Source organism: Ooceraea biroi, chromosome 1 (genome assembly GCF_003672135.1).
Source record: "Ooceraea biroi isolate clonal line C1 chromosome 1, Obir_v5.4, whole genome shotgun sequence".
Taxonomy (NCBI): domain Eukaryota; kingdom Metazoa; phylum Arthropoda; class Insecta; order Hymenoptera; family Formicidae; genus Ooceraea; species Ooceraea biroi.
Window position 1 is genome coordinate 19,831,984 of NC_039506.1, and position 119,999 is coordinate 19,951,982.

Below are 119,999 nucleotides of genomic sequence, written 5' to 3' on the forward strand. Positions count from 1 at the left end.
GGTGATTCCGATTGATTCTCGCAACAGATGCGACCGCAATTATTCCTCCTTTATGCGTCGCCTTCGTGTTGAAATACTGGATGCTGCGTTCGTGCACGCGAACTTAAATCTCCGTGGTACTCACAGGGTGACGTGGTTAATTTCGAGAAAATCAGATCGATGCAGATGTACCGAAGTTTCAAAAAAATAACGAAAAATAGGAAGAAATAAAATCTACTAAATTATCGATTTCGTTTAGCCTAATTTCAGCTAAGGACCGATGTAATGCGACCCGAAGAGCATCTGATATTCATGGGATCGACTAACGCTGTTTTATAGCGATGCAATTTTCAAGTTCTTTCCAGCTTTGTTGAACGGAAGATCTTCAAAACTGGATTCTTTCCCGATTGCTTTTCCCGAATGAGGAGGAAGACATAGTGACTTCCGCTCTACGGGTAGAGAAGAGGGTCACAACTTAATTCAATCTTCATAAAATCGCCTGACTGAACCCGGCGCGGTTTATGATAATAGTAGCGGCCTCGCGATTTCTTCCTGCATGGATATCTGACGTAGCAAAATTTTTTCCTCCGCCCGATTCTTTACTCGAATAATCCGCGTCACGGCTGTCACAAATGCCGGAAAAAGGCTTCTCCTTTTTTTTCCTCTCGAATATATCAAGCAGATACGAGTCATCGATTCTCCGCGGCTGTGCATAATTCGCGAAACGTTATTTTTCGTGGCGTGAGAGACAATCAGCACTTTCGCCAATGACGACGTGCACAAATGTCGGAACGTGAGTTAATTGGAATATCACACGGTATGCGCGTCTCGTCTTGGAAAACGCGGCTCCCGCAAGAGCCCCGTTACGTAGACCAAACTCGAGATGTAGGTCAGAACATATAATTTACACGAAGCCTGGAAGCAGGTGGATTTGGCGGCGCAGATGTACTTTCTTTTTTTGAAAGTATAACGATGCAAGTGCTGCGACGTCTACGGTCACGACTCATCAAAGAAACGGCAATGCGGGAAAGAAGGAATAAAAGAGGAAAACGAGGACGCGCGCGTATTTCGCCTCGAAATCAGAGTCGTATTTATGATACTTGTGGACCACGATCTGGCAAACAATTTTTCAAAAGCGCAATATCGAGAATAACAAAATTTAAGATACAAATTTTCCATCGTAAAACAAGCATAAATAACAAGCAAATTTTCATCTCGATTAACGAGAATAAAATTCGAAATACATGACAAGAAGAATTCAAATCGTCGAAGCAGAAGTCAAATCCAAAGCGTAGAAGCCTTATAACATTGATAAAAAAATAAAAGTATAAAAAATTGAATAGGTATTTTTTCGCAGCGGTACTATCGGCACCAAAATTGAAAAGAGCAGCGGAACCAGCATGCGCCTGGAAGGGCGGTAAGGGATTCAACTCCATCCCTGGTGGAAATGTTTCCCGGCTCTGTGTCCATGGATGTATACCTCCTTCTGCCGCGTTCATCCGACAGCGAAGTCTGCCTCGAATATGTTTTAAATATGAAACGTCACTGGAGAGCTCGCGGCTATGCGGACCACCGCACCGAAACTCCAGCTCGTCGTGTCGTGACGTCTCTTCCAGCCAGTTTGCGAGCGCAGAAAACACCGGAGTCCAAACGATAGTTTGAATTGCTAAAGGCAACTTCCTCCGGCGCTCGTTGTGCCAACCAGCAAGTGTTTTCTTATTATCATTCGGAATATGAGTCGGCTGTTGCTAGAACCGATGATTCTGACCGTCTGATAACCGCATGCGATTCGAGCGGCGTCGGGATTCGCGACTTTCATCAATCCTCTTATCAATCCTCTCCGACCGAGACGTCTGCCGATCGAAAGAGATTTACCGCATCCTTAATGCACTTCCGCGAATCTCATTATTAAGAGAGAGGATAGTACAGAGGATAGTACAGAGTATAATCACCGTCAGTTGTGCAGTACTGAGAAATATTAATCGCAAATTCTTTTGCGCATTCTTTTGCGCGCGCTATAGTAGAAACTAAACCCGAGGAGGATCCCGCGAATATGATGGTTTTAAATTGGAGCGATATGTAATCTGGAGAATTCAAGATTTATGTTAAGACTGAAATATTTCCGCGGGTGACGTCCCCCGTCCCATTCTCGCCGTCACTGGAGAAGACTGCGGTTTCACGATGCGATATATCAAACTGACACGCGGAAACGCGGCGAAACTGACACGCTTTGCAATACCTGACCCCATAATGGAATTAGAATAACGGCGGCGGATCGCGGAAGATGGTGCTGGTCATCCAGCATTCTCGTTCGTGCGCGCGGTTATGCGCGCGAAGGAAGAAAGGGTGCATACGTATCGCCCGAACGTGCGGAATTAAAGAGTCGTTTCGTCGCGGTGTCCCGTCGCATTGCCTCCATCACCGCACCACCGGTCGCGTACCAGCTCCGCGGAGAACGCTACAAGGCGCGTTACGAACAAACGAATGGGCCAACTCTCGAGGAAACAAAGAGTTCGTACGTGCGCTAAATATAATATGGGGGGCCGCCACCGCGCCGCGGGCACTTAAAGTGCCTCTCCTGTCCTCTTTCTCGCCCTCTCCCGTCTTCTACTTCGGTGGGAAACGCAGGAAGGGTGAAACCTCCTCTTCTGTTTCCTACCCTATCTCTTAAGCGCGCTGTTTGACAATTTTATCTCACCGAGAGAGTCCCCCGCGCGCGCATCCTCTCTCACGAGCCTCGAGGGTAGAGAAGAGCGATTGCAATGGTTCGTGAAGAAATATATGTATACCCTCGCGCACAGCGCCCGTCCGGACTTCCCTTCTTAATTAAAACACCGTCAGCCGGTCCAGCACCCGCAGGCGAAATATGCCTCTAATTCCGATGCGACGTTACAAAGTCGACGGCACGCTACGCGCCGTCGAGCCGAGTGACGACGGCGGGCACGGGCGAAACGTCGCGCAACCCCGCACGATTCCGTAACGACGACGACGGGCCCGGAATTACTCGCGGCAAAAGTAGCGAGGGGGATTACCCAGGCGACAAATGTAATTTTTCTTAAATTGGCTTTTTAAAACTGCCGTAATTACTACTTTTGCGAAAATTAATTAAAACTTGTATGATTAAAATCTGACTTCTTTTCAGCAATCATAATGTTACATATAATGTTTAAAAAATTTCACAAGAAAAGAATCATTCCTTTTCACGATATTTATGAATTAATTCTAGAATGGACAAGTCGCGAAGAGAGTCGGACAATACCAGTTCTATATCTCAGCCTCTCGAAATTCATTTTAAAGGATCAACGAGTAAAAATCCAGGGCTGACGGTTAAGACCGCTCAAATTTTAGCTGATGAAAAGTTTTTACGATGTCGGCAGTCGTATGCGGAACGAAACTGCACCTTCGCACAACGTCCATCTGCACTTGGTACGAATTGCTGACAATATTTCGTGCGGGTTATGGCGTACCTTTCTTTTTTCTCTCGATACTATGCTGCGAAAGAAAGGACGCGCACTTTTCCGCGACGAAGTAGTAAAGAAAGCGCCGCATGAATGACTCCAGCAATACAATCAAATCTTTTTCCTCGCACCGCGTCGGAAAGTTTATTCGCCTCCGACAATCCGAGAAACAAACGCGTAACATGAGACGAATAAAATTTTTATGAAAGTCAGCATGAGCCACGGAAGAAAACATCGCTGCCGTATAGATAAACGAAATAGCCACGATATTTCGATAACAAGCGCGCGATAATTATGTAAAATGAAGATATAATGAATGTATAATGAAGACTCGATGCTGGGAACATCGCCTAACGTTGAAGCAGATGAGAGAACAAATTTCGTTTGCTAAAAATATTCTATATATGCATAGTATCATGTACAGTACCACGCAAACGTAGCATTCGGAGAATAAATAGTGCGTGCCGTTATCGCTCAAACATTCCTATGTAACCATGAGTTAGAGACGCTCGAGAACCACTGTTACAGGAGGCATTGCATTGCAACCCTCCGCAAACAAAAGAAAACATAATAGACAGCGGACAATCCCATAAATCTCGCGCGCGAGAGAGACGCACTTCTATTTCTCGCAGCGGTAACTCATTTTGAAAAATGCTTGCGAAAGCCAACTCGGATTTTGTAAAGCTCGGACGTCGCGATACAACCGGATCCTTCTTCTTACCCTCAACATCTCGGACGCACTGAAGAGACGGACTGACTGGTCCTAATCGAGGATCTACCGTTATTGGTACCGTTGGCTTGGTTCGCGAAGAAACGTCGGATCGTTAAAGCATCGTCAGCGCGCGATGGCGGCTAACTAAAACCACCCCGGGACAAAACCCCGACGGGCGTGCATCGCGTTTTACCCAGCGTCTCCTTTCTTGCTGGAGAAAGATCCGGAAAATCGACGCCGGACGCTCTTTCAACCGCGCGCTCGCGTGCACCGATCGCTTCTTCTTCACCGACGAGGGCTATGCAAGGAGAAAATGCAGTGGTAGTGTGCTGTAACGACCAACTATGTATCCCAAGATACGATCGAGAGTAACGAGGAAGAGCTGTACGCCATCCGTAACGATTCGCGGTCGGTCTTCGTTGACGAAGGAGGATCGTTACGTGCCCGCGAAACAAGAGGAGTCTCCGCACAAAATGTCCCGGGCGCATTTTCCCCCATTTTCACCATCGTCCGCTTCATTCCTTCTCTCTCCTCCGGTTGGATTTCGAAAAATTGTAAGAGATACCTCATGAGCACGTAGTGCGCCAAGTGCTCGGCGTTCGCGAACTCTCGTGTTTCTGCACCGCCAACGAAAATAATGAAAATAGCATGGGAACGGATGTAAAAGCAGTCGCGAGTCGATATCACACACGTGTTTTCGAATACATCGTTTTCGAAAATATTATTTCACACCGTGGCACTACGATCCATCGCGGAGAATCGTGCAGCTTCTTCTTTTTTAAAGTTAAGAATATCTTTTATAAATATATCGAAGACGCTGCTCTCTCCGCCTCCCCTGAGTATATAAATAAGATATCGGTGCAAGATCATTGCACATGTACGTAAGAAGCATAAGAAATCGTTATTATTTTATTCAACATGCTTTTCAAAACGCGCTTTCGAGCGCGGAATAACACCGAGCGCGAAAGACCGGCACGAATATACGGAAATACTTTCAGGAAATAACTCGATTTACTGCATCCTAGAAAAATTGAATTGAGAAGCGCGATCGAGCGAGATCCCGGCGAGATCGGAAAAGCTTTAAAAAGTTCTTGTCAACAACGAAGCTCGCGTATAAAAAACAGCTTCTTCCGATGAAAGGGCGGTTATAAAGCGCAAGAGCCGTAACAATGGTACATACGTCATAAACGAGCACATTCTCCACCCTCTGTATAGATGCATTGCGTGCGCGTCGCTCCAATTGTTGTACGGATAAAGGTACGTATTTATATAATGGACATTTAACGCTACGCGCGGCCGTTCAATTCTGCATTTGTAAAGCATTAGTATCATGTATTTGACGTTGCAAAACAAACCATCAAGGACCTCTTTTATGCTTCATAAGAACAATCACAAAGTACACATTTCACGTTGATTTAATGTTTATTAATTAGTAGGCGGCGAAGAGAAATCCCGATAAAATTGCATGCCGTAAAAATCACGCGGCCACGAATGCAGCTCCTTAATGAACCTTCCTGCTACAAAACAACGCGCGATCCGCCCATCGAACTTTCGCTCGCTCGATTAGTCGCACGCTCCATCGCGAGTAATCCCCGTCTTTTTCCTGAGAGCGATCAAATCGGCGGAATCGCTCGTGATCCGCGCGGAAAAACCTCGCGTCCCGGAAATTGCGCGGCAAGGCCAAGTTTTCAGGTCAAGCGCGGCTGTACTTTTTTCTCGTTTTAATCGGAACTTACGATAAGGAGATTGCATCGACCGCGTTTCAAGTTACCGTCACGGCTGAGAGTGGACTTTACTATAAACGATTAAACTAACTTCCTCGCTTGTGCACATGTGTGCATGAAAATTGAATCAAACGTACGTAGCAAGTAGGCAAACTTAACTATTAATAAAATTATAACATTGCACTGATACAGATACATCAATATTGTATATCATTATTCTTATAACTCGGAAGTTATCTCTAAGAAAAACATAACAAGAATTTTGACTTTGATTCTTTTTTTTAAAGGACAGATGAAATATCTTTAAGTACAACCACGTTCAGAGTGAATAGAAAAACATAGAAAATACATTGACTTGACAGATGATACGTGTGTCGTTGTCAGTTGTCGTGGATCTTTTATGTATTTCAAGATTGATACGTTATCCTGCAACATGTATGCATTGCACGCACTGCATCAAATAAATTGTATCTCTTAATTTCATTATTCAGACTCTCCTGACGTTTCTAGTTTGACATTTGCTAGGAATGGACGCATATTACGATAAGATCGTACGATACTCCATGATGAAACGCTTGTCGCCTTATCTGTGCATTTGCTGGCTCGTATTCGTGACGTTTCATGGCCAGCAAGTTTGTGTCGCTTATCAAAGTACGCATTTTCTATATAATTTCGATACATAATAAATAATCTATATAATTTCGATATATGATAAATAATTCTATATAATCTCTGTGCTTTTACAATTAATCCACTCACATATATTTTCCAAAATTCCGATGAGAATCACTTTAGCCTTGTTATTAAAGTTCCAGACTTGAAATTAAATCAAAACCAACAGTTAATCATTCCGCACGATGAATCTTTAATCGCTCGTTATTATTTCTTCTAAAGCGACAGTATTTATGCATGAAAATTTGCATTGGAAAACATATCAAAATGTATTATCAATTTTCAGAGAATATCGATACAAATATTAAAATGTTAAAAACGAACGGATAATATATTAATCAAAAAGACATGCATATATAATTCCATTAATATAAATTGAGATATGCATTTTTTCCGAACAAAATTTTCACGTCAGTTCCTTTCAGAGAGAAAGAGAAAAAGAGGAAGGGAAGAGAGAGGGAGCGAGCTTTTCCGCACCCTATCAGCCTGTCCTATTTTGAGAAAGTCATTGCCATCTATCAGAGCAGAGCTTTCCTCTTGTCGAGCACAGCGCGCACGCGAGAGCTATTTTTCGCGGTTTCGCGAGCACCGGAGAGAGGAGTGGTGGGTCGCGGCACGAGAAGATGACCCATTGTACATCACATCTCTCTGCGCTACTACCCCTCCTTGTCTGCATTGCGGGTGTAGCTCGTCGAACGTCGAAAACGAAAACACCCTTCCTTTTCGTTACGGACTCGATTTAAGCGAGACGGTTTTTGGACGCTGCGACATGATGATGACACGGCATCTTTTAACCCCGTCATTCATCCTACTCGTCTCTCGAAAAATAATATTCTACTATCTCGATAAGATCGTAACGTATATTACAGGGCGGAGGAGCTGGAAAGCATGTTCATTTTGTTACGGAATATCGAATATTTTCTCGGCGACCGGACGGCCACATTAAAACAGTTAATCAATCACGTTGATCGAGCGGTTATTAATTAAATGCTTGGTAATCGGAGATATGAGGTGAATAATTTTCTTTAAGGGGGAAACGCGCGCTGCGTGTGCGAGTGACATTTCTCCGTGATATAGCACCGCCAAGCGGGAAAACTGCTGCGCTTATACCGCGAAATGATGATCCATTGTACGTGCTTGCCGTGCGGCTTACTTCTTTTCTCTCTCCCTTTCCCTTTGCCATCTTCTCTGTTCTATCGTGCTCCGCTGTGCAACGACAAAATTGATACCTGATATCGAGAGACCTCGCCTTCTGTTACATTTTCACCTACACGGGAGAACTATTTCCTGTGTTCCGACAACGGAAGGAACTTCCTCCGGAAAGATACAAGGCGACGGAAAAACCAATACGTCGCTGGAAATATTCTCAGCTCTGCAATAATACCGGCATCCGTTCGATCTTGTTCGGTCTCTCAGATCAATGGGCCTTTTACGGGTCACTCGATCCCTGGTATCTGTTTTTTTAAAGTTGTAGAGAGGACTGCATATACGCGAATTTTCGAATTTGATGCATGAATCTATCATGTAACTCTCGATCGCTGTGTAATTATACATAAAATATTGGCCGGCGCGCTTGTATTATTGAGAGTTAAAATTTGAATAGATATTTCGCGTGATATTATGCGGCAACATTATTGCCAATATGTCACAGTTAAATAACAGAGCGAATGGGTTAATGATGAAATATTATCGGCGATACACTCAAGCATGCATAATTATTATTTAGAAACGTTTCTCTGATTTATTAAATTCTCCCACGAATTTCCCGTGGAAATAGAAACACGCGTAACAATATCATAACAAAGTAAAACGCGTAATGCGCGCTCTGCTGATGAAAGGCATGCTTGGAAATTAGACCATAATATTCGAACAATACATTACACGATAAATTTGCAATCATAGATAATCGAGAACCTAATAAAGTTTACCGGGAGCAAATGTCGTGTTGACATCAAAACGGACATTAAGTTTGCCTTTATTTAATTGCAAACAATGCGGCAATTGTGTAATTATCGTAACATTCGTGGCTTCTATTGTCTACGGGATCTGCTCGTCACATTTAAACGCAACTATATAGAGAAACGTTTTATGTATTTAGAATATTCCGTTTCCATGACCATACTCAGATTTCATTTCTCTTTAAGGTTATCATACGCCCGCCGCTGATCTACCGGATGATCGCCAACTCGTGATACCACGGAGGGTCAGATCGGATGGAAGTTTCGTTTCTCATCAGATACCGCATTACTTTGAGCGCACCTCTCACCGAAATCAGACGGCATCCGACAATTTCGTCCACTACCGTCTGCATATTGATCATGAGGAATATCATATTGAACTCTATCCGAATGATCAGCTGATCGGGCCCGGTGCGGTGGTTGAGGAACGTCGAGACTCGCAGAAGTTTTTAGATAGCATGCGGCTGAAGCGATTACACGATATGCAATGCCATTATCGGGCCCGTGTACGCAATCAAACGGGAAACAGCGCTCTATCCACCTGTTACGGACTTGTTAGTTGTTATTAAGCGTTGATCTGGCTTGATTGATGCGAAATAAAGTATGATTATGTGACTATGATGCATAATAGGTTTGATTGATTAAATAGCTCCGCCAACACTTCTGGCGCAACGCGAGCTTTTCCATTTATTTAAATGCAGAGTGCAAGCGATCAAATTTACATACGCGATAGAACTCCTCGCTCGCTTCTTGATAAAGTATGAACAAGAAATTATGTTCGCAGAGTTGTATAATTTATACTTCCTGTCGTAATAATTTTTCATAATTACTTCTACACGTCCTTTTACTTATATTTATTCCACAGCATTTTATGCAATGTACGCGCGTTTAAGATTGCGCAATATTTAGTTGAATATATTACGAATTTTGAGGAGCCTCTCCTTATTCAAGATTCCGGTCTTTCAGGTCGGATATATTAAAACGAAGCATGCGTGGTACATGATCGAGCCGGTAGCGGGACATAATCTTACGAAGAAAACGGAGCAACCGCATATCGTGTACAAGAGGAGCCCGGACGAGTTTCAGACCTCCGAGATCGCGCGGGATCTCTGCAACGTCGTGGACGATACGTCCAGGATCATTGCCAAGCGTGCTTTGAATCCACGGAAGAGGGTGTTCGCGAAACGAAATGAGAGCAAACCGTACACGGTGGAATTGCTAGTAGTATTGGACAAGACTCTGTTGAATCATCACCGAGAATTCGATATCGAGAATTACGTTCTGACACTCTTTAATATAGTGAGTCTCACGCAAAAATTCACAAGCTCGTTTTTGAATGGAGATTTTAAGAAAGCTCTTTCCTCAGGCAGCAGGACTGTTTCACGATGCTAGTTTAGGTATGCACGTACAGCTAACCATCGTGCGGATTATACGATTAGAGGTGGAGGAAGACGAGGTAATCGGCTAAAATTTTTCACATCTTGGCTAAAGTCTCCCTTCATCTCGAGAAAAGTACGCGACAAAATTCATGCATTTCTCATAATCAGGATTCCACCGGTGAAAAGCTATATATATTTGCGAGATGTTTCATAATTCATAATCTCATTACGCTATTCCCATTTACGATTTCAAGCTTCATATAATAATTATGTATGGTAATCATTTGATAATTACATTTTAATAATATAAAGCGTTGAATCACGCGCCGAATTGCAGATGAATTTATCGATAAATCGGGACGCGGATACAACGCTGAGGCATTTCCAGGAGTGGCAGCGGACCATGAATCCCGGCGATGATACCCATCCAAATCACCACGACTGCGCGATTCTCATTAGCAAGTACGCGTCACAGGCAACTCTCTGTCGGAACTTCAATCCGATCCCGAGATCACGGGGTGCTCACCCTTTTGACGACCCGGCTTGACTTGCCAGGTTGGATATCTGCGTCTCGCGTAGTCTCTGCGGCTTCACCGGTACATCCACGATCGCTGGTACGTGTGATCCTTTGAGGGGCGCGGTCATTGTGAGAGACGCCGGTCTGCCAACCGGTTATCATATAGCTCATCAGATAGGCCACACGTAAGCGTGTAATTAATTTCATCCGCTTTGCGACCCGATTAAGCGCGACGGAAAAAATTTCGAGTAATTACGCCATGTCGCGAGCGAAAAAGGCAAAGCATGACGCAAACATCCGTGATTCCGGCGTACACGTACCATCGTCAATCTCGTACAAATATAAGCTCCTAGCGAACAACAAAACTAGTTTCGTGACGTTAACGCGACGCTCCGGCGTGCTGCACGTGCATGTACAACGTCGACGTGGCAAAACAGTTTCCATTGCAGCACGACATTACAGTGAACGTTACCCTTATTTTTTCTCGTTCAGAAAAGCATTCAGAACGGATATTTCGCTTTCTCCCTCCCTCTCTCTCTCTCTTCCTCCCGATTTCCCCTGCGGTTGATTACGCCATCGACTGCTCCGCTTTTATAGTCGGTGGAGAGGGGAAATGTAGGAGGGAAAAAATCTCCAGAAATAAATTCCTAAAGACTGCTTCTTTGGCCGAAAGTGGAAATAATGGTATGCCGCGACGTCGTCGTAAATAAGTCACGGTCGAGTTAAATGTTTAATGTATGAAGCAGTTCCTTGTCGCCCGTGCAACTTCGAAGAGAAAGAGAGCAAGCAAGATCTCTCAAGATCGGGGGAAGTCCGGGCGACGAGAGTTGCGCACGTGCTCCAATAAATATTCCACTCTAAAAAGCTGATTTTCTTTCTCTCATTACACAGCTTGGGTATGTCCCACGACGTGGCGCGGGAAAACGGCTGCCCCGGTATAGTTCATCACGGGGACGAATACGTGGAGGTCACCGTTATGCACCCCGGCGACATGTACATCACGAAAAAATGGTCCGAGTGCTCGCGGCGCTACCTGAGCTCGTACATCGAGTGAGCTTAACGCTTGTTGCTCTTTTCGCGGCGGGCTGGGACTTTATTAAAGTCCCGCCGGCGACAAAGCTGCTCTCCTCATCTACTCCACCGGATACCGGGCGAGAGATAGCGGACCGCGTCTGATCTACGGCCGTAAATTTCAAATTAAATTAAGAACGGCGTCTCGGCCATTGCCAGTCGGAGAGCTTGACGTTGATGCGCCGTATGAAGACGCGAACGCTGACAAGATTACATCCCCGGAAATATATTCCCGTCTCGCTCGCGCGGATCAGGAGTTGTCGGCTTTGCAGCGTGACGCGTCAAGTGAGTTCGAATTTCAGGACTAAGGATCTTGATCATTCATTTCAGGCAGGGTCTGGCGTTCTGTTTGGAGGACGAACCCCAGGATCATCACTTCCCAGCCATCGAGATGCTGCCGGGCGTGATGTACAACGGCGACGATCAATGTCGTTTACGGTATCGGCCAGATGCTCGACAATGTGACATGGGAATCGTAAGTCAGTTGATCAACCGCGTTAGATTGTGAACGCGATGATCACTAAAGAGTAGCCGACGCGTTGCGCTGGTTTTTCACGCCGGCAGCGAGAACGCTCGAGCGCGATTGACGCTGTATTAACGGATCCGATAACGCTATCACGCGCGTTATCGTATCGGCGGCTTTGCGGGCGCACATCGACTGTAAAGAGGCACCATCTGCCGCTAGCATCTACAAGCCGGGTACCTCTCTCTGCGGCCTACCTTATCCGTTTAGGAAAATACGTTCTCCGCGCGATAAGAGGAGGAACCGCCGCGGATATCGCGCCGAGATATCGCGATCGGCACGCGCACCTGACCTAACTAAGACTAGACGAACTCTTCGCTCTCCGCTCCATTCTTCCAGACCTGTGAAGCTCTAAGGTGCGCTATTCCAGGCCGCGGTTGCGTGTCCGAGAGGAAGCCACCTGCGGAGGGCACCCCGTGCGGCGAAAAGAGGGTAAATTATCGCTTATGAATAAAGAGCGTAAAGCGAGGCGCAGGGGAGAATGATCTACGACCGGCGCGGCGTTACGAGAGCGATAAGATGCGAAAATAACGATGCCCCGTTTTTTCGGAACGATTTTCCTCGTAACAGCGACGAGATAATTACTGGATTATTTCAAGATATTTTTTAATGAATTTTAATTTGATTTTGATTGCGAGAGATGTGAATATTCTTTCGGAGATTCGTTTTCGTTGGAAAAGATCTAACTAAAAAGATTTAACCTAATATCTTCCTAAGTAATAAATAAACGACGTGTCGATCTCGAAATCACGAAGAATTCGTGATAATTAGACACGATGTTTTTGCTGTGACCTTTTAGTTAACGTGCAATTCGTACATCGGGATATATCTTCGTCTTTGAATATAACAGATGAGTGAGTTCTTACTCATCTTCGAAAGTCTTACAGACGTGTCGGGGCGCAGATTCGAAGAAAAACTACATATTGGTCAATTAATCAAGGTTTCCCCAAAGGTCTGAAAGACCTTTCACCGAGGGGCCATTACGACGGAACGATTTAAGTATCTCGTGAAAGAGATACGACGCGGGAGCGTATAGCAGAAAGATAAAGAAAAGAAAAGCGTTATCTGAATCCGCCATCGATCGTGAGTCACGCGTCCTTTTAGAATATTTAAACCAGTTTTGGCCATCAGCCGAGCTTCATTGGCCCTTGAGGCGATGAGATATGCCAATGTTTAAAAATTGCGTACAGAAAGTACATATTCATTCACTAGCACACATCGGACTTTAATAATAATAATATCCAGCGAATTCTTAATGATACTCTCGTAAAATTGCAAACTTTACGCAGCTGCTTCTTATTATTTTCTTGCTTAATAAACAAAACTTGTTACGAGAAATAATGCATCTTGCTTAATACATCTCGAAGGTACCTCATAAAATTGCTTCGTTTATTAAGTACTTAATGAGAAAAGAAGAAGAAAAAGAAGAAAGCATCGTATAGATAATTGGCGGAAAGCTTTTTCCAGGAAAATGACAAACTATACGCTCCAAATATTTACCAGAATAATTTTAAGAAATCTCTGCACTCTCACACATTTTTAGTGAAACATTCAGCCTTACCAAATTTTCCAAAAAATTCTATTGCACGAAAAAGGATGCACGGTGTGACCTGTCATACGTAAAACTTCGCCAGATGAAACGCGCTTTGCGAAACGAGTCACAGGCGCTTCGGAAATCGAAACGAGGCGGAAATATTTTTTGCGGTTGGCCAAGCATGCACGGCTACGTGACATTATAAAAGATATCCGGCTGAATGTACGTACATGATGGGACCTGCTGGAACGCGTGACAGTGATGACAAAGTGGCGAACGATATTCAAATATCAGTAATCGGAGAAATATCAGATTTGGTTGACAATGCTAATAACTACGCCGGAGAGTGCTGAAGCGTCAAAGCGTGCAGACGAAAATCATTAGAGTCAATCCAAGTGACTGAAATCGTTTTGCGACATTGCATATCGAGAAATTTGAACATTGAGAAATAACGCTTGTCGTACATTCGGACGACAAGCAATCTCTAATTGCTCGAATAAAATGAGCTTCAAGCGAAATTGAATGGCAAAAGTCAGATCAAGTCGAAGTGAGTGACGATCCTCATCATCGTTGCAGATCTTTCAGATAAATCTATCAATCATGCGAAAGAAATTTATTTCCAAAAAATAAGAATTTTTACAAATTGCATAAAGATTAATTTAGGTATCAAAGTATTTTCTTGGGGTGTCTTGGGAAGATGAATGGAGCCCAGGCGTATCCCTTTAAAGCGTGCGGTTCATCCGGATCATTTAAAAAGGGAGATAACGTCTGATATCTCGTTTAAATAACCTGACATAAACTGAGAGACGAATTTCCGTCCGATAAAATTTAGTGAGTGGAATTGAACGACGTGTGTAGGGGATTGCGCAGTTTAAAAAATTGAAATCCGAATGGATAACATCGAGCGCAACACAAAAATAGATTGATCCACCTACGTAGAAATTCGGTCTGTTTGTTTGTCGTGCCCGTTTAACAACGGCCGACGCAATCATCACGATGAAATAGACAAATAGATTCGCGATTGTAGTACACGGATCGAGCAGCAATTATTTCGTCGCCGGCCGAGAGTGAATTCGGTGCATTCGCGTGTTATCGCAGACGTTCCAAATAGAAAAATGAGGTAACTGAATTTAAAGTAACTGCTTCAACGAAACTATACGAACTTCAACTTCAACTTCAACGAAATTATAAAATAACAAGCCCATCAAATTGGAGCACATTTCGTGCAGACGCGTGAATTTTAACGTTTCATATGTGCACGTATCAAACGTTAAATGCACCCGCGTATTAACATGATTACGCGGTGAGAATAGGGCCTGTATGAGGAAAATAATTAGTATTCATGGTTCGTTAAGTAAAGGGTAATGCGTGAACATAATAACCATTTTTGAAGTTTGCGCGCGACGGGAAGTGAAAGGTGGAAATATTCCGCTCCCGGAGCAAACGCTCGAGCGGCGCATTAAACGCGCTTAAAATCTACAGGAGTCGTAAAAGGGACTCGATAATTATTCGCGCCGGGAAATGGCTGTTAGTGATTCTAATGAGAACAAGATGTCTCGACGCGAGAATGTCTTCTCTCGTGCACACGGCATAAGAAATCTCCACGTCGCTCTTTCGCGCGAACATGGATGTCGTTTCCACAGTTTCCTACAGTTTCCTTCATAATACATTAATCCGGGTCATTCTCCTTCGTGTCTCTTCTCTGTTCCCGACATAATGCAAGTCGGGAAGTGACGTATGTGAGTCAAGGAGCAAGGCGAATCACTCTCGCTGAGTCGGTATCGTTATTAAATTAGAATTATATGACTGTTGTAGTGGTGCTACCAAATGAAGTGTCTGATGATAGGAGAACGACCTGGAGTCATCGACGGCGGTTGGGGCACTTGGTCACCCTGGAGCAGATGTTCTCGGACCTGCGGTTCCGGTGTGGCTTATGCTATAAGAAGATGCGACCGACCATCCCCTTCCGGAGGCGGCGTTTATTGCATCGGCGAACGGAAACGTCACAAGATCTGCGCCACGAATGTGAGTTCTGAGAGTGCTCGTAAACGGCTTCTCGGCACAATGTCCAACTGGATGTAACGATTGCGTCTCTCGCGAGATTGTCATCCAGCTCGAAGATGTATTCTTGGTATAGAAAAACTGTTGTTGAGTGAACGCGAAGCATGACGAATGTTCGCGCGCGCTGAGCGAAGAGAAGCGCGGCGTAACGTCATGCTGATGTAAAAGCTTGATGCAAAGCAAAGACTCTGCGAACGCGCTGTGCCGATGAGGAGCCGTTAAAAATGCGACGCTTTCAATAAACGTCAAACAGATACTTGAACGTCGAACGATTTTTCGCAGCCCTGTGAAATCAGCGCGTCCTCGTTTCGTGACGTGCAATGTGCTGAATTCAATGACTGGGTGTTCCCGGAGGACGGAAAGGTTCATCGCTGGATGGCATATAATCTACCGGAGGGTAAAGCTATCTTCGGTAAAGCGATCTGCGGTTTCGCATCGACTTCGTGACTTATCTTTCCTAGATTTGAGAACGTCCGAAAACCCCTGCGCGCTTTACTGCGTAAGCGAGACTAACCTGGTGACTTCTCTGAGACCAAAGGTGGTAGACGGTACCACGTGCTACAGAGGTATACGTGATATTTGCGTCGGGGGTGTGTGCCGAGAGATACCCTGCGATCTGAATATGGAGTCCAATGCCGTCGAAGACGTTTGCGGCGTTTGCCGAGGCGATAGCACGTCATGCATGTTGAAGCAAGGAACAGCATCGTTTTCAGTCCAACACTGTAAGAAGAAACACAGCATCTCGTCGTTAGAACAAATAATAATCAGTTACTTATACATAGTTCTTGATATCTAAAGATTTTATCCTGCTTAATTCCGGATGTTGAAATTGTATTTTCGCCATACTTCAAAAATCTAAATATCAAAGCGAGAATTTTCTATATTATTAAAACGCTTCCATGTGAAGTATTTAGGAGACTTCAAAGATGACGGTCAATATTTTCTGCAAAGATTCCGGATTTCTTGAATTTTTTATAATAAATTCTATCTTGATGTATGACTGCTTAATATTCAATGCCGAACGAATTCGCGACTTGACAAAAATGAACTTCACGAGCGTTATCGACGCGGCAGGATGAGTAAGGAAGTACGGGGTACGGGAATTTTCGTGAATTAAAATTCCGTGAGTGCGGGAAGTATATATGTGTGTTCGTTCTTGCTCTCCCGGCGGAGTTTCCGAGTGCGGCGCTTTGAGTAACGTGACAGTCGAATAAATCTTTCCGCGCTGTGCAGCAGCGCGCGACGCTGCGCCAAAATTGGAATCTCGAGTAATACCGCGAGGTAGAGCTTGCAATAATCTCCCGAGCGAATTTTCGCGTTAAGGGCTCAGGAAAGTGACGGACGTGCCGGCCGGCTCCAGGAATATCCGTGTCGAGGAAACGGAACCGACCAAATCAAGAATCGTGGTGCGCACCAAGAGCACGAAAACCGTGCTGATTGACGGGTAAATCGCTTTTATTATTATATGAAGATAAAGAAACAATTTATTAATGATATTCAATTCCGAAATTTTAATTTCGGCATGTTAATCACACTGCATTTGCATTATTAATTTGTATGCTGTCAACTGTGTGCCTCAAGTTCTTATCTGCCTCATTTATATTAATAAATGTTCTCTTCATCCTTTTAACACACACTCATCTACGTGACACGAGAAAACACACATACGCTAGGCTATCTTTAGCGTTTGATCAAACATCGCCGGTAACATATAATCCAAAGTGCTTTTCTGAAAATTGTTTTTGATCCATCTTGACGTATGGAGAGCTCGTGACACGACGTGCGAATGGCGATACTGGTCTTACTCCGCAATTAACACTACGGCACGCGGATTATTTCAGTAACCGTCTAGGAATGTTCGACGTGCCAGGCTCCAAGGCGTGGCTGGGAATGATAAGGCCGAGGCAGGAAGCTTTGAACATACCGGGACCCGTCACCGAAGACTTGGTTATATTGGTGAATATAATGAATGCATTGCGCTAATTAGTCGCGCTCCTCTCAACGAATCGATAACGTAATCACCAACAGAGTGTTTGAACTTGGACACACGTTATCGGAACGTTGTCAAGAAGAAACGTGGTCCCTCAAAAAATCACCCCCGTAATCGTAATACTGCTAATAATAATCAGTCGCTATAATTATCGCGAAGGACGTGTGATTCTTAAATCGAGTTTTCTCTTGAGCGTGTACCTTCCAACACTCGCAAACGTAATAAAATTTATAACGAGGACGATCGGAGATTAATGTTTCATTTCCGAGGAAGCGTTCCGTTTTCTTTTTGTGCGACATTTATTTTCCTGTTTTCATGTCGTCATAACGACCGAGCTATTTTAGAAATTGCATCAAGGAGAAATCTAGTTACATCCTTTCACGGTGTGCTCCGTTGACGTCTAGTTAATCTGACAGGTCTTGCCAAAGGAGAACGTCACGTTGAAATACTCGTTAGGATTGAAGCAACGGACGCCGCGCAGATCCGTGTTCCTCTGGGACTTCATCGACTGGGAGAAATGCTCGGCCGGTTGCGGCCCGGGAGAGCAGACATCGAAACCACATTGCATCGAGAAAATCGGCGGACTCGTGGACGATAAATTCTGCAGAAACATCAGCAAGCCAGATGCAAAGGTCAGACCGTGCAATCAGGCTCCCTGCATACCGAGGTGAGTTCACACGAGTCTTCGCGATTTTCCACACTTGAGATATTTATGGACACGTTAAATCACGTGAAAAAAAGTCAGTTATGATCTTTGACTTTATGGTAACTGCTTCGGTGTATGGAGATCGCAACGCAAGATCGCGTATCAACTTTATTCTTGCGAGCAATAATAGTAATGTTTGGAACTCTTATTTCGTACCGTCAGCGCACATCTCGATCGTGATCACGCGTACCGAACCGAATCGTCGGCTTTCATCGTCGGAAAGTAACGAACGGACGTCGAGACACCGAGATGCGATAATCAACGTCGCCCCGGTCTCCCCGACTAATTAAGACCTCGCTCTTATCTTAGCCGTGCGATTCCAGGTGGATCATTGGCGACTGGCAAGGTTGTGCGCCGTGCACGCCCGGCTGCGAGAGGACACGCGCTGTCAAATGTGTGCGACCCGTCGGCCGTGGCGAGCAGGATGTCGACGTGATCGAGGACAGCCATTGCCAAGGACCGAAGCCGAGGGAGACGGAGCCCTGCGAGGTCGCACGACGAAGACGGGAGGACGGGAGTGGTGGCAAACGACGGCATATATTTTCTGCCTCCGCTCGCTCGAGCGCTCTAACACGACAAAACGACTTCATCGAGGCGGCTGGTGGGTCTGTTAAGATGGCTTTAAACAGCGACGGCGATGTCGCGGAGGATCGACGTTCGAGCTCCCGTCTCTCGCGAGCAAGACGTATCGGAGACGTATGCGATTCCTCCAATTCGATCAACACCGGTGACGTGAATGCGCTTCCGAATGTGACGGTGAACTTAATTCCGCCGGATGGCTCGACTCGTGATTCCTATGAGATTCGTCGCAGCGACCGTTCTCAGATGGATAAGAGATCGAACGATGGGAGTGACAATCGGCAAAATGACAGGCGGGTAGAAAGGACTGATAGGATCAAGAAAGGCGAGCTGGTGATCGATAAGGAGGGCACTCGCAATCTGACGCTCACGATTATTCTAGAGCGCGACGAGAGGAATGCCGTCGTGAATTTTCCGAGAGATTTTCAACCCCGGCCGCCGGAAAACGGCACGGAATTCACGCTAATCGGCATGGACGCGCTTCGGTACATACAGAGAATTCAGGAAGAGGCACGTGGAGCCTTTCGCGAGCGACGCGTTTGATGAACGGAGGATCGACAACAACAAATAATCAAGAGAGAAGATTCAGAGACAAGCGGAAAAGAATAATAAAGAATTAATTTTCGCACGTGAAACGTATGCGAATGTCGTTTTACTCTCGTTTGCAAAGTATTTCCTTTTCGCCGAACATCGCGTCCTCGGCACGATCGGATGAGAAACGCTCTGAAAAAGACGAATTCACATCGATTCGAACGATGGTTACGCGATCCATCAGAGGAACTTTTACGAGTCGTTGAATAAAACGACGGGTATCAGGCTTTGTTGGGGCCCGATACGATGCGGCTTGCCGGGATGCTCGAGGCGATAAAAACAATCGTTACGTTATACGACCGAATTATACTTACGGCGCACGCTTTTATATCGCGCGTAGATCGGATTTTAACGATCGGATCATAGAAACGGGTCCGCGCGTGTAGGACGACGATTGTAGAGAGGCCGCGAGATGCAAGATGAATCGTCCGATTAAATCAGTTACGGTGTTTAAGTCCGACTAACACGGATGGTAATTGACGGTAAAGCGCCGATAGATCCGCTGGAAGAGCCGAAGATAATCTCTCAATATGCGGCCGGTATATGCGCAGCGTACGCGAACAACCGGCGATATAAATTATACCTGAAACGACGGCGCGCCGGGGAGGGCGATTTTCCCTCGCGACCCACTAACGAGTCCCGCCGCTAAGCATTGATCTTTCAAGATTCACCATTTGCAAGTTATTATGACGGGAGCGATACTTTGTAACGATCCAAGATTGCAGACGTTCTGCCCTCTTCCCTTAATGTCCTCAGTGTCCCATTATATCGTTGGGGAACGTCTGGCGCGCGACATTTTCTCGTCCTAATAAAGATCAAGCAGCAAAAAAAGAATACGCAGAGTCATCAATCTTAAGTCTGTATTTGTTCCACGTGCGTTCCGTAATATGAACGTCGTCGTCCGTCTGCTGAATGTTGCGAAACGATAATGGTATCGCGTGTCGTTCAATGATATTCTACCGTTCGTTGCACGCGCGCGATTTTTCGTGTCACGTTGTTACAGCTTTTATTAGGCAGTCTTCTTTCAATTACATCGTGAGATGAGACGAAGAGACGATTCAGCAAAACAGCGTCTCATAAATAAAGTACAATGGGATGTACAAAATCCTAATATTAACTCTACAATTCATATGTGAATATTCATATTCTTTACACTTAAACGCACGTCTAAAAATTTATATATTTCCGAAACTTATGCATAGATGATAACTGAATGCAAAGGTAACAAGTTATGACGTTGACGTTTCATTCCTCATTCTCGTTCAACGTCTCCTTTCTAATGTGGTTTCCACCGACGAGTTAAGCTTCTCAGTCCCTTTGCTGGAAATGGCGCGCGGCTTCGTGGTCAGATTATGATGGGCCAGTTGTTCCATAAGCCGAATCGCCTGAACCCCCTTGTAGACCTTCTGCTGGCTAGTATCGATACCGACGCCGACGAGATCGCCGGCTTCCTGGAACGCCTTGTCCGACAGATTAGCCTGGAGGGACTCGTCCATGTACGGCGCCTGGAGCAGTACTATGTTCTGGATGGGTATCGAATCCTTGATGACGGATCCCGGCTTCAGCGTGGTGAATCGCTCCCCTGCCTCGCAGGTGCGCTTACGCTTGTCCTCGTTTGTCATCGTCGAGTCGTAAAGGAGTTGCCGGAAGTCCCGGGCTGTGCTGGTATCTTCAAGCTCGCGCGACCTGTCGCGGCTCTTATCCAGATAACGTGCCAGACCAAGATCGACGAATCTGTCAATCATCCTCCGCTGATCGTCCGGAGATAAGCTGATCACCCTCTCGTTTGCATCCGCGAGTTCCTGGTCATCGGACTTTCGGGTTCTCTTGGGACACATCATTCGACAGGGTCTAGTACCTGATACGAGTACATCGTGAACATTTTTCGTCTTTGTGAATCATCAACTATTGAAGGCTATTTATCGATTCGTGGGTATTTTACGTTTTTATATTTATGAGATTTATGATGATTTTTATATTTATACAATAACAAACTGCATTGTCTATCCATGGATATCAAATGATGATCGCCGATAGGATAGCTAATCCAGATTACGTCGGAAATGCTAAAAACGTGGATCGTCAGCAGTGTACCTATGCATTCCTCCTTCTGCTTCGGCACGCGGCCTCTGCATGCATCCAGATTCGCCTGCACATCGTCCTCGCCTGGTCGTGCACTTGATCGTATGCACTGGACCTTGCGGTACTTCGTGCCCTTCTTGCCGTCACAGGCGTTGCATTTACTCCACTGGCTTACTCGCCATCTACGATCGATCGACCGACGACATGGATTTATTTGTTTTACGTCGTTGCGCGGACATTAATGTACGCGTGAAACGGCAGAGTGATGTTTATGCGACGCTGAGTTAACATCTTATTTATCGACGAACGTATGAGGCCATAGAGGTGCGCACAACTACGTCATCGTTAAAGAAGGAACTAAGATCGATCGAAGAGCGACGAAAGCCGACGGCGTTGAGGGATTTTTATCGCCGCTATTTCAGTCGTTCGGCACAACAGACTCTTATTTCTCTATCAATGCGAAATAAAAGACGTTCTGCAAATTCTTGTTACGTGACACTAACCGGAAAGGTTGCGAATTTGTACGATAAAATATTATGATAAAATTGCATGATGTGCACGTCTTACTTGATCACTAACTTAAACGTTACCGTTCCGACCAAATTATTTTACCGCGCGAAATAACGTCGCATTGTCTACACTTCGACGTCCGATATTCCGCGGGAACTTGCGACGTCTGGAACTTGCGACTCACTTTGCGGGACAAGGGGCCTGATTGCAGATGCGGCTCTTCGCTTCCGGACGTGGTATCCCGTCGCAGAAGTTGGGCGTCACTCGGCCGCCCTGCTGCTCGATGCAGGACGCTTCGGATATCTGTGCAAACCGATGACACGTCCGTCGCATAAAAGCGGTCACATTCGCGGTCGCGTTAAACTCGCGCGCGTGTAACGTTGTCACATAAATTACCATCGTGCCACCGTCGCACTTAGCGCTGCACTCTGACCACTCGATAAAGTCCCACATGTACTTGGGTACGTACGACACATTGGTCGATTCTACGTAGTATTTGTAGTGTATCCCAGGATTGTCTTGAGGATTGAAGAATGCGTACTGAAATATTCACAGTCGTTGGATGGACAAATGCAATCAATAAAATGGTATAATAAACACTTGCTACTCGAGCGAGGAATGCGATGTTAAAATTAATGAATGTTATAGAATGTTAATTAAACAATAACTCGAGCGACACGTAATCTTCCTTCGTCTGTTATTCGAGTATCAATAACGCCGTTCTTTTATCGTTAATAAAAGTATCGATTAAAGAATGCGAAAGTGAAATAAAATGCTCGCGCGATTGTACGGGGAGATATAATAAATAAATCCACTGCAGAAACGAGAGAGTGCACGAGAGACGGAGTAAAAAGGCACATTAGCAATATCGGGTTTCTGCACGGTAGATTATTCGCGCAAAACCAATAATTGCATCGCGCGCGATATTATATCGAGGTACTCGGTGAGAAAAGCGAACGGCGACGTACTTGTATCTCGATATCCTCGGATATCGGACCCTTCATTTCCACCACTTCCTTGTCCGGCTCCGGATGCGTGTAGATAATCATCGTTCCAGCGCACTCGTAATCTCCGCTCCTATACTCTTGGCTGCACGTACACACGACAACGAGCGTCGTCGTAAAATCGTCGTAAAAATGCGCCACGTTTTTATCATCGTTACGAATGTATGTCCGCGCGTATCAATTTTTCCCGGGACGTTCGCGTCGCTATCGACGCTGGAAAACGATGGAGGAAGGGAAACGGAAAACAGACCAGAGAACCAGAAAAGAGGAAACGGGCCGCGCGGAATTTGCGAAAGCTCACTTGTCATCATTGAGGCAGTACGTTTTATCTTTCTCGAGGCTCACGGCCAGCATGTTCTCACTGGATTTCCTCTCGGATACATGGATGCTGCGAGCTCCCTTCGAAATTGTCACGATCTTCACATACGCTGTAAAGAGAGACGTATGTCGGTGTATCGCAGCGGAGTAAGGAACTACCCGTTTCGCGGGTCGTGGGCGTAATCCACTAAAATTTTACCACTCTTTGTCACCGTGTCAGTGTACTCGCCCTCCACTGGACTGCACCTCGTCCCGTCACCCTTGCAGACGCCGCACTTATCCTCGATCGCATCCGAGTCGATCACCCAGTCGCATCCGACTTTCTGCAGTGCGAAGAACAACTCGTTTGAACCGGTGGAGATACTTGGTATAACGAGAATCATAAATGCCATATTCGTTTCACGCGCGAAACAACTATGCCGGATTCGTTCTGTTAAAACGACTTTGCGAAAGCTGATGTTTCCTTTAAGAGCTCTTCGTAAGCAGAGTACTTTCCTTTGTACTTCTCGAACGAGACATACAAATTATTTAGGGGGAAAGATATCGTCCATTGTAAATTTTATTCATAGCGCTCGCTGTCTCTTTTATGCGTCAAGTCTTTCGTTATACGAGTAATGCATTACATGCGCTTCTCCGGCAAATTTATATCGTTAATTAACGGTAGATTACGGTAACCACGAACGAAGTAATTACAACCGCGCCCATTAATACGAAGAGCCTTACCACCAAATTCAATTGTTGGCCGGACCGACTAACGCGAAGCTAGTCACCAACGAGCAAGTATTTAACATGCGTCCTATTAATTATCACCAGTCCATTGCTAATTTCATTACGTCCACATTTGTGCTTTATGTTGTAAATATATGATATTCGTGAACATACTTTTAGGCAAATAAGAATTTCGAACTTCTTGAGGTATTCCTACATTCTGAGATTTTCTGTGTTAAAATATCTTGCAAAATAATTATGATCTTAAAAATTTTTCTAATTTCTACATCTTTGTTAATAAATCCGTCAATATATCATAGATATGAGCGTCTCGAGCAGGAGATGAACGTGCGAGGCAAATCGATAGGACATGACGACTGAGAATAATTTATCAGAACAGCGATCCTAGCGCGAGTATCTAGGATAGATTTTTGGCAAGTAGATTTCAAAAAAGTTACGATTTCGCACCCTGCACGTTCCGGAGAGGCACATGTAGTTGGTCCCGGGCTTGCAGGGTGTCGAGTCGTTCGCCGTGGGCGAGATCTTCACGTAGGTGTGCTGCTCGTTGATGCAGTAGAGCGCGCAGGTTTCTAATTTCGGGTCCATGTACGGCTTCCATTGATGAAGCCCGTCCGTCAGGATCTCCTCGTTGTCGTGTTCCGAGCACTGCACCGCGCGGTACGGCGGTTTCGTCGGGTCGCAGGGCTGCACAATTTAGCACGAAACGCCGTTACGTGGCGAGCGTTAAGCGACGAAATTCCGCGCGGGTATACCGGGGCGGGAAAATTGCGACAGCGCGGAGGGTCGTCGCGCGACCAAAAAGAATTAAAACGTTCGAGAGCGAGCTGCGTCACCGGAGAAAGCTCGGCGATGACAAAGTCTCTTGCTCTCGTGCTCTCGAACTGAATTTGCGGCGGTACTGCGTTCTCCCATTACCATGTATTATCTCGGTGTATTATCTCACTGTCCAGAAGTGGAAAAATCGCACGATGACGCGACGCTGTCGGCCCGCTGCGATAATGAGAATAAAATAGAGAGTACGTACGTGTACAGCGTGGAACGCGTTATTCGCTCACTGACACGAAAAGCTACCGTCGAAATAGCTATTACAAGTGATTACGCGAAGCGTCGTGGCAAAACGGAACTCGCGATTGTTAAAGCTCGCTCGCGCAGAGTAGCTTTTGCGGCTTACGACGAGAGCAACGAAAGACCGCGATTTACCATAGTGTTGCAAGTGAAGATTTTCTTTCTCTCGCCGATGCAGTATCTACCACCGTTTGCCGGTGTCGGCTGGTCGCATTCTCTCTCAGAGTACTTGACGCCGCCGCCGCAGGTCCTGCTGCACTCTCCTACGGGGCCCCATGCGCCCCATCCACCGTCTCGTGCGGCCGGTCGAGTGCCCACGTCCACGCATTTCTTATGGATGCACCACTAAATAGTGCACATGGACACGCAACAACGTGCTTTATATTACCTTTGTCCCGCGGGTTAGAAGAATGCAATATGTCTCTCGCGGGCTACTCTCCTCTCACGCCCTCGCGCGAATACCAATTTCCAGCGCGCGCGCGCGCGGAGGGTGGCTCGTTCGCTCGCGCGCGCTAGAAGTTTCCTGACACTTCAATTTATTTCCACGGCGCGATTAAATCTACGTCCGCCGTTGCTCGCGAGCGCGCCGAAGGCGACGAAATCTACATTTCGCAAGGAACGACGCGCGAGGAAAACGCGTCGTTTAATAAATCTCTCGCTGCGCGCGGCGAGAGGGGAGAGGAATGAGAGAAGGAGAAGAGGCAGAGATGCCCTTTTATTCCGCTACATTTCCGACGGCGTTCCGGGACGCGAGCCGCGCCTCGCAAATAACTTTCGATGCGAGCGCAATTCGCGCGATTTGAACGTTCGTACGCACGATAATTAATGCCACCTTGCAGCGACGTCATTATTTACGCCGCCGGATCTGCATATCTGCGGATGCATAAACAACAACACTTAGCGGCCGTTAAATAATCCGCGCTGGGGATATATCTCGCCGTTAGGAACAGGTTCCCGGCCGGCGCACACCTTGTTCTCGCCACACTTGGTTCCGTCGGCCTTAGGCGCCCCCAAGGAGTAGCAGCTCGTGTTGGTCAAACACCATAGGGTCTCGCAGCCGCTCGCCTGAAATATAGACGCGGTCGTCGCGAGCAGCCTGGGTCTAATCAGATTAGCGTTCCGAGGAGTCGAAGCGCGAGGGTGTGCACAATCTCCGAGCGGTATCGAACTGTCGCTTTGTTAAACGGCGCCGCGCAACTCCGAAAGCCAACTAATGCCGACAGAGACAAACGTTCGCGCGACCGTACGTAATGTCCCGCCCGATGATTTATTCGGTACGCGAGTATCCCCCGACACTGCGACCAGAAGTGCGAAGGATAATCAAGCATAAACCTCGTCCGGGCAAACGACAAGCGATTAATAAAGGCCGCTTCGCATTTCCAGCGCGAGTGATTGACGGACGAAACGCGCAGATGGATGACACCGTTATATAAAATGATCGATTTCAATGAAGAACGTGATCTCGCTAAATGGTAGATTGCGTTAATTGCACTGGGAAGATTCGAAAATGCGATTATAATTCAGAAGAAAATTTTACTTGAGGCTGCGGGCACGATTTTGAGCCAGGAAATGTCAGGTCGCATTGGAAGTCGGCGTCGTACATCGCACCTGGCAACATCTTCGGGTACTTTAGTTTCTCCGGAGGATTTCTCGGATTGTCGTTCAAACAATCGCCCAGCCCGCTCCTTGTCCATGGAGAGATTTCATAAAATAAATTGTAAGTGATATATTTCGATTTGTTTGTTTCAAAATTAAAATATTGTTCCAAGGTAATCCTCTTTGTCTAGGTACATAATGACCGTTTTTGTAAATAAACTTCAGTGATCAGTTTTCGATGGACGTTCTGATTAATAATTTAATTCACGATACACGTTGAGCGAAGTCTTTTAATGCTTTATCATTACAAATTTATTCAACGGATTATAGATTCAAGATTAATTCTACCGTACGTGCAATTGGACGATAGTGTCACGAGGTAATTAGTCGATGAAATCGACGATAAATATAAAAGTATCCCGTGGCGGGAATTAATATTGACCAATTAAACATAAATCCCCCATATATTTATGATGGAATAATATTTTCACAGAAGTACGTTGAACGTGCCATGCATTTGCATAAAGCTGTGCATCATTGCATAATCAAAAACGGCCATTACTTATGCGCGCCCCAACTCAATTTACTCGAGAAAAGCTGTTATAAATCTCCTGCTGCAGCTCGACCATCTGATGGTGTATAAGAAGACGATAGGGGACATAATAAAGTAGCTATCATCCGTGTCCTGCGATGGGCATCCGCTAGTCTCGGGCTCGTCGTGCGAACAGCCCATCCTATAAAGCAACGTTTTCATAGCCGCTATTCTTTGATTAGACAGTTTCATGTGAAAATATGAGATGCTGAAATCTCGCGTCGCGTTATCGCGTCGCGAGAACTGCCCGTGGGATGTCCGTAGGAATTAATGCATGAGTAGTATCATTGCAAGAACAAAGTACTTCCTCTCAAACGGAAAGTCTACTTCTATCTGCTAACATTTTTTTTCATCTTTACAGACACGCGGTTTTATAGTTTAGCACTCGTGCTATTTCCTGAGGACGTCGCACGTGCAAACGCATACGTAATTCTGATTGAAACGCATGGACAGTACACGTGACCAACTTCGTGGGCAATCACGATGCCGAGCAAGAGTCCACTGTCTTCGTTAATGCAAGCGGCCTTTGCCGAGTCGCAGGCCGCGGCGACGTGAGCCAGGCCCATCAGATCGCAATTGACCTCCTCCGAGCAAATGTCGTACCTGCAGGCACACGGGCGAGTTACAGACACGCGAGTCTTTGCGACAATCAGTGGTCGACGTAGGAAAATTACCGCGTAACCAACACGCCGATATCAAAATGATTCGGATGCGTGTCATCCTTCGGATTCATCTTCTCCGCCCACTTCGCGAAACTCTCCAACGTGTTCTCGGCTGCCGGGCTAATGAGTAAGTCTATCTACGAGCACGCATCGAGTTTCGATAACCTCATACTTGACTTTTGTTTATTAACTGGATTTATGCAGCAATTTTTGTAAGGCGTCTGCATTTTCCACACGTTACCTCCTCCTTCTCTTTCTCCAGGTATATCACGCGCACCAGAACGACGTCTATTTGATTCCCGACGGAGTTGTCGTGATAAAAGTCCGCCACCATGTTCATGACTGTCAGGAGGTACTGCTCGTAATCGCTGCTGTTGTGGAAGTCGAGGAACCGGCGATCAGCGATCAGTCCGATCTCAATGTACCGATGTATGCTGTGCGTGCCCGCGAATATTTCGGCATCGCGTCTCGTGGCCAGAGAATCATTTTCCATTAGTCGCATCTGCCTTTTAGCCAGCTGCTCTGCCCAGGCCGACTCCCAGTTGTCTGTTAAGGCGGGAATGAGCTTCCGCAAACTACGCGCCACTATTTGTCACTTGCCCGTAACTATGCGAAATCCTCTCGCGTTACGCTGCATAATAAATGTCCACGCGACACCGGCTGGGAGCTGCGCCGCCTCGAGTTAAAGTGAAACGTTAAAGTGACAAACGATGGGATATTAACAACTCCCAGTTTCGTTCGGAATTACTCTATTAGGTACAAACGAGAAATCTTGGCGTAACACGTAAGCAATAATTCCTCACCTTTATGGACCGCATAATTATTAAAGAAAAGAATAGTGTCTTTTGGACTGACCGCTGGTCCCGCAGTGTCTCTTCGATACGGCATCGGTTCGACTATTCTTCTCGTGTGGCGCTTCCCGCTTGTAAACTATGTGAACGTGCTGGCCGTCCGCCTCAGGTTCCGCCTGATACACTGGCTCGATGAAGTACCGTCCATGATCAGTCTGCACGTAACCGGCCTGTGCACGAGAGGTGTGTCACACGTTGCCGCGATAATAATGGCGATAGGAAATAAAATATCGGCACGCAATTCGCAATATGGCGTATTAGTACGCGGCTGATGTAAAGCTTCGTGAGATCGCGAGATTCTCCGATCGCATACATTAAAGAACGATTCTCATTATGATCAACGCATGAAGTTCCATACATCGAGACGCTACTATATATCGTAAACGCAGTTCCTTTCTCGTACGCCGAGGAATGGAGGACTATATTAATGGAGGCTTCTTCGCCTGATCGGATTATTAGATTTCAATCTTTCAATCGTGAGTTATGTCAGACGTGGAATTTTGCGCAGAGACAGGGAAAGATGCGCTCAATGTGATATAAATACAAATTATAATACATCGAAAATGTCATAGAGAGATTGATAGAGCTGCTCGCCGGCGTCGTGCACGTCAGAAAAGGCCAGACTTCTCACATTTTACGTGACATTTCAGTCGAAACCGTGTTTCGCTCAGAAACGTTCAGCGATTCTCTAACGTCACAGAAATTCCGACTTTCTAATGCAATTGAAAGATTTACTTTGTGGGACTAAGGACCGTTGCCGCGCTTGCAGTTGTCGCTCGATTTGTGCAACCGCTCGTTCTATGCTGCCGCTATCCGGGAAAAGCCGTTGCGCGATCAAACCGGCAATGCAATCCGACCAAAGTGCAGTGCCATAGCCACAATGAACACTGCGTCGTTGTTGCGCCGATCGAGTGTCGACGCATTACGCGCGCGCGTGTTTCGCAGCGTACTTGCAGGTCGCACTCGAGGCTGACCGAGTCTCTTATTACGCACTTAGGAACATGCATATTGATTTAATTGCATTTGCATGTGAATTGCCTGGCAATGGTCGTGTTGATCGTAAATTTCGGATTGAAAGGACGAAGGCGGCACCACACCCATCTACTCTAGAATCTTGTTTATAACAATTTTAAATAAGTAATTAGTCAAAGTTGATTTACGCACCTGTGAGAGTACCTGTACGTATTTTCGTTGTGACTGCGAAGTAAGCTGAGAATGCAAACGGTATAAAACATGATTAAAATTTGCCATTAAGGAAAATTAATATTTGCAGAGTTTCTGATGATGATGTGAATATAAGAAACTGTTGCGATGCTCATGTCGATTCCGCGATTTCGATAGACTGCATAAATGTACCGGCGCACAACTCTTGTGCAATATCCGTTTGACTGCACCCTCGATTCTCTTCTCGCTTCGTTAACGCTAACGTCCCGAAGGAATCCACGGAACGCATTATGCGCACCAGGCACGCTCGCAGCCACTTCGAAATTCTGCTCTACCTCCAGCGGCAAATACTCGTCAAAATTAACAATAATCCACGCGAAACGTGCGGATGAAGATTAAAAACCGCGATCCGAAACACGTTATCTAACGATCCATAAATGTGATTGAACTCTAATCAACTCGATACATTATTAATAATTGATGTAATCGATAAGCGTGATACTGATACTCATACTTCAAGTCAACACTGACTAATTACTTTATCTCGCGAAGAAACGCATAAGCACATTGATAATGTCAATTCCGTCAATTCCGTCAATTCAGACATATTGTGCACATCTAGAGCTTTTACTGAACTACTCAAAACGTTGATGCATTTTTCCGAGTTCGATCCCTAAGCGGATTCCCATAACATATATATATATAGTCTAAAAGGGATACCGTGATGTACCAACCACGCCGTTACACAAAGACAAAGCCGCCCTGGAGTGATGATGGCCCCGAACGTGGCCGCGATAGTGACACTGCTGATCGGATGCCCTTCTGAATCTCAAGCCCTCATTCAGATCAGTGGAGATCCCAGCGCCCCGTGTTTCCACCACCATGTCGGGCGAGATGAATTCATGGTACGGGCTAAGCTCCACATGGTGATCGATTCCGTTGAAGGGTAGCACCAGGTGCAATTTATCGACGGCCGACCCAGGGGATCGCTTGCCGCGCTCGCCGATCTCACGGTGGTTATAGAAATTTGGCAGAGAATACGTGCTGAAGCTACCGTCCTCGAGCACCCGCCTCGGTATCAGGAGTTCTGATCCATGAACGTCTCGCGTGTATCTGAATGATTCGTTCAAGTTAATTGTCATCGATAGTGGCAACGATGACGACGACGAAGGACGAAATTGCGACGCGTATTACAAAATTTTCCACGATTGCTATATCGTTATACAGGTATGTCTCATTTTATTCTTGTATTTTATACGGTATTTATAATTATCTTTCTCTCAAGTCAGTGAATACGCACCGTTTTCCGTTTCTGTCACTTTGAAAAATGTATGAATCTAATTCATTGCTCATCTCCGTCGTAGTTAGTCAAAAGTCTGACACGAGGATTCAGTTTCACGAAACATGGCGGAAAATATGCGAGTGCACTCACCTACCGTGATACACGTTCCCGGGCGCGTTGGCGTATTTTTCGAGCAGGCCACCATCAACAGCCGCCACCACAAAAAACATCAAAATTGTCAGCAATACGGTCATTACGGTCATTACGCGCAGAATACATATTACATGCTTGAAATTGCCAAATAAACAGCAGAAGAACAAATCTCTTTTCGAGCGAGCGTAAACGTACGCTCGTTGTTGCCACGTTCACCAGAAACGAATAATTATTCACGCATCGATTTGACGAATTATATCTATAATCTAATTAAAATTATAATGACAACTCCAAAATTATTATTAATTCAATAATAAATTAATATTCTGATAGGACATCGCCGCGTACATAACAGTTATTGCGATGAGATAATCCAAGAGAGAGAGAGAAAGAGTATCACACGATACCTAATGAGATATTAATTTAAACTGAAAATATGGTTCGTCATCCGATCTGACCCCTATTTCCTCTCATGGGCAAAAAGATATATTACAATATTATGATTCGCATTATTTTACACGAGTCAACCTTACTGTGTAACAAATATCGTATAAAATTAAAATGATTGTATAAAATCATATTAAAATAACATTATAAAATAGGATTAAAATACTGTATTAAAATTAATAATAATCTCATAGTTAATTTAATTAAAGTAATGAATACAAGTTAAGGAACATGCGAAAATTGCATTCATTCGAGCGAGCGATTCTTAAACGAGCATCAGCCGAAAACGACCTTCGGTTTTCCGGTACGATATTCGATATCGTGTGCTCGTTATGTTACCTATCCGATCCTAATTTGGCACACTATCTCGAACACGAGACCGCGTTATCGGAAAAACGGTGCGTGCGGCAACGGACAAATTGAAATCTGAAAATTCTCATGGATGATTTCGTAGTAACAGCATTCAGATTTTTCACGGAAAAAAGGATAGTCGCATTTTATGTAAGGCATAATATCACTTGTTGCATCTAATTTAGCGTATTAATCATGAAAAAAAGAAACAAGAATATTGCCAGTATCAAGAAAAGCTTCAAGACGTTTTTAACTGTTTCAAGGCTCTCGGATGCACCCGTGCAGTGTCTGTGTACGGCAATGCCCGAACCGGACCAAATATGGACCGAGTCGGTCCCCGAGAGAGACCCAATAGTTTGATCTTAGTTGATTTTTTCGGCCACGTCAAACGAGCAAGAACAATCGGTGCCTTGTTATCCGTTCAAGCTCTCGAAGCAGACAGTAAATCAGAACGCATCCACCATCAGACGCCGCTCCGTTACCTGCGCGAGAATCGGTAAAAGAACGATGCATGGGTAATCGATGATTCTGCATATAAAAACCATAATAATACCGTCGTAAATTTCCAGGCCGGGGAAAGGGAGAGAAAGAGAGCGCGAGGTCGATGAATAAATTAAACGATGCGACCGGCCAGCTCGAATCAGCGGCGCCATCGATCAACAATTGCAACAGCTATCCGGTGAGGACAATGAATAAATTACGGAGGATGGTATCGTATAATCGGCGAGAGTCCATAAACGTGGACGTTAAAAATTCTCAGGTCCACTGATCGCTCGCAAAGCAATCACACGTCAGAGCGGCAACAGCAGCGGCGGTCTGTCTGCTTTTGCATTGCACTAAAATGCACCGCGATAAGCTCTCATCACTATCCGCGTCTGTAATTTACTCTTTATCTCGAGGATACCTCGATGCGCCGATACAAGAGCCACATTGTACGAGAGTTACGTGAGACCACGTGCATAATATCGGGCTTTTATCCGTTCATTCCTAATCATTGGAGGCTACCTCCTGCAATATCTTCTCTCCGTCTATTTTTCGTTATTATCGGGTATGTGCGCGTACGGCGCGTACACGTTTTATCCTCCCGACTACGTTGCACGCTCTATGAGCCGCCCAATGCACGTAAATACATAGTATTCACCTCTGTCCTCCGCCTCTCTCACCCGTTACTCTCTACGTGGACTTTCGCGCTGCGAAGTCAACCCCGCGGATATGGTGTACTCGCCCACTCGGATGAAACGGCGCGGATGGGAGGCTGCGGGTGGTCCACTCGCGCTCATCACTCCGGCTGTCGATGACAACCGGTCGTTGGCCGGTCGGATAATTAAGGACCTACCTGCGAGCGAAGAGCGCCACAGGGGAGAAAAAAGAACGTGCTAAATTGCCGGGGCCCGGCATCTAGGGATGACGCCCGTGACCACGGCGCCGTGGTGCCTCGAGGCGGCGCCGGTCGGGCCCCGTCGTCGGGACGTCGCCGGCGCCGGCGATAGCCGGACGGAAAGCGCGCGATGGCACGTCAAAGTGTCGGGAGTCACGGCCACGAGATTACGTATTCGTTTTGTACAGGCTTACGAGTCGTCCTCGTATCGGCGACGTTAAACGACCGACGACAAGCGCGTTTGTCGCGTCGAACGAACGTTGCGCGCTCGGCAGTCGGCCGTTATTTACGGTCGTAACTCGCAGGTTTTGCATAAGCGAGTTGTCCAGCGGAGAAGTGAAGAGATTCTCTAATCTCTACTCTCTAGTATCCTGACGAGCTTCCTCCCCCCGCAGGAATCCTGCCTAATTCCTGTTTATATGACACCGGGGCGCGGCCGCGCGCGACATGGAATGAGAGTCACGGACTCTAGTCTCTAGAGACACGGAGTCTAGTCTCTTCCGTGGGCGATTTAAATGGTGCTCGTGGCCAAGCAACAATGTTGCTTCTACTTTGCTACCTTGACGAATTACGACGACAGTCACGAAGCGAAGAAAGAAGGCGCATACCGCGAGTGAAACTCGAATTGGTTCACTCGACCAATGTTCTGACTTGGTTGTTTGCGTTGGCGATTGCTGATTGTGGTACTCTGGCTCATCAGCTCCGGAGATTGTTTCACGACCGTTCGTGAACGTCTTCAGCGTTCCTCGCCAAATCGCCAAATCGAAATTAGTACTGTCACGTGACCGCCCACGTAGCACTGTACACGTCCGTTGAATACCGAATGCTCGGTGCACATGAATGGAGACTCGATGCATCTTGGCGGATACGCTCCGGTAGGCTTAATCAAACGCGCACCGACCGGTCGGTAGAGTTAATTCAACGTTACGGCCGATCGTTTGTCATACACGAAGGACAGACACGGTCTCGGAGCGCGCGCGGACGGTCAAGTTTTGCCTGGACAGCACAAAAACGACATCCGCCGCGAATAGAGTGGGTGGTCCCCGCGTCTCTCGGTGCTCTCGGTACTCGCAAACGACATCGAGACATCGTCGTCGCTTTGCCGGAGATGGTAACCATCAGCAATAATATCGGTACCGCGGAGCACGGCACACGGCTCTTCCTCTGTAACCTCATGAATAATACGATGAAGCCGCGATACCATCGAGCCACCGGGTATAAGCGCCGTGCAAATCGCGAGGCACAGAAGGCCAGTGTTAAGAGATCTTCGTGCAGCAACCGGACTTATCGCTCATCCGCGAAGCTAAATTATCCGCTTCGCTCGCTGATCGATCTCGCGACTTCGACCGTACGACTCGTCTTGCCCGTATTCGCGCGTTAAGGTAAAGCCGCCGCGATTCGAATCTCGGCTAAATCCGACATGATTACTGAAAATCCGTGACACGATTCCGCGACGACGACGGATCCACAGGAGCTTCATGCGTCTGCGACGATACCGGACGGAGAATTAATTGTCTGCGGAAGATATACGGCTTCAACGACTTTCTTGATAATAAGCAGGTAGCTATTCGCACGTCCTACGAGTGCCGAGTCGCGTGGGTTGCCTGTCCACTCGTGGATTTTCAAATCCATCGCCACGCGGCCTTCGGCTACAGACCGGCAGCTGCGCCGGACAAGATCAGGTGGCGCGGCGATAATACAGTATCTGTGCGCGTAAATTGATAAATCGCGTATCACGCGATCGCGCATAGAAGCGCAGTTAAAAGCAGTAAAAGTACTTTCTATCCGCGTGTCTTGCGCTCGCATCAAACGACTTCAAAGTAAACGATAAGAATTCTCGAGAGCGATATGTCCGCGATATCCTAGACGTGCGAGCTCTCTACATCTTCTCCTCCTCGTCCTCCTTTTATATAAATACGTATACTGTGCTACGTCGATTACTCGCGAGATATCTCCCTGATGTTCGCGTTTAATCGATTAACATAAAACATACGCACGCGGCTTCGATAATAGACGCTGCACGGATTTTTTTTCATTCGTTATACGCACGGATGCGTTTCATCGAACCGAGGACTTGATTCTCCGACGCGGCACCAGCATCGTCGTGCACGTCCACCTCTCGTTTAATGCTCGTAAAAAGAACTATCTTCCCGAAGGCAGCAAGGCAGAGCAAAGTTTGCCGCGCGTTTCGGCTGCCTTAGCGGGAGATCTCACTCCTCTCGCTTTCGTATATAATCCCGCCGACATCTTCGGCCTCTCCGCGATGCTGTACACGTGCGATCCCACCTCACTTCCCATTTCGGCGTTACACGTCGGAGCTCCTTTGCGCGTGGGATGCCGATGGGCTCGATTTCGGTCGAGCGAACTCAATGAGGAGAGATACAATCCGTCGGAGATCGCCGGCGAGTACCTTGGGACCGCTTGCGAAATCGGAGCGGATCCCTCCGTGAGAATAAGACGGGAGTATGAAGAGGGGCGGGGGGGGGAAGGGAGCGAGCGGATTAAGAATGAACGTAACGATAAATTTATCACTGTCTGAGGAAGAAAGAAATAGCCGACGCCGCATGCATATTGGAGTATCGGGTCCCGGAGTGGAAACGCGTGTCAGGCAAGATAGACGCGATCCTGCGATATCACGCCTCGTCTGCCCTTTCTTCGTGCTCCGCTCCAATCTCGATTCACAGATTAAATATACACGGGACGTAAGAACGAAATTGAATAAGGGGAGCGAAAGAGAATCTTACATGGAGCACGTTACGCAAACAGTAACGTGAAAAAGGGAAGAAAAATAGGAATACAATTCTCTGCCGGCGTTTGAACATCTCCTCACGAATATTGCTTATCTGTGTTACAAGTTTCCCTCCTCTCTGATCCGTTCATCCTTACGTTAAACCGACTTTGGCCTGAACAGAAGAAAAAACATTAATCCATAGATTTTTCTTCCGGGAAAAAAACGAAAGAGAGCAACGAAAACAAAGTTGGACTTAGCGACGTGACGGTGAAATTAATTTCGCTGAGATCTCTATATCTCCCACAGACGCGTACTCCTGGCCCTGCTGCTGCTGCTACGAGATTTTTTTATTGCCGTTGTCTGGAAAAAGTATTACCGGCTGTATCGGCTTAATGGTCCCGCCGAGAGGATAAAACGGATATCGCGCAATTAATCCGAAAGGATCGGCGGAGCGTGTCATAAGAGCTCGTAAACTCACGTAGCATCCTCTTGCGTGTCCTCTGACGTAAGAAGGGACAGAACGTCGTGCCAATAAAGGAGACACTCGCGACGGAATCGCGAGGAAACTGCTAGTTCGAACTGCCCGTCGAACATGCCAAGCATCAAGACGCATGCAAATTTCCTATTCGAGCGATGACGAAGCGGAGGCGCGCGCGAGCGTCGCGGAATTACGCTCTCGGAAATGATGAATGAAGGCGTTTTAGCTGAACGTTGCAATTCACTCTTTCCTCGTTGTCTCCACGATGACTGCCGAAGGCAGCGAGCGCGTCCCCCGTCCGCGCGGTCCGTCCCGCAGAATCCGAGATGCGGCGAGTTGGAAGCGAGAACGCGCCGTTCTCCGTAGGTGCTCGTCAAATCAGGAAGAATCCTCTCGGAGGCGTGCGAGAGGAGTTCTGAGAGACGGAGAAGGAAGGAGCCGCCAAGAACGAGCGGCTAATATAAGTAGAGGGAGACGGCGAGGCGGACGGTCGGTCGGCCGGTCGGATGGACAGATGGACCGACGAACGGACGATGACGATGAGAGAGAAAGAGAGAGAGAGAGAGATCGAAGGAAAAAGAGAGGCGCACAGAAAACGGGTCCACGGCTGGGTGGAGGAACTAGTCTCACCTAGTAGATCGCCCTGTCGCGGTGCGCGCTTTCGCGGGCGGCCGCGAGAGAGACGCGAACGAGAGTAGGAGGAGGGAACGCGAGTTGTCGTTCCCTTCTACGCAACGCGAGAGAGGAGGCGGAAAAAGAAAAAAAAGGGGGAAAAAACGGAAAAAAGAGAGGCGAGAGAGCACGCACACGCACGAACGCGTGCGTATGCAGGAGTGCGAGTGTGTATGCCGTAAGCGTATGCGTGCGTGCTGCACGCGCGCAAGTTGCAACGGTGTGGTGCACACCGGGAGGAAACGCGGCGTGTACGGTGCAGAAGGAGTCCGCGAGAGAGCTAGGGGGAAGGACAGAGACGGCGAGAGGGAGAAAGAGAGAAGCGAGGGAGACAGGGAGACGGACCGTGTGTATGTACCACCAGAAGAGTGTACCAGGCCACTAGTGTTGTGACGGCGATCGTGCCCACGACTTCTCGAACGCGGGCCGGCATCCGCGTTCTATCCGCTTATCCTCTCCTCCTCTCCGTTGCGCCCTTTTCCGATCCCCGGCGTCACCGTCGGATTCCCTTCGCGCCTCCTCGCCCTCAATACCCCTGGGAACCCGCCCCGCTCCTCGCCGTAGACGGTCCCTTTTTCGTCCCGTTCTCTTTCCTCTGTTCATGCGGAATTTGTGGAGTCTTCTTTGCTTTTCTTTATTGCATTTTGCTCTCTTTCCGTCTCTCTCGGTTCTTTTCCCTCCTCCAGCCCTGGTGTGATTCCGTGACACTGTGATCTCTACTTCCGCCGGAAAAGTGAACTCTTGGATGACAAGCCACTGGCAGACGAGCCAGTGCAGCATCCGCCGCTCCGGCTGGAAATACATATCGGGGGTGTCGTGGTAAAGAAGTGCGCGCGCATCTTCCAGGTGTCCAAAGCGTGTGCAAGCGCAGGTGCTCCGGAAAACGTGCCGCCACGTGCCGTGCCGCGGAGGTCGCCACTGATGGGTACGTATCCGGTTTACGTCGCGATTTCCCGTGCATTTACGAGCGAGAGTGCCGCCGGCTCGACATCGCGTCATGTAGCACATTATCCGGACCTTACGACTTCCATGGAGGCCTGACCAGAGTTACAGCCCGGCCACGTGCTTCGCACTGCATTCGGCTCGCGCACTTGAATCTTTGACTCTAACTCGAAGACGAACAAATCGCATTCGGGACGCGCGCTGGATGCTCGTTGCTCCAACGCCAATTGTCCGCAAAAACGCTGCATCAGGTCTGATTGACGTCTGAAGTGACTCTGAAGCAGCCGCACGTTCTCCGATGCATCTCTGCGTGCATTCTTTCAATTCTATCGATTGATCGGAGAGCCTAGGTAGATTTTTGCTTTCGAAAATATTAGTTCTGCTGTTGATACAACCTTTCTATGTTTTGACCAATGCAGATCAATATCACGAACTTTGAAGCGTAGCATCATCCTTATCACGACGATCTCTCAAGTGACCAATTAACATTTCGTGTCGACTACGTGGCGTCGCGAGGACATTCTTCTGAATCATTTTCACGCGTGGCGAGAAAATGATTCACGCTCTTTCGCTGCTGAAGAAAGCGAATGCAATTAAAAGATTCGGTAACGCTTAACTGCGGCGCGGACGACTGAGCGGATCCATTTTCGCAGCGTAACAAGTTCCAGGGCCACTTAAGCGTAAAGATTTTTACGCGTGTGCGATCGCCTGATTCGCTATGTGGAAAATTGTCGGACGCCGTCAACAACGGCCTGGTTCGCGTCTCATTGTCGGACGAGAGGATAAAAATCGCACGGCGCCTCCAATCGGGCCGAGAGGCTCTTCGGAGCCGCCGCGCGTTTTCTCGTCGTCGGCGCGCCAAAGTGCCTCGCGAAAAGGAATGATAACGACGCCTCGCGCCGTCCATAAATCTCGACGGTGGCGGATTACGTAAACGACGATGTCCGACGTTGCCTCCTCGCACGCCGCTCGTAATAAGCGCTCGTGAATTTTCCGACGGGGGGATCCGCGACGGGCGAATCGCGCCTGGCCGGAGCAGGCCTTCCATTACGACGACGGCTCGAACGCTGATTTATTTACGATACGCGCCTTCAGCTTGCGCGAAACGTGCACGGAAATCACAGACACCGGCGTTACTGTGCGAGCCGCGATCCACTCGAGTGATCCTCGAGCGAGCTCGTAACGCTTTATTAGCCCGATAACGCGTAACGTCGTCCCCGTGACCGTATTTCACGGAAAATAGCAGATGCTATTGGAGGCCGAGTTACGAGATCGGACGGTAATTAGTAATCGTGCGTAATCGAGTCGTCGCGGTTCGCGGATCTGCGAGAGCTGCCAGGCGATTCTCCTGACGTTGCATCTAATCCGACCTGCGTGCCCTATCTGGCCTTCCATCGGGGTAATTTTTCATCAGGCTAATAACTTTCCGCGAACGATGACGACCATGATGATGACGAGGAGGACGATCGAGAGATTTGTATCGGCCGGCTATATTCTCCCGAAGTCGCCCGACTTGTTTTTCTGCACGACAGAAAGCGTAGCCCGAGGAAATGTATCGCGCGTCACGGATCATCTGCGATCTTACATTGACACGTAAGAGCTTAATGGAACAGACGCCATGCGTTTTCATCGAACAGCACGCCTGTGCACCGGATAATCGTGCAATCTCATCGAATCGGCCGCGGCTAAAAGTCATCGGCGTGGCGGAACGCTCTGAATGATGAAGAGCAGATGAATTTCTCGGGATTTGACGTGATCTGCGAACATCCGAAAATATTTCCGGCGTGCGTATCAGACGTCTGAAGAAAGATCGCCGCTGTTTTTGAACGATGCAATTTTGCGAGGTGTTTTTCGAGACCGCAGCTATCACCGAGAGTTCCAATTTACTGTGCTCGCATGTGCGTAATTCTTAATCGGTCGGCTGATGCGGCTGCGATTGCGCATTAATTAATCAAAATGGGTCAGCATTATTTGCCGAATGAAAACCGGCCATTTGCGCATCGCGTACCTTTCGCGTAAAGTGCCGGATGCAGAAAAATGGACTCGCTCTCTTACGTCATTATGTTGTTACACGTATCACGATAATGATAACCCGACGACGCGGCGCGGTACGTCAGCGTGCTCGTGGAGTTGCATATCAAATCGAAAGTCAACAAATTACGCTGCAGTTAATGAGAGACTCGTTTCGACTCTCCGAAGAGAGCCACGTAATTATTAAATCGTTAAGGTGGGCCATACACGAACAAGTACATCGCTCTTTGCAAATCGCGCGCAAAGAGAGAAAAACGGGAGAAAGAGAGACGCGTGCATCACGCACGATTCTGTAATATTTAAATCGTTAACCTTCGGGGTAAGACATGGTAGTTTGTCATCGATGAAAATGACAATGATCCTTCGATGACAATGGCTATTTTGTGACACGCACGCTTTAAAACGAAATTTCGTAGTCTTGGCAATGCTAAACGAGTGATAAATGTTCAATTAAAATTAAACAATTATCTCGGAGTACATTATATATCTTGCATCGGATTGCATCGGATATTAACAAGACAGCTATGCTTCATTAAAACTATAAAGGAAAACTATGCGTTTTTGCTCTACGATACGCCAAGCGATAATTAAAGTCGCGAAAATATTTCCATCATTGTAGCATAAATGGATAAAAGAAATAAACCATATCCCTTGCGTAAGCGAGAGCCTCTCATAACAATGAATAATGTACGAATAAACGTAATAATTATTCCATTTTAATTCAATTATTTAATTTAGGAGAGAGAGAGAAGCGCAAGTACTGTAAAAATTTCTGACATCTCGTTTAAATAAACTAATGTAAAGTTACCGTACCATGAATTTTTTGCATTTCCTGCCATATCCACTCTTTTTTTACCGCCGCCATTTAATTTGCGCTCTTAATTAAGAGTCACGTGCATATTAATTTCAGCCTAACAATTATGCCGTTTATCATCCGAGCGCATTTCTCATTCTCATAATTTACATGTGAACGATTGCGTTTCGTAAGTATTTAAAAGCAAACACGAAAATTTCTTTTCTCGTGCTGCAGCAACTAAACATTTTATTCTATGAATTAATATTATACGAGCAAGAATCCTGTAGACAGAATCGAATATAAAGTGCGCATGCTTTTATTACTTATTTTACAATTATGATAATATAATATCCGTGTAATATCCAAATATTTTTTGATTCTGATTCGAATCCTTTTTAAAGGATTGTTAATGTTGACTATTGTTACTGTCGAAGATTGACAGCTGACCCTTAGCAGTAACAACAATCAAATGGTCAATTCAATTATTCTAAATAATGCAATTATTATTATTACATATTCGAAAGCGTACCTAACGCTGAAATATCCGATTTCTCTACTTTTTTGCTAATTTGAGGCTGCAGTCACGTTTTTTTCGCCAAAAGCGATAACGTCGCGATTGTCCACGAGGGAATAATGAATAATTCCGATGTGATTAATTTCAAAGAATCAATAATCTTTTTATATCAATTCAATTCATCATCCGGCTAACAATGAACGCATCCCGGTGTCGGCGCCTCGGCTGTTTCATTCTTCTTGAGATCAAGCCGCGAATCATACATATTTACGTGTTGACAATAAATTCAATAATCCGTTCTTGCGCATCAACGTGCATTATTAGAAATTCCTAATCACATAAATCGGAGCGTAATCGCACTTGTGCGAAATCGCAGCAGTGCCGCGTGTATAAATATCTACGTGCGCATTCTTATTCTGTAAAATACGAGTAAAATATCGTAATGCGAAACATACACGATAGCTGTCGCGCGGATAGAAATTTATTATGCGGTCGTTTAATTTATCACCCGAGGGCTGCTCGTATGCATGTATGCGTGCGTGCGTGTGCTCGCCGCGAGGCTTACGGAAAAAAAACGCGTTACGGATTTAATAACTTGATAACTCGGAGCACCTACGTGCAATCGATGCGATGTTTGTAATTACGAGCGAGATCTTTTTCTAACAACCGATTTGCGAAATCATGCATCGTGTATGGCATTATCGCACATGCACGTAATCTACGAGTCAGCGAGCGTCTACCAAAAACCGCGAGGAATTTAATAGATAGTGTAGGCAACGGCACTTTTTTTGCAGAGAACGATGAAAATTCGCTGTCGATGTCGGAGGAAGCATTTGCACGCGCTCGCGTAACAATCGTGCGGTTGCTCGGTTTCGCGTGTTGCGTCACTCTGTTGCCGCTCGCTCCTCGGCTGAGTTGTCATATTAATTATGTCAACGTTTAACGATTCGACGGCAGTGAGCATCGATATGCCTGTAGGAATTAATCCCGCTCGAGCAACTTGAGGATTTATTCATTCTCTCTGTCTCTCTCTTTTTCTCTCTCCTCTTGATCTGTGCCTTTTCGCGAGCCTCGATATTTTTGCGTGATCACGTACAGGTCCCCACGTTACACCGGAACGCATTTCCGGTGTCTCTCACTTCGCGCCGTCTATTTTCTTGATTAAGTTCTTTCCTCGCTTTTTCCACGAAGAGATAAATATTTGCTTAACGTGCAAGAGCGAGACCGCCCACTTCCGGCCGGACAATCAATTAGAAACGCATGCAGGGGCTGGCGCCCGGAATGCGTGTTGGCTCGTCGTAGATCGTCGTCGTCATCATCCTCTAATGACGCTTGTGTTGGTTAATTTACACCGGTGTCCGGGATCCCGCGCGTGGTGCATCACAAGCGCGACAACTCAATCGGGACGAGGCGCGTGGATCGTTTTAAAACCTACACCCCGCTTATTAATATTCCGTGGTTGCGCCGCAAGTGGTTACGTCCATTACTGACACGGCATACAATCGAGTACGAGAACGGCAATGCTTATTTTGATAATAGTTTGCGCGTCGCAATGCTTTCTTCGAGAATAAGGGCAGATCCGAGGCGGCGTTAATTAGGATCTTAAATGCCACGCTAAACTCCAAAAAGCAACTTAATAATATCGTTTATGCGGCGTGTAATGTCTCTGTTTGACGTAATATTACGACCGCTTTCTGGAACGACGACGTTAAGATGTTGTCGCGCGCAATAATGAAACTTTGGTCCTTTGCTCTTCGTGCCGTAAAAAGTGTCGCGATAAGAAAACTTGGATTTCAAAGTGAAACGGGTTCAAACATGAACCAGTTTTTCCTTTCACCTTTTCACCCATTTTTGTCGAACATATTTCGAAACTTTGTTACAGAAAAAGCTGCAATATTCTCATCTCACACAATGTCGATGGATTTTAAATAGTATGAGAGAATGAAGTCAACGAATGGTCGATGAACAGCAACTCGTGCGTTCGGAAGCGCAAAGTTTGCTTGCGTTCTGTTTGACAGATATTTCCGCGGGGCTAATTACTAATTTCACGTTGCATTAATGAACTTGCTTTAACTTTTCCCCCACCCGACTCATCGTCCCGGTTGCGGATCTTCGTTGCGCTCTCGTGAGCTGCATTGGACTCGGCTGCTGCGCGCTGGAAGCGCCTGAGAAGAAGACAAGCTACTCGTGCGGATTAAAACGGCATGCAGCTTAGGCTATAAGACACGAGATGCCACATATACGCACACATACATCTCCAACATACATGAATTAATTACGAAGTCGGGATCGATATTAATTAACCAGTTATCGAAAAGCCATGCTGCGGATGATTACGAGCTGTCCTTGCCGCGCGCGGGATGACCGCCCCGTACGCGTCATAATCGAGCGCGAGGCCAATTAAAAATTTAAATGACGCTGACGTTAGTCACTACGTTTGACCGCGCGCGGATCATTCAGCGGGAATACAGTTGCGACGCATACGAATCCGCGAGTCGGCCTCTCCGAATTTGGTGAACGAGATCGCGCAATTTTGAGCGCCTTAGCATAATTCCCTGGAGTCTTCGATCGGCAATCGGATCGCGTCATCGTTCGCTCGCATTTCCGATGAGAGCAACGTGTAGCCGCGAGCTACCACTCCATTGTCCACGGCAAATACGAGAGTCACGTTGCGAGCGGAACTCCGGCAGAAGAATCCAGTGGCTTGTCGGATCCGATCATCGGCGCGGTATGGTTGAACAAATTCCAATTATTGTAACCACGGAGCATCGGCACGGAACGATCCTGAAGTAGCCTCAGCACCATCGAGAAAATCGACGTGCGACACGCGTATAGTCAGACATGAGTCTCACGCAGAAAATATGAGACGAGGCCGAATACCCATCCTATCCTTTCATCGAAACTTTCCGTTCGAAGGGACAGATAGCGTGAATAAAAATGTTCTATCTTCCTCCAGTTTTACGAAAAGAGAGATATAAATTCCCCATTCCAGTTTCTTTTCGACTATGAGAATCTCCGCGATCAAAGGCAGCCGTAATTAAGCCTTTTTTGCAAATTAGCTCGCTATTTCGTGGTCGGCCAGGCAACCTTTAAGCTTAACAGAGCTTTAAACACATTTAAATAGCGGTAGCGATCCATCTACTATTGCGACGCAGGGATTTAACAGGAAATTCACGCTGCAGTTACGACATGTGTTCCAGAGTGAAGAGGACGAATATCAGGGAGATCGCGTTTCGTTAGCAAGAAAAGCGTTCGATTCAGTGTCAATCATGTGGTGTCTATTGATGCTTCAGATACTAATCGCCGCGGTGCAGCCCAATCTCGAAGCTCGGCAGCACTTATCTAGCGTCAGAGGTGAGTTTCATGCGAGCATGTATCTTTGTTTGATCTCACTTGTCCATCACATCAACAACTTATTCGACACCTTACTTTAGCCTTCTACCTTTCTTTGTAGCTTTGTTTGTTCATCTTGATTTAACGATGTATAGAAACAATTCGGAGCTCGGTAATATATATTTTTCATATTGACAATGAGGTTCCATTATTCGAATCCAGCAGAAAATCTGCGGATACAACTGAATCGTGCGGGTTCGATTCGCATGTCACTTTCTCGACTCCGACAAGAACTGACTGCGGCCGCCAGTTCTCCAAGGAGAAGCCTTACCTTTTGTGGAAGAAGCACCTATTAAGAGCACGAGAATAGAGAACGAACGATACGTTTGGATACGGTGCGGCGGATTTTGCGATTGCGGCGATTAAGAGGGAGAAAAGGTGAGAGAGGAATCGCTGAGAAAGAATCGGTTCGTGCGCGGTTCCTCCGGATGACCATCCGACTGTATGTGTATACGTATGTATGTATGTATGCCGTAAAATGCTAATTCGCGACTTATTTATACGTCGGGATACCTTAATGGCTGTTAAAGGCTCATGCTGATTTTTAATTATGCCGATAAATATTTCGTGTGTGTCGCGCGGTAGTGGCGCAGACCGTCACTCGGCCATCCACGTAATTGATTGTCATCCGGTAGTACGAGCGCGGTGAATATTGTGCCCGGTTTCGACGTTGCTATTCGCGATTCCGCTGATCTTATCGGCGGGATCGTATCGGCCGACGCGAAGCCGTCGGCTGGCATACGGCCAATCGACATAACTTTCAGCGCTGCTTCTGACGTGCCGTGCTGTGCGCAAGAGATGCTGATTCCGCAAAAGCTGCAACGTCGATGCTCGCGAAGACCACGGATCTTGCGGCAACTTGAAAACTGATAAACTATATCCGCGAAGATCGGGTGTGATACCGTGCGATTGGCTCCAAGGGAATCTCCGCGCGCGAAGCATCGAAAATGCGCCAGAATCCTCGAACCCGGTCAGAGAAATCCATGGCCTTCTTTTTCTTCTTCTACTTCTTCTTGAAACGTCTTAAGCGCCATTTACGCGAGCATACTTGCATCGAATCGTTTGTCAAGCGCGACAAGTCGGAGTGATGGATGCGTCTTTCTTTTCTCGACTTTGCTCGTCTCGAACGTAACGTCGTTCGTCCGACCGGTGTCGGAGAAAACCCTTTTGAGCCACTTCGTTAACATCGCGAGCGGACTTATTCGGAAACAAAAGTCGTAATGTGCATGCAAGCATAAAATCTACGTAGAACGAACCGACTGTGAAATGCGGAGGAAGAAATTTCTCATGAAACGATGCAATGAAATCAGAAGACAAATATTCAATAATTAATACATAAAATTGATGAATTACAAGAATTCGACAATAATCTCGATGTTACAACAAGAAGATCGACATGCATTGAAAATTCGCGAGTGGGGGGATGCATGTTCTTTTCAATGTAGATCGGTAGCGTCTCCTAATGAGTTCGATTGCATGTACATATGCTGATTCTGTGTGGGCGAAGAAAACAATGCGCGAGACGTCGGCATTACGGGACCGTCAGCGAGAGACGTGAGCACCGGACTTGCCGTTCAAAATTACCCTCTCTCGTTACGAGGGGGTAGTTATTATGATCAGAGAAAATTGCACACCGTACGCGCGTGCGGGGGACTTGTTTACCGAACGTCATAGCTGGAGGTACTTCGGCCCGGATAACTGGCACCGGGTAATTTGTCCGGTTTCGCGATAATCATCCGGCGTCTCTCTTTGGCGATTGCAGAATTATTAAGTCGCCGGCGGTAACGTAATGACGAGACATTAGCGCGGTTTGCGCCTCATCGCGTCGATTCGGAAATTAACTGACCATGAAAGAAATCGACGAGAAGGAAAAAAACGAAATTAACTGTCCCGTTCATGAGCACGTTTTCGATGAGAAGGCCGGAGTTGACGAAAGGGTGAAGTTTGTCGAAACGGGGTGAACCGCGGAACACATATGTCACCGCAATAAAGCGGGAAAGCGACGTTTCACCCGAGCGAGCAGCCCGTAATCAAACTGAAAGCGCTTTGTCCAGGTGTCCCGATCATGTTTACTGAGAAACCCACAAAGATCGTTCGCGACAGTGACACGTGTCTTCGTCGCTTCTGTCTTTGCCTGTACACGTCAAGTCGCGGCCGCCGGATGCAATCAATTTTTCGATTGAAAACATATCTGGTCCCGCTATCCCTATCCCCCGAGTTAGACTATCATGGGCCGCCGTTCGAAATTGGTTTCCTCGGGATTGAATCGGGATCGCAAAATCGTTCGGACGGGCCGATTGGAATACGTATAATTGTACGAAATGACCCAATTTAAACGTCAGCCACGCTCGTTACAAACCGCAGCCAGTATTTTCGGCGCTGACGGGGAAATACGCGTACGCGGATCCGTGGTGCATCAAGAAAAAAATATGAAGCAACTTGAGGCGCACACGCAATATCTTGACCAAGCAAATTATTGACAAGTGAAATGGGAAGATAAATACACGTGCAAAGATACGAGGCATCTTCCGGATCGTCCCGACACGTAAAACAAAACGCCTGGTAGACCGAGAAGGCGAAATATCGTAATCCCGAGACACACACCGCACGGTCATCAAGAACCCCTCGTACCCTTTTTATCTTCCGGCGGGAATCTGGTGGACCCAAACGACGGCGCCAAACGTCCGCAAAATCGACGACGAGGAGCAACGAGAACGAGAACAGGAGAAAAAGAGAGAGAGAGAAAGAGACAGAGAGAATGGAAGAGACGAGACGAGCTGGTGGGAGCGCGAAGCCGTGCGCTCGTGCTTTAAAACCGACCACGGCGGAGGCACCCATTCATGGCGCGAACACGCTGAAAAATCGCCCGTTCGTTCGCCGCATAAATGCGCACGCGGACCGACCGATGCGGCGTGGGCGACGCGCGTATATATATCGTCGTGGCGGCGTATTACATTTGTACGAGTGCAACTCGCAACGCATCCGCACGCATGCACCTGCACAGAAAGAAAAAGATAGAGAGAGAAAGAGATCGCGGAGAGATCGCACATGCGGGCGTCTCGCGCGTGGGTAAATGCTGTCAATGGACCCCGGACGTGCTCTTTCTCTCGCGCGAGAGATGAGAGGATTTCGCTCCATCCTCTTTCCTCTGGCCGTCACTCGCCTCTGCTCGCGCGACGTTTTTGAACCCAGGCCGAGTGCCAATGCCGCAGCCGTGAGAAATATTGAAATGGTAACCCAGGCGTGGGTACCTGGCGAGGAAACGCGCGCAAAATCCGAGAACGTCGCAAAGTAAGTCAGGTCGCGTCGCGTCGCACCGCGTAGGCATATCGCCGATGACGGCGATCTACGATGTCGGGGATATCGTCGCGATTTGTCTTCAGCCTCCTCGAGTCGAGTGCCGCGACGTTATCCGATCTGGTTGTCCGGGCGTCCTGGATGTCTTTAATAGCCGATCGCGGATTTGCATAATTTGCGTCGAAGAAGAAGTATGGTAATACACGATGATATAAATTTCAAATAAAAAAAAAGGTGAATGTAGGTGAATGGAGAGGAGGAAACGACGAGGGAGGAGGAGGAAGAGAGGGGGGAGAGAGAGAGAGAAAGAGATATATACGTGGAAATATGAAAATATCGTATCTTTTATCAGGCTTATGATAATGAGTGTTTTTGGTCCAATGCAGATGTGTAAAACCGAGGCCACGCGAGGAGTTCCCGTCGTGTATCGAGAAACGCAAGATAAAAATAGTAAAATCACCTGATTAACATTGAATTAAGATTGAAAGGTCAGCGCAACGAGCATGTTTTTGAACCATAATTTCGCGACCAGTTCTCCCTATTCTCATTGCCGGTTTCACGCGCACTCTATTACAAATAAAATGCACGAGAAAGGTCAACCGTGTCGAATCTCTACTCCGCTGTAATGCTCCGCGCGTAATGCTCCCTTTTATCCCTGTTAAACGTGCGCGATATAAATCATATAAGAATCGTGGCGTGTGCACGTACACACCAAGAGAAAGAGGAGATTCAATGGGCGATACGTAAAGTAACATCGCCTCGTGGCCATTGTGACAGGTACAGCGACGATCCCCGCGCTTGCGACTTAACGCGATATTGTGCCCGGATGTGCGTTACGATGTATCTATCTCACGGCGAGATAATAAATTGCGAACATAACCAGCCATTTACTTGGGCGCACTTATTCCCCGCGGCCGCACGCTACATGGACATGGTGCCGTCTTATCTCGGTAACCGTTCCAGCGGAACACAAGAACTCCAGGGATATTTCTCTCAGGAAACGTCGGCCCCCCCGATACAGCGGCGACCGAGAGTCCAGATATTTTCTGTAACCTGTCGCGCGTATTTGTTGCCCTTTATCTAAATCCATGAGCCACCACAGCGACAGCGCGATAACCGGAGATCCGCTTTACGGTAGGGTAAAATTTTTATGCGCTGGTTAAGGTCGTGGCAAGCGCCGATTTACGATTCGCTCAGGGCGCAGAATCCACTCCCGCGGGATTTCACGTTCCCATAAATAGAAGCGAAAATGATTGAATGGGAAGCATTGTGCGAGCGTTGAATCGATCGTTTTGCTCCTGGCGTTACATTCAGCACAATGTTTCGAGTCCCAAATTAAAGTCGTCATCGCGCCGTACAATCACACCATTCACGGGGAAACGTGGTCCATTAATTCATCTCTTCGCAAGAAGTGGATAAACTAGGCGACGATTCAGTTTACGTTATCGTCAGGCGGAACCGCGCCGTGGAAAGTCTACTCCCCGAGGAACGCGGACATCGTCGTCGTTGTTGGCGAGTAAACTTGGGCGGCGCCTTCGGCACGTGAGAAATTTACCCGCGTCGCCCGACTCGACGTCGCCGTCACTTATCGAACGCGTAAACTACCTGCCACCTGTGTCTTCCGGCCGGGACAGTGCAATAACGGACTTCACCGATTTCCCTGGGGCCACCGAGTTACGATATCTCCCGCGATAGGAACCTCGACGAACTCTCCTTTCCGGCAAACTCTCTCTCGAAGACGACGACTCGCCCGGTCTCGTCGCGCGCTTTGGTAAACTCGATGCGTTACAGGGAACGTGCGTTACAGCTGGATCATCCGGTCCAGCGAGAGCCGGGTCTCGGATCGCCTTGTATTTGTTCGTGATGCGAAAGCGGCGAGGAGAAGTGCAACTCGGAGTCGAAATCGCGACACCTCATCAACGTAAGAACGTTCACAGAGCAAACGCACAAGTAGCCGTGGGTGCCGAGAAGCTCTCGAACGTCTCTTGAAAAGGATCACTCCTGCAGCGTATACGTCGTCGTCGGGAAGCCGCGTGGGCTTTATTCGTTATTGCTGATCGGCCGCGTAGGCCGTGGCCGACAGCACATCTTCTCTCGTCCTGTCTGCCCCCGCAGGTGCGAATCAGTCACTCTTCTCGGACAACTCGCCACTCCCGCTAACGTAAGTGGCGAAATAATAGCGGCTGGTGCGATGACGAACGCGGCAGAAGGACGGAAAGTGGAGGAGTTCGTTTCGCACGTTCGCGGTCTTACAGCCGGCTGCGCACGTAAATCACGAGGAAATATCGTTCGGGAAATCGGAGGGAGAAACGACGAGGCGTCGGCTCCGGAAGCCAATTTTCCTACGGCGTAGCCTTGAATTATTCGGATAATCGAAAGTGTGCCTCGTCACCTGAATAATCGCGTCATCGCGAAAGATTTGGTCCGCAAACGCAATGATCATCAGCCATAACATTAGTATCACGGTTTGCAAAGAATACAAAAATGATTCAGCGGTGTTGTATGCTAAACAACTAATTAATAAAACGCTTGTGTGTCCAGATTATCGGAAATATCGCGGCGGGCTTAATTCGTATCCACCTACGCGCGGGCGTCCGGTGTCCGGCATCGATGACGTCGTGGACGAATAATTCTATCGACGGACCAAATACCAGACTGGCCGCGCAATTTACGGAAACCTACCGGTCCGCAAAAATGAATTTAGATTAATTATCGAGTCGGTGGTCCGCGTTATCGCGGATTCATCGGCGATATCTGCTCGAGCGCGACCAAGCTGCGACGTTACTCGTGCAAGTGCAACGCGCCGACCGGCGGATTAAGCGGCGACGCGGACAATAATTAAGTTGTACCGCCAATGATTAATCGCCGTCTCTCCGGTCGAGCTGACTACCTCCCGTGCCGAAGCAGGCCGCGCGATGCAACACGTTTCGTGAGCATGCTCGCGATCGGGCGTGTTTCGTTACGATCGGCAATCGGGAAAATTAAACGCCGCGTCATCGCGAGAACGAACAGCCAGGATGGCGATCGCTCGAACGACGTGGCCACTTTTCGAATAATCATGCCGCAAATGCGGTCCGGATATCGCGTCTAATGACCCCGCATTATGCGTTACAGGTAACGATCGCTACAGCCGCACTACCGCTTTTATGTACTTTGCGCGAATTAGAGTATCGGGCTTGTATTTATTACGGCGGCTGGTGCTCGCTACACGCGCGCCGCTGCTCGTTATTTCTCTTTATCGACCATTTGTTAAAATTGCTCCGATAAGCCGGATATCGATTCGCGCTAAGATGTATTCTTCCAGCGATAATTAATAGCGGTAATATATACCAAAGTACGTGATGAACATTGGAGCACAAACGTGATCGGAAAACGTACACTGATACTTCTTAGTTCATATTGCGTAATTTCGTTGCGAACGCACGGAATTACGAGTCAAACCGCGAATCTCTCAGAAAGCCGCAATTTAAAGACCGTATTCGGTCGATTCATCGCGCTTCCGCGGAATCGAGTGTGCAGAATGTCCAGACGATTTGTCAGTAGGTTCAGGTAAACTCCTTAATGATCCTATTGATCTCATTCGATCGTGCGGATAAACCACAAGTGCCGCATTAACCGCATTCGCCGGGCGCGGCTTATTTAATCAAAGCAATCTTGCTCGTCGTAAAAGCGAGACCAGCTGTTGTGGCTCGAACGATACGACGTGAGTTTCGAGGCGCACAGTACAACGTTTGTACGAAATCGGGCGGCGGTATACTACACACCTCTGATTCTCGAGAATACACCATTGTTCGCGAAACCATCTTGATTGGCCGCGTGCTCGTGCACGAGTGCGACACGCCGTATCGCTAACTCCGAATAATTCGGTGACGAGAGCGGGCCGAGATCATACGCTCGGATATGTTAAACTTTGCGGGCCTGACGAACGTGCCTAATTGCATGCCCCCATCGCGATTTCCACGAAGCGATGTCGCAGTAGTTGGCAGAAGTTCACGTACGTATCTTTCGAATCTCTATGAAATCCCATTCGTCGTGGGTTTTCGGTGCTCTCTTCTCGCACCGTTTAACACGTGCCAGATTTATGACATCATACGCGATCATTATTTTTTTTTCGATAATTCTGAGAGAGCCGCGTATCAAACCGCTTAAGGGGTTACATACCTCCATAGCGGCGAAAAATTGATATGTTTGGGGAATTTTTTTAGGGGGTATATCTGAAATAATAAAGTAAAATATGAACTGCATATGATTTACTGGTCCTTTAAGTGTAAAAAAATAATTAATAATAAATTTTTGAATATTAATAAAATGAAGTTTTGTGGCATTAATTGGACCGCTGCTGAAAAAATGTCCCCTCAGAGTCGGCATGATATCTTCTTGTAACATTGATGGATCTGACAAATGCAAGAAATTTCTTGTAAAGTAATGTTGTAGTTATAGTCTGTCGAGCCAGATTTTTTAATTTCAAAAAAATAAACAATTTATGCCATGTCAAAGTTGAACTTCATGTTTTCATGAAAAATTTCGGTGTTTAATTGTTTATAAAAATTGTATGAAACAAAATTGCAAAAAAATGGCTCGACAGACTATAGACAAAACGATTACGAAGATTTGAGAACAAAAAATTTTTAAAAATATTGAAAACGAGTTATCGTGCCGACCGTGTCAAAAAAACTGGTTTCGAGAAAAACGCGTTTAAAGTTTGAGAAGTAAAAATCGTGTAAATATTAATTTTTGTAGTGAGCTTAATCTCCCATTCCAATTTTATATTGCGTGCCTTCCTTCTCGATAATTTTTATATTTTGTACAGTTTTCTGTAATCTGTGGGCTGTTCGAGCTTCTTTGCGGTAGCCTGCGCCGCACGTAGCAGCTGCGCGCCGCGGCCCGCCTCCTAACGCGCGGTCATATTTATTGTTATATCTTCGTTACGGATTGGAATTTTTCACTAATTCTTTTTTTATTATATTTTTAAAAGTATAAAGAATGAAAATCAGTAATAAAAAAAATCGATTTTTGAAAATTCTGGAGGTATGTAACCCCTTAACCAGTTAAGAATAAATTAGCTATTCCGAAATGTGATCGAGTGTTCTCTCCTTGACTCGCGTAGGGTCAAGAATTTATGTCGCTCTCGTCGAGATTATAAAGATCGCGGGAACAGTTACTCGTGCAAAGATTTGGAGCCTAATAGGTTACGTGAGAAGACTCGCTATATTTTGCAAAGAGAAGGAAAAAAATCCTCAACTTTCACCGGCTAGCATCGGCGGTTTGACATAATTAACAGATCATTCGGGAATCGCATATCTTTCACGCGCGACATCGTGCAAGTAAATTTACCTAGAACGAATTTCATATAAAGGTCGACCACGTGAGTCGAATGTGGCGGTGTCAAGTTTCGGCGTCGTAAAATCAACGATTCGATCGTCGTCGCCGCGCGAGTATCTAGAAGCTAGTCTTACGAGGGAGAACGATGATTCAAGCCGACGATTACAAGAAACTCGTCTTGGGGGCACCGCATCCCACTGCGTAGTTCGGTTATATTTCCGCGGGTATCGTGACGGCTTTAATGAATTCGATAAGTAGGTATATGCTAATGGGAGGGGGCACAGACGAAGGAGGTCGAGGGAGAGACGAGGAGGTGAGTCCATTCTTGTGAGACCGACGATGGCCTGCGCTCGAGATGGCCCCCGAGAGTGAGTCATCTGGAGGAACTGGTTTCTACCGTAATACCCCAGGTATCGCCGATAAAGAATCATTCCGACGCCTAATAACTTTGACTCCCGCGCCTCCGCGATCCGCCCGTGACAACCCGTGGAACCGTGAGACTGGGAATCCAAAGACCCCGTGGTCGTCGGATACCCCTGCCAGGTCCCTGTATGTAAGAAAGTGGAGGTATCATGGTGAAGAATACGACAAACCTCTCCTTTCACAGATGATACAAGACTCGAAGGATCAATTCATACATTAGATAGGACTTGAAAATTTACCATTGGTAAAATAGTCTGAAGGAAATCGAATATTAGATAACAATCATATAGATGTAATAGTCCTGTCATTCAGAACAATGTTCGACTTTACTTCTCCCAAGCGAAAGCCCGAATTTTGGATTGCGTTACGAGAAGTAGATGCGCGTGCGTCGATCATACTTCCTTATTGATCGGCGGGCACGGAGGGACGGATGGAAGACGAATGTTTTATCGCTTAAATCGTAGCAACGTCGGCGGTCTTCGCGTGCACGTGAAGCGAGCCGACGATACTGAAACGAAACGTGAGCAACACCGGTACCGATCGACAAATGATATAAGCAAGCAGCGTGACGATAAATTACGCTATATCAGATACACACAAAAGACACCCTGCGTATTGCGGGCTCGCGATCACCTCTGAATTATCGCGATGATCTGCAATACAGAATTTCCGTACACGAGGATTCTCATAAATCTCACAAGAGGTCCGATCTCTCGGCCATCCCTAAATCTGCCGGGATTCTCGCGCGGGATGGTTTCTTTCTAAGAATCGAGCAAAGGAAAAAAATAACACGGCTAATCATCCGACGCGGTCGCTCATTCTTGTGGTCTCCTAGTCTCATAGTAATAACGAACTGTTGACCTTTTCGCTACTATGAATGGTTGGTCATCGGAACGATTGCAAAAAGTTGAGTTAATCATTTTATTCCCAGTATATCACAATGACCAATTACAATGCAATTACAATATAATTTGCAGTATGAAGTGCAACGTAATTTCATTCGACTCGTGCACCGTGAATCACGTGTCTCATTCACCTCACTTGCATCGATAAATAATCTTCTCTAAGTATCAAGTGACGCAAAGCGCATTTTACAATAGGGGGTTAAACGAAACGTAGAGTTACGATCTCCAATCTGGCGAAAAGCATGCACTCTCGTTATTCCAGTCCGTATCGTCCAGTCTCGTGCAGGATGGGCGCGACTGTGTCAGAAGGTTAACTGTCGGCAGGTAAGATCAGCGGATTAATAACCCGGTGCGCATAAGTCGCGTATAATCACGTTAACCCCGGGACAGCACGTATCATCAATTATACGCAATTAGGCGAGTCGTGGTACGAGCCGCGACGGTGGCAAGCACGGCGTGCGTACGTACGTACGCACGTACGTATGCGTCACGTAGAAACGGCCACGATCGGCCAGACATTTGCAGTAGGTATGGCTTGTATGGGAGGTCCGACTATCTCCATCCGACGTCCCCACCTGCAGTTAACCCCGGTTTGCTCGAGGCGCGCGCCTATTGGCCGTCCCGCCATTTTTCCGACTTTAATGATAATGGGATAATGATGATTACACCGTTCAACTACCTGTACTAGACGGCACCTCTCTCTCTCTCTCTCTCTATTTATCTCTCGTTCGCTCGCTCGCTCTTTTATTCTATTTGTTTTCTCCCTCCCCGTTCTTCTTTCTCTATCTATCGCTATCTGATCCTGTTCCTCTAGCTATCTGGCTGCCTCCTAACGATCGCCATCGAGCGTGAAAAGCGGATAGATCGATCCCTGGCCTCGTCAAGGCGACTCTCCGAGTTGGCCGTCCCGTGCGCGAAGCGTGAGAGCACTCGCCAGATGCAACAAGATAAAATTCAATATCCACGGTTACACGATTAACGGCCGCGCATCTTAATGAAATAATTAGCAGTTATTTATTTTCCGAGGCGATGAGACACGGACGACCTATATCTATGTAATTGACCATCCGCCGTAACGGATCGCGCGCGATGTCACAAGAGCGAGGGACGCAACTGCGAAACGCATGCGACGTTGACACTTCCACTCGCCTCAGACTCCATATTATTGTAATGTGTCATCAGCGAGGTGCGAACCATCGTCTTAACGACAAACGCCTTAAACGAACGTCTCGCAGTTTCAGAGATGTTTCAGGAAAATTCCAGAGACATTGCGCCGGTAACAAGTCAACTGTAATTCCTACGGATGAAAGATGCCTTCTCGCGGCTGTATATCAATTGCTTCGGAAAGGACCGGCTGACTAACACAACCGTTTAATATTTATGTAAAGATGAAATTAACCGATAAATGGTGTAATCGTTCTGGTAGTCGGCTATCGCCGACGGGGGTAAGGAAACCACCCAGCACGATTCCTGATCGCGTTCGCGCGGAACGTCGACGGCGCAGCGTGGCGGTTTCATGGCCGGCTTTAGAGCGATCACGAGAAAACCATTAACCGCAGAGACTATTAGGCACAGGCAGTGCGCCGAGAGCAATGTGCACGCGCGCACATGATGATGTACATCTACGTTTCGGTCGTAATCTCGTGGGGTTCCACGAGGTTACGCAAGACCGTATAGAAATGTCTAGAAGCTGATAAGGTCGTTGCCCCCCTTCCGGGCAACACTTCGCTGTTTAATAAGTTAATAACTCGTATCTGTAATATGCCAAGAGAAACGTATATTTCATCGGGTTCTTAATTTATTCGACTTGCGCAATAACCTGCCGCAGCAATCCACGGGGTGGCGGTTCGCAGCTGCTATCCTACACAGTCATCCTTTTACTATAAATTTCCTTTTAATTTGATTGCTACAAGCTTCCCTTTCCACGTGGATTCACTTCGTTCGAACATTACACATTCCACGTATAATGATTCCACTTTGCACCGTGTATCTCCGAGTTGTGGATATCGTAGGATTTACGAACATATTATCAGCTTTTAACATGAAAAATATTAAAATAATGCGAGGCAGTCACGCGGCAGAGTGCAGAAGAGACCGTAACGATGCTGTCAAGCTCTTGTATGAAGACACATCACCGCAGTTCAACCGGGTCTCTGCGTTCTTGGCTGCGTGGTTTTCTTTCCGTTCGCCGCGCGCGTGGACAAAGGTCGCCCACAATTATTCCATTAAACGTTAGATCATCAGCGATAATAGTCAAGAATAGAAACGATCGATCGATGAGACCGTGGCCAGTGCGACTGGTGGCCACGGTTCGTCGTGTCTACCGGCTTTAAAGCGCAGTCTGACCCGGACTGGGAACAACGGGGAATGAGAAAGTCGGAGAGCTTCATTAGGCGATGCAATTGTCGCGGAACGGAATTGATCGGCGCGATCAACGGTGATACAACGGTCGGGCAATCAGCCATTGTCATTTTACCGCGGTAAATCCCTCGGTACTCCGGTTACCCGTTCTCCAGTGTCTCGTAATTTACGCGAGAGGCTTAGGACCGTTCGTTCTCCAAGGCGTCAGCGATAGACGGCGATCTTACCATGGTCCGAGAGGGATTTGCTGCCTGAAAGGGTCTCCCGGAGCCGTCACGCAGTAAGAGATTAGGCGTGTCGAAGAAACCGGCTTGTACCCGGTCATATGTCTCGTCGGCGACGATGGCGGCGCTTAACGAGGGCGTTAATCGAACGAAGCGAGCGGCACCTTTCTAAGCGGCTACACTCGCGCGCGCGTTAAATCAATCGCGAATTATCGCGCGACGGGATTTTACGGTGTGTAAACTGTCTCATGTTGTCGCCCTGTGGGGTCAGCCGCTTTTCATTTTCCGGCCCCTCTCTCGTTAAGCGGCCCGCCGAGATTTCACCACCTCGTACCCATGAGTACGCGCGAACACGGCCGCCCGCCTTTTACGAGTCTGTCCACTTGTGCGTAATATAATAAACGTTACGCTTTATTGCCTAAGTGAAACCGTGAACGGTAAACACGCAATAAATATGGTATTATCCGTCGATTATAATCACGTGAAAAGCTTCTCGCGGCAGTGCTAAATCAAACACGAGTATAGACAAAATCCACCTTGTAGACTCTGCTGTACACCAAAAGTTTACACAGGGACTTGAAAACTATATATTTATTTAAGGCATCTTATAACAGATGATTAAAAATTGCGAGTAAAGACGAGTATTAATTTCCCTCATTTGCCTTTTCTACATTTTAGGGCTGTACACCCTACAAGAGCACCTGCACAATCACGAGATCGTGATCCCGCGGAAAGTGGATCACCTGGGTGACTTAATCTCGCACAATGTTACGCATCACCATCACGAGGACGGGCCAATCGTTCATTATCGAGTGGCGGTGGCCGGTAACGAGTACCACCTCGAACTGATGGCGGCCGACAACTTCATCGGCAGCGCGATGGTCGTGGAGAGGCGAAAGCGGGACCTGCACGTCCGCAGTCTGGCGAAAAATCACAGCAGCAAATGTCATTATCGGGGATTCATTAAGGGCCATCGGAATTCCCGTGTCGCCCTGTCCGCTTGCGACGGTCTGGTGAGTTACACTTTCGATTTTCCGATAGGTCACTACGTTTTACGCCGCGAAGGCCAATATTCGCGTCACGTTCGCAGTTGTTGAAAATCTAAAATTCACGAAGGATCGTGCCGACATAATTATGTTACGCGCTCGTGATTAAATTTTCCTGTAACATTCACGAGCAGATCCGCGCAGCGCAGGAAATGATGATTAAAACAAATTGCATCGAGCGTATAGCTCCATTTTCCTTTTCAATCCTTTTTCGCGTCAGACGGACGATCACGAGCACACTGAGATAAATCGTTATCGTTTACTCGGCGCTATCTGACGCGTCGCGTCGAATCGCGTCGAGAATTAAGCGGAACGAGCGAGATCCGAGGTGATATAATGTGACAAGCGCGATTGAATCGTCGGCTGCAATTTGCAGAGGGAACACGGCATCCCCGTCGTCGCTGCCGGCGATCCAACGCACCCGCCGTGACTCCATGAAGACTTCGTGCAGCGAACATAACGAGAGATAAAATCTGCTCCATCGACGACACACCGTGTGTGTCGATGCATCAGCCGTCCGCACAAGTAAGAGCGAGAATCCTGCACGAGGGTCCTGTCGGCTAAATTACCGAACTGTCGAACACGCGTCCCACCGCAATATCAGACACGTTATATCTGCTCGGTTATGCTAGCTCGGACGAAACGAAGTTTCTGTCAGCTCGACGAAATCCCTCTGTCCCTGAAAGGGATCCCCTCGTGCAATCGCCAGGACCGTAAATGGGCGACAGCCGATATATCAAGCAAGCGCCCGGCGAGGCGTTATCTTACTTCGCGAGCGTGCGCGAGCAGCCCTTAAGCCCGCGGCGAGCAGAACGAGTTCCCGCTCGTTAGGTCTCCTCCCTACGATCTCCACGGTGATTTTAAATCAGTCGTATTATAAGCGTCTCTCTTTTGTCCCGCAGCGAAATTTGGAACAAACTGTAGACTTGGTATCGCGATTTGTTACGCGGAAAGATCGATATCCAAATGTACTGTATGGCTTTACACGCTCGTTGATGACGGCAGCGTCGTTTCTCCTTTCGCGCGTGTACAAATCGGACGCGGTTTATTCGTTAACCGTGAGGATTAATTAATGGGTCGAATTCTCTGAGGACTCACGGCCAACGGCTCGAGCGAAATTGGGTCGAATGCAGTCTGGCTGCAGCGTGCGGGCTAATTTTTCACGAGTGATTTACGTATCTGAAATGCGCTTCTTTCGTCAATGTCGCGACGAGGTGAACCGGAACGGTCGGAATTAAAATTCGACCAGACAGGAAGCTCTCGTTCTCTTTCTCTCGCGGTAAACTGCTTTTTGAGAATTGTTTCCCGGTATAGTGCCCATTTACGTAATTGGCCGTATGATTTCGGGAATCGATGAATTACAATGCGATCCGTGTAACACGAAACCTGGCATTATGCAAACGAACGTAACCGTACGTCCTCTGTCGCAATTCTATAATTTAATTTTATATTTTTTTAAGTTGAGATATTAAGTACAAGTGATGTAATTCGAGATCTTATAATGTATCAAATTTTATTGTACTATTCTTCTTGTTGATGTTCTTGATAAATATACGTATACATTTAGCTGAAAAACCTTCCAGAAGCACGGCATGCAAGACAACGTGCGATTTCTTGTCGGGTTGCAGCCATCCGGGTCCTTTTATCATCATCCTCTCGAAATTTATGTGTATTGGTTTACCGTCGTGAGTAACTCTATGTAAACCGCCACACCGACCGCGCGCGAGCCACAAGAAGAGGAAACGTTCTCGCAGAGTTTCCTGGCCACGAACGTAAAATTCGCGGTACACGAAGGGCGGACGGAGGAATGCAAGGGCAGAAAAAAGACAGGTCGGCACAATGGGGCACGGAGGGAAGCAGAGGGCAGGCAGAGAGAGAACGAGGGGAACGCGTAGTTGGCCCGCGAGCATGCATCGGCGCAATTTGCCCGCAGCTTCCAGATAATGATTTAATTTGCCACGGCCTAGCAGATTTATGACGGCGCACCTAGTCGTTGTCCAGTCGTCGTGAGCACACACGTACGTGAGCAAGTACATGAATATGTACATGCACACACAATAGACTGCTTAATGCTGTCCAGCAAGGAGATCCAGCGATTCACGCGATCTAACGATTCTTTTAATCCTTCCTAAGCGAGCGATTAATCGTGTGAATAAAAAGATAAGCTCCTTAAATATTACAAAGAGATTTCATCGTCAAGCGTTAGTCCACCAACAAGCATTAATGCACCGATCGTACATCGAGCTTTACGAGTCACACACGATGTAAGACCGCCCTGAGTATATCGCTTGGTTCTCGGATGTCCCATCGGCCCAGCAGTGCGGACCTGCTGGCGAAGTTTCCCTTATGAACTCCCGGTTCTCACGCAATACCGTGTAATTGCTCAATTTTCCCTTGAGATCCCGTGGGATCGCATATACAGGGTGAGACACCTAAAACAGGCCACCTAAATATCTCGGCTGTTATTGGTGATAGAAAAAAATGTGTCAGACCAAACTTGCATGGTTTCGAGGGACACATAATTTGTTCTAAATAGTTTTTTATTAGGTGGACGCGTAGAGGTCATATGAAGGTCAACTTCGTTTTTTTAAATGGTATGATATTTTTTTACGTACCATCTAGTAGAGCGTTTGAAGATGCGCACATTGATGTACGGGTCAAAATCATTCAAGGTCAATGAAGGCCAACTGCAAGGGAAAATAATTTACTTTATATTGCCTAGAGTTCTCTGCTATTGAAAATACCGTAAATTCAGAAATGAAAAAGTTCTAGCACTTAGAAATTTTAGCCTTCAGTAACCTTGAATGATTTTGACCCGTAGATCAATGTGCGCATCTTCAAACGCTCTACTATATAGATGGAACGTAAAAAAACATAGTTTTAGGTGCCTCACCCTGTATTGTAGCAGTGATCGACTCCGCTGATCGTTACAAGGATGCGGAATCTTCACGGCCAACTTGCAGCTGATGTACAGGTATAAATATAACAGCTAGGTAGGACAAACGTTCGAAACAAAAGCATCGACAAAAATCCCCGCGACAATAATTCGCGAGCGTTAATTATCATAATAATACACCGGATAGTCGGCGATTTCAACATATGCAGCTATCTGGTACGTGCAACTCTGTTTACCGTGGTCCCACGTAATGTATCTACCTCTCACAGCGATACTCGTTTTTATTGGGCCATAAAATCCGCGGTGCAGAGGCACGCGAGTGTGCCCCCGAGAATGGGAGGAGGTGGTTCCGACGCGTAACCGCCATAAAACCCGAGCCTACTCTCGTGCCACTTACGGCACGCGGTTTACGCGGGGACTTACGGTCCTACTTAGCGGCGGATCGTGCAAGCCGCGACGGCATTTACAAGGTAAGATCAAATATCCTCTAAATTTCCGTGGCTGACTGAATCGTGTCGACTTTAAAGCTAATCCTCTGCCACCGCCGCGACAACGACGACTCAATGAAGAGCTCCGACTCCTCTGCTACGAGCACATAATGCGTTGTGGGTGAGATCATCTCACCGCATCCGCAGAAGTGCACTATTAACTAACGTTAAATATTTCATCGGGGGATTGAGCAATATTTTATGGACTCAGCGCGTGGTCTGCAACGCTTATTATTGCCGGTGCTACGCGCCTTAGTGAGGGTGTGAAACGCATTACGGTGAGTCCTTCCTATGGTACGCAAAACGCAAATCCGCGCTCCATGTTCACGCATTGAAACGCATTTAATTTCCGAATTACTGCTTCATAAATAACTCACGGATTTTTCTCTTGTCGCAGCATAGCCGCCCGATGCGATATTATGGACCAATCTTCGTAATTGGCGATGATTCGCTCGGAGTACCGTGTCACCTGCTTCACGGATCTCCGCGCATTTACGCGCGCCGGAAACGGAGCAATCGTTCCGGCTCTCGTGTATGGGTTTATCTGTGTGTGCGTGTATATGTCTGTATATGCACACGAGCGCCAAATGTAATTGGCGCCGATACGTAATGTTCAGTAATTTCAGGCTTGCTCGATAATGGCCAGATCCCCTGGGTTAATCCTCCCCGGTGCAGCGTCCATTTTGCCAGCATAACGCTGAGTTAGAATTGAATCTAACGATGATCATCCCTTTTGCCGTTCCGTGCGCTGATTGCGCACACTGAAGTCGATTCGGGAGTTCCCGAATCGCATCGCACTCTTTACTCCTCGTGTGATTTAATTCGGATAAATAATAATCCTCATTCCGCTGCGAATTATTGATCGTTAAATGTGACTAATAGCTGAATCCATGCATTATTGCTTTACACAATTCGATATCACGATATTTTACGATTGTACCTTTGTGCAATATTCTCCATTTTCTGAAATTTAGAATTTCCTTCGAACCGATAAACTACTACTGCTCGCAATAAAATTATTTATTTTATCAAATAAATATTTTATCACTGTAAATGCCTGAGATCTCTCTGCTAGCGTGAGCGGAATCGGAACTTTATTTAAGTTCACAGTTCAAAACTCATCGTCCGTTATTTCCGCTATCTGCAGCGCAATCACTCCTCGCGATATCTTGGTCACTACATCACCCTTTTCTCCCCCACCGGAGACGGCATCGTGGAACGTATCGTAATTAATTTTATCTTCTGCCGCGTGTCCGGCTCTTTACCGTGATCGCGGACGAGCGTCGCTCATCAGCTTGATAAACCTCGTGCGAGTTGTGCGAGCGCGCAAGATCGGACCAAATCGTTTTTCCGCACGGCACTTTTATCGTGCGCAATCGAGGCCTTCTTTTTGACGACAACGACGACAACGGGCAAGGATTTCCGTCGCGCGCGCCTTGGACAAACGAGGACGGATTTTATCCTCGCGACGCTTCGCGGAGCGGATCCGCTTAGTCCGCTTATCTGCGAGCGCGCGAACGCTCGGAAGCACGAGTGCGATTCGACCATCGGTATCGTTGCGGGCGAGTGTCCAGAGGATACACAGCACGTCGGGACGTGTCTATTAAATTTCCAAGAACGATCGCGAAAGCAGATAGGCGATTCCCGAGTCACGGCGACTGCAAAATGCACCGCAGACATGCATCTTGTCGCGTGACTCCTTCTTAACGGACGGGCGCTTACGTATAAGTCATTAGCATTATTCCGCCCGAGTGCGAAAGAAAAAGCGGTTGCGCTCCTTGCGCAATTAATTTCCCTCGCGGATCGCTATATCGTAAATGAACGCGGTAATGGCGTCGCGTTTTATATCCCGATTAATCGCTCGTCCGCCGACTCGTCGCTGCCGCCGTTCGATCTCGCAAATAGGTGAACTTTCACGATTTATTCCTTTCCAGATGTTGAATCTAGGGATGTGGAAGCTAAATGTAACGAGGTGATGATTTATATTCCACGTTATCTCACGTGTTGTTCCACCATTGAATTATTTTTCAGATGTTTTATTATATCAACTTTAAATCAAAGTTGGAAGATTTCGGAATTTCCTATTTTAACGAAACACTGCATTTACATCAATATATAAATTTTCGCGGAGAGAAAAAGCCGACCCTTTAAGATCTTCGAGGCACGTGAATATTCCTTGCACCGCGCGAATCACATCGCGAACCGCGATGATCGATCGATCGATGTCAACATTATCTATTCAGAAACGTTTCCGGGTAATGAGCAAACATCTTCCGCTCGTTGCGCAAAATAAATCGCGGCGAACTGGCATTTCCAGGCGCTCCATCAATTCCGCTTTTCCGCGCTTTCCGTTCTCGCCAATTTTCAAGTTGTGTGGGTGTATTAAATAAAAGGGGTTGAAAATAATCGTTACCGCGAGGCGCAGCGACAGCGGCGGCAAGAAATATCGGCTCCGGGTCGCGCATTACTCACGATCTGTTGAGACCGAGTTCGCGAAACAACTTGAAGACTGTCTCGATGAATTATTTTGCGATTATCCAGAAGCATCCCAGTGGACGAGGAATTGAAATACAAGCGGTATCGCGAAAACGCTACGAGCTATCTCGGCTCTTAATTAGAAACGCTGCTGCACCCTCGACACTATCGATTATCAGGGTGGCGTCTAATCGAAATTGAAAAACAATTAAAAGCGACAAGTGATTGTAAAGATTGTATTAATATCGAGGACAGGCGAATTACAACAGAAACATATATTTTAGCCAATTTGGCTAGCACAGTTGCTGCGGATAGTGTTTTATCGCTTGGAGATATCCCGCAATAACGGATCGCTGTGGAGCGTTACCGCGTTTAGCAAGACGGTCACTATATCAGCGACAGTAACGGCTACCGTGTCAATAATTCGTGCGGCGGTAATATATCGCTGTCATATATCTTCTTTACAACCGACACGCGGACGCAACATGTGCACAACGCGAGCAAACGGTCAACGCTGCTCACCCTGATTATCGGCATCGCGCTTTAATTTATTTGCACATCCCGAAAGTGTACACGTACTCGCGTGGTTTATCGGACAAATTTGACGAGGGGAATCGGCCGGATCATCGCCTCGTCAAGCCGAAACAGTTTTCTCCGTGCCATTCGTCGCAATTCCACGGTTATCAATACCGGCAATTAACGCGTATACGCACCGCAATCGAGCGGAGGCGATAGCGATCAGGCACGTACGCTCGCTCGCGCGATTTATCATCAACCCCACCGCGCGACCGAAGGCGTGCGTCGTTCTAGCGAAAAAGCGAAATATTGTCGGCGCGCGAGCCGGTCGCGGAGAAGTGAAACCCGGCGCACAAAAGGGAGCGACGTAAATCAATAGGTCAATTAATTCCGTTTTCGCAACAAAGAGCGATTTGTCACCCGGTGGGGCCGGGCAAAAAAATCAAAATGATCGTTATTGCGCCGCCAATGACAGGCGGACTGCGGGAGATATCGGCTTTCGCTATGCGCGCGTTATTTCGTTGTGCATATACGTGTGCAACGGGGCCCCCCCATGTCGCGCCGAGCGGATTTCACCCCGAGAGAGGCCGTCGCCGTTTCCGAGCGAGCGTTCCACGTTCCGTCGATTGGAGAACGGTCGAAAGGGGAACACGATCGGTATACCCCGGTACGAAAGAATCGCATGTCCCGTGAGAGCCCGACATAATAATACGCGCAATACCGTAAACCGCGGCACGAATATTTTACGACTACGTCTCTCCCCGGTAGCGAAAGGTCGGGAGGCGTGAATATGCGGTCGACACCGCGTGCACGCATGCATACGCAAACGATCGACTCGAATCAATGTGCTCTCCGCAGTAGGGGAACAGGTTCCAGGTTCGCGTTTTGCGTGCGGAGGAGAACGTGCACGTATATATATACGCGATCAGCATATAATTACCGGTAATGGGTAATCAACGGCTGAGCTGCTCCTCCGTTCAATTAATGCGTATCTATTTCGTCGGATCTTAGGGTGGGTGGTCTATATTACTTTCGGTGATTACGGCCTAACGAGGCACTTACTCATGTGTCTTTGAATCAGGGGAGAAGAAATGATGAAGCAATCAAGACGGTGGGCGTTTTATTGCGCGACGAGGGACGCATATCCCGCAGATCATATCTCGAGGACTCGGAAAACACCCTGCGTGAAACACCTATAGGAAAGCTCGATATCGTAACTTGATGCTCGCCGAATATACGAGAGCTGAAAAGAAACTTTCTGTAACAAGATTCGATTTCCAACGATTTCCAACATCCTGTTTAGAATATTCTATCATTGGAAAATAATCATGAAATTTTTGCGATACGATACGCGGAACGGAGAATATCAGGAGGACGCAGAACGCAAAATCGGGACAAAGACCATGCAATGACTTGCACGGATCGTTTGCACGAACAGAGAACAGCTTCCCTGAACCCGTTAATCTCGCGGTGTCCACCTCGGAACAGATTCCAGGCATACTAGCGGAAGAAAACGCTCGAGAGGCACGCGAGGGAATCGGCTGAGATGTTTCCTCAAGGGGGAAAGGATCGCATGTGGTCCGCCCGGACAGTCTGGCTTCACATCCTCAATTTAGCCTTGCTCGTCCTCCCCCCCGTGACACGGCACGCTGTGTGATGGCGGAACACACCCATGACGGTGTCTCACGCGTTTCTCGCACGTTCAGGCATCGATCGCGCGGAGATAACTTGCCGGATACAAAGTCTGATGTCATTGGCGATCTCTCGCGCACGATTGCTGGCGCGCATAACTCGTTACACGGCTGTAACGCAGCGACGGCGATTGACATTTACAATAATTTATCGGCACGTTATTAAATTCCCGCGCTGCGGCAGGAGACGACATATACAATCCCGGTAGTAACAAGGTGCACGTCGAGCGTACGCCGCGCTTACGACACCGATAGTTCAATCGTCAATAAGCGCTAATTTGATCGTTAATAAAATAAGCGTTCAATCGTCGGGTTGTGCGTGCCGGAGGGATGAAATCTCGTGTTGTCGACGGAACCGCGAGCTGCAGTCAATTCCGCGTGTCTGCTATCGAGGCCAGGCACCATTTTCACGGATCCCGATAATTAATTTCTCTCGGCGATCACCGCGGCTAACAGGGATACGCGATAATCAAGAGCCCCGGCAACGAGTAGATCGTATCGCGGCTTTGCCAACCAGCCAAGTCTAATCGTCTTTTACGGCTGTCAGCGGCGGCCGTGCCGCGCGACAAGCGCGGCGGATACTCGCGTGCACACCAACAATCGCCATCGTACCCCGATGCGCGTTTAAATGCAGGTGCGAATATGCGTCGTAAAACGCCGGGAGCCGTACGCTTCGCTTAGTCGTGGCCGCTAACATGGGCGTCGACGGGTCTCGGTGTTGCGACCGCCCATCGCTATTTCCCGTTGGTCGTTCAATAATAATTTATACGTGCAGCGGCGTACTTGCATCCAGTATTTGCGGGGTAAGATTGCCTTGACGATCGCCTCGATCCAAGCAGAGAGAATGACGCCGTCCGGTACCCCACCGGGTACCAGCGTCGGCAAATGCCTGGGATCGGCGCGCTTTCGCGGCCGCAATCGACACGACCGACGGTTTTATAAATTACTATTATGCTAATCAAATGCGCTTTATGCGCATGCAGTCGGTGTACGTGGCAGCCGCGGCTCGCAATCGCGACCGCGTTAACGCGCCACGTTGGACGCAACGCTCGTCGCGCGCGATGGGTTTTTCTCTCCTCCTACCAGCACGGATCGGTGGCATTCACGCAATGCAATCGTCACGATCGATTGCGTCGATCGCAGTCGAGTGCGGGTGCGGATCGTGCGATTAAGCGAACTGGCTCGCGTCGCAGCATCGCACCGTGTCGCGACGCTGATTTATATCGTCCGGATCGCGTTTGCAGCAAGCTGCCCGCGTCGATTAATGATTCAGAACGTTCGTGATGCTGGAGAGCATGTATCCGCTCGATTTTATGATATAATTATAACAACATACGCGTACACATAATTGATCGGCGTGCCCTTTGCGGAGAGACCGGAGCCTTAACTTTCGCGACGAGCTTACGGCGGCGCATTCGCCGGTTAATTCCGTTCTCGTGGGACGAACAGAGAGCGAATTTACGGGGGTTATTTCTCGTTTCTCGCGTGTTCGCGGCGATTAGAGGCAAACGCAACAGATACGGGCACGGCGGGGTTTGCGCACGGTACGCCGTCGCAATAGAAATTCCTCCTTTGGTCGAGGACGCGGTCGCACAACGTAAACCGTCGTAAATTATCGGTCGATATGCGGAATTAATCGAATCCCGCAAATATACGACGGTGCATGCCGCATATATTGTCCCGTTGGCCCATACAACACGGTCCAATTAAAGGAAAAGAAGCAACGGCTTTCTGGTAGAAGGGTACCACCATACACAGAGGCATATTTATTTGCCAATTAGCCACATTCAACTCTTGGGGTAGCAAATTCTCAACCGGAGAGTAATGCCGCATAACGTATGCGCGACAGATCGTAGAATCGATAGTAAACGCAGGGAGTAATCTGACTGTCTTTGGATTCGCAAAAGCATGTTTGATCAGTTCGGTTACACGTCAAAAATGAGAACTCTCCAATATCGCATTTTGATTATCGATTATCTGTAAATCTTAGTTTCGAAGCGGAAATCATACGTCTTCTTTTTTCGTTCTGTCGTGAAAGATATAGGTATTTTCAATAATTTAGATTTTCCGGTTTCGGATCGTGCACGTTAGTTTCCAGATATGGATTCCGATGGCAGACGGAAGTTGCAGTTATTAAATTAAATCCGTCGACCGATGGATATTGGTGGATCTCCTCGGCCAAAGGAATGAAATATTACGCGCATGCAAGTAACGTATGCTATAACTCCCAATTATTTCATTTTGGCTGAGAGAGCGCGGATCGATCTACTCGGACGTCATATTTATCATTGTTCGAGCACTCTGCATTTTCAGCGGATAAATCTCGGCGAAAAAGTTAGAAAAAACCATCACAGAAACTGTCATGTTATATTGAGACGTCATATCGTGATAGATTTCTCTTGAAATTCTCCATTAATATTTAATCCATCCGTTTCTCCAGATTCTCTTCGACCGCAAAAGGATTAACAAAATCATCGAAATTTCCTATCGATCCTATCGTCGTTGTCGGCGTCATCGAAGCCACCACGGCAACAAATCACTCGTTATATAGCCGATCAAAGTTTGTGAGCATGTAAAGAGGAAGAAAGAAAGACAGACGCAATAAAACGAAGACGGCACAATAAAGGGGGAGGAGGAAGAAGAGGTGGAGGAGGAAGAGGTGAGAGCGCCGTGAGGCCCCATGCCGAGCCGAGTCACGGCTGGACCTCTTTCGCTTTGAGATCCTTCGACGACGAGATCCTGCTTCTTCTTCTTCGTTCGTCGTTGTCGTCGTCGTCGTCGTCTTCTTCTTCTTCATGCTCTACCTCGCCTTTGTGAGTCTGGCGCCGTGATTTTTCACGGTCTGCGTCGAGGGCTAATCGAAATAGCGAGCGCCACTTCGGCCCGACTATATTTAGCCCTTTTACCGCTCTCTCGCCTTCCTCGCTCTACTTCGCCCGATCGTTTTATTCCGTCTCGAGATGCGAAAATACCTGCCTCGTGCCGACTACGGCGACGACGGCGATGACGACGATGATGATGCGGCGCCACCGCGTGGTGTAAACAATCTAGGCTATTAGATATTAATATGTATGCTTGCTGTGTTACGAAGTTTCATTTTCGCAACGCAGATAGAGTTTCTAGCGCTACACTGGTCTACGAAATCTTGCCGCTTTATTCATCTACTTACGCGGAACTCTGGCTTCGTTCATGAAATTCCCTCATAAGATCGCGGTCGGAATAACAAGAAAAGCACACAATTACGTCTCTTTTCCTTCAACTTTATACCATAAAATTATAAAATTCTTTTTCGTCAAAAGATTATTATCATGAAATTCTTTCTTATAAGAGAATTTTATGGAACTCTATTTCGTGTTAAATAACTAATGAACTAGCTTTATGACCGGCTGCTAAAAGATTAATTAATTCAAATAAGTGTTAAAGATAACTCAAGCGTACATTTTTAAATATCCTCATCCCTTTCTCCGACTTGCACAAGAACGTTCAGTCAGGAGAGCTAAGCGGAACACAATCTCGCCCCGGTTCTAAGCCTTCGAAACCGTCCGGGCGCCTTCTTTTTATACCGATCACGCAGACCTTCGGGATGCTTGTTCCATGACGCCTGGCGCGCCGTCGGAGGTCCGAGGTCCGAGCTCTAACACCTCCGGAACAAGAAATAGAATAACGCGAACCGATGTTGATCGTACCGCAGATTAGCACGCCCGTAGCTACGCACCGGCATTAATCACCCGTGGTCACTGACAGGCCTCGCCGTTTTCTGTCAGATAGCGATTGATGGCCGAAATAATGAGCGGCAAACTCCAATAAGTTTTACATTAACTTCTCCCTCTTCGCCCCCTTCATCTTCTCGCGACACGAATGAACATCGAGCGGTGATGTCCTTTCCATATCGGAGCACGAGGAGTACTTACACTTCACGGAAACTGAACATAATACTCGGTGGCGTACACCGATATAAGCCAACTCGGTAGAAACTCAATTTCCAAGTACTTAAGGGGAACGTACTTATATGATATTAATACTTAGTTGAAATATCCCTTCACCCCCCGTTGCGCACCAGTCCAGTCCGGTCACGGCGCATCGCTTTCATAACTTCGTTATAATCTCATATATATCGCATTAATATTTCCACGCATCGTCACGTACGCGCGGCGCTCGTGCAATATTGTGAAGAGATACACTCTTACTGGTCAGCCATTTCTCGCGTCCCACGCCGAAGACCGTGCGATTTGTTCCACTCCGATCGGAAACGCAAAGCGTGACTGCACGCTAAATTAGATGTAGCGATCTGTCGACGTGAATATTTCGTGAATGACGTGAAATACACCGGACGTACACGTTACGTGTAATTAATTCCGCATATTCAGCCGCATACGTTATGAACGATTATAACACGGTGAAGACGACATAAAATTCCCAAATGGATTTTCGCATAAACAATTTTTTATGCTGAAAACGTGCGTCTTATTACCCGACGGCGATACGTAACCGCGACGTGACACGCGAAACTCAAGTAAAACCCTTCGCGCCCTCGCGTCGTAAAGGGTTAACAAGCTTTCCACGGGATGACGTACGCGCCACTTTCGAGCTAAACGGTCCATTCGTATTCGGTACCGTCGAGATACGGGTCACGACGACGTAAGAGCCTTGAGGCCGGGGACGCACCGGTCGTCCCCGCTGTCTGAGTAACACGAGACCCGGTTTTGTGTTTCAGGCGGGTATGCTGCGCGGCGACCACGGCGAGTTCTGGCTGGAACCAGTCGCCGTGTCTCTGGACGACGAAACGACGATGGCCGGAGACTTAGGCGCCGGTGCCCGCACCACGTCGATGTACGGAGGCCCGACGGGGTCCGCCGGTCGTCCCCATCTCGTCTTCCGGCGCTCCGTCGAGCAGCAACAACAACAGCTCGAGATCGGCGCCGGCGGTCGTAGCAAGCGACGGCGTAAAAAGAAGAGGAAGCAGGAGAGAAACTGCGGCACCCGCGGTGAGAACCCAGACCCTCGACACCGTCCTCTTGTTCCTCTCTTTCTCGCCTGTTCCTCTCGTCCCACGCGTCTCTTGTTCTCTCTCTTGCCCTCCCTCGTAATATGTATCGCAAGGTATTTATGTGTCTGCACGTATATATAATGTAATTGGACGCGCCGTGGTACGGAACGTGGGCGTGTCATCGACGCCTCGTCTGTTCTTTATTTTTCGCCGACGATATTATCCGAACGGGGAGGAAGGAAAGGTACGGGCAGGGCACGAGAGAGAAAAAGGGTGTGGAAGCGTGCGCAGCCTCGCGCGAAAAAGTCCAGGCGTGCACAATGCGGTAATATAGGATCGCAAATATCCCAACGGACGTTTTTAAGCGTCGCTTGATCGCAACAACGGCTTTGTAATTTGCGAGGACGCATCTCATAGATGCAACGTTCGAAAGCTCTGATGATCGATCATCGAATCACCGCATGATCGCCGCGACGCGATTAATCCGATCCGATTTCTACTCGCCGTACGAAATTGCTCCTTAATCTCAAATACAACTCGAAGATACATGGTATATCTAGCTATCTGCTCTTGATGACTCCCACATTTGAACGGATTAAACGCGCACGATATAGATAGAAGATTGCACGGTTGATACGTTGTTCCTTCCTCGTAGGGCGAGAAGCGCGCTACCCACGAGGGAATAATCCAATTCGCTGCAAATCCGTAATTAACTGCAATGAGTATCTATTTCGGCAGGCCGAACGATCTTCCGGGCGCGGGCTAAATGAAATCTTCGTTACGAGTGTCTACTATCGATCTGCATAAATCGTTTACAGTGTTGAAGCGCGTAAAAATGTACTTTCGATAGCGCAATTGACTATTTTTGATGAGGATTGCGTATTTTTCTGCGTCTTGCCAATAAGATCCACGATCGTTAGGACAACAAATAAGCTGTCGTTGAGAGACAGAGACTAAAATGCGCTTAGCGACTACATGTATCGTGATGGCACGTGAAATATCCGACAGAACCGCGTCGATTGACAGAGACGCGGCTCGAGTGGCAGACCCAACCGGGCCTCGTTCAAGTTCAAGGCCGTGGGAGAAGGAAACATCAACAGAAACGGTGGCACCGTTCCAAGAGATCGATCAGCACACCGCGTCACGTCGAGGCCCTCGTCGTCGCCGACACGACGATGATGGCTTTTCACCAGGACGGCGATGTGGAAACCTATCTCCTGACTATCATGAATATGGTATCCGCACTCTACCTTGATCCTACGATTGGCAATTTCATCAACGTTGTGGTGGTCAGGATCATCCTCCTCGAGGAAGACGACGCGGAGGTACATAGTTACGTCTTATACATGACTCTTCTAGATCGATTTCGCGAACGGTGATGCACGTTTGCGCTACGTGTACACTTCGCAAACGGTTCGACTACTCGAGATAAACCCTGTTTCTGTCCCAGCAAGGGCTGGACATCACGGTGAACGCGGACAAAACCCTGTACAATTTCTGCAAGTGGCAGCAGGAGCTGAATCCCGGCGACGACTCGCACCCGAATCACCACGATGTCGCGATTCTCGTGACGAGGGAGGACATTTGTTCCCGTGCGAACACACCCTGCAGCACCCTGGGAGTGGCGCACGTCGCTGGCATGTGCCAGCCAGATCGCAGTTGTAGCGTCAACGAGGATAACGGAATCACGTTGGCGCATACGATCACGCACGAATTGGGGCACAAGTAAGCATACTACAAGCATAGAGATCATATCACATAATCGAAAAGTGCAAGCCCCTGTATCATTTTACCATCTTATTATATTTTATTACGTTTTCTTCGTAAATCTTGTTTAGTTTCGGTATGTATCACGACACGGAAAAGATTGGCTGCAGCAAGCGCGAGGGTGACACCCTGCACGTGATGACTCCGACCTTCGAGGTGGACGCAGTCGGAGTAGCATGGTCTAGATGCTCCAGGAGAGACATTACGAATTTTTTGGAGTAATTGAAAGATGTTTAGTAAATTTAACACGCGGCAGTATTTTTTTCCCCAAGTAGTGTAGAATAGACTTAAGTAAGACGTGAACTCGAATTCCAGCCAAGGGAAAGGTGATTGTTTGGAGGACGAGCCGGCGCGAAACAATGATTACGCCTATCCGGATTTACCACCCGGTGCAATGTACAACGCCGAGCACCAGTGCAGGCTGCAGTTCGGCGTAAGAGAAGCTTCCGTCTGTTCTCAATTGCACGAGGTAAACAGGGACCGTAAACGAATCAGTCTGAATAGCGAGCCCGGACAACTAGATTTTAACGCGATGCTTATGGTTCTAGATTTGTTCGAAACTATGGTGCATCGTGGACGGCATCTGCACCACTATGCTGCATCCCGCAGCCCCGGGAACGCATTGCGGAAAACACATGGTACATTAAAAGATTTCAACAATTCTCTTTTTTTCGTTAATGCTACGATGTAGCGATTAGCATTACGATGCTAATTATCGAGAAGATCTGTTTGACGAAATCACGAAGACGTTTCGAGGTTTACGCGTCGGTCTCTTTGTAGTGGTGCCAAAACCAGGAATGCGTGCCAATTGTCGATCGACCGCGACACATTGATGGCGGTTGGGGCGAGTGGGGATCCTGGAGCGAGTGCTCGAGGTCCTGCGGTGCTGGGATCTCCACAGTCGAGAGGAAATGCGACCACCCGGAACCCGCGCACGGCGGCAAGTTCTGCATAGGTGAAAGACGTCGCTACAAGATCTGCAACACGCAACCCTGTCCGGAGGGCGCGCCGAGTTTCCGTGCGGTACAATGCAGCAACTACGACGGCAAGGAACACAAGAGCAAGAACTACACTTGGCTGCCGTATTTCGACCAGAGTAAGTGGAACTATCGTGCGTTCTTTCACGCACGGATTTTTCTTGTCCTTTCCGGCGAGCGTGTATTTTTCAACATCACGTAATTTTCCGAATTACGCGCATCATTCCGCATACGAGAACGCGATGTGGACAACACGGTACACAAACACAAAATGTAATTACCGGATCACTCAATTACCGTTATGCATCGCGTGATGGGGGAGGGTGAAATGGAAACATCCAATTAGCGCGTTGGTTTAAACACTAATTATGACGCGAGATTTAATTCGCATCGTCTCGTTTAGCGGACCCTTGCGAACTCTACTGCACCGACACAGAGGAGAGCGTAATTGTACCTTGGGGAGAGGCTGCTCTCGACGGTACCCCGTGCAACGTAGGCACCAGGGACATGTGCATCGCCGGCATATGCAGGGTCAGTGAGCCTCTCGAGAATAATCTTTCTCTCGAGAGCTTTAAGAATTTAAAAATGCATTTCAAAGTCCTTAAATCACACATAGTGGAGAAATTCTGAGGATCAAGTAATCCGGATTTTTAGAAAGTCGGCTGTGATTGGGCGGTGGATTCCGACGCCACGGAAGATCGCTGTGGCATTTGTCACGGCGATGGTACACAATGCGAGACCACCAGCGGTGTCTACGACAAGAACGACGGTCCTGGATACAAGGAAGTCGTGGTGATCCCCTTTGGCTCGCGAAATATCAAGATCGAGGAGGTCGGTAACAGCAAGAACTACATCGGCATCGGAGTGCCGCACTCTGACAAGTACTTCCTAAACGGAAAACGGTGCGTATACATACGTTCGCGCGAACACAACCGGTTGCAACACTTTAAACGTAATTGCGGCTGTAAAAAGCTAATATATAAGGCGACGGCTATAATCCACCTTCTTATCGTGCCGTCGCCCAATTGCTAGCGAGTCGCATGTACATTTTTATGGAGCACTTGCGCCACCGCGCAAACCGACGCCATTACTTGTCTTGACGAAAGAACCTTCCATAACGTTAACCGCTGATGTTAACCGGGGTCCTAAACTGAGATTCTGATCGGGCAGGCAGATCACCTTAGCGGGCGAATACGAAGTCGCTGGTACACCAGCGTTGTACGAGCGTGATCGCGACAGGGAGAAGATCAGGATCCCAGGGCCTATCAAGGAGGACATCGCGGTCTATGTGAGTGTATTCTTACGATACTCTTTCTTCCTTTTTTAACAATCATGAATTAAAAGGATTTTACTTTCAATTTAAAACGTTTACATTTCTAAAGAATTTTACTGACAATTTTACAATTTTCTTTTTTAATCGCCGTCATCAATAATTTAGCTCCATCATTTCAGTTAATTTACAGAGGTCATTATCGCAATTTCGGGTTACGTTACGAGTACACCGTGCCGAAGAAGGAGCCTGATCGGGCCCCGGAATACACGTGGGTGTCATCCGATTGGACTCTCTGCACAGTGACTTGTGGCGGCGGTACTCAAACTTCGCAAGCGGTCTGCCACGAAAGAAAGAGCGGCATCGTCGAGGACCACTTCTGCGATGGTATAGACAAGCCGGAGCCCAAGTCGCGTGAATGCAACTCGAATCCGTGCCCCGCGAGGTAAACTAACTTCGAATCCGATAAAAGCGATTGTAGCTACAAACTTTGTAGTGGAGGAGAAACCGTTGTCGCGTAACGGGAATAAATTCGAAACGGCTGGACAAAGCTCTCGATTCGATTTCCGATTGCGATCTTTTATGTATCCCGCTTCGCTGTCGAAGCTATCTCGGAGTTTTCTTTCTTTCACATCTTGAACTGAGTTTTTCCCGCTTTCAATTTACGCCGAGATCTCACGCCAATCATTAAAGAATCGCGCAACGATTATTCTGAAAAGAACTGATTGAATGATGCCACAAAAACCTAGTTCTACAAATCTAATCGACGTTCTAGATGGTGGATGGGCCCATGGCAAATGTGCCCCGTTACGTGTGGCGATGGTGCGTTACGCAAGAGATCTGTGATGTGCGTGTTCTCCGGCGCGGGCCCCGATCGATCGGATCTCGCTTTGCCTGATCGTGATTGCGACAAGGGCATGCGGCCCGAGGAGATGGAGCCATGTCCCGATCTACCGCCGTGCGGACCCACATCAGAGGTACCGCTGATCGTGTACACCGACAAGAAGGACATGTCGTTCTACAACATCAGCCTGAACGAGCAGGACGGTATCACGATAGTCGATGGCCTGACTACCGGAGAGCCAGAGATCCTCGAGTTCGACAATGTCGTCGACGAGAACCCGGACAATTCAATGTACAACACCAAGCCGAAGTGGACAGTATCGAGGTGGAGTCAATGCTCGAACGGCAGGAGAAGCAGGAAAGTCACCTGTTCCGTTCCGGGCGACTGTAATCCGGATAACAAGCCGACTAACGTCGAGGATTGTCATAGTGGAAAGTGGATTACCGGTAAGCCACCGATCGATTTCTCGCGTGTCCATTGTAGAACGTGGTATTTCATTTTTAATATAACATGTATATAAAGAATATTGATTATTAATCGTTTACTAACATTCACTAATTTTGATTTCAGGTACTTGGGGAAGTTGCAACGCGACCTGTCTCATAAAATCTGGAGTTAAACGTAGGGAAGTGCAGTGCCGTGATCGCTCGACGGATCTGCTGTCGGACGATTGCAATCTCGATCGACGACCGTTTGACACGAAGCGCTGCTATTATCGACGGCAGTGTGCCAACGAGAAACATGGTAATTTAATTTGCATACAATTAAAATTCACCCCCCGAAATTTACATGCATCTTTTATAAAATATCATAATGTTCTTGTGTACTTTTCGAAATTCGCGATACAAAGAAATAATCAAAAAATCGATAAACGTGATACACGGATTTCTCAAAGTGAGATTTTCAATGAATAGAGAGAATAGAGACGTAAAGGAAGGCTATATTATTTCCAGAGACAGACATTCTTTGCTAGAGATTTCGCTATTGCCAGACGACATTAATATTAATGACCCCGACTCTATGTGCGTGACATTTAAAAGTTAAACCCGCATTTGTCGCGCCACAGTAATTGATGTTGAATGGAAGTTTGAGGCAATCTAACAGAGTTGTAACGGAGTCGGGAGAATTAGAACGTAGCCGCATGTAATGCTAAGTTATGCTAGTTACGTTACCGAGCGTTTGGCTTGTCCAAAGTTGCGGAATATGCTCTTGTCCAAAGGCGTCGGGAAACTAGAATTTATACGAGGACTCGCGACTCGTAACGACTTGGTTTATGAGATCACGCGCTGTACTGCTCGATTTGCATGCGCATATGATGCACCTAAACGTGCGCACATATAAACGCTATCATGGAGTGCTGGACTTATTAGCTTCATGCACTGCAACCCTGAAGATCCTCGCCCCTCTAATCTGCATAACAAATTCTAGCCGATCGAACATTTTCCATTACTCTATCAACTTGGAATAAATACCTGCACACGGACAACTTTATTTTTTTCAGATTGCAAGGACAGCGTAGCTGCATCGTGTGCAAACTACAGGCGCATGTGTGATGTATCATCGGTCATACGAGAGAAGTGTTGCGCCACGTGCATGAAACGACGGCGGCACATCCGTCACAACAGACGTCATATATTTGCCGAATAACGAAATAAAGAACCGACAAGCCGGGCGCGCGAGAGTATTTTACGACGTGAAAACGAATCTCTCAGTCATTCTACCTTGTCCATATCGTTCGAATAGAAATAAAAGTAAGAGCGTAGAGTGAAGCTTAACGTACGGCGACGAGAGCCTGGAGAAACGTACGACAGAGGTGATATTACGAGATTATGTATTTGTAACTTTGTACTGTCGCGTATACATGTATGTATATTTTGTATCGAGATGTAACATCGCGCGTAGTGCCACTTAACTGCACATCGCTCGTAATCAATCCGCCTTAGGTTTGTTAAGATATTAATTGAGAGAAACGTTGCGAACGACAAGTATTTACAAGGCAGATTTTAATAAGAAGATATTCGAAATAGTAACATGGGACTAATATTGATAGAAGAGGTAGGAAAAAATAAATAATAGTAAAAATAATATGATTTCTGATTAAATTAAAGATATCGTCCAATGTACCTGTGTTATTTTATTCAATGAGTAACGATCTAATCTCACTAAATATTTCGAACGATAATGACACTTGCAACGTTTCTCTGCTATTTAACCATCATCGATAAAAGCATAGCTATAGTTTATGCTATAGTCTGTAATCGTACGCTTGAAAATACGTAACTCACAAAAGGGAAAAGCTAGGATATGTGAATTATTTTAAGAATCGTTTGTTCCTGGCGGATTGATACGATTATTAATTTTGCATTCAGATATTTACAGTCTGAAACGCAGAAAATATCCATGCGAAATTCATAAATGATATTTTTGTATGCTCTTTTCTACCATTACGATAACATAACTTAAAATGTAAAATTTATTTTTCTCCACACGCTGCCGTGATTCATAATTAACTCAATCAGCAGCACGATATGGAATAAACTTGCATTAACTATTAACTTTCTCATATTGTACATTGTCACGTTTTTAAAACCTCTTACTAATTTATATTAAATTATTTTGTATTCGTCCAGAATAAAGTTCCTCTGTGTTGTCTCAGAAAAGAAATGCATATAAATATTTCACAGCCATTGTCGATTTACGAAAGAGGGCTGTGTAACTTTTCATAGCGAGCACTTTAAAAATATTAATGTTTCAACACTCACCAACGCCGGTTTTCGTTGTAGTCGGCAGCCATTTCGTCCAATGCCGCGGGACACGTACACACACACATACACAACACAAAGCCGCGATCTGAAATTCATATTAAATTACGAGACATATAATAAAGATCGGGCGCAACAGGCATGCAGATTTCAAAGAATATCGACGGCGAATCTCGATCAACGCGTTTCTGTGAGGCGCGATTGCGAATAAATCGGGCAATTTGCGCAATGTGTTGCAAGTGCCGGTTCCGGAATCTTGCAAACTGCGCACATCAGTTCGCGAATCCCCGATTGATCGAGATCCACGATAGAATCGGGCATGTTTCGTCTCTCGGAGTATAAAGGGATGTAAACGAACGGAAATGCAATTACCTCGGCCCCGCGGGACCTCGTTGCGTGGCAACTTTTTCGGAATTTTCTGCCGTTCAGCGTTCTCATACGCAACGCGATACCGGCTTCGAATCCGCCATTTGCATTAGAGGAACGCGCGTCTCACTGCGCATGCGTGTGCCCAGGCGCTTGCGCAGATGCCAGCGCCGCGGATGAATCACTCCATAAGCAGTCGCATAACCTGTACGCTCACTTGTTTTGACAGCTCGCAGCTGATTGACGTCGAATGATAGAAGCGAGACGAATTATGAGTAGAATTTTCCGCCGCAGGAAAAGCGTGCGACGCGCGATGGAATAACGTTCACTTGTTCCACGCTACGCTGACAGTTGTATTAAATTTTAATTCGCCAAGGATGTCGGCGACCATAGACGACAAGGTTGTCGCGGGTGCGAAGGGCTCCAACACCGTCAAGGAGGACCCGATCGTGGCGCTGACCGTACGTAAAATATTAAATGACCAGAGCAGGATATTAAAAATATTTGCATTGTTCACGATCTTATCAATTTCAGGAGAGAGTGAAGACTCTGTATCTCTTCCGGGATCGCTACTTTGAGACTCACTCCATCGACGAGGCGATAAAGAAGACCAACGACGTCGAGAAGGAGATGCGGGACACGCTGAGCAAGTTCGACGAGTGCAAGGGATACGAAATCGACGGCTCGCGCGCCAAGTACTACTACCTGAAGGGCAAGGCTCTGAACGTCGTGGACCGTTTCATGCCACAGGCAGAGGAGCTGCTGAGCAAAGCGGTGAAACTCGAGCCCAAGTTGATCGAAGCGTGGAACGAGCTGGGCGAGTGTTACTGGAAGAACGACGACATCAAGCAAGCGAAGAATTGTTTTGTCGGTGCTCTGCAACATGTACGTTTCTCTCTCTCTCTCTGTTCTTCATTGAAACATTCCCTCGACTCGAGGCTCAGTCTTACATTTCTTCCTCCAGGATAGAAACAAGGTGTCCCTGCGAAATTTGTCGATGGTTCTCAGGCAGGAGCAAGCTTCGACTGGCGAACAGCGAACGAAAAATATTCAACAGGGCGTAGACTACGCTAAAGAGGCTGTAAGCCTTGACACGACCGATGGAATCTCCTGGGCCATATTGGGAAACGCCTACCTGTCTTCCTTCTTCACAGTGGCGCAAAGCCCGACGACCTTGCGTCTATGCATGTCCGCGTACATGCAGGCGGTGAGTCATCGATTTGATAAACTGATCATATTGTTTCATTGCATATCACCTGGCTCGCAAATGGAAATTTTGATATCCGTTGCAGGAGAAAGATATCATCGCGAGGAGCAATCCAGATTTGTTTTACAATAAAGCGATAGTAAGTAATATCGATAGATCGTAATTTCATGATGCCAGGGGGATCGCCTCGAATCTGCAAATTTGTTTCAGGCTCTCAAGTATCAGGAGGAGTATAGCTTAGCGCTAGAATCGTTCGAGAACGCGATGGCGTTAGACCCACTGTGGGAGACCCCGCGCAATAAGCGGGACGAGTTGTTGCAGTATCTCAAGGATGTGCACTATTCGGTCAACAACAACGGATACGTGAAACCGAAACGGCTGTACCAGCTGATACGGGTATTTATAACGCAAGTCGATAATTAACAGTTGGAGGTATCGGTGATTCTTTAAAAGAGCACGTGGGATTGTGGCACATAATATACATATTTATAGGTTTATGATTGAATGTAGGCATTGGATGTTAAACACTTAGGGCCGTACAAGGGCGGGTCGTACACGTCCGGAGAAAAGTCCATCAAGCTGGACTTAATACCGTTGAAAGACCTAGCGCTCGGCTTGAATACGGAGAAAGTCGTGTTCGGGAAGGTAGTCTGCTGGATACAAGACTCGGATTGCGTCCCGTTGTAAGTGTGCAGCGTCGCGCAAAATCGACGGATTACGTCAGTGCAGCTGATTTTCATCTGCCGAAGCGTGTAATTAGCTGCTCCCTGTTTTTCCCCTGTTGCAGTGCCTTTTGTCTCGTCGACGAGCAGAAGACGTGCATGGTCGTCACCGTGTACAACCTGGCCAAGGGCCGAGGTGTCACGATCGGTGATTCCGTCGGCATACCGGAACCTTTCGTCATACAGCAGAAGTTCTCCTACATGAATAACGTAGGTATCACGAGAGGGAAAGAATTTTATCAGGCTCGTAATAAAATATGCATCTTTGTCACGTTTGTTTCTGTTGCAGAATTTCAATTACAGATCTATTCGGGTCGAAACCCCCGTTATACTTGTGGTTAATGGGAGAAAGTTGGGCCGGGAACAGGAAGCCGGAGCGAATTTGCACACTTTCAAGAAAACGGATTAAATTTGATAAGAAAGAGAGGAAAAAGAGAGAGAGCGATATGTTGACTGAGCATCGGGTTGCACAGTTATCAGTTACGGATGATTTCTGCTTCACCCTTGCTCTTTATAATTAAGGTAACGATACAATTCGTATATTTAGATCCTTTAAGTTTCTCGGGTTCTTAAGCGTACTCTGAGGACACTTCATTTAAAGCGAATATATTTCGAAAACGTTGTATATCGCCATCAAAAGTAATAATCGAAACTATATGTTACGACAGTTTCGGAATATTCATGAGTGTTATTATGTTAAAATTTCATGATGTTACGAAACAGTCGTAACGCATCATGTTGCCGTTAATTTTACAACAATTTTACAACGATGTGTGAGGAAAAAGTCACGCGCGCGTCCAAGCTGAAATTCAGGAGAGGAAATCTCTTGAGATAGTTTTTATTGCGAATTCGATAATTACGGACAAACACAGCTCGAAAGAGTAGCGAACAACGCCAATCTGCCAATTATTAGAACTACAAGACTTTACTTACGTGTCCTATCTTTAAGTTCATGACTGAAGTAGAAATCGTAATACTTGATTTATATGATGAGTTAAGTCGTATTGTTGTTTGGTATTTAATAATACGTCATGTAACAATGAAATTGTACAAAAGAGATCGCAACAGTACAGGAGGCGAGCATACAGATTTCCATTTCATATATATCATAATTATATACAATTTGTTGATGTTAATTATTGGGAAGTCCATTGTCGCGATATCGTTATCCATCATGCTATTTGTTTCTAATAAATTTGCCAATCGAAATATATTTGTTCTGCTTTTGGCACGTCGCGTATGAAAGTGCACTTGTTCAAATACTTGATCAGTATTAAAAGATGATAGGCTAAATTTCTACGTTAATATGGCATTCCGTAGCGTTTTCAGTTTTTCCTATTTCGCTTATGCTATAATATAAAAAAAAACATTGCAATTTGTTGCGCGGAACGTACGATCTCCTATAATATCGGTCCACATTCGCGGTAAAAGTCGCGAGTAGATAATTCTTTATCATGAACAATTCGGAAAACGCATGAGAGAACATATCACGGTTCTCCGTTTACAAAAAACAAAACAAATCTTACAAGACTTACGATAATTATATATAAATTCGTACTCAGAGTAAACGATCTCATTTGCTTTCCATCTTTCTGCACGAAAGAATGCATATCAAGTCAAATAGAGAAAACGCAGAAATATAGTTTCTTATATCTGAGATAAGCCATCTCCATTTTGCGTCAGTAGATCGTCGATTTTTTTTCGAGTAAAGAAACTCGCGTCACACACACCGTTCTTCAGTCTCAGTTTGTACGAATAATGCTTGTGATATATATATATATATATATATATAATATCTGTATAAAGACGTGTTTTTTTTACTAATGTGATTACAATAATAAATACTTATTTATAACAATAACGACAGTTTGCCAGTTCTCGCGTAATATTGTTTGTGTATATACGTGTGGCGGAACGATATGTTCGTTCGGCAGGAACCTATATAATTAGCGTCATGGTGAACCGTGGGCGCTTTGCTGGATCACTTCCCAACATTGCGATCATTCAGAAACCAGTGAACGCCGGCGAAGAAAAAAAGAATTGTCATTTGCGTATCCACGCAGTGTCACATGTTCACCTCCCAGAGCTTGAAGTAGTTGTCGATCACCTCGAGGAACCACTCACGTCTCTTTGGATCCTTGAAGGCGGACGCCAACGTTCGCAGTTGCAATTGCAGTAGCGCCTCGTCACCCAGCAGGCCGTCCAGTTGTCGCAGCAGCGTGGTATCGCCGTGCAACTTCAACAGACTGGCATACGTGAAGATGTAATACTTTACCCGGAGGTGCTGCACCGCCCACGCCTCCACGCTGCGATTGCCACTTGCTGACTGTATAGAGCCCAAATGCTCCGCGTACCATGGCGAGAAGTAATTGCTCAGCTCAAGATTCGAGAGTTCAGCTACTCCGCGCGTCTTCAGGCGTTCCTTTATTTTCGAGTAGACCTGCGGTGTGTAGACGAAAACCTGGAAAAGAAAAACGGTTCTGACTCTGTGCTTAGTCGCGCGCGCCTTGAGCAAACGTCCATCAGCATCCATCGATCAGTTCTCTTCGATTCTGATCATTAGCGAGGATCGGAGACCGGACCGTGAGTCGGATAGCAGATTGCATCATGAATTTCAAAGGAGTGTTACGTAATCTCGCTTTTACCATCATTGACGCGAATGGCAGAAGCTATCGGATAGCAAGAGCTACCTGGCTCCTCGGTACAAGGAGATCTCTCTGGGCAGTTTTCCTTTTTTTTATGCAGATGGAAATAAAGATGCTGGTGCGTCCGTCGCGCGAGAGAGCGCATGGTGAACGAGGCTTGTTTCACTTTTATCTAACCGGGAGACTGCATCGAGACCGTGGAGCTTTCTTTATGGCGCGCCGATTGCGACGGCGATCAGCGAACCGCGTAATTAAGGAGGATGCACCGGCACAAAGAAGCGAATTTTATGCCGGTTTTGTCATCGTCGCAGTATGAACTGGTTGATCGAAATTACAATTTTACGTAAACACGCGCGTAAGCAGGGCATTTCTTGCTCCCAAAGGAATCTCGTAATCATAAAAATATTCGGTTAAACGATATTTCTTCTTGTCGCTAGACAATAAAACGAAGTTTATTAAATAATACCAGTTAATTAAATAATACAAAAAATGATATCTACGTTTCGCTTTCACAATCAATCTCGGATAGCGAATTCGGCATATCGAATATCTCAATATTACTTACTTGATAGAGCGAGTTTCCCGTGATGTAGGATGCGATGTAGTGCGAGCCAAAGTTCCTGATGAATCGCACGACACTCGCGGTATCGCCCACCGTGACGTTCTCCGTTTGCCGCAGCACGGAGTCGTCGAGGGCGAGGTTCTCGGCGGTACCGGCCAGTCGCTGATTATCGTGAAACCTGGCAACTCGCACTAGAACGTAACAATGATCGCCCGTGATAAAGGACGAGTTTATACCGAGGTGCCTGGCTATGGCCACCTTCGACCAGCTTCCGGTGAAGGCGCGCCAGGGCCTCTCAAGCCTCTCGAAAGTGAAGTCACGGAAATACGCCTGCAGGAGCTGTCTGTAAAGAGAAGTGAACGTTTACGAAACGAACCGAGTCAAATTCTTTGGCTACTCTCGTCTATTTCTCGTCTATTTCTCGCAAGAAAATCGCACGTGCCTGATATTGTCGCAAAACTCCATGTGGAAGTCGCCCTCGAAGACGGCGGAGCTGGTCTTGCCCTGCTGACGTTGCTTCGGCGGCATTGGCGTGGTGTTTTTGAAGACGTCGAGGGTAGGCTCGCGAAATATCCATGTCTCCGTGTCGTTACGTGGCACCACCCGCATGCTGATGCTCAGGTAGCCGTAGCGGCTGAAGACGTTGACGGCGCCGCCGAGCCGCGGCCGCTGCGACCTGGCGACGCGGCTGCTGATCAGCAGCGCGAGCATCCACGCCAGGAAAAACAGCCGCGTGCGTGGCCACATGTCTAGGCGGCAGCCTGGGTCAGTGATACCTGAAGCAAATCGCGAACAGGCGAGCGGTGTCACGAGTTCGATATCGAATTGCGCGAATTGAGCGAATAGCGAACGAAATACGAATGTCTGATCCCACTAATCTCCAGCACGATATCTCCATTAATTAAGGCACTTCTCGATTCTTTTATCTTCATAATAATTTTTTAATCACTTTTCGGTAAGTTTTCTTAAAATCTTCACAACGCTAATACTCGATAACCATTGATTCACTGTTCCCTCGATCTCAGGGATATCCTGATACTCCTATTCGATCCTATTATGGGGCGTCTTTCGAGTTCCAGAACGCGGAGATGTGCATCCTGATCGCGAGAAAGCTACGATCGCAGCTACTAGTCGCCAACATGCACGTGCAACGTCTCGGTACGCGAAACTACCTCGTTATGTAGGTCTAGGTGTGCGTCGTCGAGGTGTTCGCATGAGTTACACGATCCGCGGCCTTCATCCCTACCTGCCTTCCTGCCAGCTTGCTTCCTGTATACATCTGTGTTCGATAATTCGCTGTTTCCCGCGCGTCGCGGGACGCTCGTCGGGAAGGACGACGTCTTCCCGCAAGGAGGACACATCAGACGAGTGGGCGACCGGTCGGCCGACCGCCCGCATCCGCTTCGCTTGGTCGCGTCTCGACGTGGAGGCAGACGGACGGACCTCGACGTTAATCTTAATGACGCGGACGATCGTCATGAATATCCATGCTGGCACTTTGACACGCACTGATCAGTCGGCCTCTCGCACGAATTACGATCGCTCCTGTGACGCGAGCGGGGAAATATAATAAATGAAGAGATCAAGAGAGGACCAGCTGTGCGACAGCACGGCGACGCGCGCGTCCCGCGGATATCGGATGGTGCTTGCTTGTTATAACGATGACGCGGTTCATTTCCCACGATTAGAATTTGAATGACGGGTAACCGCTTACTCTGCAATTCAAATTCTTGCGGTGCGTGAAGCTCCACACACGTGCGGCTACGTGAATGTAATGCACAGCCTCGTGAAAACGCAAAAAACCAGCTGACGACGACAATTAGCAGTGAACACTTGAGCAAAGCACTTTAAAGCGATTCCGCAACGTCTCGCTTCTCCGCGACATGCCTAGGCGCTCGTGAATGCAATTTGCGAATTTTGCATGCCAGCAGAAACAGAGAAGGGATCGTGTTCCGAGCAAATAACGCGTTTTGAGAAAGACATCGTCGAAGTAGAATATTGAGATACCGTTTATCGACCCTGTAGTCAGACTCGCACGTATGAAGTTACATCGCATCAGATGCGAAGGATCGGATGAAGAACCGTTAGGACAACGAACGGTGCATCTCGGGCGCATTTCCTGCGTTTCTCACGAGCGATGACGTCTCTTAAAATTTTCACTCAATTAAGCATATCCGCCCGTATGTGCCGAGATGCGTGTTGTCTGGTGCGTGCACGCAGGCTCCTCCGCACTCTCCGTCATCAGAACCGGCGAGGATCCGAAGTCCAATCGAGAGTGAAAGTGAGACTGAACGTCTGTCGCTCGAATGAGCGGTTCTTCCTCGTGGAGACCGGCTGGAAAAAGGCGACTCGTAATATTGTGATGGCCGCGCGATATGTTTACTCGATCAATTATCGAAGCAATGTTGAAGACTAAATACACACGGAACTACACACGAAACGTGCGTATTCCCGGCGCCATCGATGCTCAACAGCGCGGAAGAAGAGTACGTTGCGGTCCAATAAGAGGAGTGTAACGCGCTTTAGAAATCCCATCAAGGATGGTCAGAGTCCGGGGACTCGGAACTCTTGCTTTGCCCGAGGGAACTACGCTGACGCGAGTGCGCGCGGGTGCACGGTAGTAATTAAGTTTTCCGTCGTTCAATCGAAGAGATGAGATTACTTGTCCCCGCAAAGAGAACGAACCCGATGAATTAGGTTTGCCGAGAACAACGAAGTCAACCCGACCGTCCTCTCCATTGTCAAACGACATTTCAAACGCTCGAGCACTCGTGCACTCCGAGCGTTCTCCAATTCTCTCGGTGCGAAGTCGAAAGACACGCTGCGATATTCCTCTACATATTAATACAAATAAAATATATTCACGTAAATGGCTTATTCGTGGTGAGAATTGTTCAACCTTTCAGGCGACGCGCGCGATGTCAGTTTACAGATGTCTGGCGGATAATGCATCCGTAACGGACCGTAAAGCCTGGCGCAGTTAGATATAATAGATGATCACGATAGAAATTAATTTAACGTTTAATGAAGCCTCGTGGGAGTGCATAATAATTAATCGACCGTCGGCAATAATTAAACCGGGACCGGAAAGTTAAATGACGTTTATCGTGCGCTACACACGGCGGACACATGCGATCGAACGGGCGTTGCATCGACGTTTAACTGACATAACGAGCGCGATAGCGTCCGCGAACTGGACCGCCGCGGTTTTTATCTCCCGAAACGACGTGTACACGCCCCAATTTGTCTTTTCCGTTGTTCCCCGGGGATCGAAACGTTGACAGTTGACGGGGGCGGGAGCACGTCGATAACCGGCGGAACGAATTCTCGACCACCGGCATACTGAGGTACTGCAAAAATAGACCGATACCCCAGCGATCTAGTTCGCTTAATGGGGCGATCATGGCATCAGAACAGCTCGAGATCAGGACACTCTTCGAGCTGTTCTTCGGCATGTCCTCCAACCACAAGATGCAGACACCAATCGAAGACTTAGTCGTCGGTTGCGACATCAACGTAAGTGCTTTCGTATTCCTCTATTGCTTGCACAATGCATTCTTTATTTCTTACAACTAATATAACGCGATAATTAATTTTTCTATCAAAATATTCGTGCGACTGTGAAAATATTTGGTTGGCCAGAAAGATCGTGTGGATTTTTGGTTGACCGGAAAGTCCATGCGGATCCTTTCAACAAATTCGAACGCAAAACTTTGTATTAAGAATTAATAATAAATTAAGTTCTATGCTCGGCGGATTGCATCGTGTTTCTACATTGCGCTCGCTTCGCTGGACTACTCCAATCGCATATACTCCGGTAAACTTTGATATTCCTGAGCGAGACCCTGTCTTCGTTGCCCCGATGGCCTTTCGCGGTCTGCGAGAATGCCACGAAGCGATTAGCGTGATATTATCATTGTGCAACAAGTCGAGCGATTTTTTATTTTCGTTCCAAGGGAAAATTAATTTATCGCGACAGCGCGAGCGGCGGAATCCGTCGTCGCATCGACTTTGTGATGAGGCGGAGACATGCGAGATCCGATAGTCACAAAAAGGCGTTTCTTGTTCTCAAACCTGACAAGTCTCGATTTCCAATGAGGTATTTTTAACTCAGAAAAATATGTTCTTTCATTCTGATGCATTACTGACAAACGTAGCAAATTGTTCCGAGCTTAGTAATTGGGTGTTAAACACGTCTACATTCCTGCCTCAAAATAGCAGAGAGCGAGTTTTGATTGGTAAATTATGCGTCAGGTGAGGTTCAATAATGCGCTGAATGTATCACTATCCACCTGGAGCTGCACTTTTTCGTAATCACATTCTATATGACTAAACGTCTCTGGGTCAACGTTGAGTCACACATGCGAGCTATTTAGTGCGCATACTTTGTTCCATTATTAGAGCAATGTATGGTACCGCCGCACAGTGGGCCAGAAACTCACAAAAGTGGCAAAAAACCAACACTCAAATTTTTACTCAATTATCACGATATCTTAAAATAGAGTAGTTGAAGTGGCCGTAGCGAAATGTTTTTACAGGTTATTCAATATTTGTTCATATAGGGGCATCATGAACAAGAAAAATGTTATTTGTTTCCTAACGTATTTATAATTTCTTTTTCTCGTATGAAAAATTTAGCTTATCACTTTTAAAGGTTTTTCTTTTATGTAATATCAGTATTACGGGTATTTGAATTTGAAAAAGCTAGTAAAGATCTGTGGACGTTAACCTGATTTGAGTATCATGACTTCTTGTGAAATCAATTTTATTCATTTCGCTTTTGCACAGGTTATTGTTTTCCTGCTCCCCGAGACTCCACTTTCTAATCAAAAATTGAAGGTGTCAGGATCTTCATTATAATGTCTACTTTAAACTTATTCGGCGATATTTTGCGAATACTGTAATTTGCTATGTGTACATGAGTTTTAAATCGCCCAGATTTGCTACGATTACGCGACTAGATACGTACAATAAGGTGCATTAATTCACGTGATAGCGAATATTTATTAATAGTAATATATTTATTAATGTTAATATATATATTAATATTATATATATGTATAATATATAGGTATATATATAATATTAATATATATATGTTAATATATAGAATGCATTTTTTCACGATATAAAGCTAGTTTGACGGATAGACACCAAAGTTTTAAGTTCGACAATTTATCTCACTAGTTTATTTCTCATTGTTCTAAATGTAACAAATAGAAAATATTTTGTCCTACGCAACGGTGCCCCATCTGCTGATAGGCCGCTCTACCGTGCCGGCACTGTCTCTCGCGGCGCTTGTACGCTCCGAGTAGGAAGTAGAAATTTTTGATGTCAGATTCGTTATCAGCAACCTTGAAAACCATTAAATATCAAGTTCCATACAAATCCGATCAAAATTAATAGATATTGACCGCCATATTGGATCCACTAATTTGAATATTGAATTTTCCATGTCAGATTCGTTATCAGCAACCTCAAAACCTCAAGTACCTCGAATTTCAGAAAAGTCTAAAGAAATCTTGAATTTTGTCCGCTTTTGCTTGCTTTCTGGCCCACTGTGCGCCGCGTTAAAGCACGATGCTGCTCGATGATGGCCGGCCTGATGCCAGCTTCAATTAGATTCCTTGTGTACCATTCGACGTTGCTCTGTGATCGCGTTTCCTGCGACTAATGGGGGAGACAACCGTGCACCTTTCAAGTTACAACCATGAGGCTACTTAAATAATTCCACTCCATTGGCTTCTATGCCACCGTGCGTATATCATCGCCACAAGCGAATCGCAAGTGGTCGTACGCTCAATTATTATCGCCCGACAGGGATTACTATAACTTTTCTTTTTTTTTTTAACGTCAAGGGGCAATTCAGCACGGACGTAATGGTAGCAATGCGCTAATAAGAAGCCAAGGCAAGTGGACCTTCCAGTTTTTGTATTGTATCCTCGTATCCTCGGCAGAATATTGAAGCCTCATCGATTCCTCGTAAAAAGGTACTTCGCGACTGAAGAAATCCTCGCGATCTCTTTTGTTCTCCGAGATTTATATAACCTCCTCGTTACGGGGAATTTGTTATCCTCTTTTGCAGTAACAACTATGTCTCGTTACTATAAAATTTTTCTGATCGTCGATGCGACATTGATACGCCGTTGAATGTGCGACTAGATGTACTAAATTACTAATGTGCAGATGTGTGCATACATGCACGTGCACGAACGTTTGACATAGCAGAATATTCTCTGCTATGCAGCTTTCTTCAAACAGGAAATTATTCAGCAAACTGCTAGTAACACCAGTCAGTTGCGTGAACTTTAATTTATCGAGTGAATTCAATCATTGGGAAAACGATGTACTCGAGAGTTGCACTGGAGATTCTTCCATTCCGGAATTTTTTTCTCCCTTAAGAAACGTGTCTGGTATATTATCCGCCTGGTGACTCTCGCAGATGTTCACATTGCACAACTTTATTTATCGTCTAAAGTGCCGGCAATCGGGCGTGCAGAGGCGCACCAGTTTATGATCGTGAACCAACATTAAATTTCATGCAACTTTCTATTTTGCACTCAATAAGTGTCTGTCACTTTGAAATCTCGTGCACTGCCACGAAATAAATAATGTACAAAATAATAGCATTCCTTTATGATCGTCGTCCGGAATTTACGGATTAATCTGTCAAGTCAAGCTACAGCCTTGAATCGGTAACTGGAATGCGGTGTCAACGTCGCGTCAACAAGAATGTTATAAAGTTCTATCGCGCACGCTGGCAAACCACTCTCGCATGCTCTCTTGAAAGCAAAAGCGAAAGCGGAGCACGTTCCTTCCGTTTTACTAATTTGGTGACTTAGCTTTTCTTAATATCTCACACTGCTGCCAGTAGCCTTCTCCGTTCAAGTTTTCCAGTTAACTATTAGCACCTGTGATCTTGAAAGTAGGTAAAATTCTTCAACTAAACACAACAACTATGAAAACATCTCGTTATGTATTTATCTTGTATTAAACAGTCTGTTATATCTACAAAGAGCTATTTTGAGAGGTCAGTTTCGAGCAAAGAGGCAACATCTTTATGCAACCGTCAACGAGCAAAGGGATAGCGAGCAAAACAATCGAGGCGTTCTCCGTCCCGATGCTCTTTGTCGTAATCTCATGAATATGCATGATTACTTTCGTTCTTGCGTCTGGCAACTGTGAATCTAGGTATACGGGGCGATCTTCCCTTTGAGATAAACCGATAAACGGCTTCCTATTACGCGTGAGTTGCCGCGGATCCGTACGATTTCGTCGGACCAGCGTCGAATCCGCTCGAGTCGTTCAAGAGCCGAGACGGAACTTGGCCTATCGCTGCGGAAACGACGCGGAGAAGAACGGCGATAAGTTTCACACATTCACCACGTTGCACAGTGGGCCAGAAAGCATGCAAAAGCGGACAAAATTCAAGATTTCTTTAGACTTTTCTGAAATTCGAGGTACTTGAGGTTTTGAGGTTGCTGATAACGAATCTGACATGGAAAATTCAATATTCAAATTAGTGGATCCAATATGGCGGTCAATATCTATTAATTTTGATCTGATTTGTATGGAACTTGATATTTAATGGTTTTCAAGGTTGCTGATAACGAATCTGACATCAAAAATTTCTACTTCCTACTCGGAGCGTACAAGCGCCGCGAGAGACAGTGCCGGCACGGTAGAGCGGCCTATCAGCAGATGGGGCACCGTTGCGTAGGACAAAATATTTTCTATTTGTTACATTTAGAACAATGAGAAATAAACTAGTGAGATAAATTGTCGAACTTAAAACTTTGGTGTCTATCCGTCAAACTAGCTTTATATCGTGAAAAAATGCATTCTATATATTAACATATATATATTAATATTATATATATACCTATATATTATACATATATATAATATTAATATATATATTAACATTAATAAATATATTACTATTAATAAATATTCGCTATCACGTGAATTAATGCACCTTATTGTACGTATCTAGTCGCGTAATCGTAGCAAATCTGGGCGATTTAAAACTCATGTACACATAGCAAATTACAGTATTCGCAAAATATCGCCGAATAAGTTTAAAGTAGACATTATAATGAAGATCCTGACACCTTCAATTTTTGATTAGAAAGTGGAGTCTCGGGGAGCAGGAAAACAATAACCTGTGCAAAAGCGAAATGAATAAAATTGATTTCACAAGAAGTCATGATACTCAAATCAGGTTAACGTCCACAGATCTTTACTAGCTTTTTCAAATTCAAATACCCGTAATACTGATATTACATAAAAGAAAAACCTTTAAAAGTGATAAGCTAAATTTTTCATACGAGAAAAAGAAATTATAAATACGTTAGGAAACAAATAACATTTTTCTTGTTCATGATGCCCCTATATGAACAAATATTGAATAACCTGTAAAAACATTTCGCTACGGCCACTTCAACTACTCTATTTTAAGATATCGTGATAATTGAGTAAAAATTTGAGTGTTGGTTTTTTGCCACTTTTGTGAGTTTTCTGGCCCACTGTGCGGCGGTAGAAAATTTCGAAGTGATCGAACGCGGAAAGCATTTCCGAGCCCTTGCGAAATTCGGAATCTGAATTTAATTTTCTCATTACGGTGGAAGTTAATGTGCAGGTGCGCCGAGGTAGATGATCTTACGGCTTGTTAGCGGAACCAGTTCTCCACGTTGCACGTTTTCTGTTTCTCAGCCACAAAACAACATTTTTAAGTAAAACATGATGAGGACCCAGAGACGCGAGGCAAACAGAACGACGCACCCCTTGTTAAATAAATAATTTATGATTCTGCCGTAACCGCGTTCTTCGTAGAATGCTTAACATACTGGAGAACACGCGTGGAATACGCTATTCTGAACAAGAGAAAAATCTAAGAGTTCAAGAACCGTTTATAAAAAATATTTTCCTCTTTCAGATATAATTTACACATTTTTCTGTGTTGCTCAAATATGCTTAAAAATAATACATAAATCTGTGTAAAGTTTGATCCAAACGATAAAATCTCTTTGGTGAATCACTAAGCGAGGAGCAACGCGATTTCAATCGGACTGCGTTTGCCAAACGTAACAGTTAGGCATGCATAATTCTTGAATGCAGCGGCTGAACTACGCAGTTGATCCCGATTAAAACGAAATTTATACGTGCATGTGCATGTGTGCGCGGAAAGTGAAAGACCGCGGAGATGCATCATCGGTATGTTGACTTTCCGCACGTGCAGTTGGACGTTTCGCAGCGCGATCCAGCTGTTTCTTATCCACTTCGTGTTTCGGCAAACAGCCACGTCTCCGCTCCCGTTAGGTATTATCATTCACACGGAAACGTGACTTGTGATCTCGAGAATGCTATGCAATTAAAAATTCGTTGCACGTGAAGATTCCGTCGTGATGATTCCGAGTCGCTGTGCGTGATTCTGGATAGTCCATCGTTCGTCAAGCACAAGCGCGAACAATTCGAATTTACTCCCGATCGCTGCATAATATTCGGCGGTGTATATCAATTTTAACTGCGACTAACTGTGCGGTGAAACGTAAATCAAATGTTAAATCAAATGCACGAGGAGAATCATTAACGAACGACATGGAACGCACTTGCATCGCGCAGCTGTGATACATTACTGCCAAAATGTATATATTACAACAATTAATTAACGATTTATACAGATCTCTTTTTAATCTGATGACGCAAAAATTTATTTGCATGTATGAAATTCTCTCATATTTGAGTGCTTATAATTCCTTCGAAGTTTTTAATATTGAGACTACATCTTCCAGAAAAACTTTCTTCATATTAGAGTTAGATAGTAAAATATTAAATATGTTTTTTGTTACATACATACATAGACCATTAAAATAAATGTAAAAGAGTCAAGAGAGTTGGAAGACTAGGAAACTCTCGTGGAAAAAACCTGAAAGGACAAGAAAACGCGGGCAGCTTACCCCACCGGATCACACAGGTTTATTCCATTTCCGTTAATCGGCTTTCCCCTCCGTAGTACCGCAAAGGCTCCCTCGCCGTGACGCTAATTGTTATGGGTCACTGACTGTATGCTTGTTACAAGACACTAGAAGATAACTCGACTTTCCAGCGTTGCCGTTCTCAATCAACTGTACACTTGTTGCAACCGCACGCTGGTCGCACCATATATCTCTCGTTTTAATTAGCGTTTTCAATTTTTCTCGCATATAACCGTGCCTCCCTCTCAAATCGCGAATTACGCTGGATGAACCAAAAAACTGCGACATTCATTCATTATAAAAATCAATTTATTTCTACCTGAAACGGTTTATTTATTCAAGCAAATAATTCTCCTTTTCGTCGATCCTTCTCCAACGTTGTTATTCGGTCGAATAAATAAATCGTTGAATGAATAAACTGATTGATTTTTATGCTGAAAGGCCGCCAGGATTTTTTGATTCATTTAATATTAACCGATATTGAAATTAAAAACAATTTTGTAATGTTCGGATTATGCGCACGTTACGTTGCGTGATGTAATCAGAATTTCTCGCGTATAATAACGCGCGAATCTGCCGCGAATTCCATTGTATAGAGCAACGCAAGTGCAATATCTTTTTAAATTACAGAGTTTTGCCACGTTCGCATTATGACTTCGAATTAATCGGGCGTGCTGATTCTTCGCAGTCGCGTGATATCGATAAGCGCATACCCGCGAGCGACGACAACGTTATATCCGCGAATACAATTTAGCTGCCACGGCTAATTTCGTAATCAATAATTCATTTTGACAAACATACACGAGTGGAGAAAAATGCCTACAATCGAATGCATTTCCAATCATTGGGATTTCCAGAAAAAAAGACATCAGAAGGATACGGGCAAGCGCCGCGAGTCTTTATCGACGTTATCTTCACCGCGTACGACCGTGTTAATTTGCATTTGCAGATAGTATCTTTTGCGTAATTGCTGGCAATAGCGCCGCAGTAAAAACAATGAACCCACGTGCCATGCTTAATTATGCCGGGTAACGCGCCGATATAAGTCGGAAATCTAGATAACGACTGTTTTGGATAATACACGAGTAAGCGACTACTCATTCGTGTACACGAGCATGTAAACTGGTTTACAACACATATCCCGTCCGTCCCCTCAGAACGTTCTCCCCTGAAGAACGGCCACTACGATGTCATATGAGGGCGGTGATGTTTTAATCTCGAAAATGACCGTTCGATCGTGCGATTAATGATTCGCTTTCGCGCGGTCGAAAAGCAGCATCCGACTTTGGCTGGACCATCAAGAAACATCTCGCAACGCCAACTTATTGAGGCTAGGCTTTATCGAGCCGCCTGTCGCGTCATCATTGCGCATTGCACAATCACGATCGCTTAACTCGCGGATGCGGTCAATTACACGATCAACAACAGTCGGATTTTTAATGCGAAAACACGCGCGCATTAGTTAAGCCTTCTTTTTCGCGCAAAACCGCGCGATTCCGCGTGCTTCGCGCGATCGGGGTCGTTCACTCGGCTGACTGACGCACGAATGTAAATTAATCTCGTTGTGTTACGCGCACACGGCCCCGAGTGCGGACCACATGTAAGCGGTTTATTTTTAAAAGTGCACTTTAGAGGCACAACGCTCGCGAAGTGTGATCTCGCCAATTTGTCTGGCAAAGAAACGTCACCAATCTCTCACTTGTTCAAGTGCGACCTGAAATATCGAGAAAGATTCCTCACAGAGAACAATAATTGAAAAGGTACGACTATCGTATGGAGAAGGATAACTTGTGTAACGTTTTAAATTCCGTGGACGTATCGCTCGCCGAGAAGCTTTATTACACCGAGCGGCGATTCATGAGAACGAGTCAGCCGACTCCGAAAGGAGTTTTTCATTCCACGTTCCCAGGAGATTCGCATGCACAAGACGTATATGACGAGGCCGGAGGATTCAGGGGCCGAGAGGCTTCCTTTCAGCTGACTCGCGGCCCCTTTGTCTGGGCGAAACCAGATTTTTGCGAAATTGCGCCATCGAGGGTTGTTATTTCTCCGGCGCGAAGTGTTATTACCATCGGATGTGCGGGGAAAGTCTTTCTTTTATATCCGCGAGATTCCACCTGACATTTGCATAGGTATGCTAAATGCGCTGTCGGTTTGCACGTGGATGGGACGCTAAGAGCATTACGTTCCCGGACTCTGGTGTGTGGAGGTTCCCTCCCCCTCTTTCCCGTACATATTATATGTATAATAGAAATGTGCAGGGTACGTGAAGCCTCCACGTGCGAGCTGGTAATAATCCCGTTTAATTGTATAATGCACTTACTCGCGTAAAGGTGCACGGCTCCGCTCGGATATAAGGTTCGAGCGGAGGTGCAACGAGCGCGTAACGACCGTGCAATCGTAATAAATCGGATTTGCAGCTCAAACGAAGATTCCCGCGCAATAATTCGACCGGATATGATAATACGCGTATTCGAGATCTACAAATAGCCGCCTGCAGTATTTCAATTAAAAATGCTTCGTATATTTAGATCGTACTCGGATCGGGTACGTTATCGGTCCTAGATCTGCTGTCATTGTGAGTCGCAGCAACTCCCGCATATCTCACCTTATTTATCGTCTAATTAAAATATCGCTTTTGACGTCTACGCGCTATTCCGAGAATCGGATTTTTCGCGCAAAAATTTTTATTCTCCATTATTGCGCATGGAGTCTTGACATTTGCATAAAAAATCGATGAAGCTTGTACTAATGAAACGTCGGCGATATATACCGCAAGATTGGTATCTTTGATTTCTGCGCTTCGCCGAGTTTCTGCATATCTATCCTTTTATCTGCTTCTCCTATTATACTTGTCTTTAATCGTGCTTTACGCGCAGGCATTTCATTTCCCTATTAGGTAATATATCCTTTGCGAGACACTACGGCTGGCGAAGAACTCCCTTTGTCTATTATTATCTCGGGAGAAGAATATCACGATCTTGCGCCGCGCCGGCGGATCATGCACCTTACATGCAGTCCCCGTGACATTTAGCCAGAAGCGGGGAGTGCATCCTCGCGGTGCCGCAATCCTTTACCGAGCAACGGTGGAATGCGTCCTCCGAAGCGGCGGATTCTGATTGCGACACAAAACTCAGTGGTAGCGAAAAAACCTCGTGTGGCGCAGGAGGGAGGCGTTTGCGAGAATCTCGCCGATAATCACGTTTCCATCGAGAACGTGTGGGACGATTTCGTAAATGGTATTTATCTCCCGCGGAGTATAAACTCACATAAATTAGAAACATCATTCATAGCGACAGCGGCGCGTGCATCGACGTAATGAAATGTAATCAGATTTAATCATTAGTTCGAGACGCCTGATTGACAAGTTGCTGAAAGAAGAATACTAGTCTCATTTACAATCTCATCATCTTCCTTTTCTTGTTACGCTATCAATGCGTTGACCAGAATTATTATAGATTTCTTCTTTAGTATCGCGAGACCTGAGAACGGAGAAATCTTTTTGGAATGTTAATTTCGAGTCAGAAGAAACGAATCTGCATCTCGGTCTTGATTTGATCCAGTGTCAATCGTTGACAACGCAGAATGCGAAACACTCGGATATGAACCGACAAGTACTCGTTCGGTAAGTCAATTTTGCTTGAATCGACCTTCCAGTATTATGCAAAAGATATCGCGATACCGTCGGTAGCTGGTGATATTTTGAGAGAGAGCGACATCTTTCCTGTTTCTTAAAACAATTTTATATACTTGTCAATGTCAATACTTTTATTAAAGTCTCGAGTCGTTCCCACGCGTCGCTGCACAGATCGATTTATGTCTGACATCACGATCTTTGTCTCCGCGTGATCTTGAGACTCCATGCAGCTGCGCGATATATGTCAACTGGAGAACAAGATAACGTAGGTAGATCCTTTTAAAGTGAATGGACCGGACCTGAACTGATCGGGGAACTCTTCCAGGATATTTTCAGATCCGTCTCGGTCTCGTGTTGTTGTGGCGACCGCTTTCACCGTCAAATCTGAACGAGTTGCAAACGCGATCTTATCGTGTTCATTAATATTTCATTATTCTGGTTGACTATGGTCAGCCGCTGACGAGAAAAGCACAATGCGCAAGCTTGTGAACCCCGCAAAAGTCCCCAGCATCGTGACAGTCCACGTGATGTCCCCCATTGCTCCCATAATTAATGAGAAAGATCCGCAACCTGATTTGCGATTTCCTGGTAGACACCCAGTAGCGTGTCCGGTGTTTGCCTCGACAGTCGCTAAACCGCGTTTTGCGTTTCCTATATGCAGCGAGACGTGCGCGCGCGTTGCATTAATATTTATATAACAGTAAAAGAAAAAAAGGAAAAGCCATGTAATCCGTGTAACTGTTGACGCCGACACGCAGGGACGGATGAAAACGTTGGTGCCCGGCGGGGCTTGAAGCTGATCACTCCCGAAGTGCCCTACGGCCCTTTCATGATCGCGAGCGACCTGAAAAGGATCTCCATCTTCGCCATGTCGCGGAAAATGAACTTCTTCCCGCTTGCCCGACCGCGCGTGGTTTTTTGATATATTTCAATGTAAAACCGACGGGAGAGCTGTGCGCCTTGACGGCTCGGAGGTGTTATCAGCGCCGAGCGATCGCGCGCTCCCGGAGCGGAGTAATTAAAATAATGATAAAGCCGCGCACAGCGACAGCGAAGGCGAGCAGCCATCGCTAAGGTCAGCCAGCGCAGCCGAGCATAATCTGCGAAATGATCTGCTTCAATAACTCGAAAGTGCACGCGTGCACTGCAGGCGAGGGGAAACGGGTATTTCTGATTGCGGCCACCTCATGTACGCGTTCAGGTAGACAGGCAGTACTATTATAAGCCTCGTTCCTGGTTGAAAATGTGGGTAACTGGCATAAGGACGGTCACCCGCACGTTCGCACGTGTGTATGATACAACGAACCTACCAGCGAGCCGAGCCTTCGGTTCCCTCTTTTATTCCGGGTGCTGGCGTACGCTCGTGGCGTGATATCGCCTGATATCACGCCGGCACGGCTCGAGTGTGAAAGTGCGTGCGTGATACGCGTGATAAATGTAGTGAAAACCGACGGGCGACTTCTGTTTGCGGAGGCGATCGAGCACGCGCGAATGCAGAATTCGTTCCTCGCACCTGCGAGATGATCGATTAAAGCTCGAATGAGTAATAAACTACTCGCGCAACGGGTTCGCGAGTACGGCGGCTGTTACCTGGGTCTCTGACTCACAGTCCGTCACCTGACGCTTTTGTTGCGATCACGAGCCGATCTGATCAGCCGACGATCCGATTAGCGATCTTGGTTCTTGAGCAAGATAGCGACGATCACTCATTTTTTTCTCCGCGTTTCCTGATTTGCACCGCGGCACGAATTTAATGAACAGTCGCGGCGAGTTGTTTTAATCTTGTCGGGGTGAGATCTGTTATTAACGATAATTGCCAATGCGAACGATTGCACACGATAGTACGCGCGAACAGACGAAATCCTCTACGCGCGGATAATAAGACGATATTTCGACATTAAGTCGGCAAAGCAAGAGCACATAATTCCTCTCATAACGTATAGTCGTAACGGTGTAACGTAAGAAATGCGGATGAAAAAGCAGCCAATACGAAATAAAGAGAGGCGAGCGTAATATGCCACCACTAATCTCATGCGGATTGTGTTATTCGAGTTATATTCAGCGAACTATAACGACGTAAGGCCGTTGCTGAAGTGTACACAGAATCGTAGATAGGTATACGTGTATAACCCGAATATTTTGAAAGGACGATTAAAACGGGATTCGTGCCCCCTGAAGCGTTTCTTTATTTAGACGTTAACAACTATATCCAAGATAAAAATAATATCCCGATAATCTATCATGCAAAAAGGCACAAAAGAAACAAAAAACTTAATTTCGAACCCCGAACAGACTGCTCGGTGGACGGAAACGACCTCAAATACAACTTCGCATGTGCGACACGTGATAGAAAGGATACCCACCGCTTAAATGCAAAGAAATATTGGTGGCTAACACCCACCTAGCGAACAAGACCCGTCAAATGACGATATATATATTCATAATAGTTATTTAAATTTTACAAAAACCACTCGTAAGAAATAAGTCTGCCAAATGTTTTGGGTACAACCTTTTTTTATTGGCAAAACATCAGAACGATTATATCATAACGCAGCCCTAGTTATTGTACTCACATTAATACATTTACGCTTTAAGTTATTAAATCACATACAGTGTACGTCTTCCGAGAGTGCTTTAGATGCCCGCAGAAGCATAATTCATTTGTAACGGAAGAAATTTTGTTTATTATTTGTAATCAAATGTAATGGTATAAAGGTCTAAATAAACAACGTTAAAAAAAAAAGGTATACGTGTATAATAAATGTCGAAATTAATTGGTGGTATTCAAAGAATACGTTTTGAAAGTTTCTCACAAAGAAAAATTTCGACATTTTCGACTGCACCATCCTCCAGTACATTTATTAAATCTGATTTACATTATTCATGTAATTTCGCGATATTCTATTGAAATAGCAGAAGATGTGTGGCATAAAAAAATAAACCAAATCTGCTGTATCCACCGCAATTTATTCTGGATATTATGGATATTACGCATCCTTATGTCTGAAGGTTCCTCATGAAGGATGTGGCGAGGCGTCGTTAATTAACCGTAATCAGGTGGAGCAGCATCAATACCATGACCTAAATATTCCTTTGATCTTTACGTAATGGAAAACAAGGTCCAACTCTACTGTTGTCACTATCAAAAATGTTTGAACGGCTACCATGAAAGATATTACACAACCTACACATATTGATGAGTAATACTTTAATGAGCTTAATGAAATTCAGCGGAAACAGACGGAAGAATAATAACGATGTGAAAACAAGAGAACAAAAAATAACAGCAGAAGGATCGCATATTTATAAGTACTCATATTTTATGACGATAAAATACTATCAGGTGCATAATGCTGAGTGAGTTGTTTTTAATATTAACACGCGAGCTGATTTTATGTATGCATCAGCGGTAATCAACATATTCGTTTTCTCGTTCGCATTCGCTGATCGCGTGCTGGATGTCGAGAGCGTATCCGAATAAAATCACTCCGCGATTGCGTAATCGGATCGGTTGAACGAGATCGTTGCGAGTCTCTCTCTCGGTGATATCACCGAACTTGCAGTTCGATGATACCAGCAATGCTCGCTCGCTCGCTCGTTCAAGGGGAATCGTTCGAAGAGTGCAGACACGCCTATCGATGAATTTACGTAATCATGCAGCCGCACGAACCACGTGGCAAATCAGCTGTTAACGCGCAATTCGCCGCTCAACGTTCACTGCACGTTGGCAAACCGTGAACCACTCGCTTCAGCTTCGGTGGTCGAAAGTATTAAAGTAAGTTCGGCGAAGTAAGTTCTCGAGGAAACCAGCTGCGACAAATGCGTCTTATTCGTACGTTTTTCCCCGCATCGCTACGTAAATTACCGTCTGCGACCCTCGTTGAAAATCTGACGTTGGAAATTGTAAATTACTGTTGGATGTTCTCGTATGACAGAAACAAAATACGATAGTTCTGTAATAAACTGCGGAACGTTGAATGAGAAAATCACTTACGTGTCATGCGAGTGTCGCGTTAGAATGAAGCAAAACTACATTAAAGCGTTAACTGCATGCGAACACGGTGCAAACACGAGCCAAAATGCCATACCACGCTGGTTTACGTAACGAGACGTTAAATAGCCTATCGTCAAGGCGCTATTAAATCGCGAGTGGTTAATTATACGCGCTGATGCGCAAGCACACAGAGCTCAGAACTCAGAAATCCCGTGCGGGTGAACGTGCTGGCATCGCGAATCAGAAACTCAGGCGTTCACACGTGTTCAGCATCTGCGACTGCCGAGAGACATGCTAGACGATCCCTTCGATCGCAGTGATCGATCGCGATAAAGATCTGCGGCAACTGCAATGCTTTTCGCGCGAGTTTATAAATAAATCGCATGATTCCCGTCTTTTATCAGTCGAACTGACGCATAAGTGCGTACGGGCGCGTTGTAGACAGCAAAACGCTGACGGCGATGCTACTTTCACTCGTTGAAGGTTGCATTCGTAATTAGGAGACGTGCTGATCCAACATTTCTATTTGTGCTCCGTTTCTTAAGTCCGCGTCTCGATCGAGCACGTTTTTCGACTCCTTTCGGAGCGGGATCTCGCTCAGATCATTGCAATCGCATTCCCGATACTTGAGGTCGTGCGGCAAAAAGCAAGTTGTACGGCAGGCACGAAGGTTAACGTTTTCACAGAACGGATATCGCTCATTAGAATTCTCTTTCGAGAGCGCGGATGACTACGACAAACTTCTTCGGTCCCCCTAAGTACAACGAGTCCAAGGCTGCTATTCCGCAACTCCAACTTTCTGCCGAGTCTGCCTGTCCTCTTCGGACCGAGACTGATTGCTAAACATCTCGCGCTTCATTTCTCCTCCAACGCGCCTAGCTAAGGAGGTCTCTCGTATCTTTTTATCATCATTGACGATTCCAATTTCAAAAGATATAATATTATGCATAAAGCTACGAATGCAAATATGCGCGTGTATTATTTTACTCGAATTTACTTCTCACGCGAACTTTTCAGGAGAAAACTGTCGTGCAACACTTGTTGATAAAATTTTATAATCTACAATTTGCATGTCAAATTGGTTACGTGGCCGGATATATTTAGCTAAGCGTGTTTGAGGCTCAAAAAAAGATTATAATAACGCGAGGAAAGCCGGTTTTTGTTTTGTTGACCTAAATTCATATGTAATACTTATGCTAGCGCGATTAAACGGCCATCATTTTAAATAGTAATTTGTCCGCGACGCGGCACTTCCTTTTTGCAACTTTGTAAATTCATCGCCGCATTTTTATTGCGTATGTTAAACGCGAATTTCTGCATTTTGTAATAAGTTACGCTATAAACACATATCGTAAATTGTATTAGATTTTAGATTTGATTTGCGATTGCATAATTGCAAATATATGCACCGGCTGCTCACCAATGAAACAAACGGAGCGCATTGAATTGCGATTAGCACAAATAATCTGGGTAGAATTTGTGGATCGACCCATGGAATGTGATGCGTGTGCGATGTTGAATAACGCGTTGAGTAAATCGATATGCAATACTGAAGCAACCAGTTCACGCATATGATATATAGATATACATATCTACACGCGCATATTCATTATCGACGATAAGTTCTCTTCCTAGGAAGAGAGGAAAGGAAGCCTAGTTTACCATACCAGTCTATAGCAGGTCGATCTTGTCTTTCAGTCGTCAACTATCAGCGTTCGATCGCGGTTTACGTCGAATTCAGAGACATTTTACATCGCCGACGAGAAACGTCGTAAAGAATATTTTTTACCCCAATTGCTATGGCTGGATTGATACCATAAAACACGATACCCGATATTTTACCGATATTGCAATACAATGTACGGTTATGCAACTGCGACCGAAAACTTTAGAGCACGTTCTACAAAACCAAAGAATATTTTATCCTTTTATGCGAAAATTGTATTTCATTGATTTAATTAAAAAGAAAACATCGCAATAAATTTTTGTTCTGATTGCAGAGATCTATTTGGAACTTCGTGAAGGACCAGAAACATTTTTGGATTCAATATTGTCAAGGCAATATACGTCAGAAGAAACTGAAAGTCGTTTTGGTCACGGGATACGAGAAATTCTTATGAATTTTTATCTACTCTTATCTACTCTTTACGTGAAAATTGTGTATCTCGCGACAATCTTTACATAGGTGGCTAACATTATTGATCATTGATGATAGCAATTATGTAATCTCGTAATTATACAAAACTCAATCAATCTTACTACGGACATTTATATTTATTTCTATCTCATTTTCCTCGCAGAAATGATTGTAATTAATTTTATCATCAATTGTGAACCACGAAGTCGTAAATTCTCTTATATTATTAAGCCGTGAAATGTCAGATTTTCGCAGAAATACATTTTCTATTTACATTCTTAACGATTCCGCAAATCCTAAATAACAATCTCACCTAAACACTTTAATGTCTTCCCATTTTCCTCTTCTCAGCTGATTTATCAGGAACTTCGCAGCGATGGAGCGTCATATGGATTTAACACGAGTTAGGATTCAAAGTATCAACAATCATCATTATTGATTCTCTTCAAACAGCCCAACAATCCCAATGGTTCTCGTCGATCCGGCACTTGGGGACGTCGTCCAACAAAAGCGTTACCAAACCTTCGGATCTTCCTATCGATGTCACGCAACTTCGATCGCCCTGCGATTGAGTACGGATCATCCGACTATCACGTTATTTTACTCACACGCGCACATAGTGAGCCATCACGCGCACGAACGTACCGATCGATCTACGCAACGAAATCTCGTCAGCGATCTTTCGCGGCTGCATCCATCTCCCGAGCTGTCTGCCGGCCCTCGATCGATCGATAATAAACCGGATGTCAGGGCACTCCGTTCCGGACTTTGGTCCCCTATCTCGTCACTCTCCTCAGGATCCTCGGTGCTCGTTCCTCTCCCTTTCGCACGGGGGATGTCGAGGTTGTGCTATAGATCGCGATTCGGACGATCGATGGAACGTTGGATAATCGCGTCCGTTCGTTCTCGGATTATCCAATTCACGCGCGCACGCCGCGTCTCGTCCAGGGGGGGTTTTCCCGGCCGGACGTGACTCGGGGAGATAGGAGGGTTTCCGCCGGCGCGATGCGATCGATCGATCTCAAGCGCGATCGACGCAGTGATCTCGCGGCACGGGAGATCTCTCTCTTTCTCTCTTTGTTTCTTTCTCTCTTTCCTCGTGCCCGGGCCCCCGCCGATCTGACCATGGGCACCGAGCGTCTGCGACTGCGGCTGAAATCTCGAATCTACTCGCGGCGAACGAGGCGCGAACAAGAAAGCGAGCGAGCGACCGCGAGAGAGCGCACGGCGTGTGCGAGCACGATTTAATGCACGACTTGATGTATGTACGTGCGTGTGCACGATGTGTGTGTGCACGCGTGTATAGTCACACGTAATCGACGGGGGAGAGGGTAATACAGAGAACGAGGTGGAGGAAGAGGGGCATTTTATTTTGCAGTGGGTGGCGGGCCAGATAAGAAGAACCCGGTTTCCTCCGGCTTCACCAGTCCCCGGATGTTGACTGCCGTCTCTCCCCGGATTAGATCGACCTCGCGAGCGGATGGTCGCGAGATCACAGTCGAACGTTCATCAGATTGATTACGGCAATGAATGATTAGAGGGATCACGTATCGTTTCTTGAAAGCATGCGTCTTATTGTCTGGATTAATACTTATTTTTAATACTCGGTTATTTTTAATATTTTTCAGAAATGTATTTATAGCAGTTTACTGGAATATCACAACTCCGCTGAGAGATATACTGTTTCCTGCCTTGTTCCAGTCTCCTTTGTGCGCGCATGCAGTACATTTCGGATGACCTTCGCTGAGCAAGTGGCTGCGCGATGTCAATTATACCCTGTATATGCATACGAGCGAAGGCTAGGCGCCGTTTCTGATCCGATTTACATGTCATTTTCCATTTTCGCTTAAGCGCAGCTCGACCTGTGTCTGTTATCTTTACCTGGAAAAAGTGCGTTTAAATGCACGCTTACGCCAGCTCAGAGAACCATGACTACGGACGGCGGCAGCAGTATTAACAATAAATTGCTATTTTCGACAAAAATTGTATCTAAATTGCTATTTTCTCTAAAAATAAGATATTTAACGAAAAGAAAATGAAAAAAATGCGACAAGAAAAAATTAGGGAGTACGTTAATGATCTCCAATTGTATAATAGAATCGACCGATAGTTGGAGAACGTTCGAGATCACGTTTCCGAATTAATTGATTAACTATTTAATGCGAGGGGAATAATTAAACTAGCGCATGCAATAATAATCGCCTGGTTCGATTCGCTATGGCCGATATTTAAGCAAGACTTAATAATAATAACCGGTTTCGTAATTTTCAGATTGGTTCTCGTGCCGCTTCATTACCTGCTGACTTCCTTCTTACAATACTGCCGCTTCCTGCCGTTCCTGAACAATAAAGCTTAATTTGCGCCACCTCTAATGTCTCTCGTTCTCCAACTCTCACATTCATTCGCCGACAAATAGGTACAACTGTCTCCTCTCCAATACCCTTGCAACGCCTGCGTTTTAAAGCGATTCCAGTGAGCAGAATTTTTGGAGCTCTCCAGGGCTGAAGAATACCAGATGATTTTCACGAAATCAGCTTCTCTCTCCACCCTCCCCTGGGTGAGTTTATTTCAGGTCCGGTTACGCGTTACGTGAAGTGTTACATGATCGCCGGGTACCGTCGGTGAAAGGCATTTAAATTCAGCCTACATCATGGACCTCGCAGAACGCGCAATTGTGTGTCAATGTTTCATTGTGTCGCGGCACGATCTAGTCTTAAGGACACGCTCGACGTAAGGCGCTACATTCCGCCCGATTCGAGTGCATCCTACGATCCTTGGAACGGGGTCAAGTTCATCTCATATCTGTTCGTGGATCGCCAACAGAAAAAATAAGAGCACATTTGTACGCTCGCTGTTCGCGCAACGAGTTCTCCAAGTTTCGTACGAACGCGATGTGAATAAGACTCACAAGCGCAGTTAAATATACTTATTACGATGATAATGCGTCACAGTCTTCTCGACGTTGCTTCGCATTGTAGGAAATGCCGAACGTTACCAATGTGAAAATTCAATCAGATCGGAATTCGTCGAGTATTCGTCGAGTTCGAGTGCGAACGAACCAGTTGCAATAAACGCGACGGAAACGTTGCGTCTAAAAATGGACCCGACTTTTTTAATCGTAAAAAGACTACGTAATCGCCTGACACAGACCATGTATATCCAGTTGTTCCATCCACGTGATGTTCCGGCCGAGATTGCGGTTGCCGCTATTTTCCGCATTACGTACTTACCTACATAGCCAAACCGCAGAAACCACGTTTGCCACAGTGCTCCGTCTTCTGTTCCAACACGGTCGCTCACGCTCTTCGCATCTCCAAGAGATCCCAAGAGATTGGAGCGAGCAAACCGGCTGGGGATTGCCAGCTCAAGACGTTCGCTGACCATTACGAGAGAAATGACCAGTCACTGAAACCAGGCAAGGGTGAAGGTCACGCTAGTCACGAATACCGCGTTACGAACGCATAAATGTTTCTGGACTCGTGCGCCCATACCTTACTCAAGACCCTGAACAGGTTGGAAGACCCTGTAACATACATTGCGAGTTCATCGCACCTTCTTAGATTGCTTTGTAAATTGTGCGCCAACTTGGAAACTACTTCGCGTCCAAAGGAAAGAAGATACTCAGGCTTCGATATATATAAAACTTCAGAAAGCTATCAGATTGAAGATTGAAGATTTCGATTCTCTTACATTTCGATGAATTCTCGAATGTAAAGTAATTGTAATTGAAAACCGTAGACATATTTTGATTTAGAAATAAAATTTAGAAATAAAACCGAATAAAAGATTCGGAATAACTTTCAATTAACTTTCGAATTTTCTTTTTACTTGCAAATTACAGGAATACTGTGAGCTTAACGTTAGAAATATATCAAACTGAACAAGAGAACAAGAGAAGTTTTACTGACTAGACTAGACATTAATCTCTCGGATACCACTTTTTGATCTTGAGAATCTCGCGTAAAACGTGTAATAAACCAGCTCTTAACTTTTTTACGTCCGCGGGAGATAAGTGCGTTCGAAGATTTCGCAGTTGCGACTGCCGCGAAACGATGCGTAATTACCAGTCACAATGGCGAGAAAATGAGTGTGAAGGGGTCGTGTATTACAGACTGGACGCCAAGACCGCGTTCTGCTTGAAATTCTTTTCCACGCGGCGTGCCTTTACATCCTAAGCAACCTGGGAAGCTCGCAAAATCGATAAAATTGCTTAATTACGTCCCTCGGGCAAAAATTTTCGATAATTTCGTCGACATAAAAAATATTTCCGACTTAATTGACGGCAATTACTGAATCAATTATCCGTTGCCCACGTATTGCAATAATAAAAAATTAAGAATTGAATAGATTATATTTAACGCAGTTACAGAGTTTTATTATAAGAGATTGCATATAAATGAGGCTAAAGCAATCAAATGAAATGGTGTCTACAAATGAGATGGAATCAGTAGTAAAATTAATCAGTCTGTAAATGAATCTCTCATGCAGTCAATAATTTAAAAAAATTGCTCATTTCCCGAGACGTAAGGACATCATGGTGTGCAGCCAAGTGCACCATTTACCAGATTATGGAGGAACTTAACAACCTAACCGGTTGTACGCGCCAGACTATGTGACTATGTACTTGCAGCCTTGAAAACAGCTATTTTATCATAAATATATCTCATTAAAAAGATGTTAGCTAGCCTCCATGATTCTTTCCACTTCCATGAAGTTACTGTTGCTGTTAATAACAGGAGTTATTTTATAATAAATCGTCCATGATCGATTAGGCAACTTCAGAGATATATAATACAATGGTATCTTGATGTCAACATCATTAAAAACAATTCTTGGACAGAGATAGGCAACGAAATAATAATATAAAGCTAAAATAATTAATATATATTGAACAAGGATAATTATAATATGGAGATGTACAATATATTATTTATTTAAATTTTATTCTTCATACAAGAGACTTGCTTTGAATATTCAACAATATGGATATTAATTTATTTATTGATTTATTTCAAATTCATTTTATCGATAATTATCTACATTTTCCAACAGCATCGACTCTTCTGTTGCGATCTCGCTGTATTTCCGGATCCAGTGATTCTCCTTTATCGTCGACCGGTTAGAAGCAGAGGGCGCCAAGGCCTTGTTCACCTCCAACAGTTATCCACTAAGTTGTACGTATTCCTCCTCATGCATCGTCCGCAGCAAACATCAGCGTTCACGTTGTCGACGTTTGGTATCTTCAGAACGTATGCCGTCCGACGAGATCTAACAAACGAAATTAACATAAGGGTTGATTTCGTACGTTCCACATGTATCTGCCGCAAGGAGGATGAAATTCACGAGGGTACGCCATCAATCTCGAAACGTCTTCATCCCCAAAATCGTTGCGCAACCGTGACCAACCCTCATGAATGAAAATTCGGCCTACGCATAATAAAGAAATTCTCGCATGTCGGTTACACTCGGGTTCGAGAGGAGGGTTCGCCGCGTGCCCAATGCACAACATGAAGATCACCCATATAAAGAGCACGATGATCGACTCTACACACTCATCATAATGCAACGCGTCAACACGCCAGCATAGGCGTCTGTACAAAATTACTCCTCCATATTACAAAGAATGTTAATAATTTTAAGAGACTTTAAACCATCTAGCGTTTTGCTGAAAACGTATCGACATCTTCGACACCTCAATATCCGCTACATTAATTTCCTATATTCCAGAAGTCTCTTCAAACGAGTCATGATTGCAGCCTAATGTTGCGACATTCTCAATAGCAATATTTTGCCCCCTGCTGCGAGCGCCCATGCGGAGGTGTCCATCCCCCGGAAATACGGGGGACACGAAGACGAAACGGCGGTGCCGTTCCAGCTGGCCGTGTCGAATCCGCTCGGCGGCTTCGAGGACCGCTTCAAGGGGGCTGCTTCAACCCCCTCGCGCAGTCCATCATCATCGCCGACGACTTGTCAAGCTCATTACACTCGCCGCGTCCCTGGTGATCGTTATTAGCGAGCGCAAAGTGCACGAGCCCGCGGCGCGCGAACCGGAGGCGACGTAACGCAATTCACCCCCGTGTACGCGTGACGGGACCCCCGCGGGGGCGGGTGAATGTTTGCGCAGGAGGAGAGAAGGGCTACCGCCGCCGTGACGGCGGACCGAAGCGTGACGCAGCGTGACTCGTTTGTTCACCACGGCTGCACAATGCATTCGTCAGTGGCGCAAACGGCTTGCACCGTGTTATGCGTTGCTGTTGTGCGAAAGTGCGGGCGTCTCGTTGTGTAAAGCTAGCCGGGGGAAGCAAATACAACAGTGACTCCTGAAAATCACGACGAGACGAGAAAAGAGAACGACTTTTTGTCGAGTAATCTATTTTTTCCGTTTCCAAGGGTAAAGAGTTGACTCTACAAACTTCAGTATTCTGCTGAAGTGATAATAGAGAGATAAAAGTCATAGGAAATGTACAAGATGCGGAAGATCGCGACGATTCCGCACTGAAAAATGAGATACTACGGGAATACTGATGTCGCAACGTCACAGAAGGATTATGCCTGTTTGCGGAAGAAATATTGCGCAGGATTTAAGCGAGTCGGGAGACAGCACTGACAGATATTCGTGAATCGCGATGATAGGCGCTTATAATTTTCTGCGGTGCCATGCAAGAGAACATCAACGCAGGCTTTGGTGCTCCCACGATACTGATTGATTACGCGACGGCCACCCGGCAGCCCTTTTCTCTCTCTATCTTTCTCCTCGCATCGCGGACGCGGCGTGGCGGCCGCTCGTTTTGTGCGCCAGTGAAAGGGAAGCCGATGCCTTTTGATACGGACGATGTTGGCCACTTGTACGAACTCATCGCCGCCTTTGATTTCGTCCTCCATCGCAATACTATGCGCCGATGCGTAGTAGAGGAATTCCATGCATCAAGGATGCCAAAATTCTGGCGGAATGGTTAAATTTAATATGCATCTCGTAGGATTCGAGAATTATATTCGAATAATATAAAAATTTCTTCGAGTAACAATTTTTCTGTTGCCACGGCACGATCCGAATGACGAAATACCGCACCGAATTTCTCTACGAGACTACAATTGGCAGAATCAATTCTTTGTGACGCCTCTCACCGTCCTCTGCGGGCCCGTTACGCGATTACAATTAGCTGCATCCCCCTATATATTCCCTGATTACATCAGTGCGGAGCTCGGGGGGACAGTCGGTATGTTGTCGGCATCAGTATAAGCTGTTTCAACCGCGGGAATAAACGAGAATAACTTTATTATTTTTCACGATATTCCGGAAAATGCTTTATCATTATTTGCGGGAAATGTTGCAATTGTCTGGCTAACGACGACATGCAATAAAATAAAATAGTACCAATAGAAATATACAAATAGGTAATAAAATAATACTAAAGTTGCAATATCGCACAAAAAACTAATTTATAATCTTTACAGAACAAAACAAGCAGAATTATATTTCACTATTATGAATTTCGATTGTATTCTACTATGATGGACCATCTCGAAGAGGTGATTCTCCATTGTGACTAAAATATCCACGTGTTCGCTCGACGAATAGCCCTTCGCCCTTCTCGTCCGTCACAACTACCCCGAGAAAAAAGCGTCGGCGAAGGGACGAAGGGGAGAATTGTCATCTCGAGAGCGCGTAATTCACCGCGGAGGACACGAAGAACGCCGTTAACAATCGTCCCCGCAAAGAGTAACGTCGCCCGCTCATTCAAGAGTTCCTTTCGTGAACGCAGCGACGACGATTCATCCTGACTGCGCGGTTCTCCCGTTCCCGGGTGATTTCGGACGAGAAAGGCAGTCAATTGAGTCCGCTACCGGTCCGGCCCGGAATTTCGGCCTTATTATGCCCACAATAATTTTGAGGGTGATACAGGTGCAATATCGATTCATAAAGAGAGAAATCGCGCGCTACTTATTCATTGAGGAAATTTCTCGCTAGTGACAAATCGTAGGTAAGATGTTCAAATAAGAGGGGCACCCTCAGTATTCAGCTGGACCCTTCAGAGGGGACGCCGGTCCCCATGGGACACTCCATCCAGACCGGTTCATCTTGTGCCCAACAGACGACACAATCGGTAATTGTAAACTCGGAGCTATACCGCCGCTTGACAAAGAGGACATTTGTCAAACGCGTATCGATGAGCACTTCACGTTGAAAGAGAACGAAGTTCCTCGAGTCCCGCAGGACTCCAAGAGCACACGCCGGACTATTCTGATACGCTCGCGTTTTAACTCCCGGGAAGTCAATCAAACTTGCGTCGTTAATCGAACCATTGTCCGTTCACCAGAAAAAAAGATTGTATGAACAAAGTGTCTTGGATAATCGTGGAGAAGATGGAGCAGACAGCTTTGACGCTAATAATAATTTTCTAACACTTCGAATCGCGTAACGCAAGTCGCGATATCATGACGTCGCACGCGCGCTAAGAAAATTAATTATTGCCAAAGCGGCTTATGCCGTCAAACGCGCGTGATGCATCGATGAACGACTTAACGAGGCGTGACACGAGCACACCCTCGTCGCACCGGCGCGGCGATCATCGGCGAAAATTTTAAACCCCTAATTATTTTCTTTTCTTTCCTCCTTGCCGACATAGTGGGAAGCCGCTGCAGTCCGTAGGAAGCTTCTGTGCGACGAAACGAACTCGAAGCGACCCGCTGCGTTTCTGCTTGCGAGGACGAGAGCTGCCGAAGCGGGTGCAGGTGAACCATCGCCAGATCATCGTCATCCGTTGGTTCCTCATGGATACCAATCCGACATGGGGGGGTCCTCGGTACAGAGCACATCGTCATTCGTGGCCCAGAAGACCTGCACGCTCACCGGCGGGTCATTCGTTATGGTCGCCCTGCTCGAGGATCGGTCCCACTGAAATCTTCGTCCACCGCGGGCGTACGCGCGCGATCCGCGATCGCCGATGTGATAAACATTAATGAGTATTGATGTCGGAGGGCCGATCGTCGGGGCATGGTCATCCTGATGTATCGCGACCGGTAGATCTCTTACGACATAGTGATTTCTTCGCCCGATTCAATCGCCGGCCGGCGCAATTAACTGTGCCATCGCTCGCGAGAGGAAAGGAAGCGGGAGAAGAGAAAAAGAAAGAGATATTATCTGTTTGATTCTAATATCTTTCCTTTGTTGCAGGAACACGCGGATTGTATCTGAATATTTCCCGAGTGATGTGCTTCGGATGTGTACATTGCAGACTAGAGTTTTAATCCTGGTATCGGTTTTTATTTTTTTCTTTCTGGAGTGCGCGTGATCTCATCGCGCTGCAAATGACGATTAATTAATTATCTGATTAAAAATCCAGGGGAGAAATTACCGTTCTTATCGTTGAATTGTAAAAGTTTATGGAGCGCAGGATTTGGATTCATCGATTAATCGTAAGCATCAGTCAGGAACGTTCATCCCGCTTCGTCACCTTCTCCATTGGCAATCGACATAGCCAGCTCCGGGCCCCGACAGCGATTCCTATCGCGGGAGGAGAGGAAGGGGGAATAATCGAGTGGCATTTTTACGCTGTTTGCAAACTGTATCGCCGGCGGGAGGTCAAAGGGCGCGAGCTAGAACGGAGTGTTTCAAGCGGGTGGAAGAGAAGGGTGGTCCCCATGCTATCGCGACGAGTATCGGAGGCGAGCAGTCGAGCACGATGAGCTAGGGGTGCCGCGGCACGCAATTCCACCCGCCCTTCCCGTACGATCCTCGGGCGATGGCGCGTACGTGTATACGTACATGTGCGTGCATGCGTGCGTTTGTAACCTCGTGTACGAGAACGCTCCCACACACGCCCGCAGATCGAGAGGGTGCATTGCCATTCGTTCGCTCTCACAGCCGCGGTGAGGTAACGCGCAAGATGACGGGCGGCGAACATCAAAGAGACCGAGATCTTTCAGAGCCACCGCCACTACCTCTCGCTCGTTCCCTATCTCCCTTTTCCTTCCTCTCTCTTTCTCATCCTCCCTCGTTGCTCTGGATCCGCAAGCTGGTTCTCTCCTTCTTCGCGTCCCATCCTCTCGCCACTCTCGTTTATCTCGCTCCTCGCCTGAACCGACGACTCGTCGGAGGAACCTAACACGCGCGGCGCCGCCTCGCGTGTATGTATCAGGCATTCATTTCAGTAACGAGCGCGAGAGAGCGGGGAACGTGAAAGCGTGCGTAGAGGCGCATACCGGCGTCGTTCCCGCGGCTCTCCTTCGTCCGTCTCACGATTTCCCGCGCTCTTTTATCCGCATTCGCGGGGGTCTGCCCCTCTCGTGATTCTTATCGCGTCAAAGACCGGCATTATGCGCCCACGACGACGTTCGTCAACGGAGAAGCATCAGGCGCGGAGTTTCTGCGATTTCAAGGTACATCAAAGCTCGCGGCTTGCATTCCTACACGATCGTTTACCGCAACGAAATCCTTTCGGCTGCTTTTATTTATCGGCGCTTCGATTTATATCATGCGCGCCCCTCTTTCCAGTTAGAGACCAATATCTTTTTATCAAGCAGCTAGCAGGAGCTCCTTCTCTTCTTCTTGGCTCGACTAAAGTCTGCGAGGCGGAAGGATGTGTTCTACGGAGACGTACCTATAAGACACAACGTCGATACAATATCGTGAACCGCTCACGGGCATCTTTGTTTGCCGGGTCCTTTTGTGACGAGACATTGCGAGAGCCAAGTGCGGGCAACAAACGCGCCGCTACCGTGCATTTCGTCCCGACAGCTTTGGCTCCTAGGTAGAGCGTCGTGATGATTTCGGCAAGGATCTCCGAACCAAGCTTTTGTGAAGGAGATCATCTTTCCGGAGTCCACCTAAATCAGATAGCAGTCCTGGGGGAGTGCCGCGTCGCTAGCCGCCCATACGGCACTTGATACCAAAAGCACGCAGGCACTTATTTGTCACTTTAGTCAGTGGATTAGTTTCCTCAGGGAAAGGAAAAGGGATTACCAGTATCCAAATATCCAAGTCTTAGTTAATAACGGCGTGTACCTGCACTGTCAGTATCAACTCTGATCCATTTTTCCCTCTCGTCAGAACAAAGTGTTTGTGCAGCGCCTAGGACGATCCCGCCAAACATTCATTATATTTCAAAAGGATTTGTTATTAAAAGGATTAAAAGTTGTCAGATGTTAGAGAACTTAGGCCTTCCGAGAAAATAATGTGCTTATTTTTTTAAATCTGAAAATTACAAGTCCTGTGGGTTTCTCTGAGTGCATGTTGCACTCAATAGTGTTTATACTTTCGCTGTTACATATTAATTCTTAAATTAATTTAAACTGTATGGAAATGTCATGTATTCTAACCCTTCACACGATATTATGCTTTAAGGATATTCGCCATTATGGAATATTGCATTATTCTTCATTGACTTTATTAATAAATACTTTCATTTTATGTCTATGAATTTTTTTGCATTCCGTAGATGTTATCTCTTTCGACTGTGGACGAATCTGAGGGAATGCGAGATACGAAAACGTACAAAATGTTTCGTACAACATAATAATGGTCCGTCGACACGATGATGGATCGTCCACCTTGACCAGACAGGTAAATGTGCTTTAACACTAATACCCTGAAAGTGTATAATCGTTGCGGCACACTAACAAGGGTCAACAACTCCATCAAATCTTCCCATGCGATATACACCTCGACTACTATGACGATGTTCGAGTAATAAGCAACGTGCAAGGAAGCATACGTCTTATTGTACAATGTAAAACTATGTTTTATTTAAGAATTTTGTAATAATTAATCGGCGCAATTTATCGTCGGACTGTCACGAGACTTGTCAAGTTGATATTCGTGGAGATGTGTTCTGAAATCTCCCTCGCGCGTGTCAGATCGGTTCGGCCAAAGGAGGGTGAACCGCCACAATAAAAGGTCTTTGCACGAGCGGCTAGGAGTTAAGTCGTGGGCAATAATTACCGATCCCTCGTTAGCGCCACCAATAGACGGTCTCGCCCACCTGTCCGCGTTATAATAATATGAGCCGCCTCTCTTTTGCGGTCGGTAGCCCCCGCACGTGCCTCCAAGACCGCCTTTATTCATTTTCTGCCCTTCGTTTCTCACCCTCTCACGCCCCCGGTTGGAAGCGCCCCATCGGGCCCGGATTCGTTCCTCAATATTCCAACGACCAGACATTACGAGGAGAAACGAGGAGAACTCTTTAAACCTCTCATATTTTAGACAATCTAACAATAAGCTTAATTTGTAGATAATACAATAATTTTGTCGAGTAAATTGGATTATAAGATTGTTCGGATTTTTCGTATAAATTTTAGAAAAGTATTTATGTTTGTTTAAATGCCTGAAAAACTGTCTGAATAGACTTAATTTTGTCAATCCAATAAATAGACATGCAATTCAAAAAATTAATTTCTTGACATTTATTAATTCAGTTTTATTCTCGGATTACTATTTTACGATTGTTGATTAATAATAATACAATAATAATGCAGTACCGTTGGTGTAAGAACAACTTGCGTAAGTGCGAAAGCGTGACGAAACCGTCGCGATGTACGTGTACAGGGATTACGCAGGAATTGATTATTGCGGGGCTATTGCGGAAGCCTGCTGTCTCGAGTCGCCGGCTTAAAGCACCCTTTTCGCAATCCGCCAGATATTCCCGCGCAATCGCGCGGGCTTCTCGCTCGGTTAATTGCGTTATTCAGAAACGATCAATCAGCAATTAGCGATCCACTGTCCGGCGGTGGATGCCGGACCGCCGCTGTCCGCCGGTATGAAAGCCGCTCCGAACGAACAACGTGGAATTATGAGTCGTACGACCTGAATAAGGCGCGTTAACCGTATCATTACAATTCCTAATCAACCGCCGGCGACCGCGACCGGCTTAATTTGTAAAATTAGATTGCAGAATTAACGTATACAGGGGCGCGGCTGTCCATTCTAAGCAAAAGAAATTTTCTGATAATATTAGTTCAATCTTTTCTTTCTTTCCATTTATTGATACTTATTCTGTCAAACGAGTCTGGGAAGTTTTCTTTCTGCAGAAACATGGGTAATCTTTTCACCTATAGTTTTTCCGAATCCTTATAGCTATAATCCTCCTAAACTACATGCCTATGTAAATATATGCGCTATTTCGCTAGTTGCGTGTCTGAAGTACGGTGACCGGTCGGTGCAACCAGTTCTGTGCATCCCCCAGCGCCAATTTGCGACGTCGCGAGAGAGGAGATGCGGCAGAAAAACAACTAGAGAAAGACGAGAAAGAAGAAGAAGAGAGAAGCTCGGCGGAGACCGGTAACACGTGATAGCGCATGACGAAGGCATGATGGATGAGGGGGCGGCTAGTTTACGTGATCGAGACATGATCGCTCGCAGACGGGGTGGTCCGTTTGTCCACCGCGTGTCCACCTTTTCTCTTTCTGCCTCTCGAACGTGCGTCCGCTCTTTTTCCTCGTCCCTCGCCGCCGTCTGCTTCGTCCCTCCCGTCGTGTACGTCGCGCGTGCACCGAAACGCACCCCTGTCACCGGCCCAAGCAATCTCGTTGTCGATCCTCCCGCGGGCCCGCGCGATCTCGCATGCCGATGTCTCGTCTACTTACGCGCCATCGAGAAATCTGTGGAGGAACGTTCCGCGAACTCTCCTTCTGCGACTTTGCTCGCGCAAAATTGGTTTCAGGCTTCTTTTTGCAAGTTGGACCACGTCCCGCAATTCTTAAACGTCATTTTCATAGGACGAGACACTTTAAGATCGAATCGTCATTTAGAGCGATCTTTTTAGTTCCGCTACCATCAAATTCGGGAATCAATCATCAATCTTGCATTTCGATCGACCTAACGAAACTCCGAAAATTTGTATTTGCATTACGATGGCTACGATTCTTAAAGATCGACTGAATTTTCGCTTGATTTTTAATTAACCTGAGGTCGAGTGGCTCGGTATATACCTACTACCGACCTTCCTCGTACCAATTTGGGCCCCGGAATGACCTGTCCCGCTCCACCTTCCCAAGCTAATGTCCTTCACCATGATGTCAGGAAAAAAGAAAAGAAGAGCTTGGCCCATTCTTTCCTCTTGTCTCTCCCCGCGCGGGGTCCGCGAAGTCGCCGCTGAAATTCGTGCGGACGTTGAAGACGGACGTGGCGTTTCACGCTGAGACGTCTTCCCGTGGAGGAGCGCACGAGCTCCCGAGTTTGACGAGGGCACAGACGGAAGGAACGAACGAACGAACAGACCAACGAGGGAATGGCCCTCGGATAGGAGGAGGTGCACGTAGCGCGGGTCCAGAAACCAGTAGCCCCTCGCGTCGAAGCGCCCCGCTGACCTCGACCGATTCCCTTCTTACCGAGGATTAGACGCACGGCGATGTTCTGACATGAGGAATGCTTTGCCGGTGCCGAGGGGTCGTCCCCCCGTCGTCCTCTTTGAGAGACAACGAGGTCCTGCCTCCTTGCTACCACATCCCGCGCGCTTCTTTTTTCCCATTTTCGACGATGTTAATTCCCGATATATCTGTCACGGCGGGAGAGTGGCTCCGCGAGAGGAAACGAGGCATCTAATTTGAATGCTACTACATTAGTCGCGGCCGGTGACTCGACAATGTGGATGAAACCGCGTCGGCTTACCAACCTCGGCGGCGACTCGCGGCCAGAAAACCAAACGAGCTTTGTGCTGCACTGTGGTGCAAAATAACAATCCGACACGTCGCACTCGATTTTAACGCTGTTGGGTATACGCGATACGTCTCTGTTATAAAAAATATATTTCAAATTTCAACCGAGAGATCAGAAATCAAGGACGATAAGGCAGTTTCTTAAAATCATCCAGCATCAAGGATCATATGATTTTTAAATATAATTCTAGATGTAACTAATTCAACATCTTCTCCTTGTTTCGAAATGACGATGACAGAACAAAGAGAACTGCGAGCAAAACGTTCAGAAGGAGCTGAAACGATCAGTCTTGCGTCTGGTGCCTCGGACATTCGTTGTCATCCGAAATTCGGTGAGAATGGAGGGACACATGTGCCGTTTTCGTGCGGATCGATTTAGAAGATTCTCACGGGCGGTTTCGCTTGCGGACTTTAAGCGGCGAATTTCGTTGTCGGATCGATTCTGTCGCGCGTGATACGAGACATCAGGAGGCCGACTGTTTCGTTGAGGACCGACAAGCACAAACAGCCGCACTGTCGTCATCGGTTTCGCGTTGCATTCGAGCAAACGAGCGCGGTCTCTCCGCGATCTCCTCTATCTTCGAGTCGCCCTTTATACAGCCTGCCGCGTTAAGTTTACGCACGCGTCAGCGCGTACGAAAGATTCCTTCGATA

The 119,999-nt window shown here is 46.3% G+C and overlaps 5 protein-coding genes and 1 long non-coding RNA gene across 7 annotated transcripts; 3 read left to right on the forward strand and 3 right to left on the reverse strand.

The window, feature by feature from the left end:
* The first annotated feature begins 5,813 nt into the window (after positions 1–5,813).
* LOC105277974 (A disintegrin and metalloproteinase with thrombospondin motifs 7) lies at positions 5,814–19,502 on the forward strand. The gene is made up of 16 exons (XM_026969708.1): positions 5,814–6,551; positions 8,690–9,057; positions 9,470–9,802; positions 9,870–9,959; positions 10,220–10,344; positions 10,438–10,584; positions 11,291–11,449; positions 11,801–11,945; positions 12,333–12,425; positions 15,343–15,552; positions 15,871–15,985; positions 16,050–16,310; positions 16,912–17,032; positions 17,430–17,544; positions 17,995–18,245; positions 18,608–19,502. Exons 1-16 carry the CDS (start codon positions 6,401–6,403, stop codon positions 19,404–19,406), a joined length of 3,483 nt encoding a protein of 1,160 aa, XP_026825509.1. The 5' UTR covers positions 5,814–6,400; the 3' UTR covers positions 19,407–19,502.
* An 869-nt stretch (positions 19,503–20,371) lies between these two features.
* Positions 20,372–33,698, reverse strand: LOC105278062 (A disintegrin and metalloproteinase with thrombospondin motifs 7). The gene is made up of 18 exons (XM_020031206.2): positions 31,460–33,698; positions 30,762–31,140; positions 28,868–29,033; positions 28,254–28,558; positions 28,025–28,149; positions 27,807–27,953; positions 27,346–27,492; positions 26,700–26,847; positions 26,132–26,227; positions 25,298–25,507; positions 24,545–24,781; positions 23,568–23,691; positions 23,352–23,478; positions 23,015–23,135; positions 22,443–22,586; positions 22,231–22,349; positions 21,549–21,718; positions 20,372–21,312 (listed from the first exon to the last, which is right to left on the reverse strand). Exons 1-18 carry the CDS (start codon positions 31,570–31,572, stop codon positions 20,717–20,719), a joined length of 3,474 nt encoding a protein of 1,157 aa, XP_019886765.2. The 5' UTR covers positions 31,573–33,698; the 3' UTR covers positions 20,372–20,716.
* Positions 33,699–37,904: 4,206 nt separating this feature from the next.
* LOC105277975 (A disintegrin and metalloproteinase with thrombospondin motifs 7) lies at positions 37,905–79,237 on the forward strand. Of its 2 annotated transcripts, XM_011336740.3 has the most exons (17): positions 37,905–38,444; positions 45,003–45,156; positions 58,406–58,740; positions 71,554–71,824; positions 72,835–73,151; positions 73,277–73,551; positions 73,665–73,811; positions 73,909–74,062; positions 74,142–74,231; positions 74,374–74,689; positions 74,974–75,101; positions 75,225–75,472; positions 75,741–75,858; positions 76,023–76,285; positions 76,616–77,130; positions 77,255–77,428; positions 78,186–79,237. In XM_011336740.3, the coding sequence occupies exons 2-17, from the start codon at positions 45,072–45,074 to the stop codon at positions 78,329–78,331; spliced, it is 3,582 nt and encodes a 1,193-aa protein (XP_011335042.1). In that variant the 5' UTR covers positions 37,905–38,444; positions 45,003–45,071; the 3' UTR covers positions 78,332–79,237. The 2 variants fall into 2 exon arrangements, with proteins under 2 accessions (XP_011335042.1, XP_026829865.1); XM_026974064.1 differs by lacking the exons at positions 37,905–38,444; positions 45,003–45,156 and adding an exon at positions 57,040–57,783.
* On the reverse strand, positions 78,557–79,934 carry LOC113563064. The gene is made up of 2 exons (XR_003407300.1): positions 79,819–79,934; positions 78,557–79,534 (listed from the first exon to the last, which is right to left on the reverse strand). It is a non-coding gene; the product is annotated as an uncharacterized LOC113563064 (long non-coding RNA).
* Positions 79,935–80,018: 84 nt separating this feature from the next.
* On the forward strand, positions 80,019–82,525 carry LOC105277976 (tetratricopeptide repeat protein 5). The gene is made up of 8 exons (XM_011336742.3): positions 80,019–80,273; positions 80,347–80,697; positions 80,777–81,019; positions 81,105–81,158; positions 81,230–81,415; positions 81,530–81,702; positions 81,807–81,951; positions 82,031–82,525. Exons 1-8 carry the CDS (start codon positions 80,190–80,192, stop codon positions 82,148–82,150), a joined length of 1,356 nt encoding a protein of 451 aa, XP_011335044.1. The 5' UTR covers positions 80,019–80,189; the 3' UTR covers positions 82,151–82,525.
* A 217-nt stretch (positions 82,526–82,742) lies between these two features.
* LOC105277967 (torso-like protein) lies at positions 82,743–107,072 on the reverse strand. The gene is made up of 4 exons (XM_011336727.3): positions 105,007–107,072; positions 85,391–85,724; positions 84,952–85,291; positions 82,743–84,202 (listed from the first exon to the last, which is right to left on the reverse strand). The coding sequence occupies exons 2-4, from the start codon at positions 85,693–85,695 to the stop codon at positions 83,807–83,809; spliced, it is 1,041 nt and encodes a 346-aa protein (XP_011335029.1). The 5' UTR covers positions 85,696–85,724; positions 105,007–107,072; the 3' UTR covers positions 82,743–83,806.
* Between the last annotated feature and the right edge of the window lie 12,927 nt (positions 107,073–119,999).

Coding starts and splice junctions, on each gene's coding strand:
- LOC105277975 (XM_011336740.3), top strand. CDS start 45,072: ATGTGGTGTCTATTGATGCTTCAGATACTAATCGCCGCGGTGCAGCCC. Junction 45,157..58,405: donor GCACTTATCTAGCGTCAGAG/GTGAGTTTCATG, acceptor TCTACATTTTAG/GGCTGTACACCCTACAAGAG. Junction 76,286..76,615: donor TCGAATCCGTGCCCCGCGAG/GTAAACTAACTT, acceptor TCGACGTTCTAG/ATGGTGGATGGGCCCATGGC.
- LOC105278062 (XM_020031206.2), bottom strand. CDS start 31,572: ATGACCGTAATGACCGTATTGCTGACAATTTTGATGTTTTTTGTGGTG. Junction 27,954..28,024: donor ATCGGCGTGTTGGTTACGCG/GTAATTTTCCTA, acceptor GTGTGCCTGCAG/GTACGACATTTGCTCGGAGG. Junction 25,508..26,131: donor CCAAGTGTGGCGAGAACAAG/GTGTGCGCCGGC, acceptor TGCACTATTTAG/TGGTGCATCCATAAGAAATG.
- LOC105277967 (XM_011336727.3), bottom strand. CDS start 85,695: ATGTGGCCACGCACGCGGCTGTTTTTCCTGGCGTGGATGCTCGCGCTG. Junction 85,292..85,390: donor GAGTTTTGCGACAATATCAG/GCACGTGCGATT, acceptor TTCTCTTTACAG/ACAGCTCCTGCAGGCGTATT. Junction 84,203..84,951: donor CGGGAAACTCGCTCTATCAA/GTAAGTAATATT, acceptor TTTCTTTTCCAG/GTTTTCGTCTACACACCGCA.
- LOC105277976 (XM_011336742.3), top strand. CDS start 80,190: ATGTCGGCGACCATAGACGACAAGGTTGTCGCGGGTGCGAAGGGCTCC. Junction 80,274..80,346: donor ACCCGATCGTGGCGCTGACC/GTACGTAAAATA, acceptor TATCAATTTCAG/GAGAGAGTGAAGACTCTGTA. Junction 81,020..81,104: donor TGTCCGCGTACATGCAGGCG/GTGAGTCATCGA, acceptor TATCCGTTGCAG/GAGAAAGATATCATCGCGAG.
- LOC105277974 (XM_026969708.1), top strand. CDS start 6,401: ATGGACGCATATTACGATAAGATCGTACGATACTCCATGATGAAACGC. Junction 11,946..12,332: donor GACAATGTGACATGGGAATC/GTAAGTCAGTTG, acceptor CCATTCTTCCAG/ACCTGTGAAGCTCTAAGGTG. Junction 17,033..17,429: donor AAAACCGTGCTGATTGACGG/GTAAATCGCTTT, acceptor GGATTATTTCAG/TAACCGTCTAGGAATGTTCG.